Raw genomic sequence first — 144,179 nt, 5'->3', positions numbered from 1 at the left:
TTTCCAAATATTCTATCATTTTGCTGAGGATGGAAATTAGATTGAAAAGATGTTTACTGACAGTCGCTTTTCTTGACATCACCCACTTATATTAAGGCTTTCCATACCTTCTCAAATCTCCCTCCTTTTTCAGACATAATTGCCAGTATTGCAGCAAAGTAAAACAAAAGAAAACAAAAAACAACTTGCTTTATGTATCCTAGCACACACATATGGGCATCTGTGTGTCAGTCAGCTGATCTGTCCCTCTAATCTTGAATGAATTTGCTGATTAACTTTGCTCTATAATACAACACTCACCTCACTGTTCATCCTAAAGTCATTTCGCTATCATTGTAACCAAAACCATTCTATCACTGCTCCCATCTACTCCTTCCTCCTCTCAAATTTCTTAGAATCCACACTTCCTGCAGAAATGGACCATCTCCTGTGGTCACCTGCCAGTTGTTATAAGTCTTTTGTATAGAGACATCTTTATGATCTGGGCCAGACAAGGATCTGAATGGGTCCTGAAAGGCCAAAGCATCTTGTCCAGAACTGACATATAACACGTTGTTGCAAGCTTCCCTGCTCTTTAAAAGCTAGTTTACTACTTGCCTGTTTTAATTTTAACACTTTTTTTTTTTAATTGTACTGATGATCTTTTTGTGGAAGGTGGAAACAAATTCACAGACTCAGATATTTTTAAGCCATCATTTTTTTTTCCCATCCTCATCCTCTGGTAGACCTACTTTCTCCCTTCTGCTACCTTTTTTTTTCTGATCCATTTGTAAAAATCTCTTATTCTTCTTTAACCCATTAATTTCATTCTGTTTCTCATCTGTCAAGCCATGCCTAATCCCTCTGATGACATGTTTTATCAGCTAGGAATTCATCTTGTTTCTTTCTATTTTGAAGCATTATCTCAGCTGCCTCTCTGAAATCGAAGCACAACAGATCTCTTGCACTCACTTTTATCACCTAGCTAAGACTCTGATTCAGCAAGGTAATGCCACCAGGCTCCCCCGAATTGTCCCACTGAGGTCAGGCAATGAAATTTGGACAAATATTCTTAAGACACTTGTTCAACAAGGGGAGTTAAAAGCTCATTGCAGTTTCTGTTTGGAAAAAAAAAGAAAGGAGGGGACAAGCACAGATGCTTCAAAGTGAAGTTCTCTTTATTCCTAATTGAGAGAGACAGTGCCTATCCCTCTTGCCTTCCTTTTGCTTACAGAATAAAGGAGTATGCCCAGAAGCCCTGCAGATCCTTTACAGTCTGCTTAGGTCCCAGAGGAACAACAGAAACCACAAGGGAGGCACAAGGGTTACTTGTAGATGTCAGCTTCATCCTTGTGGACATTTTCCCTTCTGCTAACCACCCTCCCCCAAAACCAACAGATTCCTTATGGCTTGGATAGAGTATTTTCATGGGAGATGCCATCCTATAAAGTGTTCTCCAGTGATGTTGTGTGGGGGACTGAGGAGTGTGTACACAGTCCCTCATATTGAAATGTAACCCTGCTAGAGGATTAATTATGTGACTTGGAGAAAAGAAAATTGAGAAAAAAAAGCATTAAGGAATATCCATCACTCTTCCATCTTCCCCTCTGTTTCACTTATTTGAAAACTCAGAGTTACTCTCTGGATGTTTTGATAATTTTGATAAGGCCTTTCTTGTCTCTTTCCCCTGCATCCCCTCACCCCCCAAGCAAATGTGATTCGATTTTTTCCTCTCCTCCCTGTTTTGAGGTGTGCACTTGTGGCTATCAGTTCAGTTCCATCTCCCTGCTTGTTCATTTTCTATACAATTTCTTTATTCACCCTCCCTTCAGCCAAATAGATTTTTTAATCTACCTTGTATTTTAAGTTGTCTTGATATTGTTAGCCTTTGGGCTTACGAGACTTAATACTTTCCCATTCTCTCTATGCCCCATCTTCAGCTCATATTAAAGGACAGCTTTGCATTCCCTTCTATCTACTCCATAATTGGTTTGCAGAGTTTTAGCATCCTTAGTAGAGCTATGTCAGACAATTCTATGAGCTTGATTCCCTAACAATAAAAAGTGAAGAACTACCAAGGCAAGAAGAATTACTTATCATCAGCAAGAATAGATAGAAACCACCACATCCAACAACCCATTTCAAGTTATGGAGTTGGCTTCCATTCCATAATGAAGTAAACTTGAAATTCAGGCAGAAATGTTTCCAGATACACAGTATGCTATGCAGATGGGATGGACAACCTGAAGTAGATTGAGATGTGATATTCATTTGGGTATGGCAGTATAGCTAGAAAGCTCATGTGCTCTTGAAAAATGGACACTTGGGTTATATGGATAGTGTTTGCCTAATTAGTACATTTCAATCTCTACTTTCAACCTACCACAGAAACTGCACTTCTCCAATCTTCTCTTCCTCCAATTGACCACCAGCTCAGAGGCCTGTCTTTAATTTTACTTTTATCTCTTGCAAAAGAATTGCAAAAAGAAGAACAGTCTGAAGTATTTCTTTGCGAGCAGTGCTTTCCCTCACCAACATAAATGTTTCAGTAAAAGACAAAAACTTGCTGTGCTTCCTACATACTTGAAAGCTTTTCCATTTCCTGACTAATGGTGTGATCTGGCTTTTTAGAGTTCTGAACATTTTTTTAAACAGTATGTGTGACCACTTCATAAAACCTCCTTATTTATTTTTACCACATTTTAGTACCAAAACTTCATTGTTTCTCTGAAGAAGCAACTGATATTCATGACATGGCCTCTTTCCTTGCCTCATTTAATTTCAACACACTCCAGTGTGAGTAAGCCATAATATATAATACCATTGTTCCAAAAATAGCAATTTATTTCTCAATAAATCCAAACTAAATTCAGTAGGTGAGTATGTCTAAAGAGGTTTACTTTGACCAGCAGTTGAAACATAGGTTAAGACTCATCTGTGAAGTTGAGTGCCTTTCATTTCTGTGCTTTTGCACCTCTACAGTAATTTTTGGCTCTCGGGGTACTAATGAAAAATAAAAGCTCTGTGCTTTACTCAGGTAAACCAATCTTACTGCAATGATGCTCTGATAGAAGTGAGTTAGATGGAGGAATATTTCTAGCCTTTTTTTAAGCCCTTAAAGGCTGAAAGATCAGACCAAGAAAATCTACACAAGCAGGAGTCCTCTCTAAAGTTCTGATGACAATTTTTACCCCGTCTATTTATCATAAGAGATCTTTGAGAAAAGTTATTTTTCAGTCCATTAAGTCAATTAGTTTGACTTCCCTTCAGCTTATGCTATAGACTACTTGATGTCCTGTCTTCAAGCTAGTGGGACCAAGGGAGAAGTGGGTGGTAGCTATTCCTCTCCACTGTGCAGCTCTCTGAAATCTGAGCATCTTCCTCCCTGCCTGCTTTACTCAGGTTGTTTGCTTTTTTGTTGTTGTTTTAACAATACTAGCTGTTCAACTACTGTTGTTCAAGCTGGATGCAAATGTAGTAGATCAACACTTAACAATCTTGGCTTCCTTCCTCAGCAGTAGGATCTGGTTCACATAATGAAATCTCTGCATTCATAGTAACTAGTGCCTTTCCTTTAAAATACGGTTACAGCTACATTTCTGGAGTTCAAAATATTAACCAAAAGAAAAGACAAATGTTTGCAAACTCTAATGTCTAATGTCATGTCTAATGATCCCATTGTTTTGCAACTACTTGGTGCACAGACCATTCTGTATTAAGATTGGTAGCATTGCTTTGGTCTTAAATCCTTCAGTGATTTGGAGTCCAAGCTCTCTGGACACAGAAATTAATCCCATAATACATAACTTGATCCCCTCAAATAGGCTAAGTTCCAACATGCCCATCTAATGATGATCATTGCAGAATCTCAAAGCATTTTCAAAACATTTGCTAATGAATTCTCACAGCCCTCAAAGCTGATGAACATTATTTAAAACATGCAGTTAACAAGAACAGCTGCAGTGATTGGACTACGCTCATATAGTCAGTTGGAGGCAAACAAAGAGACAAGCAAGCGTCTTGATACTTATCTCCCAGATCAGTATATGTAGGAAGAGCTGAAGATTGCCCTGTCCAGCTTGGTTGAGCTCCAGCTCACTGCTTCAAGGAAGATAACAAACTTTTGCCCTATATCTGCTAAAACCATACTGGCCCTCTGTTCGTCATGCTGTAACTCTGAGATCACACTTACAGGATCACTTAAAAAGGAAAGGTTTCTAAGGATTTTTCTGGTTTTTATTTCTCAAAGTGATAAATTTTTCTCTTTAAGACATAGCTTTTTCCTCTTGAAATATAATGGGTCTGATTCGTATAAGGATCTTAGGTCAGAAGTTCTACATCAGAGATAAATCTGTCTCAAAAAATTTGCATCACCTTTTTGATCCATCATTATCCAACAATTTTCTTCTGCCTTAGTTTGCCCTCCCCCACATATACTGTTGATGATATTTTCCTTTATTGGTATTCTAGTCACATGTGTTATTCCATCAATTTTCTGTAATGCCAACTAAATTATCATTGTTTTCATGCATGAGAGCATCTCACTACTCCTACTTCACTGTTTCCCAGATTCTTGTGTTGAGACACTGAGAAGATAGCTTTGCCAGTTCTCTCCACAACCTTGAATCTCACTTTCTTTTTAGCTTGCATTCCATTTTTCTTAGTTCTGAACAGAGCCATAGACGTATTAAGACCAAACCTCCTTCTCACCATTTGAACACTCCTCTTAAACTTTGACAGCAATATATATGCTTTATGACTACCTGTAGCTTAGTTTCCCCTATAGTTGTCCCATTGAGAAATCACTAGTGTCCTCCTCCACTTATTTTCAAACTAGATGATTTTCCATCATTTGGCACCTACACTACTGGTGTCAGTTGGAAAGTCAATAGGGCTTACATATTTCTGTCCCTTCTCTGGCACTACCAGCCTTGAGAACCATGAGAAAACAGCACGCAGTCCTACAAGAATCTTCAATACCCTCTTCTCTTACCCGCTTCTCAACCACTCTATTTCCTATCCGCTCCCACACTGCTGCTCTGGTTCACTCATTTACTTTACTCTCCTGTATTCTCTCCTTGCAGGTCTTGGCTCTAAGCTACCAGTGCCTCCAAAGCTTTATATTCTCCATTCCCATACTCACAATAAAGTCAGTGAAGGAAATCTGTGGAGATCAGAGAAGACCTACAAGTACATACAGAATTTTAGAATTGTTTGGGTTGGAAGGGGCCTTTAAGATTATCTAGTTCCAACCCCCTGCTATAGGCAGAGACAGCTCTCTCTAGACCAGGTTGCTCAAAGTCTTGTCCAGCCTGGCTTTGAACCCCTCCAGGGAGAGGCATCCACAACCTCGCTAGGCAACTTGTTTGAGTGTCTTCACCACCCTCACTACAAAGAGTTTCTTCCTAATATCTAGACTAAATCTCCCCTCTTCCAGTTTAAAGTCACTTCCCCTCATCCTGTTGATGCATACCCTTTCAAAAAGTCTCTCCCCAGCCTTCCTATAGGCCCCCTTCAGGTACTGGAAGGCTGCTATAAGGTCTCCTTGGACCCATTTCTTCTCCAGGCTGAAGAGCCATAACTGTTTCAGCCTCTAGAGGAGGTGCTTAAGCCTTTTGATAGTCTTTGTGGCCCTTCTCTGGACCCACTCCAACAGCTCAATGTCCTTCTTGTGTCAGGGCCCCCATAACTGAACACAGTACTCCAGGTGGGGTCGTGCAAGAGCGGAGTAGAATCACCTCCCTCCCTCAATCTGCTGGTCACATTTCTCTTGGTGAAGTCCAGGATACAGTTGGCCTTCTGGGCTGCAAGCACACATTGCCAGCTCACATTGAGCCTTGAATCAACCAACACCCCCAAATCCTTCTTCACAGGGCTGCTCTCAAGTCATTGCCTGCCCAGTCTGTAACTGCGCTTGGGATTGCCCCAGTGCAGGTGCAGGACCTTGCACTTGCCTTTCTTGATCTTCATGAGGTTGGCATAAGCCCACCTCTTAAGTCTTGTAGGTCCCTCTGGATAGCATCCCTTCCCTCTAGTGTGTCGACAGCACTGTCCAGCTTAACATCATCTGCAAATTTGCTGAGAGTGCACTCAAACCCACTGTCTATATCCACTTACAAAGATGTTAAATAGCACTGGTCCCAGCATTGACTCCTGAGGAACACCACTCATCACCAGTCTATACTTGGATACTGAGCCATTCATTGCAACTCTGAGTGCAACTATCCAGTCAATTCCTCATGCGGAAAAAGGTCCATCCTTCAAATCCATTTTTTTCTCCAATTTGGCAACCATGATGTTGCATGAATCGTGTCAAACTCTTTGCACAAGTCCAGGTAGAAAACATGCTGCCACCAAAACCTCCACAGACCTTCCAGCTCCTTCCCCAGTAAGAATGTTCCTTTTGCAAGGATACCAGGGAGGAGTTTGCCCAGTGTTGCCTTCACTTGTAAGCTAAAAAGAAGTATCAGTGTCATGATTACTTTCCCTACCACAGCTAATATTTTATTTCTGCTACATAGCCACTGGTGTTCTTCTGATCCCCTGTGAAAGTTTCAGGCACTGCTTTGCAGTCAACTACCAGTCCTCTTTCTTTATTCCATCCATCCATGACCTCCTGCACTGCAGAAAAAGGATTTGCATCTCCATGAAACTGGCAATTGGAAATTTTAATACTACTAAAATAATTTAGTCTGTACTACAGGTAATTTTATAAACAGTCAATATTTCCTAGCCTAAATGACAGATTTATTACTGCATATTATTTTATTATTGAGTGTAATCATATCCCTATGCTACTGAAATCCCCTGGGCATCCACAGTGCTCTAGAAGTAATAAATAACTAATGCACGTGAGCACAGAAGAACGTTGCTAAGGTGAATTTAAGGTTGCAGGCACATACCAGTGGTGTGAATGCATATTCCCTCTCAACACTAAAGTTAACAAGATGTTTGCAAGCAGCAGAACAAAACCATTCTCATTTCTTACACATTTGTGTCTCAGATTCCACACAGTCCCCACCATAGGGCTTTTCCAGATATTCTCTCATCTCTCCTGTGGGTGTACTTTACCTAAGTTGTCTCCCTACAGCAGTTAGCACAAATTAAACCTAGTTGTCTACAGTGATAACATTCAAACTTTAATTAACCTTCAAGATTAGAGAATAATTTAAGATGTGAAAGTTGCAAGCATGTCAAGAACCATTTGATAAGATAAGCCGATTGAAAGTACCAGCTGTGGTGACAGTCAGTTATCAGAGTGGTCTAATGGACTCATAAAATTTGATAGCCTCTACCAAAACCTAAAACTTGACACCATCTAAAGTTGCTGGAGGAGACATCTCAAACAACCCCACAGCCTAACACTGAAACTGTGTGTAGAACATCTGGAGCTGCTACTAAGAACCATCCAAATTTTCTTCCGGGCTGCATCATCTCTCCATCAGATGAGAGAAGCTGTATAACTCATGAAAATGAATGTATCTGATTCTGTCAAAGACTATTTAGTCCTCAGAGTATCACTGGATCCTGAACAGAAACTTCTCTGCCTCCCTACACAAACATGTGCATCATTCCCACAGTCACCTCACCAAAGCTGAGAAGACCACGAAAACCCATCTGATAAACATACTGCTATCAGGCTAGTGCCATCACAAAAATTTTGACTTTTTTGACCACGACACAGTTTACTTAGCATCTGGTCTAATGGCTGCAAATGGGTCCCACTCATCTCAAAGGGGTGAAAGGATACTACTCCAAGAGCTGGCAGGACTCATCGAGAGAACTTTAAGCTGAGTCCAAAGAGGATAAAGCTAGGATCCCTTGAGATGAGCCTTGGGGCAGAATGCCAGGGTCAAAACTGAGACCAATGGCCCAGCTGAAGGCATCTATGCTAATGTATACAGCATAGGCAACAAAGAAGAGGAGCTGGAACCCATTGCACAGCAAGCAAAATATGTATTAATTACTACTACTGAAACATGATGAGCTCTCCCTCATAACTGGCATGCTACAATGAATGGCTATAAGCTCTTCAGAATGGATAGGCTAAGAAGGAAATCTTGCAGCTCCCTAGGGATATCTGCACCCTCTGCTTCCCTGAAGTGTCTGTATACCAACACACGTGGCATGGGAAATAAACAGTAAGAACTAGAGATTTGTGTGAGGTCAGAGAACCATGATCTCATTGTGATCATAGAGACGTGGTAGGATAGCTCACATGACTGGAATGTTGTCATGGATGGCTATTTTCTTTTTAGGAAAGACAGGCTTGTGAGGCAAGGTGGTGGAATTGCTTTGTGTGAGAGAGCAACTAGAATGTATAGAGCTCCACCTAGAGATGAACGATGGAGAGCTTGTGGTTGAGAATTAAGAGGCAAACTTATATGGGTAACACAGTTCAAGTGTGTACTACAGGCCACCTGATCAGGAGGAGGAAGCTGATGAGGCCTTTCACAGACAGCTGGAAATAGCGTTGTGATCCGAAGCACTGGTTCTTACAGAGAACTTCAACCATCCTAATATTTGTTGTATGAGCAACAGGGCCCAGCACACATGGTCTAGGAGATTCCCAGAATGCACTGAAAACAATTTTCTGACACAGGTAGTGAAAGAACCAAAGAGGAGAGGTAGGCTGCTGAACCTTGTTCTTACTAACAAGGAAGGGCTGACTGAGGATAAGAAGGTTGGAGACAGCTTGGGATGCAGTGATCATGAGATGGTGGAGTTCAAGCTTTTCTGTGGAAGAAGCAAAGCAATAAGTACCCTGGACTTCAGCGGAGCTAACTTAGACCTCTTCAAGGACATACTTGAAGGTATCCCACAGGATAGAACATTGGAAGGTAAGGGGGCCCAAGAGAACAGGTCAACACTACACATCCTTTTTTCCAATCTCAAGACTGGTTCATCCCTAAGAGTATGAAATCAGAACAGATTGCAGGAGACTATGTCATCTCCTGCTGTGTAGATCTGGGGGGAGAGCAGTAGATATTGCATACCTTGACTTCAGCAAAGCGTTTGACTCTGTCTCCCACAGCATACCTACAATAAAGCTTAAAAGGCATGCGACGAATGAGTTAACAGGAGGTGGATTGAGAGCAGACTGACTCTTAGAGCTTGGAGGATTGTGATCAGCAGTACAGAGGATAGCTGGAGTCCTGGAACAATTCTGTTCCCCAGGTGCTGATACTGAGTCTGGTCTTGTTCAACATCATCATCAACAACCTGGATGAAGGAATAGAGTCCACCTTCAGCAAGTTTGCTGATGATACAAAGCTGGGAGGAGTAGTAGGCTGTGCTATCATTCAGCGAGACCTGGACAGACTGGAGAGTTAGATGGGCTGAGAGAAATCTAATGAGGTTCAAAAAGAGTAAGTCTGGAGTTTTGCACTTGGGGAGAAACAACCACACACAGTACAGGTTAGGGGCTGACCTGCTGGAGAGAGGATATGTAGAAAAGGACCTGGGTGTTCTGATGGACAACAGATTGGCCATGAGCCAGCAGTGCGCCCTTGTGGCCAAGAAGGCCAGCTTTATCCAAGGGGCATTAAAAAGAGTGTGGCCAACAGGTCGGGGGAAGCGAGTCTTACTTTCTACCCTGACCTGGTGAGGCCGCATCCGGAACATCGTGTCCAGTTCTGGGCTCCCAGTTCAAAAAGACAAGGAACTCCTAGAGAGCATCCAACAAAGAGCAACAAAGATTATTAAGAGCCTGGGACACCTCACATACGAGGAAAGGCTAAGACACCTGGGTCTGTTCAGCCTGGAGAAGGCTCAGAGAGGATCTCATCATTGTTTATAAATATCTGAAGTGCAGTAATCAAATTGATGGGGGCAGACTTTTCAGTAGCATGCAGCAATAGAACAAGCAGTAACAGGCACAAACTGGAACACAAAGCTCCATGCAAACATAAGGAAGAACATCGTTCCCGTGAGAATTATGGAAGCACTGGAACACATTGCCCAGAGAGGTTGTAGAGTCTTTTTTTTTGAGATAGTCTAGATGTGTCAGGACACCTTCCTGTGCAATCTACTGTAGTGAATCTGTTTAAGCAGGAAGTTGGACTCAATCTGTAGAGGTCCTTTCCAACCCCCATAATTCTGTGAGCAAGAGACAGCACGCTGTGCTTGCTATGCACATGCTGATAGGCCACACTGGACTTCAGCTTTCAGTCTTTCCTACCAGTCTTTTCAGCCCACTTAAGGCTGTGTCCTTTGCACAGCCTCTGATTTTCACAGTACTTAGAGGAACTTTTTTTTTTTTTTTAAATCTTTTCTTCTTTTACAAGGTTTAGCTGAAACCAACCAACTAATTCCTGAGAAGAGCAGGATTGACAGGTTGACAGACAGGCTGATACCACAAGTGCCTGTCCCTTGTTTATTTAATAAACTGGGATATATAAAAAAAAAAAAAGTGAAAACTTAGAAATCCCAGTTAAGGTGAACCACTCAGACCTCTACTGCTCAAACTGCTTTCCTACACAATACCTTTTTATCACTTCCCTTTCACTGAAGAGTTTTAGAGCTCTGCACCAGCAGGCAGAGAACTATTTGTTATCTACTCCAAATAATAAGCATACTGCTTTATTACTGCATTAACCTTCAGGCTTTTTCAGGTTAAAAAAAAAAAAAAAAAAAAGAAAAAAAAAAAAACACACAAAAAAACCTACACTTAAATCTCCCAATCAGGGAAGATGAGGATTATCTGCAGAGGCAGGTAAGTGCTGTATGCAGGAGCACTCAGACAGGGCACAAGGTGGAATTGTCAAACTTAACCTTGCAGGCTGCTAAATACCTTCCAGAGCAGCTGCCTGACCTCAGCAGCTGGCAAGGTCAGACCCTGTGCAGCACAGGGAAAGACTGCCTTCAGCATGCTGTTTGTGTAAATGAGGATGTATGTGCCGTGTATGACTGTAAATAGAGCAGCAAGACTCCTCACCCAAGCTTCGAATATTCTAGCTCTTTATAGTTGCACAATGGACTTGAACTACTTGCAGCTACATTCAGCTCTTGTTGTCTTATTCCAATGACTCTCCACAGGGAAAACAGGACAAAAACAATTTTATTAAGGCATCTCTTCATTTTCTTAATCATGTTGCTTTTTAGAACACATGCACACACTGCATGTTCAAACCACACCAGTGTCTACAGTAGGAGTAAAGCAAGAGATGGCACATCTGCTACTATAAACAGGTATTCTTTCTGCTCACAGCAGGAGTGGAAACTGGTATTTCCAGGGAAAAGAAAAGCCAAAAGGGAAAAGTTATTTAAGAAATAAGGCAAAACATTTAATCACAACCTAATTAAATGTGAACATTTTGCCTTTCAGAGGACTTGAGGCCACTGTTCTTCCTACTGGACCACCCTTCTTGGCTGGCCTTCTTCTCCCATGATGCACAAGAGCTTGGAAGATGATGGACAAGCTGTTGTGTGTATATATCTACTGCCTTGCTTCCCACTGGCCGCTTCATAGAATCACAGAATTGCTCAGGTTGGAAAAGTCCTTAAAGATGACCAAGTCCAACCACAACCTAACAATATTACCCTAACTCTATCAACCTTCTGGCTAAATCATGTCCCTGAGCACCACATCCAGATGGTTTTTAAGTGTATTCAGGGACAGTGACTCAACCACCTCCCTAGGGAGCCTATTCCAGTGCTTAGCAACCCTTTTTGCAAAGAAGTTCTTCCTGATACCTAACCTAAACCTGGATGCTCTAACATGGAATGCATCATAAAGCAACATGGAAAAAAACAAATTCAGAATTTTTCCCCTTACAGATCAGCATGAGTGCATTCTGGAACTATGTTTTCTGTTGTGTTATTAAGCACCCATGTTGTTACAAAAGGGAATACTGCAATTTTGACCTATTTTTTAATTGGTAAAAATTAGAATTAAAAAAAAATGTTAAAAATTTAAAGCATCTTCTATGAGCTAAGCACTCAATTCAGTGGGATTTGGGTGTCTAAGCAAAGAGGGTCCTTTGAAGAGCTAAGGCATAAAGAGCTTTGAGATCCTTGAATGAAAGAAGCTATAAGTAGCACAAAGAATCATTGGATACACAGGCAGGAATTGTCATTATCATTTTATTTTTTGATAGCAAAGCCCTGTATAACAGTTCAACACATTAGGCATTAGTAGAGAGATAAAATATTCCCTAAAATAGGAAGCTTCCTTTAGTAAGGCTCTGAAAATTGCTGAGCTGATGGAGAAATTCGTATCTTCTTAATACGCTTTGTATTAGATCTTTGGCCCATTGATATATTATTCCTTGGAGCAGAATTGGGAAAAAAAGTTTCATAATAAGAAGCATTCAGTTTTGTCACATTCACACTCAGAAATCCTGTGCAACACACCAGGATGTGGTCCATATGAAGAGGTCAGAACTGGCTCTGGGCTGGCTAGGGCAGAGTCTCCCTTCCAACCCCCGATAGCTCCTGCAAGCTTAGCATGGCCCATAAAGCCAACAAAGAGCCAGAAGCAAGAGAAAGATGCATTACAAGAGAGAAAGCAAGAGGGAGATATTTGAATTTCATAAGACAGGTTAAACCCGCAGGGCTGAGAGAAGCAAAAACAACTTATTCTGAATAAACATGATATGGAAATTGCAGAGATAAATTCGTGCTCCGTTCTATCTAGGAAGCTACAGCACAAGTTGGTATGAGATGCCATCAGGAAAACACTGAAAACTGAAGATGATGGAAGCTGTCTTACCAGTCAGGTCTGAGTACAGGACTTCCACTTCCCATAAGTCACTTATGGTACAAGAGGTAATGGAATAGTGATCCCTGCCATCCAGAGGCAGCTCAGCCACTAGGCTGAAAAGCAAGCGTCTACAGAGAACATTAGATTCTTTATGTTTTCTAAGGATTACACAGGTAAAAGGCAGATATAGCTAGCACTCTCCCTCACAGTCTACTTGAGAAAATCCAAGCAGGAATACCCAATGCTCCATTCTTACGACCGTGGCAAACTGTGGCAGGAAGCACACCGGCAAGCAAAGCAGTGGGGACACCTATGGGGCAGGGTTTGATTTTCCATCCCAGCCTGCTCTCCCTGGTGAGCGGGGATGCTGAATCAGCAGCCCTAGGTGCTACATTCTTTTGGTTGGGAAAAACACCAAGAGAACAGACACACAACATGGAAACAGACCTACTCTGCACTGAAGCATCATGTCCTTGTCCCAAGCTGTCCTCCTCAGTGTGACTGATGGTCTAGGCAAAATAGAATGAATTTACACCCATTCTGAGTGCATAAAGGTATTTGACAGATGAGCTCCAGAGAGCCTAGATGAAGTGATTTAGGATGTTACCTCTCCCCAGCTGTCTGCCCTGTCCCTCTGCCAGAAGTTACTGCCCCAGCAGTAGGTACAGCAGAAGAAATGTGTGCTTGCATCTTGAATACTCGAGCTCAGGCCGGCATATTAGCATAAACTACCAATGAAGGGTGGGTTCATGCTAATATATCAGCTGAAATCTGCAGCCAGTGGAGCACAGGGATATGTCACATTCTGCCAACTCCTCTCCAGTCATCTCCAGCAAAGGAGCAGTAAGGACAGCTGAGAGTAGTAAAGTCACATGTGTTGGATACAGCTTGTCTTATATACAGTACTCTGTGATGAACACTGTTCTCAAGTCCATTTTCCTAAAACCTGGTAGTTTCCAGACTCACTAATGCACAGCCTGATGAATGACTATCAGACATTGTAAGACAAGCAGTCAGTGCTAAGGAGTGCACTTCAAGTGGCACATGCAGGGCAGGGAGGGAAGGGGGCTTCAGTCACTCCCCCACAGACCTCTGAGACCAACTGGAAGATTGCCAGCTCACATCCTGGCTCAGCAGTATCAAGAAGCTTGATAGATCCCACTCAACCAAAATTTGGACACAGCTAACTAACAAATAACTGGAAAAATTCCAGGAGGAAAAAAAAAAAAAAAGCCAGGAAAAAAAAAAAATCTAGTCAGCCTGTTCTACTATCTCTTTCTGGTATCAGTTTCAGTGATGCATGTTTATGCTAAATGTTTCTTTATCTCATTCAGTGCAAGACGTGCTTTTTACTGAAAATCATTTGTGCTTTAGAAAATCCTGTAATGCGCTGATTTGTTTTGCCTTCTGTTGTATGCTCTTACTTTGTTTTGTGCTTGTATCTCTTGTTTGTGATCGCTCTGTACGCTGAAAATCCAGTACAAACATTTAGTAAAATAAGCAGCCCTTTGCTCTTTCAAGCAGAAAATTTGCCACTGCCTCACACATCTACTTTGACTTTTATTTAATTTTAAAATAATGCACAACTTTCTAGACTAGATCTTTCCTTGCTTAGATCCTACGGTGACGGGCGCTTAACAAAAGTTTATCTAGATAGAATCAGCTGTAATCAGTTTATGTAATCCATTTACAGCACACTATCATCTTCAATCAAAAGACTGATAAGTTGTGTTATAACATATGGAACTCATTTTTCAATATGGTTTAGAGATTTAAAATTTTGTAAATTTAGGGACTCCTCCACCATCTTCTCTAATACTCTGAGATCATTTGGAACAGTTCTAAGCTGGAGACCACAAAGGAAGTGCTATTGTAACATTAGACACCAACAGAGTAGAACTCCTCCAGAACCACCTACAAAGATTCAACAAGGCCAAGTGCAAGAGTGCTTGGGTCAGGGCAATTCCAGATAACTGTGTACAGACTGGGAATTCTTTGAAAGCAGCTCAGCAGAAAAGGACTTGAGAGTGCTGGTGAATGAAAAGTTTGACATGAGCCGACAGCGTGCCCTTGAAACACAGAAGGGGAATATCCTCAGCTGCATCAAAAGAAGGGTAACCATCAATCAGGGTGAGGGAGGTGACTGTCTCTCCTCTGCTCTTTTGAAGCCCCACCTGGGGTACTGCAACCAGGTCTGGTGCCCTCAGTACAAAAAGGACATGAGCCTGTTGGAGTGGTTCCAGAGGAACGCCACAAAGATGCTCAGGGAGCTGAAACACTGATGTTAAAGCATATGCACGATAAGGAGGTGACCAGATGACCTGAGACAGCCAGCACAGCTTCAACAAGGGCATATTGTCCCTGAGCAATCTAGTGGCCTTTTATGAAAAAGTGACAGCAGCAGGAAGGAAGGAGTAACTGACATTGTCTACATGATCCTGCACCCCATCCTCATCTCTAAAATTGGACTGCACTATTCAGTGGATAAATAATTGCTCACAGCCAGAACTACACCAGGCTGCCCATGGCCCCATTCAACCTAGTCTTGAACATCTCTCTGTGTGGTGGCGTGGTCTCAGGCCCCCAGCACAAGAAGCACATGGGTCTGTTGGAGTGAGTCCAGAAGAGAACCACAAAGATGCTCAGAAGGCTGGAGAAGAGGGTGAAGAAAATAGGAGTAGCTGGGTTTATTTAACTTGAAGTGGAGAAGCTCCAGGGAGACCTCACTGCAGCCTTCCAGTACTTGAAGGAAGCTTATAAGCACAAAAAGAAACCAACTTTTTACATTGTCTGATAGCAACAGGACAAGAAGGAATGGCTTCAGAAATTCTTTACTCAGAGGGTGGTGAGGCACTGGAACAGAGATGCTGTGCATGCCCATTCCCAGAAGCATTCAAGACCAGCCCTGGGCTGCCTGATTTAGTTAGTGGCAGCCATGCCCACAGCCAAGGAACATTACTAGACAACCAGTCCCAGGACAGACCTCTGCAGGACACCACTCATCACTGGCCTCTGCCTGGACATTGGCCACAATCTTCTGGCTACAACTACCTAACCAATTTTTTAATCCACCAAATAGTTTGGCCTTCCTCTCTCTCCAATTTAGAGATATGGATGTAATACAGGGCCACATAGATTATATCAATTGTTCTTCCTTTGCCCACTGATGAGGTCATACTCCATCATAGGAGGCCACCAGCTTGGTCAGGCTGGATCTGCCCTTAGTGAAGCCATGTGGGTTAGCTCAGAGCACCTCTTCCTCTTGCATGTACCCTAGCATCTCTTCCAGGATGACCTGTTCCATAATCTTCCCAGGTACAGATGGGAGGCTCAGCAGCCTTTAGTTTCCTGAGTCTTCCTTTCTCTCTTTCTTAAAAATAGGAGTGGCTACCTTTTTTCCATTCACCAGGGACTTTGCTTGACAGCCATGAATTTTCAAGTAAGATGGAGATTGGCTTGGAAACTACATCAGTCAGCTCACATTCAGTTTCATGAGGCACTCTTGGACTTGATCTGCCCCAACACTGGGAGGGGTTTTGTTCCCCAAATCCTCACCTAAAGATCATCATTCACATTCAGGGACATGAGAGATGTGGGAAACCTGATTAGCAATGAAGACTGAGACAAAGAACTTGAGTTGTTGCCTTCTCCCAGTCTGTTGAAGCAGTTTTTCTCATGCATCAGAGGGTTTACACTCTCCTTCAAGTGTCCATTCTGATCAATATACCTGTAGAATCCATTCTTGTCTTTTCACATCCCTCAACAAGTTCTGTGCATTGGCTTTCCTGATCCCATCCCTGCACATCCAGCTAGCATTTCTATATTCTTCGCAGGTCATACATCCCTGCTTCTACTGCTTGCACATTCCCTCCTTTTCCCTCAGCCCAACCAGCAGGTTCTTGCTCAGCCATGCTGGTTTCCTACCCCCTCTGCTTGATTTCTTATGCTGGGAGTCCTAGAGCTCTCCCTTTTTAGAGCAGATTTGTCATCCCATTCCAAGTCTATAGGTAATTCATCCTCATCTCCTTCATTTTTCTGGCAAATTCTTTTGGAGTCCAAATGGTTTTTAACTGCAGTGTTTAGACATGCACCTCCCTGAGAAATCAGGTTAGACTAATTTTCCCCTCCTTAAGTAACCTGATTTTGAGTACCCAGCTACATACTGGAGGCCACAATGACTTCACTGATTATAGTATCTATTCATTGTAACCAATTTCATCCTTATATTAGGTGTAATTAGATTATCACAGTGATTGGAGACTCTTCCCCATTGAGCCTTCTCTAAGAAGGTTAGGGATGTTTCTATACTTCATTTAGACATGCAAGAGTTCTGTTGTGACAAAGCAATATTTTACTTTTTGGATGACAGAAGCACCAAGGCTGTACCAGTTTGGACTGGAAGCAGAGGAGTCTGAGGCTACCCGAGGGGTTTGCAAGCAGGGAAAGTGTGAAGCCAGAGCTATAAATTTAATCACTGTTCATTGATGTGGTGATGTTGGGTGTATTGATGTATTTTATTGCTAAGCAGTGCATTCTCCCTGTGTTTTTCCCCCTTGAGCAGATTAACTGTAGATTCCAAAATAGTGTCCAGCAGCAACATGCATGCCATTCTGCTTTCACTTCACTTGCCTCCCACATAAAAGAACAGCTGTGAATGTCAGCTGAGGCTTATTTCTCTTGTACAATGGCCTATCATTTTTGTAAAAATAAATAAATAAATGGCAATCATTCATTTTTTTTCCTCATGATATAAACACTTTGGGTCAAACTCAAAGTGACTGAAATGATATTGCATTTTACCTCTGGTTGATAAGTAGTTGTAATTTACAGACCAATAGAACTGAGTAGATAGAAAACCAACTACCAAGCAGAATTAAGATAAAAAACCTCCCACTCTCATTTTGTCTTGCACTTTTCACTGAGCTGCCTTTGCTCCTGCATCATTTATTTCCTGACTGTACAGTCTTGTATGTTACACTAAGTTGCTGCCAGGGAACATACAGGATCTTTTATATCACCTTTGAGCAGTGCCCAGTAACACAAGGCAAGGCAATGGAATCACTGATTCAATCCCAAACATGCAAAGAAGCTTCAGTAAAAGCAGGCACAACATTAAGCCTAAATAAAGATATAGAAATCTGCAGCACAACTGATGGGGTTATTGGTGTAGATGTTATCTACAAAACACAGAGGATCCCTGAAGGAGCAGGTTACAGTAGGTTGGTATAGAATTTAAAGAATTTTCTAAAACATGGTGCATTCCTGTTGCCATTGTTGGGATCTCATTGTCTCTCAGTCTGCACTTAAGTGTGGCTTTGGGAAAGCTGTTTTCCATTCTCATCTTTCTACCTCCATATCCCTAGCACAAAGTTAATGTAGAATCTCATGAAAGAAAGCAAATTAGGGCCAGTACAGGACTGGAACTTGAAGTCGTGCATAACTGCCCAATTTGATATGTTTATTCTTCATAATTACTACTGACCTTTTTCCACTGAAAATTATTTTTCTGAATATGAGCAATGGGAAATATTCTCAAGTGTTTGTTTCAGGTATACAAATGTTAGACCTGTTTGAGTTCTAGAATAAAATTACATGCTCTTCTATTGGCTTCTATCTGGCTGTAACGGTTCCCCCTTCGTTCATATCAGACACTGGAAAGACTGTCATGTGTGACAAGATCATTGAAGAGACGGAGCTCCTCATTCACAGTGGTACCAAGTATTAATAACTTCCTTGTAAATCTAGAGGCCACGCATGCTTTTATTCACTATATTTTTCACCTTAACAGATCTCAGTCAAGGGATCTTTAGAACTTCCACGTCACATACAAGATGACAGGTTTTCAACTTGTGGTCTGCAGATCTCTAGGGCCTTGATCTATTTGTCTGATGGACACTGTAAAGATCTTCACATGGGAGTTCTCTAGAGTTATCTATACATCCCTTACAGAAGTATGAAGACTCAGCAAATGAGAAGTAGACAAATCTGTATATAAAACAACATTTTTTGAGGCCAAAAGTATGCACAATGAGGCTGAAAAGGAGAGGATAGGTATCTATCTGAACACTCCAGCTACACATGACCCCCAGGCACTCCCATACCTAAGGTGCTACTCCAAACAAGGGCTGAGGCCCATCAGCTTCCTCCTTCCCCTTTCCTCCTGTAAATCCACAGCTGATTAAAAACATTAATTAACTGTCAAACCTTCCCCTGCTCGCCGTCAATTAAATCTGTTTTATGTCCATTTTATCTATCCATCCAGATGCTTTAATTAGTCTCTATGATTGCAATTCATCAGCACTTCCTGAGAGTAAAACACATCAGCAGTCTTCTTCTCCCTTTGAGGGGTTTGCACAATGCTTCGCTTAATGGGATCCTGAGTCCAGTTCATGTTTGCATTGTAGTTAAACCCAAAACAGCAGTAATTATTAATTCAAAGGAAAACATTTTCCATTCCCAACTAAGAGTTAATACCTTGCCTTCATAATCCACAGTGCTATGATTTAGTAGTGCCATTTGTGTCTCCAGATTCCTTAAATGCAACAACTCAGTGTCACAGGGATGTGCACATTCTCTTGTTTGTAAATTTTTAGCACATTTATAAATATAGCACGGCCTTACTGCGCAACCTCACAATCTCTGAACCCAAGAAAGTTTAAAATTAATAATAAATGATAAAACTTGGGGAAAAATGAATCAAACTTCATTAAATGATAAAATCCATCAGGAGCCGAGGGCAAGGACAGGGGCAGAGACTCAGTTAATTTGTGAGACTAACGTAATTTTGAATTATTGGAAAGATAACAGTGGAAGGCTTTAAGAGCTATAGTTTGAAGGCCATTTCTAGGAGAGAAGGCCAAGAAGCTATCTGACCTTTCTCTGGAAAGGGGAGAATATATTGTTGGGACAAGACTCGAAGAATTCTATGATCTTGAGCTGTAACGATCAAGAAATCCAACAGTTCTAATAGCTGAGTTGCCACCATACTTACTGCAAGAAATTCCTCCATGCAGGTATTCCAGCTACAAAGCAATCTAGGCATGCAGACCAGAAACCCTCTTTTCTCTTCCTTTCCTGGCCACTACCACCTTGTTTTATGTTTTCAACAGAGAACTTCAACCTTAAAATTTCAACTTCACAACAAAAGACTAATTTATACCTCTCCTGGTAACCTCACCTCCATTCCACGCCTCCCTTGGGACACATTAGAGCAGTTTGCCACTCACATCCTGCTTATCTGTGCTCTGCCGTCAGCATCAGATTGGGTCACTACATTAACATGGGCTTCCTACCTTAGAAACACTCAGATTTCAGACAGAAATATCCACAATAAAATAACCTTACACAACCACCACGTGCAAGCAAACACCATCAAATTCAATAACTAGTGTCCTAATCATCTAGGATTTACTCATACCAAAGCTCAGAGACTCCAGGTGAATTTTACACTCTCTTCTGTAAACTCACATTTCACACATTACCATTATAAAAAGTTGTCTCCTATTTCTTAGGGAATTTTTTAAGAACTTGATTATTCAGCTTATATTTTCGTAGGACTTTTTCCTTGTGAATGTTCTCATATCATTCCCAAGACAGTAGAACAACAAGAAATGCAACATTAAAGGGAAATCAAAATATACTGATTTTGAGCTGTCAAGTGTAGCATTTGCATGTCATTTTGTAACCATGTTTGGTGTCCCTTGTCTCAGGCAAGGAGTTCTATATCCCTTCCATAAAATCTTTAAAACCAGTTGAGTCTTATGTCAGATCACCATTTTCAGAAAGAACTGAGCTTCACTGCATCTGCATGAATATATCAACTGCATAAAGAGACTCGCTCAACATTAGCAAAAAACCCTCAAAATGTAAATATACATTTCAGAAAATATTTCAGACACTTTTTAAAATATTGATGTTGCAATTAAACCAAAAATATCTAATTTCATAAATTAAGTAAATAAACCAGGGCTTTTCATCCCAGGTGGTGACAAAAATTTTAAGATGTCAAAAATGCCTCCAGGACAGAATTTCTATTTCTGTTGCCAGCTGTCACGATGCCTCACAGTAGCTACAGACCATACCGCTCTGATCTCCCCAGGTCAGGAGCTTTTGATTACAGCTTCCTATCTGCTACCTATTACTCTCATTTACTTGAGAAGAAACTCATTGAAGACGGCAATGTGTCGTCGTCCCCCCCTCCCCCCCCCCCAAAAAAAATGTTTTTCATAAGGCAGAGAAACATTCTCTAACTTGAAGCCTACATAGGATGTAGGAGTAGAGTGCATATGAGGAAAAAGAAGTTACCAAACCCATCCACTGCCACAGTTTGTAACCTCCAATCTCCTGACAAACAGAAGCACTACCACTCACTGATTACTCAGTTCATCTATCAATTTTATCAAGAAATAATTACACACATAGCTATGCCAACAGAAGGTGGTAACTTCTGGTGATGAGCAGCTGAGATCACTAAACTTCAGCCAAGATTAACTGCTGTTTTGATTAAAATCTTCAGCTGCAGGTAAATGCTACACTGAGGCTTGGAGCCAGAGTAAGTAGAGAAATGCAAGTACATAAGTCTGCAGTCAGTACATATTGAGCTCTTTATAGAAGCCAAGGCTTTCTGACAACAAGAAGTCACATTCAAAACCCACAAAGAATTACATCAAAATACATCCAGTGCATGCACCCATGATGCATGTTTGTAAAATGATCGTGTCTGAATATAACCCAGGAAAAGGTCTTTCATACTGATTCTACTCTCTGGGAAACCCATTAAATACAGAGGGTGGTGACACACTGGAACAGGTTGCCCAAGGAGGTTGTGGATGCCCCATCCCTGGAGGCATTCAAGGCCAGGCTGAATGTGGCTCTGGGCAGCCTGGTCTGGTGGTTGGCGACCCTGCACATAGCAGGGGGGTTGAAACTTGATGATCATTGTGGTCCTTTTCAACCCAGGCCATTCTGTGATTCTATGAAATACGTTCACAATTCCCTTAAAAAAAAAAAAAAAATCAACTAAGAGAAAAACCTCATACATTTAATTCACCATAAATGAGTCCTCAGCCACAGGAAATTTTATAGGGATTTGCAAGCCAAAAAAAAAGATGGGGAAAAAATAAAATAAAATCACTGTTCTGTCAATTCCCAAAGAATCTATATGGTGCTGGTATTAAATGCCTCCATATATTATTTGCATACTCTGCAGATGTTCACTTGCGGTGATTATGTACAATAACACACTGCCTTGAATCTGTAAAACACTGGTCTCGTTTATATACAATACCATACTTGGAATTTTATGTCGATATTTTCTCCTAAACCACCTTTATGTATTGCATTGGTGAGAAACTATCAAAACAGCTTTGAAAACAGCAAACACTCAATCACAGGTCAATTTTTCTGCCAATTCACTTTTATGTTTATCTGGGGAGGGAATCTTGGCTTTGGTAGTGTCAGAGCAAATTTCCTCACCAACTTGAATGGTCCCAGAATTTCAGTCTGTGTTATAGTATTTTTATTGCATCCCAGACAAAGTAATTTCTAGCCTTTCCTTTTGGAAACTACCTAAATAGCTCAATGAACTTCACTGTAAGGGTTTTCTCATTCTGATTTCTTTCTATCACTGCTAGCTCTGCCTAACACACATTAACTAATTCCTTCTTCACTTGGTGTTTACACACTTCAAATATTCATAGAGGGCTGTGTTTCTCCACGCTTCCATTGCTGCCAGACACATTAGCTTTCATTTCCACCAAGCTGAATCTTCATTTGTTTTTGTACCTAGTCTCTAATCTCTCTAGGTATCTTTGTATTATTACTATTTAATTTGTTAAGTACTGACAGTACGCCAGGTGCCTTTGGTTTGCCAGATGCTGCACAGGAACAAAAAGGCACAATTCTTCTCCTGTGGAGGAAATGGTCTAAAATACAAAGCAAAGATGGGGCACTGTCCTTGCAGCTCAGAGCATATGGTCCTGCTTTGGATCTGTTCCAAAAACTCCACATCCTTCTTGAGCAAGGGGCTCCGGACCCTCACCTCTTGCTACAGATGGGCCCCATGAGAGCAAAAGTCTTTTTCTCCTTGTTACATAAGCCATCATATTTTTAACCGCATGTCCTGTTTAAATATTTCTTTGCTCCTTATTCTTGAGACAAGGAACACTCAAGGGAACTAGAAGTTTCCCCAAAGATCAGACTAAGTACTGTCCAAATATGCTTTTTGCAGTCCGAAGGAATGGTTGAATAGAAAACCACAACCAAATACCATTGGCTAAATGAAGCCAAATTCTGGCAATGGCTCCTAGAAAGTACCAGAGATCTGCACATTTATCAAGAAGTGGTCTGCATTGCTTTCAGCACGTAGATACAGAAGTTGTATGTGCATATTGCTATTCTTAACAGTCCTCACACCTGTTTTATAGCTAGGCTCTTTCTGTTCCCTGAGCCCCTGCCTCAAAACAACAGCTCTTTCTCCAGCATTGGCTAGGAGATACAGAAAGCTGACAGCCAATGCCTCTAATAAGTACGTCCTCCATGTATGCACCTTATCCTAATAAGGTAATTTCCCAGTGGTGTTTCAGGCTCCTCAGTTCTGTGATCACCAGTTAAATCTCAGATCTTCCTTCCCACTACCTAACAGGAGAGAACACTGTGTACCATGGTTTTCAATCTTCTTTTTGTCCTTCTTCTCATCCAAGAAGGGGGAAAACAGATAGTCCCAAGCAGGTCTCCCCAGAGAAGGGAGTTAGACATGAAAGGATAAGTAAGGTTGTACATATCCAAGTCTTTAAGCAGCTCTTGAGCCCCTAAAAGCTAACTTAATGCTTCTTCACACATTGTGTACAAAAGCACTGGCCCTCAAGGAAATAGAATACACAGTACTGCACAGACATAAAAGAGAGTTAAGTTCACAGCAGAAGCATCTCTGACTGCAGAAGCCAGAGAAGATGCCACTGCCATTTCATTTCTTAGAGAACCAGCACTTTGCTAAGAGCATCCCCTCAACCTTCACTATTCTTTCCCTCCCTGAAATCTACAAGCAAGGAGATAAACTGTTTGTAAATAACAGTTTCACACCAATTAGATCCATGCTCTGCAAACATCATTGCAAACTCAATGTGCTGTTTCTAAGGGCTTGTTATTTTAGAATACTGTATAGCTATATTTCTAAATAATTGATCTGTTCTACTTTAAAAAAGGCCATCAAAAAGATACGTGGGCAATTTATTGTGGAGGTAACAGCAGGAGAGACCATAGGAGTTAACCTCAGCTTAGCCATGTTTACAGCTACAGCATTTTGCAATCCCAGGCCTTGGAATGAGACCAGAGGCTGCACAGTTCTCCCCTGCCTCCCCAGCATCTCATTTTCACCTGGAAAAAAGGCAAGCATAGCAGTGAGGCAGGACAGCCAGCTTCACAGTTGTGACGGGATCAAGGTGTGCACAGAGAATTCTCTGCCCCATAGCAGGAGCACTACCATGGGTTTCTAGTGCTGGACATCAGAACTCAAGAACAAAGGCCTGAAGCTGCGGCCATGCGAATGTAGCCTATATCAGGCACCATCTGGCTATAGTAACCTGACCAAGATGAGGAAGCTGGCAAGTACGAACAAGAGCAGATTCTCAGAGAAGTGCCAAGATCTGTGGCCTCAGATTCCTCAGCGCACTAAAGGTAACGTAGCATGGTAAAAGCTGAAGATGCATGCTGCAAAACCATGACTTTATCCCGTGTTACTCAGATGAAGACCTTAAGAGCAATCAGGGTAGTTCTGACCTTCCACAGAATCCAGTACAGACCCTCAGCCTACAGCTGAGGAACCATGGTTAACAACATCTGTTTCACACTGTGCAGTCCACACGGAAGGCTGCCAATACTAGGCTGAAGCACTGGTGAACTCCCTGACCTTTCAGCTGAACTCTTCCAACAACTAATTTCTTTACTGTGTCTTACTTCTAACTCCAAGCTTGCCTAGTTTCCACTTCTCACAGCTCTTTACACCTGTGACTGCTAGATTAAAGAGCTGTCCTAAATAAGATAAATTCTTCCCCACTGGCTTTATTTTGCAATCAAGACCTTTTACTTTGATAAGTTAACTAGAAGTATCAGCGCCTTCTCTTCAGAAGAGAAGCATTCCATCCTCACATCTCTTACCATACACTGCCATTTTCAGCTTTTGGTGTGGACCTCAAGACTGAAACAAGACCTGAAACAAGAATCCCAGAGTACATTCACTTAATTTGACTTAATTTGTGCAGCAAGGAGCAACATAGCCATTTCAGCTCTGCCAAGCCACCCAGGTACCATATGAAAGCATTATTTTGTAGCAGGGCAAGAAATGTGAACTGATAAGAAAGATTTTTCCAAAAAATTTTCCAAAAAACGTGAACTGATAAGAAAGATTTTACCCATAACTGCGTATTTTCACAACTGGAATCTTGTTGAAAAACACAAAGTTGGCTTGCAGAATCCAGACAGGTCAGACATTCAGAGGATTCTGCAACACTCTTGCTGCAACCCAACCCCCTCCTCCCCCCAACCACTAACACCACTCAACACCTCACAAGAAGGCCATTGTGCTGCCAGAGGCTTAAGGTCAAAATTTATGAATGTGAATGTCCACTGAGATGAAACAATCACAGATGGGACAGATCTTCCACTTGCCTCCCACACTGACATCCCTGACAGCATTTCAAGCACACTGTTCAGCTCATTAATACCAGGGCACCAGAATCATCTACATAATCAGCCCAGCACAAGACAGATCTCCAAGTCAATGCACAGTTCCCACAGTTTTTATTTCAGGATACCCACTTCCACAAGGTTAATATACATCTTGTTTACTAATGTATACACATTGTTCCATGGAATTTGCCTAATCCTGCTGTTAGTTGACACGTCACCTGTATTATATATGAACTTCACAAGAATTGACTTTTATTATCTCTTTCCCACAGACATTTTTTTTTGTTGCTGTAACCAGGAATTTTTCCATTTTTTCGTAGGGAATGAGGAAAAGGCCTGCTAGTTTTGGCATAAAACAGCAATGTGATGAACAGACAGGATAGAAAAGTATTAAAAGCACATGAGAGTAACAGGAAGAAAAACAGACCTTTCAATGAAGGAAGAAGCTCAAAGAAGTGATCACCAGGGATGGATCAGAGGGAGAAGCTGTAAAAACAAGCTAAACTGAAAAATATAAGTGGGGGCCATGAGGTGTAGGGCCCTGAGAACAGAGGCCAATTTTGATGCACAGCACAATGAAAAGGCACTGAAGTGACTTAAGGACGTAACTGTATAATTAAGAGATTCTCAAACATATTCTGAAATACATCATGACTGGTAGTCAAGGTGAAATAACAGAACAGCAAAGCCATATTGCAGGGACTACCAGCTTGTTGCTTTTCCCCATGCTAGTGTCCAGAGCTTTTATACTGTGCTGGAAAGCTTCAAAAAGAAGAAAACATGGACAGAAACATGGTCTTCCCTCCCACTCACCCCCACCTCCATTTTCAAATTACTCTCTATAGTTCTGTGGAAAGAAGTCAGATCCTTTTGGAAAATGCCAAGGAAATACATCCATTGGATAAGAGCAATTTAAATATTTGATGGCTAATATATTAAATGTTAATTGAATATTACAATGATTTTCTCCCCTGGACAGCACACAATTAACATTTAATTTGCTATAAAATATTTAAAGTTATAAAATATCTGAGGGCAACTGAAATGTCTCTTCCACCCAATTGTCTTGGGACAATGCTTTAAGAGAATAAAAAGTCCCCTTAAAAAAAAAAAAAAAAAAAAAAAAAAAAAAAAAAAAGCATTTCAAGTTCCTCTACCGATCCATACAAGAAGGTTGGGCAAAGCCTTTAGGATTGGCACAGGGTTCAAGGACATAGGGCACACGAGGGAACAGAGTTTGGACTGGAGGGGATCATACAGAAGTGAGATTAGAAGTTCTCATGACTACCCAGCTCTGAGCTAGAAAAGTGCTGTGGCAGCTACCCCACTTCAGAGAAAAGCAAATGCTGTGCATTTAGACCAGGCATTTATCTTAACAATATTATTTGTTTCAGAGGTGCCAGTGAGGGATTGGAGTCCTGACTGCTCTGTACACTTTTGTTCCAAGGCTTATTGACAAGAGCTATACACAGATGATAGAGCTACTGCTTTGGCTGTGCTTGACACCTCACTAAGCACTTGGGATGTTAAAATTAAGCCAGTTGTTTAGAATCTGAACATGAGTTTATCTAGTAAGGCGTAGCATTCAGAATTGAACAGCCCAGCATTTTGGAAACCTTACTCTGGTGCCTTGTTTAGGAAGGTGGGTAGGAAACCTTTGGTAATACTTCACTGTGAAAAGAGACCTATTAATTAGTTGAACAGTGCATCATCCTTCAACAGAACTAGGAAAGCACTGCCTCAGTAGTCCTGACTTAATTTTTTATTTTTTTTATTGGAAAAGCAGAAAAACTGTTTCAATATGTATCATTCAGGAAGCAGAGAGGATTCATGTAGAAGCAACCAAACCTCTACCACAGGCACCCTTAAAGAAATGATTTCCATTGGTAAGAGATCCTAAATAACACCAGGGATAGAGGAAATTCACCTACTCACCTCCATTTTGCTTAGTCATGCCTTACCCAGCACTTTAGAAGGAATACCAGCTTTGTTAAGCTCAGCTCTTTATGCAGCTTCTTTGAACTTCCTGACTTTCCTGGGCTCAGACTTTTCATTGACTACTTTCTAAAGATCTGCTAAACAAAGCGAGCCTTGGGCTCGTAACAATGAATTATTTCCACCTAGAAGAATTCCCCATTCCAGAGGCTCCTCTTATTTGTTGCTTAGAAATATTTGACTCGTGGCAGGAGAAAAGAGTTGCCTTCAGTTCATGCCTATGTGGAAAACCATGCTTGCGAAAAAAAAATTCAAGTCTTTACTGGATGGAGGTCTCCTTTCTTCCTATTCCTCCATAGCCGTATTGTCATTAATTACCACAATGAATCACCACCACTTGATGCTCAGTTATCCAGTGTTGCAGAAAAACTGCAATACTTTCTTGGGATAATTGATAATTTATCTATGTACCAAAATTGATACAGCACTATAAGACAAAGAGAGAGCCCTTGGACTGCTGAAATGTCTTTCTTCCCCAGTGCAGCACAGAAAAGAGGGTTATAGAAGATTATATAGAATGTAAGGATGAGTATAAGCTCAGAGAACTTACAGGGTGTACTTAGAGGATGAAATGCTGTACATCTGAGAGTATGATCATGATAGACTGCTGCAAGCAACGAGTCTGGCAGCCTATTTGGTGACAACTGATGGAGGCCACACCACATACATAAACAACTCCACGATACTGGGGATCAGGGCCCCAAAATCTAAGTTTTGCTAAAAATCAGTGCTGAATCCTTGACTCAAAGAGACTGACAAATCACATAATTGAGCTCAGCATGTTGGGATGCAGCCTTTTTCATCTAATCTGTTGGAAAGAAGTTCTCCCATTTGCCTTCTCTTCTAAAGTGTAGTACTGTGAAAGGCCTTAGAGGACTCGTGCGAGATTGTTAGATATATAAAATTTAAGAACATTTTAGATTATGTCCCAGTAAAAGATGAAAGATGGCAGACTCCAGTAGTTTGGTAAGGAACATTTCCTTAGAAACCAGATTTTATTACTACAGAATGATTCTGTCCCTTCCTATCACTGTCACAGGACTACCAAATAATCAAACACCTTTTTGATCATGAAAAGAGCAGATACAGGAAGCTATAGTTGTCGATGGAAGTACTAAGGACAAAACTGATAGGATTTCTCAGAGCTAGGTAGAACATCAGAATAAGGAAGAGGTGATGCAGCACAGGGATTAGAAGCATGAGTAGATGCAGGCATGGAGAATCTAGGACAACCTAGTAATGGGTTTTGTTCACTTCATTTGCCACCCAGATCTCTGATCACATCATACTGCTTATGTGAATCAAGTCAGATTTCCCTCTTGTTTCGCTCTTCTCTCAGATGGATTTCCCCAAGCATGGCCTACTCTCCTGTTACAGCAACTGCTGCTTCTGCCTTTACCTGTCCAGAGGACCTAGTCTTGTGGCAGCTTCCTGTAACACTGTAGTACATCAGTGTCATACCTAATTACCATTCTCAGAGGAGCGAGCCCATTAACAAGCTGCACTGAAACCAGATCTGCATACTAATTAGGGAGCTGCCTTGGAGGATATTAATTAGGGGTGACACTTTCAGGGTAAGTTCTTCTTTCCTTCTTCATAACCTATTTGAGACACGGCTGGGAAATATGACTACAATGCAAACAGAGACAAGATGGAGCATTACATAGACCACCTGTTGGTGCATCAGAAAATTACAGAAATTTACAGTAATACTCATTTTAGGACAAAATTCTGTCTCAAGGAAGATTCTAGAAAGCTCTTAAATGAATTCTTCTAACATCCCTCCTAGCCTAGAAAAATGCAATGAAGCTTGTTCCTTCACCTCTGCATAGGGAATTCCTTTTTCTCTTTTCATTTACATTTCCCGTGGTCTTTAATAAAGGCCTCGAAAGTCTCATAGCCTAATGAAATTTTCTTGCATTGGCTCTGACACAGCTGCTCCTTGAGTTCTTGCTTCTGTTAACCACCATGAGGCTTATATAGCCTCACACAGCCCTGAGCACTATCTACTTTCACTGCCTCAACCCCAATCCCATCTCCTATAGCATCACCTTGCACCTACAGTAGCCACGGACACCTAGTAGAAAAGCAAGCATACAACACTTGCAGCTCAAAAGAGAAGCTGATTTTACAGCGCTCCATTGGATTTCATTTAGACTGGAGGTGGGAGAACAAGCAGCAGGAGTAAGAGAATTCCTCAGCAAGACAGACTCTGTTTAGAAATATGTGCCTCTCCTTTAGTGCACAGCTTCATATAATGTGTTTGTGTACAACTCAAGCATCTGTCAACGCATCAGTATGCAAATAATTTCACCTGCCACTAAGTGGCTGCCACCACACTTCCCATATTGTGAATGCATCCCATACTGGTAACTTCTGGGTGCCTCACAAAATGAGGAAACGAGCAGAACAACTGCTAGACCAGATCATGTCTGCAAGCCATGCAGCACAGGGTCCCAACTCCAGCTGTGAGCGGCATAAGAAGCTGCAGAGGAGAGCGTGCCATTATGCAATTAACAACCTGCGGATGGAGGAAGTTCCCTCCTGAATATCATCAGTCATTAATTGGCTGCTACTTTCAGGCACAATGGTTTGTATCCCTTATGCAGTTTTAGATCGCTTAATGTAATTGTGAACATTCTCCCTGTCTGTTCTTATATTCCCCCACTTCTGAGTTCTGCTGAGCTCCTGACCCCTGAGATTATCAGACAGCAGTGAGTACAACAGGTTGGCAATTCAGTAAGATGTGCCCTTCCCCCTTCCTACATACATCCATCTCTAGCATCACCATTTTTCACCTTTAATACAAATTACTTCAAGCACTTAAATTCTCAGCCATATGATTTACTTCAACTTCTTTCATAAGAGGATATGTTCTAGATGCTCATTTGGAAGGTAGACTTTCAAACATTGGTATCAGAAACAACAAAAACCAATGAGTAAAATAAGCAGCCCAGATTTCTTCTCTACTTGCAAAAAAGATTTTTTTTTCCCTGCCATTTCCTGTTAGCAATCACTTACTCCAAATCCCTTGATTTCCATAACTGAAATCAAATTGCACAGACAGCTTTTCTGGGTCAGCAGCTGAAAAAGCCGACAAAACACCTCTTTTTGTTACTTTCCCATCAAGATAAGTTCACTTACCTGCAGCAAAAACACAGGTACTCCACAAGAGAAGATGAGCTAGGGTGCTGAAGCACATACACCATCCTCTGTGATCATAGCACAGCCCTACGGCATCCAAAAAAAAAAAAAAAAAAAAAAGTAAGGTTTGAAGCAAGAACAGATTCTGCTCACAGTCCAGTGAGCTGAGGCAAGTCTGAAGTTCATGCAAGACAACCACTCACCAAGATGGAACTTGCAATTCAAAAAAGCATCAAACATCTGCACTGGAGCCTAAAAGCAGCTCCTGGACCAATGGCTGAGGGTGAGTGTTCACCTGAGGCTGATCGAGTTAATTAAGCCACAGAGGTGACATGACTGCAACGAGCATGGAGCTCCATCTGTGTGTAAACCTCACTAGCAGACAGCAAGTCTTGTGGTGCTGAGCACTGTAAGATATCAGTAGGTCAAGCAAGTTGGTCTAACTTTATAAACTCCTGTGAGACTTAATGGATTGAAGCAAGCTAGGGTAACTGTCAGACATTAGGGAAGGTTAGTTGTCATTACTACCTTACTCCAGTTCTCCAAAATCCCCATGTACCATTGTAGCTAAAAGTTTTTCAAGGAGTGTGTGAAACAACAGGATTCACTTCATTTTTATTTGGTTATATTTTTGATTTATTCTCACTTGCCATGGGTGAAACCATACACACTTTTGTTTCAGCAGTGTTTGGGTCTTGTATCTTAAGGTCTATCATATTTTGAGGAGAGGCGAGTGGCATGACAGACAGATCTTAACTCCTATAGAAATTCAGTTCATCTCAGACTTGCTCCTATTGAGTCTCTGCTGCCTTGCAAGGCGTACCCAGGCTCTGTCTGCACCTTCAGCTACAGGTGCCTTAGAGACCAGCCCTGAGATGAGCCTTGCCTAGCATCCACACTGCAAGTCTAACTCCAGGCACAGTGGAAGCATGCTTCTCACCCTACATGGGCCCACGTGAGTCTGCATATACCCAGCATAATACCTTACTGCTATGCACAGCCCCCAAAACAGTCCCATGACTGTAAAGGAGCCCTGTTCACAAAAGGCATGCAGGGTGCAAAGCTTTGTGCTTCTCTGCATGGCTCTCTTCCAGCAAGGAATGGAAACAGCCTGTGGATGCAGCCCTTTCTGCTGCATTTATCCCATGAGTGCAGGGAAGTGATGCGTTCAAAGGCACATTGCCAGTCTCTACTCCCAGAATCATCTGTATGCTAGGGATGATTTCCCCAGTGTTTTTTTTTATCCAGTACTGGTGAATCATTTCCCTGCTAGAAATGAGGTATCCAAGTATCTTCTAAACATGATTTGGAAGAGCATAGTTTCTGCCTTTGGATGATGCCAGATGGCATCAAATGATTAGTAGGTTTAATATAAGAAGCTTCCCAGAGGATGAAACTCCTAGATCTCACAAGAGGGTCTTCACTATCCCTCTGTTCCTTCCCTTTCCAAACTTCAAATTACCATAGCTGAGCCTCTGCTGCACAACTTTACCCTCTGCTATTTTATCAATATACCCTGAACATTTTTCAGGAACAAAGTGGAAAGCATTTCCAGCAAATGCTTTTAATGTCACTTTGTTTGCCAAGAGGTGCTGCCTCCTGCTTTGGCTATCATTAAGAGAAAGCATCTTTGCTTAAACAGGAAAACAAGTGATGATCTTTCCCCAAGTTGTTCATATCTCTAGCTAAGCAGCTTCTGCACTTGCTGACAAAGAGACAATGGCCTGTGCTAAATACAAGGAAATATTTGGAATCTATTTTCTAAAAAGTACCCCTTTGTAAGCATCTCCTCACCTCTTCAGATAAAGCCTGTTGTCAGCCATCTGTCTCCCTTCTTTCAGATGAGATCAGATAGCTTGTGTGACTGGCACATTTGGGCTGCCATCCCTGCTAACATGCTGTGCCCCTTGCCCATCCCTTGTGCCTGGACTCCACCTATGAACATATTATGACCTCATAACTCAAGTCAGTAATTCTGGATCCATTTCAAGTGAGAGGTATTGAGGGAAAGCACGGCTCCCTTCACAAGAAGTTTACAGTAATGCACTGAATAACTTTCCCAGTAGTGTTTATTTCCTCACAGCAGTAGAAACACAGGAAACACGACTGAAGTAACAGAGCCTCTCCACTGCTCATTCTGAACGTCTCACCTTTTGCTTCCCCATCTTTTACTGGTTCCTTCTCCTTGCATCCTTCTCTTTCATTCATGTCTAGGCAAAAGTGATCCACTTTGCTATGCTCTTTAACTACAATTTCAGTCAAAAGTTGCCTGAAGATATGACCTAGCCAGTGGGAGAATGGCTGGGGCTGAGACTAGGTCTCTCCTTGCCTTTATTCCTCCACCATCTGTGTGGCTAAAAGCTGTAGCAGTACATAAACGTTGTTGGTGAGTGTCATGGCTGAACTACTCTCCACTAACTTTTCTATTCCTTATTTTTGCTAGGGAAGGGTAGAACCAGGTTCCACTCCTTCTGGTGAATTGCTTTTACCTGTGCTCCCAGGGCTGGCTGTATCCCTTCACCAGGTGGTCAATCATTGGCTCAGGCCATGACTCAGCAATTCTCATACAGATGGTTTCATTTATTGGGAGTTAATATCCTGGTTCCTCGTTGATGATGAGGAATCAGAGGGAGGTGAACTTATTCAGCAGTATAATTGCCTCTCAGTTCAAGATCCAACTGTCCTTTCCTCTGAGACTTCTACCCAGCTCAGGGATGAAGGTTGTGCAGCAGAAGTGGATGTCAGCAAACACAGAGGCAGCTGTGCCCTGATATGTGTGAGGAGGCTGGGCCCCTGAGGAGCTGACTTCCATCTCAGTGCCAGACCTTTCTCCAGGCAGCAGCAATGGCAGTAGTGCTGAGTGACTCTATTTGCACATACACGCGGATCTCCAAGCACTTCATAGGATATGAAACCATTGTTTCAGTTTACAGTGACTGTAAGTTCTGCAACGAGTGCAACAACAAGTTCAGCAACAGCAACTGACTACCGAGATCATCCAGTGGTTTGGAGAGGTAGAAAGCCATAGTCACGGGAGGCCATGTGCTAGCTACTCTGCTGGACTGCCTCTCTTTTGGAAGAAAAAAAAAGGCAAACATGAGGTTTCACGGCTCATCAAAAAAGCCCAGATATGAATGAGGCTCAGTGCAAAGCACCAGCACTGTAGAGATTCAGAGAAGAGCGGTAAACATGATTAAAGGGCTGGGGAAATTTATTCCCGGGGAGGAAGAGTGAGCTAAATATGTATAGCTGCCTAGCTATGCCCAGAGGAGCATACTTAACCCGCTACAAATATTGGATGGAAGAATAATTGTCCTGAGGGGCATAGAGGTCTTACAACTATGAAGAATAGGGTGAAATTAAAAGGGTGGAGATGCAGCCTCAGATGGGCACACTCGATAATGGAGACGCTGACCTGTCTCCCAGTGGAAAGCCTGTTGCTTCACTCATGCAGAGCTGTCTGGGAGACAATCATTCTCAAGTACTGTAGTGGACTCTGGAGGTTTTTCTGGCCCTGTTTACTTGGTTTCTGCAGACTAACAGAGTTTACCTGTCTCCATATCTTGTTGCTAGGGGTCAGCTGGGTTTTTGTTTTATAAATTCTGGTGACAGCTAAGGGATACCTGGCAAATCTGTATCTAACCAAACATCTGCCTCCAGAAACACAAAGCCACTGTGATAATACGCAATGCCTCCAGCCCTTTGCTCTAGAGGAAGAGCCATTGTTCCTTTTGTCAGAAAGCTGCAGACCAAAATCTAGCATTTCTTATCAGTAAGGGAATATTGCAGATGTTGTAAAAATGTCCTGACCACAGGGCTCAGGGTGATGTTATCTGTAAGCAGGGAAAAATATAACTGTTGTGAGAGCAGGGCATGTCAGCCTGTCAGTGTACAAAAGAGGCTCAGCAAGCACAGGTTTAACTTGCTCCAGTACTTTGCAAGTCACCTTCTGCTGCTGAATGCATCAAAAACAAATGGTCTGGGCTTTGTGCTCACAGGAACCAGGTGCACTACTCTCACCCACCTCAGGCAGTGGAAGAAAGTGTGTTTTTTGAGCACTCATCAATTTGCTCAGAAGAATACAGACAGTTGGACGAAGCATGTTTGTCTAAACTCTGAAATCAAGTATCAGTATGGAGGAGGTAGAGAACAGAGATCAAAAGCACTGCTGAGGCCAGTTTAGCACAGGGCTGTCGTCGTGCATCTCCAGCTCTCAGAGTACCTCGTGCTTTCCATCTGTAGGATGGCGTCTGTCTCTTTGGCCATCTTTCCAAACCCAAAGTACCTACTGACAAAGGTTGTAACTACAACCTCTGGTCTCCTCTGAAGTGCACACACACAACTTGATGAGGCTGGCTGCTCTGTGTGCTGGGAGCTTCATGCTAACCCCTGTTAGCCTTCAGGCATTTTAACTGAATGGTGCATGATTCTGTTTCGCTCTGCTCTGCCCTCTTTGTTTTAACACACAGTGAGACCAATGTCAGATTACACAAGACATTCGAGGCTGTGATCGAGGTGCTGTGATCAGGAGAGGCAAAGTATGACTGTGATTGCACACAGGTATTAGAAACCAAGAAGGGAAAGATTCCGGTGTAGGGTTTAATTAGGCAGTGGGAATGAAGAGCAGTACTTCTTGGGAGAACACTGCCTCTGACCTGAAATAATTGCTACTATGGGGCTAAGACAGCTGTACAAGGTAGAGATGACCAAGCCATTCTATTCAGGAGGCCAGTGAAAATTTCTCTTCAGAGCTCTCACTGAAGCTAACCGTACAAAGAGTCTGCAGATAGCTTTGCACAAAAGATGTTCCCATATTATGTAGAAGCAGCCTAATGTCTCCTTGTCTTTATCTCCTGTCCATCACATATCAGGCAAAAACATTATTTCTGTGTAGTAATATGAGGTTTTGAGGCTCTCTTTGTGTGGGTTCAATGGCATATCCATAAGGCTTGGTGTCATATTGTCTTCCAGCAGCAGCCAAGAAGACATTATTGCTTGGTTAGATCGGCCGAGATGCTCCTGTGAACACCCCCTTCCTCATTTCAAGCTCAGCTTTAGTAACAGGTCATTGCTAACCCCGTTCGGATAGCTAAAACAGGATGCTGAGAAAAAAACTCTCAGGAGGAAGGTATAGAAAGCATCTTGCCTCAGGCAGAGACCCTGTGCCAACAGTTGGAGTCAGTACACTCTTCATCTGGCACAGCCCAGCTAGGAAAGAATGTGTGATCTGCACCTCCATGTGACAGCGTCAGGAAAACATGACCCATACTTTCAGGAACATTAGGATCATTAGGGGCTGGTCTGATGTGACTGCCTTTGGCAAACTACTTGCTTCCTTCCTTCCCTTCTTTACTTTTTTTTTCACTGAGTGCAGGAAAGCCAGCCCACCTGGCTTGCAAAGCCTGTCACCAAGTCTTTAAGCTGGAGAAACAAGCGTTACCTTGTCGAATGTCAGCAGCACATGTTTCTGGAAGACTGAAGGGCAGGTGGTACTGCCTTATAAATCATCTAAATATGCCTGGGGTGATAAATGCCTGCTGTATTTTGCATAACATCTGGGATAGCACAGGAGAGACCTTGGGGGCTGGGAGTGAACATTTCTGAATGTTATGAAATGACAGAGACAGAGATGGTGTCACCATATGGTCAAAGAAGCAGTCAGAGATGCCCAGTTCACCTCCTCTAAGGGAAAAGGCAACTGGTGGTGCAGGAATGCACTGCAAAGAGTATTTTTTCTGCTTGGTTTTATCAGGTTTTGACAGCGTAAGAATTGCATGGTCTTTGCCAGGCTGAAAGGACAGAGGGAGGGTGAAAGAGAAGAAGGAAATGTGTGCCTTCCAGATGGACTGGTTGGTTAATTTTTCCGGGGTTAAAAAGAGAAGGATCAAGAACAGCAGAAACCAGAACAAGGAAAAGGACTTCCAGGAGTGGCTACAACAGTAATAAGGATTGGTAATAAGTACAAGATGGTTTTGAGAACTACTCTGAAAACCAATTTGAATACTGAACACAATTTTAACATTTTAACAGACTTCGTAGTTTATCCAAACTATCTTGAACAATTTAAGGGAAAAAAATAAAAATAAAAAAAAAATCCCATGACGTGAAATCTCTTGCTGCAGAGAACATTTCTTTTTTCAACCCTTTTTGCTTCCAGCTCTCTCCCTAATATGTAATTCTGTAATTCCCACCAGCAGTGGGAGAGAGCCCAGTTGAGTGTGTGTCCAACAGGTATTTGAGAGTATTATTCAGCACAGCTCTAGGGAGTACTGAACTAACTCTCACATCACACTAGGTATGATTAAATCATTCTTCCTGCCCAAGATGCTCCAACCCATGTGCAAAGGTCATTGAATCTCACACCTGGTACCACAAAGAAACAAGATATGGAGAAACCTCAGGAAATCACTTAGCTCATCCCTTGCTTTGAGATAAGATGAACTAGAACTAAACCATGCCTGGAAAAGGCAAGCTAATCTGTTCTTAAAATGCTTTCCAATGATGGAGTCTCCATACTCTCCCCAGGCAATCCACTGTGGTTCTTCACTACCATGGCCTTTTTATTTCTAACTCAAATCTTGCTGTAATTTAAGTCCATTATTTCCTGTCCTATCCACAATGGGTGAGGAGAAAAGTTTATAGTCTTTTTCCTTGCAGCAGTCTTTTATATACTGGAAGACTGTTCACACCTTCCCCCTTCAGCCTTCTTTTCTGTAGGCTAATTAACCCCAATTAATTCAATCTTTTTTCATGGGTCATATTTGCCAGAATGCTGATTACTCTCATTACTGTTCTCTGGGCTCTCTCTTCCAGCTCCTGCTTCCTTTAAGCATCGTGCTATGGAAAAGGAAAGGAAGAAAGGAAGAAAGGAAGAAAAGAAGAAAGGAAGGGAAGGGAAGGGAAGGGAAGGGAAGGGAAGGGAAGGGAAGGGAAGGGAAGGGAAGGGAAGGGAAGGGAAGGGAAGGGAAGGGAAGGGAAGGGAAGGGAAGGGAAGGGAAGGGAAGGGAAGGGAAGGGAAGGGAAGGGAAGGGAAAAAAGAAAACATGAATAAATAAGAAAGAAAAGACAGAAAAAAGGACATGCCTACATATTACCTAAGATGGGTTTTTGGGTTCATTGCATTTCTACCGATCGTAAGTCTCCAACACGGTTTCATGGGATTATTTAAGTTTCTTTTCTATTACTGTTTGGTTGCTTCCCAAAGACATTCACAGTAATCATAGAATCATAGAATTGCTCAGGTTGGAAAAGACCTTAAAGATCATCAAATTCAACCTCAACATAACCATCCTACCCTAACTCTAAAAACCCTTCGCTAAATCATGTCCCTGAGCACCACATCCAAACAGTTTTTAAATACATCAAGGGATGGTGACTCAGTGCAGTAGCCTGTGCTGCCTGCCTAGGCCTTGTTCCTTGCAGGTAGACTTACCCATGACTTTGCAGTGCTACACACCGTATAGTAGATGTTGCAGAAGGTGTGCAAGAATGATTGCATTGTCTGAATGTGTGTCTTATTACTCAGAATTCTTTTCATCACCAGGCAAGATTTAAAGATAAAAGAATATGTTTGCTTAAAAAAACAGATTTGCAATAATGAAAGCAAGTCATAAAAAGATAGAACAATGTTATTAAGATCATACTGAACCTAATAATTCTCCATGGTGGTGGCAGCATAGTTTTCTCCAGTCCCTGTCTCTCTTCATGAGTCAGATTTGGAAGAACAACATTTGCAAGATGGTTAGTTCTGGAAAAGTTGCTTTGCTCTGCCTTGTAATGCTTTAAAATCTCTGTGCATTTGGAAATGTATTTGTAGCCCAACTTGGACCATTTATTTCCTGAAATATCAACACTACTAAAAGCAAAGACAAACAAGAGTATGAGCCAACGCAACTTTGCTCTTGCTGTCTCTGTTTCTGAATGTGCTCGTACCAGAAACAAATCTGCCATGCAGCACTGGTTAACTCCCCATGAGGCTGACATTTGGACTAGGCTGGGGAGGAGATATGATAAATGAGCCATGGGTTGTTGATGAAGGGGTGAAAAAACATGCAAAGAACAGTAACAGAACTGGGAGATGGAGACAGTCACAGCCAATGATTGTAAGGGAAGAAAGTTGGTGTCCGCTCTTCGATAATACCATGGAAAACAGAGGAACAGCAAAAAACAAACAAACAAACAAAAAAAAAAAAACAACAACAACAACAAAAAAAAACACATCAGAATCCATAGAACATACAGTTTACTATAGGTAGGCACAACAAAATGCCATGTCACATTTGTTATTAATCTCTATCGCATCAGACGATCTGTTCCTGTAGCTTTCCTTCACATAGTATCACAATGGCAGTACATAAAACACATCTCCTCACAGTTGGACTCAGTTAGAAGTTTTCAACATTTAAGGGGAATAAAAAGGCAAAACAAAGATGGACTTTGCAGAAAAGCACTGAGGATAGTGCTTATTATAGAAATGTGATCCAGTGTTTCCAACACAGAACAAGAACATTTTCAGTTTCACCCTAGGTCATCATTTTTCAATCTCCTTTCCTTAGGTTGGATGATGACCAAGTTCCAGAAGGCAAATCCACTTCCAGTTACGACAAAGCTAAGCCAGTTTCTGCTGCTGCAATGGAGTGGTATTAAAAAAATTCTGTTGCCTATGTTAGGGTAGAAGCATTAAGCTGGGCCTGCTCTATACTTTCTCCCAGGGAAAACAGGCACGTTAGGGCTGCTTATAAGCATTTGGTGGATGAGTATATATATCCTGGAGAAATTGGCTGCAAATGATACTATTCACTGGGCAAAAGCTGTCTTGATGGCCAGGCCCAAGAGATTGTTGTGAATGGAGCTAAATCTGGTTGGTGGCCAATCACAAGTGGTGTTCCCCAGGACTTACTGTTGGATTGAGTTCTGTTTAATATTTTTATCAGTGATCTTGATGAGGGAAGGGATTGAGTGCATCCTCAGAAGGATACTGAATTGCTTTTTAGGTCCTTTCCAGCCTAAATAATTCTATGATTTTATAGCAGAGGGCACCCATAGAAGGGACAAGCTGATCCTAGTATGGGACCATGCAGTGTGGGACAGCATCTAGATGACTGTCAAAAAGGGGATGATTAAAAACACCTCCACCTCAACTTGAAAGTGTATTCACTCAAGGTGTAGTTAGGCTTTCCCAGGAGGACTTGTTAGTATTAGCACGATGTAAAAAGCTACAGAATTCTTCATAAAGGCATGCTGTGCCTAGCTGCGAGGCACTTCCAGGCAGATGAACATTTAACGCCTCGAATATATAAATACCCTTGTTATATAACAAGGTTTGAGTTATGTTTTTTTACAGCCTTGGTAAAAATCGATCACAGCTCAGTCTCTTAGCAAATATCATTGCGGAGGTGAAATGACTCTCTCAAACAGCTGCCAAACCTTCCCATGCATAAGCCTCACTATTCAACCTCTCTGTCCTCAGTTCCTGCAGTCAGCAAGGAGGGCTTATCCAACAAAAGTTTCAAGATTTCGCTTTTGCTCTGGAGAGCCCAAGAGCACAGCTGGAATCCAACAGTCCTTTCCCAAGCACAAGCCCTTTGCTAGGCTCCCTGTGCTACAGGCGACATTAACACTTCTCCATGTAGCTGTTTATAAAGGAATGTTTTTTCCACAGGCTATTTGTTGACATATAGCTCCCACAGCTAATCCTAAAGTGCTTTCTAAAACCATAAACTGTATATGTTACAGAGATTAGAGCTGAACAAATATTTCACTATAAATCATTTATTCAATAAATTTCTTATGATTTTTTTTTCTTCTATTTGTGAACTGTCTGCAAAATGAAAGCCGAATTCCCAAATTCATTCATTAGTCAAAATTGCCCACGAATTTCTTCTGCAGATAGTTTTCGCCCTGCGGGCCATTCGTGGGCAGTTTGTTATGAATAGCCTCAATTCAATGCTTGGTTGGTTTAGCTGCAGCAGTCATGTGGACGTGTCTCTGTTCTAAATGAAAATTCACTTTCAAATATGGTCTGACATTCACAGTGAAGTTCTCCCTCTGTTTTCTTCTTCGTGATAGAAAACAGCTTCTCCAGTCCAACTGGGGAGGTTAGCTGTTCACACCAGCACAATGAGCTAGAAAGGGAAGAAAGCTGCCCACTCTATGAATTATTCTGTATTAAGGTTGGATAGAAATACTCCTAGTCAATGCCCTCACTAATGCGTGACCACTGAATAAATGAGAAGATGGCCACATCTGCAGTGCAACCTCTCTTGGTGTAGCACGAGGATATCTGTTCTGCTACACTGAAGAAAGATGGATGCCTCGTCACTCACCATTCTCAACAATAAGCAGCATGGGTGAGTTCTGAGGCATACTCAGACCTGGTTCCCTCTTGTTAACCTGTTTCCCTGAGGGTTCATCAATCAGGATGCTTCCAGGGTGTTTGTAAGAATCCCTCCCCTCTCTAGAGAAAAAAGTAGATAATGTAGAACATAATGCATTGTAAACACTAGTTTGAAGTTTGAGTTACTGTTGAACAAGCCTGCAGGCTTCTCTCGTCCTGTTATCTGTCTCCAGCAGATGTTCCTCACATCAGATCACTGTGTTGCAGTCCCTGCTGCTGCCAGCACTGCCAAATCCAGCTGCTACTCACATAGAGGCTCTGAAAAGCCATTGAGCTGTGCCTGCTGATCCTTGCCCATCCCAACTTCCCCATCAGCAGAAAGCAGGGTCAGAGACATTCAGGAAATCTTAAGCAAGCAACAACAGGGGCTATGTGTGGCTTTCAGCACTATTGGTGTGCCCTTAGGATGAGATTTCACTGTCTTGTGTAACATCACAAGGGCTTATTTTCTTATTTCTGAGGTTGTAATTGCTCCATGTAGCCACTTCATGACACAGAAGTAAATATATTGACCTTCCCAGTTGAGATTTCAGATCGAATCATTGGGAGAGAATGGTAAATTTCCCCAATCAAAGAAAACAGTGACTTCATTTTGAGAAACTTAAATCCAGAAGAAACTAAACAAAGTGGTGGGCAGAAGGGGAGAAGGAAGAAGGAGGAAAAAGTAAAAACAACTACCCAAAGCCAGTAAACAACTGCCAAACTTGAAAGATTTTCATTTTGTGATGAGAAATATTTCTACTCATTCCTAAAAAGAGCACACATTGGCTGTGAAAATATTTCACAGAAATTTCATATTAACTTTATACCAACTTTATTTTTTTTGACAATTTTGACAGAGGTATAGTACAAGGTGAGTAATAGTTATATATATATCTCCAGAGCGCCATTTGAAAGGCATCTGTAGCCCTTTTATGAGAAAAATCACAGTCATAGAGCCTCCAGAACGTATACATGATAACAGAACCTTCTTTGGACCTACATTACCTTGAGCTCTGATCATGAAATCTGTTGAACTTCAGACTATTCAAAACACTGCTCCCTCTTCAACACTGTTCAAAACATCTCCTAACACTTTCTTCCCCAGATCTCTGCCTTCTGTAGACTATTTAAAGCATTTCATCCTTACCCAGATAGTTTATCTTTCACCCACCTGTGTCTTCCCTCAGCCCTTCACACAGCACCTTTGCTGAAGGCTCCCAAGTCTCTAACTCTTTAACTTCCAGTGGGTCTTGCAGCCAAAGTTGCACCTGTGATCCTTTCTGTTTACCAAATCTCTCCCTTTGCAAGAATTGGCTCTCCAAGGTCTTATCTCAGAAGTCTCCAACTGTTCCTCTGCTCCTCCAAATGCATGTGCTCTACCAAATAGAAATCTACAAAGGAATGTATGACGTGCCTACTCATTTGTCTGTCAGTCTTCTTCAGGAAAGTAGGCTCTAAACTCCTTGGAATGACCACTGTAGCCTTTTTCTATCTTTAAAAGTTCCTCACACTTTATCAGGATAAGAAACAAACAAAAAAGCAGCGAAGAGAAAAACTAAGCAGTGCTTCACTTAGAATAGAGATGAAACCCTCCTTTGGTTTGCAGCAGCAGCTGTTCAATGGGGAACAGCAGAGCTGCATCGCAGCAGGGATGAATGAGAGGGAAAATCCTGGAGCTGCTTAAAACTACTACAGTAGGAATTTATGGAGGTAAAGTAATTTGCTTTTCTATCTGTAGAATTTAATTGAATTCCAGGGTGTTTTTTTTTGTTTGTTGTTGTTGTTTTGGTTTGGTTTTTTACTTGTTGGGACACCTTGGGAGGAGTGTGGGCCATCGCTTCCATTTTTAAGCAAAAACAAAACAAAACAACATGCAAGCAGAGAGTCCCTTCTTCATGAGGGAGCAGGAGGGTAATGGATTCCAGCCAAAACAACATTTGCCACTCACCCTCCTCTCTCCATTCCCAGAGAACCCAGAAGGGTTTTTCTTTCTGAATACTGGCCCCAGAAGACATGAAGGTTGCGCACGAGGTTGTATGAATAAAGGGTGCCAGGCCCTTCCCATGCTGCAGAGGAATGATTACCAAGCTACACCACTAGAATAGAAGGAAGAGAAAAAGAGGTGCGTTGCTGGCAACTCCTCGTTTTATTTTCTCCTCCCACACTCTCCTTCACAGCTATGTAAAATGGTAAGAGTAGGGAGAGATTTAGCTTAAATTAGGTTTACAAATAGCCCAGTGAATAGGGAAATGAGATGCATATGCTGCATGTTGAAGTGTCACTGCCACGCAGCCCGCTGCGACTGGGATTTGGAAAGATGCCGGGTCCCGAAGATGAGGTGCAGCACTCTGTCAGTCAGGAGGATGCTGGAAGGTTTCTGGGAGTGCAGCTTCCCAAGCGCTTGCTGCTGCTGCCCCCCGACGGCCCTGGCTGCTTTACGTGCAGTCACGGTCTGGAGAAAAAAAAAAAAAGTCTATTAAAAATGACGACTCCGTGCTTTCTATTTATTCCCTGTCACTGAGATTTATTTTATGTCCAAATAAGTTTTTGTTGTTTTCCAAACTACGGCCACTGCTGGCTCCACCTGGCAGCTGAACATCAAGCTCTTGTTTCGATGCCTTGCAATATGGGGATGTGCTGATCACTGAAGCTGTTACATTTGCAGAACCAGAGACACAGTGGCATAGCACCACAGCCAGCTTCTCTCTGACACTGGCTCCTGCCAGTACAACTCACTCTAGATCTAGGAGCAAGCCCCTCTGGAGACACACAACTAAACTGTAGAGGAGAAAGCCAGAGAGTGAGGCAAGATAACTGTATATAGAGAGCCGGTGGGTTGTGCTGTGGGACCGAAGGATCTAAGAGGCTGGGGCACGAGGAAAAGAAAGGGGCCCAGGCCTGAGAGCAAGAGGCTGAGGAGAAGGACTCTGTGCCTTTGGGACTTGTCTTGAAAGGACAGCCACCTTGGGGGATGAGGACTATGAGGAAAGACAACCGGAGGAAGATACAGCTGACTCTGAGCTATTAATGCTGCAGCTGCCCTGTCAGGAGTGGCCTAGGTGACAGATCTGGTGCTTCTACCTTATGTCCGCAAAGAAAGCTGTACCAAAGCCCAGCATGGACAAGGCCTGACATCAGCTTACAGGGAAGAGTGGCTTTCATGTCAGTCCACAGAGCAGCAATGCTCCTTCAGTCAGTAGGGCAAATGTTAAAATCCCACCTCCTGCTCCAAAAATCCAATGGTTGTTCACATTTCAAGGCCACATATGTAGGCCATGGGGGAATTTTCCTGATCTGTGAGGAAACAAGAAACAGGAACAGGAGCCTGAGAGGTCTGCTTCAGCCCAAGTGCCTGGGTCTTGGTTGGTAGGCTTCAGGTACTGTCTTGAATGCTCAACCTGCATGCAGCTATATGGCATATCCGTCTGCAAAGTCTGGGCTTACTTATATAAAAGACCTACCCTGGCCCAGGGACATGGCAACCAAGGCTCTCTGTTTCTTACCATGAGTACCAAAAGCATGAAACTCCCTACTTCCTTCTTTTTTCCAATTAGTAAAAAGGTTTGCCTTTTCACCCAGGCCTGAGGATAGCACTGGGGTTAACTGGAAGCCTTCAGCCATAGCTGGGAGTGAGAATACTCCTAGCCACATGTACACCAACCATGATTCTGCCCACGAGAGTAATACACATTTTTCTCCTTTGCTTAGAAATCAGCCCCAGGGCCTGAGTTTGCTTGATGCTGAATAAAATCAATCCTTGATGGCTTTCCTACCTGGAAAGCCATCCTTTCCTTCCTGCAACCAGGAGGAGCTAGTTGGCTAGTGGCTGATCACTTGCTTCAAATTGCTGCAACTCCAACGGAGAAAATCCTGTCTCTGGTTATAAATAACTAAATGCGAGGGACAGAGATCTGTATATTTTCTGCAGCATATAGCAAAGTTAACATCCAAGACTGACAAGGTACAAACTAAGAGTGATGTAGATAATCCTTCAGAAGCAAAACTCTCACAATTTACTCAGTCAGAAACAGTATTGGAAGCATTCCTTTCTACCTCTATGCCTAGTCAGCCATGTTTTGAAGTCCATCTCAAGCCTATTCTTTATGATCATACCAATTTTCCATGTGGGGAACAGAAGTTTCAGAGACCAAGATAATGTTTTCATTCTCAGACTCCTATGTTCACCAACAGGTCTGTCCTTGACATGCACTCCAAGCACCCAGCTGCAGATCCCAAGATGTTTGTCTGTATCACTGACTCACTTCATGTCATGCAGCAGTTCAATGGCAATCTGAGAGCGAAGCTCAACTCTGACTTGTACCTCTGCAGCACATTCACTGGATCATAAGCACCCAGTGTATTTATCTTCATTTAGTGTGCTTTTTTTCTATCCTCTTGAGTAATTTCCTTCCCTTAACAGATATAAATCACATACCTACAAAGTAAAGAATCATTTAAAGAACATTTGCGTTTAAGCTCAAAAAGGAATTTGAAGTTAACTCTCTAGTGGCTAAGATGTGACTGGATGGTGAATATAACTTGGCCAAAGACTTCTCCAGATGAAGATGCTTAATGGTTTTAACACCAGCTGGCCTACAAACCAGTGTTCGGTACACTGGGGTGCTACTGTGAGTGAATACCCTTTCCGCATGTTAATTTAACACTCCCTTCATCCATTTCCTGGGCTCCATCAAAAGAGGAGTGGCCAGCAGGGACAGGGAGGTGATTGTCCCCCTCTACTCTGCTCTTGTGAGGCCCCATCTGCAGTACTGTGTCCAGGTCTGGAGCCCCCAGTACAAGAAAGATAAAGAGCTGTTGGAGAGGGTTCAGAGGAGAGCCACAAAGATGATCAGGGGACTGGAGCACCTCCCCTATGAAGACAGGCTGAGGGAGCTGGGCTTGTTCAGCTGGAGAAAAGAAGGCTGCGGGTGACCTCATTGCAGCCTTTCAGTACCTAAAGGGAGCCTACAAACAGGAGGGGAATCAACTCTTTGAAAGGGTTGATAACTGCAGGACAAGGGGAAATGGCTTTAAGTTGAGGGAGGGGAGATTTAGATTGGATGTCAGGGGGAAGTTCTTTACTGTGAGAGTGGTGAGGTGCTGGAACAGACTGCCCAGAGAGGTTGTGGATGCCCCCTCCCTGGAGGTGTTCAAGATTGGATGGGGCCCTGGGCAGCCTGCTCTAGTATTGAATGTGGAGGTTGGTGGCCTTGCATGTGGCAGGGGCGTTGGAGATTCACGATCCTTGAGGTCCCTTCCAACCCTGGACATTCTGTGATTCTGTGTTTCTGTGATTTCATCTGAATTGAACCACACTCTTCTAAATCCCAAATGCACACATTAGGTTTTGCCCCAAGTTAACTGAATCAATTTTCCTTTCTCAGATGGACATGAAGAAACAGAAGTTTCTCATTAGTTCTCTAAGCCACATTATGGTTTAATTTTGTCCCTGATCCTACTGCTGCTGAAGACGAGGAGATGTGCAGGACAGGAGCTGTTCCAGTGACTTCAATAGACTTGGACAGTTACAAGTGTTACAGGTAATCTGTTATTAAGAAAAGGGATACTCTTCCCGCTTAATAAGTATAGCTTAGAAGCAGAAACGCCACCAGAAGATTCAAATGAACAACAGAAAGATGCTAAAAGACATTAATATGTTAGGAACAATCGTAGGGATCATTTACTGAACAGCCTACCACCTAGTCCCCATGTTCTTTAACTAGTAACTTGTGTAATAGTTATATTTGTATAAGAGCTGTTCTCTCTGTGCTTTGCAACAGCTCAGAGTAATACAAACCTAAAGTCAAGACAGAAATTTATGATAGCTAAAATATGATGCAAAGGTGCACGGCCATTACATCTAAAAGACAGTCACTGATAAATTTCCAAAAATCTTTGTAATATAAAACAAATATAAAACAATATAAACCAAAACAAAAATCTACAGCCCAAGAACTCTTTGGGGCTAGCAAAAATAATTTAAAATTACCAGAGACTGATGTGATCCTCAAACTCCCTGCTCAGAAATATGACAGAGCTGTCAGGCACTGCAGCTCCCTCCCATCCAGTGGCTGAGGAGTTTCACACCAGCTGAAAGAAAGGTTAGACCAACTGTATATCTGGTGTGTGCTGGGAACAGATGGGAGCACAATGTTTATGGTAAAGTCCAGCTGAAAATATATCAGAAGAGCCCCTTGGATTGGTTGCTCTTGACTTGACCGACAAGAACAGAAATGAGAGCATGACACAAAAATCCTGATTATAAACTGCATCTCAAAGACAAATGCCATTTGTTGAGTAGCTGCTCTTAGAGCTGTGACTGGGTTCATTTCATGAACTAGTTGATGTGGAATGAGGCTGTGATTTCTGATATTGCAGAAGTCCATCACCAAGGTCTGGAGATGGTCCTGTGTAATATGAAATGTTTTGGAAATGGAGTCTTATTTTCTATTTTTGAATCTACACAACGCTGAAAAGAAAATCAAACTTTTGAGGTTTGTTACCTCAACAGGCATATAACCATCTTGTCTTCTGAAGAAAAACCTCACCAGGCTTTTCTAGCACATACAGATCCAAACCCAAACTATTGATGTTGCAACTAATCTGGGCACATTGCTGAGTATGGACATGAGAGCCGGTTTCACAAGGTCGGTGAGGATCCCCAGGGGTAGATGACAGTCAAATAAGACTTAGTTTGCAGTTGCTTTTCCTTTGCATGCTGTCTCTGGCTCTAAAGCATTGCTCTAGTGTGGAGAAGCTAGAAAAATATCAGCCAGGCAGCCACTCTCAACCTCAACAGCAGTGCAGAAGGACATATTTAAGTCAGTTGTGAGTCCACAAAAAATGTCATAAAGGCACAGGAGTTCCTACACTGTTTGTGACCCATCTGTTCCCCAGCCTCATACACGTTCCAGCCCATTCCCTGTCCTTTGAGTCATAGAGCATTATAGCAAGAAGAGGAACTGAGACGCTAGAGACACGGCTGTGGGTAAACTAGTTGCTCCTAAGACGCAGGCAAAGTGCTCAAACCTCCCCGCCACTGCATAACAGACAGCACAGAACAGTGCTAAATAACACTCGGTGAAAAAAAATATATAAATAAAAAAATAATAAAAAAAAATAAATAAAAAATAAAAAGAGAAAGAGAAAAGGCACTCATGCTTCAGGCACAGAGCACTGTTTTTTGCAGGACCATAAAGAAAAGAAACCTACCTACAAGCTAGTAAGGTGCATCTAAGCTGTAACAAGTGGGCAATAGGAGTAGATGTAGTTCTTCATCCCTCCAGAGGATGTCATCGCAGAGCCACCAAAAAACGGCGAGATTTGTGACCCGAATCTGAAGAGCGTGAGTAAATGCCTCGTGTTTGGACAAGGCTCTTCGGGCAATAATCCCAGACCACCCTGTTTACTTTCCCAGAAGGAACCAGCTTTCCCTAGACTAGACAGCACCTTGTGGAGGGCCAGGAAGGGCAGCAGAATCCATCGTTATTTGAGAGATGTGCAACAGGTTAGCCTGGGACACAAATAGGATGTGCTCTAGATGAACAAGGCTGAACTCAGGTATGAGGTATTCACATGCTTTACGGTCCTGCCTGCGTTCATCCTCATTTGGTGTCCCTGAGCATGGATGGGTGTGTGGAGGATTCATGCACAAACAACGAAGACAAGCAAAGAAAATCATGAAGACAGAGACTGTGTTCACAGACAGCAGGAAAAGGCTGTGTTCTGCAGCCACTGAGAAAGCATAGGCAAGGGGGACTCCCAGGTCTCTCCCACATGGAGGTCTGTGTGTTCACCCCGTTCACCCATTTCTGTAGTTTGTATCACAAAAGGCACTGTTTGGTTTTGGGCATATTTGTTCCAGTAGCAAATCACAGCCAAAGGAAGAAGTGCTAATGATGTTCAGTGCACATTCTGTAATATTTTATATCCAGAAACATGCATCTTATCTTTGAGAGACTAATGCTACACTGGCTTCTCTACTGAGCTAATCCTAGCCTTTGGTGGTCTTTCATGTGGGGCAGGGAGACGTACAAGTCTTCCCTACAAGCCTCAGTCACAAGAGACAGGAGACAGGAGAAGATCAGGAGTGGAGGAGTGGAAGCGCTGTGTCAATGGTGCAGAGCACTATGCACTAGAAAAAAAAAGTCTCTAGGCTCCTGAGCAATCTTAGAAACTTAGAAACTGCCATAGCTTAAAGTTCCGCTGCTGCAACCCTTTCACGCACCCATTCCCACCTCTCACATGTCCACATGACCTGTTGACTGCTACACTTGGCTTGTCAAAGTGCTTTGAGACCCTAGGAGAAAACAGCAGTGAGAGAATTTCTGCAGTTATTGATAGTATACAGGAATCTGGCAGCCAATCTGTAGCTTAGCCCCTTTACCAGGCAGTGGGTTTTAATACATGTGAGCAAAAGAGCAGAGCTCTGGGTTTTGTTGTATCATTGTTTCTCTGTGTGCACCACACCAGTTTTCCTGTGCAAGTATATCAACAGGAGGCAAGTCATCATCCCCTTTACAAACATATTTTAGTAAGTCCAAATCCAGGAGCTGATCCAGGCCACATCCACTGCTAAAGAATTGCTTGCCAGCCATCCATGCAAGCTGCGTCTTAATCTCCTCTCTTCTTTGCTGCTATTTGTTTCAGGATTTTGGTGGGGGGTTTTGTGTGTGTGTTTTTAACATAGATAGATTAAACTTCCTGCCAACCCAATTTCTCATTCCAAACAGAGGAAGCAGGAGGAAGGAAAAAAATCAGGAAAAAAGAACTGTAGCAGAAAAGGCATTAGGAGGCTTAGTAGGAGTCTGGTCCCGTTTCTACATATAGGCAGCGCTGTCTAAAGCCATGAAGCCTCTACCATAGGTAAATGAAAAGTGCTTTATTAGTAGTTGCTGTCAAAGCAATTCATCAAAGAAAACATGCCAGAGTCCTGGATTTGGGAAAACAAAAGTCTACCAAGTTTCTACTGCACAAAGAACAGTATTCCCCACTCCAGGCTCAAAGCTCAAAGTGCAAGGTACCTGTTTTCCCAGTCTTCCCTGCTTTATGTCTTAGAAATGTTCAAGACTGTTTTAAATGAATCTGCTGAACCATTTTGGGCGCACTCAGTTTATGGCACACATATGCACACTGTAATTCCTGTTAGAGCACAGACACAGAAAGGTACTCGTGTACCTGAACAAGAGGAAGCTGAGATGCAAAATGTTGCTTCTAAGAGAAATCCACTCATTTCCAAAAGCTTGTCACTGTGTTGGATGAAAACAGAAATTTATCATGAAAATTCCCCCACTATCTCTTCCAGCTTTGGGGGGATAGAGAGAAGGATTAAAACATTTCAGTTTGATTTCCCTTCCCAGCACCAAATGGATCACCCAGTCACATCAGTCTTCTGTGTCATCTGAGGCTACCCTGGCTTGAAATGCTTTTCACCAAGACCTAAATCATGACATAAGAAAGCTCAATCTTTTGTGCATCCCAGGTCCTCACAGGTAGCCATTTAGTCTTCAGGACACCATCTGGCAGACTGTCTTCTACAGGAAACTTGTCTGTGTTCTGGCAAGAGTTTGCTGAAGTGTCTGCATCTGGGCAAGTTTTTTTTTTAGTTCAGATGAATCAGCAGATCCAAGTCCAAAAGCTGCGCGAATTGAAAAAAATCCTGGCTGTCTTCAGACCAGGTTTCCCAGATTTTTGAAATAGAGCTCTCATCTTCACCAACGTCTAGAAAGATGTCCACTGCTGAAGTGTAAGACATTCTCTTGTGGCTTTGTGTTCTCTTTCTCAACACTTAAAAATACCGTTATTCCTTGTGTTAAGAAAACATTTCCTTCTAACAGTCTTTGACGGAAGGTAATCTGACTGATGGGTAACATGATAAAGTAACATCTGTGGCATTCACAATGGGGGGCAATCCCCACCACACAACTGTGGTTGAAGGCTGCTGGAAAACTCAAGCATTTCAGTAGGGACTTCCACTTACAACTGTAATAGCTTGAGCCTTTGCTTGTTTTTTAATGATAGCCGCTCAATATCAAGACCTCTAACCGGTATTATTTTTAGCTAGAAATTTGTATTACAGCAATGCCTCATTTGGTACAACTTACAGCTAAAACACCAGCACAGTAGGTGCTGCACAAACATAGTAAACTGTCCTGTATCTTGGGAAATTCTGCTATAGATCAATAGACAGAGATGCGCAGAAAAATGATGTGAAGGGCAAGCCAGTGGCAAGGAATGGATAGGAGAGCAGAATACTGACAGGACTATCATGGGAATAAAATGCAAAGACACTATTAATGTCACATCAAGGTTGCACAATCAAAAGATGAAAAATGCAAACATTAAGATTCCTACAGCAACTTTCCCAAAATGGCAATGCAGTCATCTCAGATACTGTTAAGCCAACAGCCGAAAATACATTCAAAGGAGTATTTTAAATTAGGTGTTGAAAAATACCATGGAATGAGAACAAGATATGTGTGCAGCAGGGCTGAATTAACACTGCTGTTTTCTGGTTTTAATAATCATTCTCAGAGTATCTGGAGGAGTTTAGAGAAGAAGAAAGGAAAATGAAACATGGAGAAAAAAAATGCATAGATGAAAAAATGGCAAAACATCAGACTGGCCTAGTAACAACTTTCTGCTAGCAGCTGTTGATACCAAGAGGTGTGTGCTTCCCAAATACCCTTATGCCCTGGAAGTGTGAATGCTCTACCCATGGCATTCACAACATTAGTTAACCTCCTGATAATTTCCCCCATCAAATATATTCAGAAGCCCATGAAAGTCAGAGAGGGCCTTCATGGTGACTGCCTTAGACTTTGCATCAGAGTTGAACATGCCATGTCTCAGACTGGAAAACTAACATGACAAAAGGTAGGCAAATTTTTACAACATTTTCCTGTATCACTCAAAGCAGTACGAAGGATCCCCATCTCCTGAATGACAAAAAATAGAACTCACCTTTGTCTAGGGAAACAGAGATCTCACAAGCCTGGGAAATGGTACCTTCAAGGGCAAGGTGTCAATACTATGAATGAGCAAAACAAGGCTATAACAGCAGGGTGCACTACCAAACTAGATGTCCTAAGAAGAGTCAGGTCGTGGTTGCATGGTCACTTGAGTACCAACAGCCAAATTCTTTGTAGCTACAGAATTAGGGGAAAAGGGAAGCAGCACTAAGCAGTAAAAACTCCTTTTTTTATATGAATAAAGTTTTATTGAATTTTATACAATTACAAAGAACAAAGAAAGAGGAGCGAACAGTCTCATGGAAGGTAGGAACAAGTAGAGCTTTCCCACTAGAGGAGAGGGCCTGCTGAGGGCAGTGTTCCTGTAAATGTCACACAGGGATTGTTTCCAAAGCAGAAAGAATGTGTATGGGCTTTCCTTTGAATGCCTTTTCTTCCCTTCCCACATCAGGGTTTTAAAAGCAACCTTTCTTCCCCCAGTCAGTCCTACTACGCAGCAGCAAAGAGAGGTAGGGAAGAGGACTGCTCCTCCGAAACGTGTGTATACACAGCAACTCCCTGTCTGTGCCACCACTATAGTCTGCACTCATTCTTGAATGGAGTTGTGTAGGACAGGGAAGGAAGGGAGGCTGGATTTTTTTTCCTTTTTTTTTTTTTTCTTTTTCTCTTTTTTTTTTTTCTTTATTTTAAGCAAAGAAGGCACAAAATCTCAGCCAAGTTTCAAGCCTACTGCTGCCCAGGTGCTCACAACCTCCCCAAAAGCAAGTGTGTTCGTGTGAGAACTCAACTTTCAACTCTCCTCCTCCTTCTCAGAGCATGTGCTTGCATTTGAAAGGTACAGCTCAGGCAGAAGGCCCTGCCCAAGGTTTGTGCACTGCTAAGGAAAGTAAAGCTGTGCCGGGACAAGGAAAAGGGGATGAGGAAGTCTCTTGGCTTAATGAGATCCTTTTTTCAACATGAGAGATACAGAAATTTACCTGTGAGCACTCACATTGCTTTTTCCAAGAGCAGATCTGATCTTGGAGGTCTCTGCTACTTCTGGAGGTCACCACTGCCTTTATTATGTGCAAGGCTTGGTGTTACACAGGAGGCTGGGGATACCCACCCAGGCATGGCTCTGCTGAGCCAGGGCTCTCTCAGAAGGAAAAGTCCAAGCCCGTAGTCCATCCCTCCAACGGCATCAGGTCCCTTGAGCAGTTTCAACTGTTGGCTTTGATTAAGGCTATTTAGTTGCAATAGAAGAAGTAAAAGGACAGGTGCCAGCCATAGTCACCCCTTGGCTGTAAAGGGATGGCAGAGCCATCAGCAGGTGCCATAAGTACCAGTGCGGGAGTAGGGGAGGCAGAGCAACAGCACATGGGCTTCCACAGAATTACATCTTCCACTGAGTCCCTGCTTTCATTCTTTTTAAGGAAAAGGATTTGGAAATAAACCCTGCCAAACTCAGCATCTGGGAAGTTTGCATGTGTGGGAGAGAGGGAACGAAAGCTATGGTGCCTCTGTGTGAGGGCCCCAAGCAAACATGTGCCCTGCTGCACAGGGAAGCCCTCTAGGCAGCCCAATAAGGAAAACGTACCATGCAAACACCAGAGCTGTGAGGTCTGAAGCCCCTCACTCCACATAAGAGCAGCCTAGGTGTAGCAGGCTCTGCTCAGGACTCTGCCTCCAGAATAACCCCAGCAACACCAAATAAAAGTCATGGGGCCTGTAGCAGCAATGTGCCGTTGCTCTGCACGGAGCTTCTCAGGGACAGAGGCCCAAACAGCAGCACACTCCACAGCCACAAAAAGGGCTCTGGCAGCAGCTGAAAAACACCCAGCCTGAGGAGTATCTGTGTGTGCATGAGTGTGTGTGTGTGTGTGTGTATGTGTGTGTGTGTCAGAACTGAGGGGAAGAACAGCAAAAAAATAAATAAAGAGAAACACTCCCTGGCCCACATCCTTGCCCAGCCTTCCCGTCGGTTTGGCTGGTAGCTCTGCTGCCAACTTGCACCTCCAGTTCAGTCGGTGCCTCTTCATGGCTGTCCCCATCCCAGCAATCTTCTTCATCTAGCAGTAGGGCCGAGGAGGCAGAGAGGGGGTCACAGCCTCCATGACAAGGTGTACCTTGCCTGGCGCACCTCCCCTCTTGGCCTTCCCTGCCTCACACTGGTCATTGTCCTCTTAGAAATAAAACAGCAATAACAACAGAAAAAAAATATATATATATCTTCCCAAACCTCCCTGAAGGACCCAAGTGAACAGAAATGACCCCCAAAAAAACAAACTGGAAACAAAAGCAAAAGCCCTGAGGCTAGGCTGGGAGGGGGTCCCAGCCAGGGCCCAGCAGCCAGGGAGGGCCCCCAATGCCCTGTGGCCTTGGCACATCTGTGGCGTCCATGGTGGAGCCCCGACAGCTGGGGGGGCACTGCAGCATGGCTGGAGCTGCCCCAGTGGCTGGCAGCGGCCTTGGGAGGCCCACCTCCGCCTCACTGCCTTTCAGGAAGTAGGGTCTCTCAGCCATGTCTTCACTCCCCTGGAACGCAAGGCCCTTGCTCAGCTCTCAGCTACCAGCGTGCCCCTACACAAGTGAGCCAGCCCGGCTCTGGGCGGGCACCATGACAGGAACAGCCCCAATCCGCTCCAGTGTGGCCTGGCTGACAGCATAGGAGCGGGTGTGCGGAAGCCGAGGCTTCCTGCTGACTGAGCCGTTGCTCCGGGCCACCTCCTGTGGGGATGGTGCTGTGCTGGCTGTCACCACCAGCGTCTTAGGGGCAGCTGGGGAGGGGTGGCCACCATTGGCATAGACGGGGCGAGCGCTTGTGCTCCCTGAGCGGGAGAAGGGTGGCTGGCGGGCATCATTACTGTTGCTGAAGCGGGTGAAGGAGTCTGTGGCGTGATTGGCCTTGGGATCATTCCAATAGCGACTGTTGTAGGTGTTGGAGGAAGTGAGGGTGTCGTTCTCCGATGAGGACGCATCAGCGTGGAATGTCTTGGTGGTGGAGGAGCATTTGGGTGGCAGGTCATCCTCCCTGGGAAAGAGAGAGCGTGAGGGCACAGGAAGGATGCTGCTTTGCTTCAGCAAATCCTCACCATTACACCCTCTTGGAGGCAATACCATCAATATCATGTCAAGGACAGCACCAACATGAACTGGCTTCACTCCTGGCCTGTTCACTCATCTCTTTTTACAGGACCCACTTCTGTAAACATTAATTGCTTCATATGCCTACCATTGAGGGAAGCAAAGCATACTCAGGTTTGCAGTGGGCCAAACCAGTGGCTGTCACAGCCAGTCAGTATACTTGTAGAGCCAATGAACTGATCCTTAGGGAAGCTTCAGGAAGCTACCAGAGGGAAACATGTTGTAACACCAGAGAACATCACAGCTGTACCTATAGAGCTTTTTAGTTATTACAATCTGATACTGTTGGTCCAGATCCCCACCACATGTATAGTCACTCTCCTACAGAGCTAATAGTGCCAAGTTGAAGCTCCCCATGAAGGCAATTCAGAAAGAAAAATCTGTAGTTGCCATTCTTCATTTGCTTCTGGTATTTTTTGGACAAGTATGGAGGCCTTCTCTTACCCCAGGGAACACACCTAAGGATTATTAAAAGTGGGGATTCTGCTTGCCCTCCTGCTAGCTGCTGCTTTTGCTGGCTGATTGGGGTTTCCAGGCACTAGATCCCTGGCCCCTACCTTATCTCATTGGGAATCTCCTCTTCTTCTTCTTCTTTGTGTTTATTTTTCCAGTAGAACAGTGCTATGGCCACCAACACAATGCAGACAATAAGCACAACAGCACCTGTGGCCACTGCTCCAGCAATCAGGCTGATGCTCCAGGGGTGGGCTGTGGGGAGGAGTGAACAGAGAATGAAGAAGAAATCAGGGCTGGGCTGTGGCTACCTGTGAGCATTTGAAGATTAGAAGCAGGGCAAGGCAGTATCCCCATTCCAGGGTAAAACGATCTTCTGATAGAGAGGCACAAGTTGGTTCACAGCAAACATGGTTACATGTCTTACTGTCACAAGACAGAAGCAGTTGACCAAGTCTCCCTTGGCAAAATACTTACGTGCAACGACTTGCAGGTCCAGAAGGCAAGTGCTGGTTCCAATGGCATTTGAAGCCACACATTGGTAAAGACCTGAGGACACAGTGCTGATATTTCGGAGAGTGACAGTGCCCTGGACTTGGTCTAGTTAGAGAGAAAAGAAGGATTTAAATCCCTCCCCCGGGCTTGAGGAAAACCATGAAAAGGCAAATCCAGCAAATAGAGAATTGATGTGTGAGACTCTTAAGAGATAAATAAATTAGGAAGTAACCCTGAGATGGAAGCATTGTGCACACACACAAGATTAGGTCTTAAGGAGCTTACGCTAGATGTTTCTTTTTCTTCCTACAGATGAATTTCTGCAAATGAAAGCTTGGGGCTCATATTAGTATGTGAGAGAAAGGAGGAAAGAAGAGACGTGCAATACCCAGATCTACCTGCTATATTGAGCTCTGCCCTCCAGCACCCTGCTTTCCTATCCCTGAGTTCCCTGCTCCTTGCTCTTCCAATTTTCCTCATTCCTGAATTACCTAAAACTAAAATTCTTGTGTATTTTGAAAATATAGCAAGACAAAGGACAAAAGTGCTATTGTCTCCATTTGGTCAGGACATGTAGGCTAAGAAACCTCATGGATAAGACTTAGTGTCTGGGCAATATTCAATCTGATCAGAGCCTTGCTTTTACATGCATCTGAAAGATAGCTCCAGTCACAACACACTCAGTGTGAAAAGCTGGCAGGATTTTCATGGAATGATTCTGTCTCCCTTCTATTTTCCAATCTACGAGCCTTGTGCAGGTGAGGTGGCAGCTGAAATCTCCAGAAATGCAAACGTCTAGCAACCATATTCTCTCGCTTCCATTCAAAAAGATCCTTGTTCCTCAACTGGGAACATTTGTTCCATACCAAAATAAGATGAAACTTTAAATGGTTGCTGATGAGTACCTAGTCCAACACAGCCTCCAAGCACTCCAGGAATCTTCGTTCCAAACAAGTGATCATGCAAGTGATGGCAGACACTCAGAGAACCATGTCAACCATGTCATCTCTGGCAGCTCAGACAAAGGAAAGACCAGGCTGCCACCTGGGAAGTAAGAGGATAATCAACAGAACAAGCACCTTGTGTGGCAGTTGGGGGCAACTTGGGAACATTGTCCAGTTTCTCCCAGAGGTATGTTGGCCGGGGGATGCCTTCTTCCGAGCTGCAGGTCAGTGTGATATCGCTGCCCACTTCCAAGGACCCTTGGATTCTGCAAAGTGGGGCGGAAGGAGGAACTACAAGAGAAGAGGGAAAAGTGACAGCAGATCAGGAAAAATAGTCGAGCAGTAGAGTACAGGCTCTTTCTGGACACACTGCAGGGGAAATCAAGGAGTCTGGCATGAGCTGACAGGGAATGAGAAGCAGACAAAGCCCAGAAATGAGGTAGCAGACAAGAACCCATTGAGATTTGAGGGATGACAATAGACAAAGATTCCTGACTGAAAAACCCATCAAGGTAATGGACAACTGCTTTCCCAGGACCCACGTGTGTTAAACAAATCCCTAGAGAAAAAAGGGTGAAGACTTCAACTCTTGGGACAGCACGAGTGGCAACAACTAAGAGGGCTGCAAAATGAATTTCCTGTGGTTTGGTTTTGTTTTCACTACCTTTTAATGGCACACACTCTGCACTATAACATCCAATATGACTTGCTTTTAGGAGAAGGAAGCAAATCTCTGAAGTCCATTCTTTTCTCCCTGTTGCTATGCACAAACTTGTTATAACCCCTTAGATCTCATAAATGCACCCACCCTTTATTCATGCTTCTTTGCAACTCCACATCACAAACTTGCCACAAGTCTTTCTCTCCACCATATTTTAAAACTCTCTAATACAACTTCTGCATATGAGGAATGTGTGCCTATACACTCCCACAATACTCACAACCGACCCTGTCCCTCACCACAGTATGTCCATGGGATCCAATGTACACACCGCCATATTTTTCTGCTATGAGCACTATCATACAGAGGATTCCCATACCCCAGTTCCTCCCCCCTGCCCCACAATCCCAATAAACACACCCAAGACAGTGAGTCCGATGACTCCAATATTCCTGCTGCCTCTATCAGGAAGATTGTTGACCAAACACTGGTATGTGCCAGTGTCTGATAGCTGGGTGTTGTTGATGAAGATGGAGGCACTGGTGGTTGGCATTGTCACAGCAAACCCCACTCGCCCATAGAATTGGGGTGCACCACCAAAGATCTGACCTCCTTGGTAGAGAATAACCTGGAAAAAAAAGGAAAGTTCAAACAATACTCTGAACAGACTGAGCAAGGAGGGAGAAGGGCAAGCATATATGGGCTTCCAAAGCTAAAAGGATTATTTCTTAAAGGCTCTCTGAATAACTAAACATCAATATACAACAGTCGACCCAGAAAAACTGATCCTATGAGAAGTGTTTTCCACAGAGGAGATTATGCCAATTCATGAAGGGAACAGACCAAATACCCAAGTCTTCTGGCATAACTAGATTTGTATAGCAGCTTATTTCATATAACAATCATTACCTTACCCATCTGGACACCCAATGTAGAGAGGTAGACTCTCTGCAGATCAGCAAGTACTTCACAAAACCATCCACCTGGTGGTGGACAGAATCGTTTTGGGTGTCAGCAAGTAATGTCCTGCCATGATTTGACACTGCTCATTGATGATCACTAAAGTGAACTGAATACTGGGCAATACAACCCTTGAGTCTGTACACCTTCTGTCAACCCAGCAGCTTAGATAGCAGTCTGTACTCAGACCAGGTCCCTGAGGAGAAAGTTCTCTTCAGTGCAGGATACTGAATCACACAGCTGAACAACAAATGTTACAGAGGCGGTGTAACCCAAGATAGATTCACTTCAGAACAATGGATTTCTTCTGGCCTCTACCTATGTGGATAGAATTCAGGCCAACAGCTTTCAGGTTACAATTTTAGTGCCACCATGGTAGGCTCTCATTTGCTGACGTTCACAAGAACGGCCTTGCAAAACTAAGAGGCAGACCACATGTAGATCAGTGTTGAAAGGGTGAAGAAAAGGAAAGCCCCAAGAAAACGCATACTCCAGTGAGAAAAGACCTACCTGTTCAGGCTGGTTGGCGTTAGAAAGAGGAGTGACCATCCATATGACATTAAGGTTAGTGAGAGCAGCATTAGTGGTGAAGGTGCAGGGCAATACTGCTGTCTGGCCTCGGGCAACTTGGATACTCCCTGAACTGACTGAAACCTCCAGAGGACACACCATGCCTGGGAAGAGAAGACAACCCAGTTCAAGCATTTCAGGAAAAGGAGTCCCAATTCAAACGTTTCAGTTGGCCCTATGTACATCCAGGTTATGACAGCAGCATTCTGTTGTTACATAGCAGTTCCTTACCAATTACTGCAAGCTAGAGTTATATTCCTCCCCCAACAGATCAGGCTGCTCTCATGCAGACATCTTCCAGAGGCAGAAGCAGCTACGCGTTCCTTTTAAGTAAGAGCATTCTCATTTCAGAGCCTCAGAGAACATCAGACTTTGTTTTGGAGACAGGGAAAGAGCTGTAAGAGCAGCCAAGCTGTATTTAGGAGATAATGAAATATGTTTTCAAACTCATCAATCTTAATAATATTTAAAATCACTGAAACAGAAAAGGAAAGTGCAGTCTGAAAGGCTTCACTAAGGGGTAGGAAGAGAGAATGCATATTATTTAAAGAAAAAACGCAGCTCTCGTCCAACTTCTCTTCCTTATGAAGTCCAACATGGACAAAAACACTTCTCTGTTATTTTTTAATTTAAAAGATTAAAAATCTAAATCTTTCCAGACCATGTATTTATTCCTAGCTAGTGAAAAATGACTACTGATTATAGAGATCTGATCCAATCTCCTTCATATTCCAGCATTTCCACCATTCACTTCTTTGCATTCCATACAGGGTGGACAGGACACAAAGCCTGACGAGCCCGAACTTTTCAGTACAGAACCTCAAGGCTGCAGTGTTTTGAGTAGCACTAAAATTCTTTAAAGCATTTTTTTGCACAAAATCAAAATGACTTCAGATGACATCTCTCTTCTTTTTTTTTTTTTTTCCTAGTTTGCTAGCTTGCTGTCTCCAGTGCACATGGAAGACTGCTGGAGGAGATGGTAAGGAGCTTTCAAGCTCCAAGGCAATATGAGACAGGAGAGGTTTAAGTTAGGTATCAGGATGAAGTTTTTCACTCAGAGGGTGGTGACACACTGGAACAGGTTGCCCAAGGAGGTTGTGGATGCCCCATCCCTGGAGGCATTCAAGGCCAGGCTGGATGTGGCTCTGAGCAGCCTGGTCTGGTGGTTGGCGACCCTGCACATAGCAGGGGGGTTGAAACTTGATGATCATTGTGGTCCTTTTCAACCCAGGCCATTCTATGATTCTATGATAATATAAGAATATTGCTAACACCTGGGTGTAGACCAAAGTTATTAGCACTTGAGCAGCCTATGATGAGTTCCTCGATTTCGACTGACTGCTCTGGATGTGCACAAGGATCTTCCATACCATCAATAACCTTCTCCACACTTCCCAATTCCTACACATGTTCCCTCTTCCTTGATTACTACCTCCAAAGTTGCAGGTAGTTCCGGGAGGCTCAGAAATGCTTTAAAAAAGAGCCAAACAAAATGCCACTTTAAATTGATTAATTAGTTCCTTACATGGCAGGAAAAAATAAAGACTGATTTTTCTCACAAGCCTGGAACATGTTTAAAAATATGCAGCACTTTGGAAAATCTTAGCGAAACAGTTTAGCTCGGGTCCTAAAATCTGTCAGAATGATGTGCCTGGACGCAGAACAGCTGGTGAAAGTTTAATCCATCAATCTCCTATGAAAGGCTGTCAGCAGCAAGCGGAAGTAAACAATTTGAAGGGCCAGTAATAAACATGACCCTTATTACAAGGCATCTGCCTTCCAGTTGCTTCTGTGGCCAATAGAGTGGGAGTGGTTTTGGGCTCTGGAGTTCCTTCCTATGGCTGGCCAGGCAGTTGCAGTAGCCCATAGACCAGAAGTGAGATATCTCTTAATGAATATTAGTTGGACAAGAGATCATCTTGTCTTTAAGCCTGACATGGAAGGTTATATTGGCACGACTACACATCCATTCCTGCCACCATCCATGTGCTAAACACTGGACATTTAACTGTATTAAACTCTCTAACGAGGAGCAGAAAGCTCTTCTGCCACCTTCATTGTAGATTTTACGAAATGTTTCCTATGATCTGCCCTCAACTTCTCATCTGATTTGGAACAGCAAAATGTGTTCTTCAGTCCCATACCTTATTCCCCTCCAAGAAATACTCATCTATTCAAATTCTTGTAAGTCAGGAAGAGTAATGCTTCAGTGTGAGTATTCACTAATGGCAAATATTCTGGAAAAGTTTGATTTTACAGTTTGTACTGCAGGCTTAGTTTCGTCAATCGCTCAATCACCAAGACGATGCGATTTTCATACCTAACCACTCTTTCCATGTTCCAAATATTTGTGACTAGTTGATTGCAAACAGAATAATAAAAATACTAAAATAGAGCATGCATAATTTATTCCCTGCCAATTCATTTGAGAATATCCAGATCTGCTTATGAACCCTTTTCTCTTCCAGGGCTCTACTCTCGCCTTGTAGCACCCTTCAGACACCACAATTTTCCCACCCTTTCAAAGCGCTACAGCAACCCTTTCAATCTGAATGCCATGGAGTGAAAGGGCAGTAAAGAACAGCTGAGGTTTCTGTCCATTTCTGCTTCCAAGGAATGGCTTTGACGCTGGGCACGCAAGATGCACGCTCTTGCAATACATCGTGCTCTCCTGTCTCTGCCTTATTAAAGCATTGGGCAAGCCAGCTCTGTAGACTTGCCTTTGCCTGTCAGCTGCTCCTTGGCCCAGGATGCACACAAGGCAGGCAGCACTTAAAGACAAGGACTCATTTTGTTAAGCTAAGTGGCACCTGCAGGGCTACAGCTGGGGAAAACATACACAACCGCTTCTGACAAGTACGCTTAAACAAGGCGACAGGGGAAGCAGGAGACCAAATGCAGGCAACGTTCTCTTCCACCAGCATAAACAGGGAGGTAGGCTGGTGCGTTAACGCAGCACCGGAGGGGCATTACTACAGCACAGCTCCTCTCCCAGGAAGACAGCTAAAAGGGCAAAGATCAAATTCTCTTCAGGGGCTACAGCATCTTTCTTTACAGCTCAGACTATTAGAAAATGTAATGTGGTTACACATGCACTTGTCCATCAATGCAGGGATCTGTGTGACAGCATCCTTCCACACCAATACTCGTGGCCCAAAACACAGGTGGCTGCACACAAAAGCACATACACATCAGCCACTGTGCCCAGGAAGACACCTAGGAGGAAAACTGAACCAAACATTACATATTTAAACATTTCAAAATTAGGAGTTGCAAAAACATGGTTTTACATTAATGTAAAAGGAAAGAGGCAAGGGAGAGAGGGAGGAAGAGATTTCAAATTTAGCATAAGTATTGGGATAAAGGTTCTTCAGTGTAGCCTAAGGAATGAAGGCTTAAATTTCCCTGGATAGGTATAAACGCAAATATAGATATAAGCACACATATACAGCTCAGTCAGTCTAGTAAGTCAAATTACACATAAGAGGTGAGAAAAAAAACAACAAGCAAAGGATGTTGTAAAAAGTCCCCTTTTGCCAAGGTATATCATCTTGATCTTTTCTAAGCATTCAGAGAAATTTAATGATTTGTGAGAGGCAACAAGAACCAGTCACCACCAAGCCTTTCTTCTCCTAGTGCTGGATTATGATGGCCATTACACCCTCTCCTGTATGTGCAGTCTCCTCCTTACTTAGTAATTAAGCATCTCTGCACGCCTGGAGGCAGAGCAGGGTACACCGCCATCAGCAGAAGGAGGAGTTGGCCCTTCCTCTTCTTAGAACACTTTGATCTGAGCTTGATTCTGCACACAGCTTTCTCCTTTGATCCCGATGCTCTGAGCTCCCATCATTAATTAGAACAGATGCTCCATTTTTGTGTCCCCCATCTATCAGGGAACCAGACAGAAGAAGGATGTTTTGGCTGCAGAGGCTCTTAGCGCTTCTTCAATTTTCCTAGATCAAGTAATTATTCTGGCAATGGGTAACTCTGATTTCATTTTTGATGGGGCCATATTGCTTTCCCAAGTAGCACACTTCTCCAGTATCCATGAAGGAGTTCATTTGGGCAGTTCATACAACAGGACACAGGAGTGGAGGGCCCAGACACAACCGGTATTTTCTTCCCTGAGAAAATCAATGCAGCTGACATCTCAGTGAGTGAAACAAGGTCTTCCACCAACATCACATCAGTAGCACAGTCTATGATATGAGTAGCTGATGCACCATTACTGGTTGACATCACAATGATGCCAGATGGTCACAGACCACAGGGACCTGAGAGGCTGTTCCTTGAAGAAGCACTGTGGTTATGTTGTTGAAGCTGTGCTAAGGGCATCTCCCCCTTTACTGCACAATCAGAGGCAACCATGCTCAGCATGATAACTGGGTACCTCTGGACGTGTTGGAGTATGGTTGGAGTACGGTGTGGAGAGAGGGCCTTTCCCTACTTTACTTATTTTAAGACCACAGAAAAATGGTGGTTTCTTTGAAGGGTCATTCATACAATGAAAGTCAAGATGCTGCCCTGCCTGCTAGAGAACTCTGTCTGCTTTGTACCCTCAAGAACCGTTGGCAAGTCAGCAGCATTTGGAACCTGCTAGCAGTAACCTCATGAAACCCAGAGATGGGGGAGGCTGGGCTGGGATGACTTTGCAAACACAGAGGACAAGGGACAGGTTCACTCTGCAGTGCTGGCAAGCCAGGGAAGCAAATGGCCAGAAGGGAAAAGAGGTGTGAAAGAGATGAAGAAATGTCTCACCTTCATGCATTCAACTTCTCCAGACCTCCAGGGAAGATGTGCTGAAATGCATGTGGCTGGGGGAGGGTGGGGGAGAATGAGAATAAAGCTACAAGCTATCAGCTCGCATGCAAAAGCCAGGAATGGCTCTCCCTATCCCCGTGCAATTAGCAGTCCTGTGCTGGGAAAGATGCCTATGGCAGTATGACATTTTGGGTCCCTCGTTAGAGAGGAGAAGATGAGGTCGCTCAAAAGTTTCAAGAGCACGGTAGGAACACAACGTTCAATCTGGCAACTGCAGGCAACAAAAGGAGAAACTGCAGAGCAGTCTTTTTCCTGAGATGAAAGGAAAACACAAGTCACTGTGCCTTTGGCCTACCTCACATCTCTGAGTTTGGGACCAAAGCTTCCTGCTGTGCTGAATGAATGTCTCTCACCTCAAGGAACACTGCTGACTCAACATACTGAGTAGCAGCAAAAGCCCCAACCCAGGAAGGTGTGACTGCTGGAGGGACGGTAACAGAGTGCTGCAGGGAGCACTTCTGTCATAGGACCTTCTTGTGCAGCAACCACTCAACCCAAATTTACAAGCACTGATAATATTGTAGGACAGCAAAGAAATAAAAGAAACATTTTGCCTTCCGAGAATCTCTTCTATCTTGTGAGGAAGCAATTACATTGCCCAGAAGAGATCTCTGGAAAGGAAATGGTGAAAATGTTGTTTCAGCTCCGCAGGACTCCCCAGGGCTGGAAAAGGGCACCCCAGTAGCGTGGAACCTCATAGATCATACAAACAAAAAAAAAAAGGTTGGTGCTTATGATGAGTCCAGAGTCTTCACAGCATCCAAACAAGCTGCACAACAAGCTGTCTGAATACTGATTGTGCCCATTCTCACTGGAATGGACTGTGGTCTGCTTGCTTGTGGAACCAGCACCATCAGCCACTCCAAAGGAGCACAGATCTGAGTTAACACCCAGCTATCCTGAGTTATTTCCAGTTCACTAGGGAAACTCCACTTCAGAAACTTCCAGCCTTCAATGTCACTGAGCATGACAGGTGACTGGGACAGATGCACACCTTCACAGTAGATTGTACCACCATGCTAATGTGTTCTAACACAAACTTTTCTGGGAAGTTTGTGGGCACATGTTATACAGATGTTATGAGGAGCCTGCCTAGAGATACCGAGGACACTCAGAAAATACAATTCTTCTATTAAAAGGACAGAGACTTCCTGATACAGCTCCTCCTCAAGAAACAACCAACACTGATTAAACCACTCCCAACAGCAAAGTTTGATTATTTCAGTCACCAGACTAAGAATCTACTGAGTAAGCTCATTCCTTTTATGCAGACGGGGAATATCCCAAACCAAGGCTCCCACTGGTTCTTTCTGGCTCACAGTTGATAGTAAACCAACAGTGCACGATGCAAAATAATTTCCATCTCTTTCCCTTCTTACCTTTGCTGGCTCTGCAGGACAGCCTGGAAGAAACAGCAGGAAAACTATAATATCTAGCATGGCTTTAGAGCAAAAGCCCTGTGACACGTGTTAAATCTACACAGGGACCAACATTTCCTCTTAGGTCTATACAGTGTTAAATACAACTCAAAAGCTAAGTAAACCTCTAAGCTCCTTTATTGTTAGAAAAACCATCAGACACAACTGGAGTTATCTCACCATCTCTCTGGCACAGAGCTTCCCAGGTAAACAGATCCAATTTACCTGGAAAGAGGAATCTTAAGATTGCTACTCAGCTAGCAGAATATGTGGGCAAGCAGGTATTAATCCAAGGAGAAATCACAGTCAAGGTCTTGAACTTGAGCCCTGCAGTGTTTCTCACTGAGCACTCCACCAGCTGATCAGGGACAATAGCTATCTGTAAATCTGTGCTGATCACACTGACCCCTCTCCCTTACCATTTATAATCTCATCTACACCAGACAAAAAGATGACAGTGAGGCATGCTGCTGACCCACCCTGCTCTGGTCTCAGCTGTTAGCCTTGCAAATAGCAATCACTACCACCCCTGCCATCTCCCTTTTAGATATAAGTCTTTCTCTGCAGGCCAGCTGGAAGGAGGATTTCAAACAGCTGTCTGATTGATATAACATGGAGCACATCTCTCTGCCCCTAACTTCCCCAACCTGCAGTCATAAAGCGAAGATGAAAGTTGGACAAAACGAAAAAGGGCAGGAAAGCTTTCAGCAATGCATACTTAAAGAACAGTGTCATTTTGCTCCCATGTCTTCGTCAGAGGAGCTGGGCTAGCTTTAATGGGGAAAAAAAAAGAGGCTCTCATCATACAGATTAAAATCACTGAGGAATTTGATTCCTTCCTCATTTCTGCCACAGAATCCCTGTCGCTCAGCTTCAGGTGTATTCAAAGGACTGCTGTTAGTGTGAGATCCTTGTTTGCCCAGGTATAGACCATCAGGGATGGATGTGTTGAACTGCTGAGCATTCAAACCTACCAGGGAAATCAAAAGTGTCTGCGCTTTCCATGTCACAGGGATTGCATTACACTAAGCTCTTTGTGTAACTGAATGGTGCTCTGCCAGCAGATCCCAGAACCTGAAATTTGACAGAGGTTTTTGAACTGTGAGAAGAACATAGCACTAGAGCAGCTAGCTAACAGGGATAAAGTGGGAACAATAACCCAGATTTGGTTTACACGTACCCTGGTGCTAGCAGGGTCAGGAGCCCAATGACCCAAAAGATCCATTCCAGTTCTGGGCTCCTGCTGTGCTTCCAGTACTGCCTTCAATTCTGTGCCTCCATCCAGCCCACCTGGAGCTGCTGGGAGAGCCACTTCTGCAGCTCCTGCTAACTGGGATGGCTGCCCTGCATCTCTGCTGACAAGGATGCAGATGCATGCAAGTTAGCCATAAAAAAAAAACAACAGCAACAAAACCCCTGCACCATATTATTGGAAGATTATAAAAATAGGAAAGGACATTGATAGGAACAAAAATAGCATCTACAATGACATCAGCTAGGATAAAACTAATCAATCGCTGTGCTCTGGGGCATATGTTAATCCCCTCTCCATGGTATAGTGTTGCACAATTAGGTACATTACGGAAGGTTTAACACTTCCTTCCAGTGCATGCAGCATTGGCTGGAAACAGAGACTGCTGTGATCTGAGCTGGCAGTCCTTGAATCCACAGCATTTGCAGAGGACTCAAGGAGCAGCTGCATCACTGAGGTTGGGGAATTTTTTGCCTTAGCAGATGAGAAAGACCAGAGGGGACCCAGAAGGGATCGGGAACTCGCTCAAGTGCTCAATCATTGCTCCCTTGACTTGAGAGAGGGGAGGGGTGGGAAAGTCTAATTCAGCCTGCTCTGTGGGTCTATTTGGTGCCAGATTAGCCCACTGCTGGCTATGCCCAGCACTGGAGGCATCTATGACTCATCCACTCACCCCCACAGGACTCAGGTGGGCAAACCAGGCGCCTGCAATCTGCTTACAGATTGCTGAAAGCCACAGTTAAGCAGCATAGCAGAGGTAAGAACACGGTTGTAGTATCCTTGCGAAAGGGAGCTAGGCATTTCTTTCCCTCCTGTCGTCCAGACATGCCTGGAGAACCATTTTCCGAATCACAGGCACAGGCAAGGAGGAAAGTGAAATTCCAGATGGGCACAGAAAGGTGCCTCACTATTCCTGGTCTTCTACAAAGCTGGGGCTAGCAAACACGTTCCCTCTCTCTTCACCCCTAGTCCTCTGATGGCAAATCCTGTTGCATTAACTTAGAATATTATCATCTTCCACTGTTTGCCTTGCCCCTCAGAACAAGGTTATTGTCCAAAAAGCAGCGAAAGCAGAAAGGAAGCTGTGCTTCCATCTCACAGCCAGACATTAATTAGCATAATCTGCTGAGGAAGGTGGAAGGACAGGACAGCTTGCTTTGCTGTGAAAGGGAAAAGCTGTGTTGCAGATGCACTGTCCTGTTCTGCTGACTGCTACAGTGGAGGCATTATTCAATGGTAACGAATGTCTAAGGGATGGGAGCAATTTAAGTGACCATGGCCAGTTACTCAATGGACTGTCTGCCTGCAGTCTTTAGCCAAAGAGACTTGGGAACAAAAACTTGTCAAAAGTCCATTCAAACACATCTAAGGTGGGAGGCTCTGCTCGAATTTGCAGAGAGCCAGCAACAACGGCTCTGAGCTGCATATACATTCACCTAGCTCAGATACCAACATAAACTTTCCACATCCCTTGTCTTAATCATCTTGCTGGTTGCCACAGCACATCAGAAAGAAAAATGGACCTTTTACAGCAAAGACTTGCATCTATGTTTCCTAAAAAGGAGAGAAGGCACAGAGGTGAGTGAGAGCAGCTAAGGCATAAATTGGCTTCATTTTCCTAAAGCAGGTTGCAAAACCTTATAGGAACCTGTCTTTAACATTTGGGAAGCTGCCACAGCCAGTCATTGTGCTGAATGCCCCTCCAAAGCATCCCCATGGTTATCTACACCACACCTGAGGCCAGCTGAGCTCACAGCATGCGAAGCGCAGGGTGAGGCTGCATGGGATGAGATGAGAGACGTACATAACTTGTTTATCCCTGAGCAAGAGTCTAATTAGAGCTCTCCCCTGGATCTAAAAGCAAAAATAGCCTTGAGTCCCCTCCAACCCATCCCTTTTCCTTGCTAATATTCTCCCAGCGCAGCCCAGTCAGCAGAGATGTGACGCGCTGCGGATTGGTGCCAAGTGCTGGCAACAGCACGTGACATTGCTGACACAGCAAAGTGGCCTCCTTTGGGGGAAGGTATCCACCAGTGCCTCTGCAAGGGAAATGTATCTGCTCCCGAGACAGGGGAACAGAGTCAGGGCTAGGAAGCCGAAATTAAAACAGGTCGGAAAAGCACTACTAAGGCACTCGCTCCTATTTTCTGTTTGCCGAGCCATAAAAAATACATTAACGGCCCAGCAGCTCTGTAAATGATTTATGGTCAAAAGAATAAATTTCTTCCTCCTCTCGTGGTTAAAAAAAAAAAGGCCAAAAAAAAAAAAAGAAAAGAAAAAAAAGGCACATCGTAGTGATGAACTGTTTATTAAGGGAAACCAACTTATGGTTTAAATATGTATAAATAGCATATTGAGTAGGAAGAATACAATAGCCCATAATGAATAAGACTAAAGCCCAGCACAGGGAGGTGGCACAGGGGAAGGCAGGACAGACGGGTGGGCAGACTGTATAATGGCACTTTGTGTGGTAGGGAACAGCAGGAGGGCAGAGTGCAGCTGCATAGGGAAACGGGAGGGGAAGTGGGATACAGAACTGTTTCGTAGGTGACTTTTAATGCTGCTCCTAAATGTATCACAGAATGCATCGAAGGTTTTATTTCTCTCCTCACCTCCTGCCCCATAACAGGAGAAATGCCACTGAAACATGGACTGCAAACTCCCACGTAGCTTTTCCACCTACTCTGAAACAACCACCACTAGATTGAACTTCAGTGCAGATACTCCTGACCTGTGGTTCGACTGCTTTTACCCAAAGCACCAAGAGCTGTGTCCATCCTCACTCAAAAAAAAAAAAAAAAAAAAAAAAAAAAAAAGGCCAAGAAGCTGGTTATCTGTTTTCTGTCAGTTTTGTGTCTAATGTATGAAATCACAGAATCACAGAATTGTAGGGGTTGGAAGGGGCCACTGGGGTTCATCTAGTCCAATCCCCTGCTAAAGCAGGTTGCCTATAGCAGGTCACACAAAAAAGGGTCCAGGCAGGTCTTTAATATCTCCACAGAAGAAGACTCCCCAGCAGCCTCTAGGCAGCCTATGCCAGCGTGCTGTCACCATCACAGTAAAGTTTTTTCTCATGTTCAGATGGAACTTCCTGCATCCCACTTGGTACCTGTTGCCCCTTGTCCTGTCACTAGGCACGGCTGGCCCTTTTGGTATTTATAAACACTGATAAGATCCCCTCTCAGCCTTTTCTTCTCCAGTCTAAACAGTCCCAGGTCTCTCAGCCTTTCCTCATACACGAGATGCTCTAGGCCCCTCATCATGAGCACACACGATTTCCAAGTGAGAAAACACTTGGCAGATACGTTTTTGTTTTTGCTGTGCCTTTGACCTCCCGTAAAAATATTCCTGCTCCATGACCCAGCTATGAATCCTTGTTCACCTGTCTTGCTGCCCACCTGTGGCTGGGGCAGCTCAGCCTGGGCTGGGTTGATCCATCCTAGCCATTCCTCTAAAGGCAGTTAACTCACTGGAAATAAACTTAATGTTTAAAAACCAAGCACATGTTTAAGTATCTTGCCAAATCAGGGCTTAAGGGTCTAATCGCATTTGCATCCATTTTGATAACAAAACTCCTGTGGCCAGCTGGTAGGAGAGAGAGGAGAGCCTTTAAAGTGAGAGCATGCCACAGTGCAACTGCTCTGCCTCATACCTGATGCTAAAAACAAGCCTCGTCAAGGCAGGAAAGCATAATTTTCAGTTTCCAAAAGCAGTCAGACTGAACCTAGCATCCTCAAGGATGTTCAGCGATATTAGACTTCCATATTTTAAACTTCATTAATCCCAAATTACTTTGGATATAAAATTATTAAAAACAAACAGGAAAAAAAATTAAAAGCAAAGTCTTTTTCTATTAAATGAAGAGAAAAGAAAAAAAAAAAAAAATTATCTTCTGATCTGGCAAATGCCAGGTCAGTAATTGAACGCATCAGATTATGAGTTGAGCTGTCTAAAAGAGGTTGTAAAAGGACAATTTTCCACCGGGAAAAGAGTTTTCATTAAAATCAAAATAGGATGTAAGAATATCAACTTTGATGACATTTTCAGAGAGTGAAGACAAAATGAATTGCTTCAAGTTTCTCATTTAATTATGGCAATATTGGCACACTTCAATTCAATAAGGTGAAAACACTTTATTTCAATCCATTTAAACTTTTGCCACGTATTTAGATATTATATAAATTCTGACTTTGTATTATTTTATTCAGTAATGCTACAGAACTGTGAACACATACTTAATACACTATGCCCTTCCACAAGAACAGTCTTTTAACAACGGAAATTTTTGGTTTTTGTTCCATCCACTCAAAAATCTGTGCTATCACAATGCTATGAGATGAAACGGAGAGGATACATTGGGTTTTCCCTACAGCAGATGAGCAATTTTAGCTATACACACCTCCAGCCCAGTCTTCACATGGGAACACCAGGAGCTGTAGATGTTTCCTTGTGAAGTCTGGTGCTGAAGTTGCTCACATGCCAGGTTTTGCCCCAAAAACCCAAAGTTTTGTTGCACACATTTCTGGCTCTCTAAATGAATTCCCCCCTTCCCAGTTGTTTGGGCAACCCCCTCCCACATTGCACAGTGGAAACAGGACCAATACGTAAAAACGTGCACAGCCATATTAAAGAAAATCTGTCCATCTGTTTACTACTATAGAAAATTTCACTGGTTGTTCGAACATACGCTGTCAGGTAAGGCAATGAGGCAATGCAGAGAGCCTCCATTTTGCAGTAAGGAAAACTGAGGTGGAGAGCGGCTATAACTCACCTCAGCACCATGCTTCAGGTCAGTGGTGAGACACGAACGAGCTTTGTCACCTGATTCATGGGCCTTGCTCTGCCTATTAATCACACTCTCTGCCACTGTGCCAAGTATTAGTATTGATTTCAAATTAACACACACATTTCTTATCAGAGAGGGAAAAAACAGCCAGGAAGGTTCACCGTGTGCAGCTCTGCTGGAGACCCACACGATGGTAAGAGTAAATGCTTTCTGCAAGGGGCTCTGCCACACAGTACTCCAGGCGGGGCTCCCAAATATTCCCCAAATTCTTATGGAAGTTTGCAAAAAACACAAAGCATGGTCATAACATGCTTGAAGAGAAGAGGGTTTCAGTTAATACAGCCGTTGCAGTTACCATACAAGACAACGTGTCTCACCTTCTTTTCACCTTCTTTTCTGATGCCAGGTTTTCAGAGTTAACCCTGGGTGACCAAACCCCACAGTGCTGTCTGATTTAATGCCTGCCCTCTCTTCTTCCCTTCCCTGATGTCCTAAATTCTCCCTTACAGGAACAGCTACGGGCTTCTCTTGTCTTTTAGAGTTAGAGTCTCGGGAAAACACTTTGCACATTTTCCCTCCATAACAGATGCAAGAAGCTGCTTATGCCCAAGCAGCAAAGCACACAACTGCTCTGAACTAAGGAAGATTTTTTTCTGCACAGCTGGCTCAGTTTTTCACACAGATGTTGTCACTCCTGCCAAGTCTAAGAGCACACAAAGCAACATTAATATGAAAGAGCCCAATTGGACACTGGCTTAACAATGAGTTGAAGATTCCCCAGGCTCAGTCCGGATGCTATGTTTTCCCTTTTCTTTGTTTCTTTTTGCCTTCATGTATACCCAAGGGGAGAAAAAATGAAATAAAATAAAACCATAAGAAGCCACTGAAGCAAGTCTTAGCATTTTGGGGGTAAATTCTTTTTTTGAAATTCATAACACACACTTTAATCTTTAATGTTAAACCCCGGATTAAAAATTCATTCACAAATCTCATCGTTTGGAACACTTACAAGTCCATTGCATTATTAAAAGCTCAGATCAGTGGTACTCCATATAACAAAGTCTCTGCAAATTCTTTCCCTTCTCTGTAAGCCAGAGCAGGTACACTGCTTTCCTCATTTATCCTTTCAGACAAGAGAAGCCTTGTTGGGATTCCAAAGATGTCGAAAAGGTCTCGTGCTGCTGGCCTCAGTGTCCCATTTCAAGTTGCTGTCACTCACCCTGCAGTACCGAGGAGCAAATTCCATCCTGATGGGAGCAAGCGGGCCTCTTCAAAACAATACTCCCCTATTTCACCACACAGTGGTGCTCAGTTTGCTGGTGCTTGCAAACATCCCCAATTTTAGCCAAGTGATGTGGAGTACATAGCCAGTATCATCTCAAAGGAAAGAAGCATCTATACAAGACACAGCCCAGGCTGCTACAACTCAGTGGTGTTTCTCCATCTTTTCCAAAGGACTTATCAAACTAGTTTGCATAATGGAAAAAAGAATCATTCTCAAGCTGTGGTGTGCCATCTTGTTGCAAAGAATCAAAGAATCACGGAATCGTGTGAGTTGGAATGGACCACTAAAGGTCATCTAGTCCAACTCCCCTGCAATGAACAGGGACATCTACAGCTAGGTCAGGTTGCTCAGATGCTAGAAACATCGCTAGAGTCTGCAGGGATAAAATTATCTTCTTAAGAAATGTTTTTGAGCTGTTATGTGAAAGGTACTGTATGAGTCTGGATGTGCTGTGTCATGCCACACACTGGACAGCTTCAATGGCACCAGACTCTGGGCAAAAGTGATACTATCATTTTACCCAGTTTTCTTGCTTGCCAGAGAGAGAAAGAAAGAAAAGAAAAAAAAAACACAGAAGCAATTAAACGTACAAATCACATTTATCTCCCCCTTGTTTATCATAACTTTTCCTAAGTTATATTTGCTAATGGCAATAATAATAACTTCTGGGGAAAAAAAATAGCCTTGGGCTTCTTCCCAGATTCTTTCTTGTTCATCAGGCAAGGAAGTCACTGGAAGTTACTCAGTTGGTGACACCAAAACTTCACAGGAGGGGTCCTGCCAGGGAAAGTTTTCACAGATCCTTATAGAAGATGCGAGGTTGAAAACAGAAGAGTAACTTGGGGGGGGGGGGAAGAAGCAGCAAATCCCTGCTATGATTGCCAAGAGTGGAAAGTAAAGAAACCAACAGTTATGAATGAACATGTAATCCAACAGTCCTGCTCAGGGCATGGATGTCTTTTTCCAGCAGGGTCTCATCACCTCAGGGAAGGGAAGGAGCAATAACCCAAGTGACTTGTAAGGTGACAAGGACTCTAGGCAACTTGTGCAGAATTAAAGGTGAACTCTCACTCTCCAGAGCCCAGCTCAGTAGGTCACCTCCCAGCATCTCTCCCTCTATAAATTCAGTCTTCTACTTTTAAACTCATGTGCCCATCAAGTCAGATTACAATTAAGACTCTGCAAATATGGCAAAATATATTCATGAACATCTGTTTGAATAATAAGCCTGAATTTGCTTCGACAGTGTTTGCCCGACCTGCTTTCCTTGCCTTCTGTGAGCGCTCACACCAGCTCTCCCTTGATTGAAGACATGACCGCACGAGGGACTGCTGCAACACGCACATAAGCATGGAGATTATATCAGTGGAAGGGGGAGAAGGTTCCCCGGGGACCCCACTGCCCTCTGGTGAAGAACCTTTCCTAACACCCATCCTGACCAGAGGGAAACCTGTGGAGTTGAATCAGGATGGCCTGACTGCTGACCCATAGAAATGGGCGGAAGGGACATTCACTGTTCTGCAACATGGGTGCAAGAGCCCAGAACCTGCACAGCTGTTTTGTCCCTTCCTAAGGAGAGTGTGGAATGGCGAAAGCAAAAATCTAGCAAGAGAAGGATGATCTCCAAGCATGAGGAACCAAGAGTTTGCGAAAGATTAGCATTATAAAGGATAAATCCTAAAACCACAGAAGCTCAGAAGGCATTGTATTTTGATCCTGCCGCAGGGATGTTATTTATGTTCACTGTAAACACAGACCACAGCTAAAGAATTCAGCTCTAAAGACAAGGTAGTGTTGTGAGAGGCTGTGCTCTGTGGAGGCTGGCACAGGGTAGTGCTCAGCCAGAGATCACATTTAGCGAAGTTTTTTCCAATTTCTTATCCAGCTCTCATTATTGTAGGATCTACTAATATGTATTTCCGCACCTGTGTCACAACATGTTAAAATCTTTTCCAAACTCTAGGAAGCAGAAGATGCAGCAGTGAAGGAGGCAGTTCTGCGAGGCTGGAAGACAACATCATTTCAGACAGCACATGCAGCAATAATGCATAAGCATAGAGGACAGACAAAAAAAATAAAGCCCCTTTCAGGTAGTGGAAGTCTAACAAATGAAAACAAGCTTCCATTAGTCTTTTGGCATGAACATCCCTGGCTGAAAGTAATTAAATGGGTTTAGTACATGCTTTTTGACCAAGAGGGTGGGTGCCTAGTGGTGAGAGAAGATTCTTGTGCACCCTCTCACTTACCCTCTTTCCTGCAGCCCTCTTAGTGACACACTCACAAATTTCCTCTCCAGTGCTGATTTTGCCAGAAAGATACAAGAAGAGGTGGTCTGAAGGGGAGTGGTTCTGCTGGCTATGGCTGTGAAAAGACCCTGTGAGGGCGAAAAATCACATCCCCAGGTTCAAGGGCATTGTATGCATCTCCATTCATGGGAACGTGCATTGCAGGACATACCTCCAGCTTCGGACAGCAAATGAGGGCTGTGGGGAGGGAGGGAAAGCATGGAAGCTCTCTGCCGTGAGAGCACCTTCTTTCTCTAGGCAATGGAGTAGGGGTACTTGCTGGAGCTGACAAGGCCACAGAGCACCCATTCGGTGTTTTGCATCCTTTGAGAAGCGAAAAACAAGAGGTGGCAGGGTGGCTTTTCCCCCTTCTTCTGGATGCTTGGGTTTCTGACAGGTTTCTCTGGGAGGGGCTACCCAAAAGCTCCATGAAGGTAGAGTGTCAAATGTTAGCTCTCAGCACTTAATTTGCGGTGCAAATCCTGTCAAACCCGATTGTGTCTCTTTGCCCCTCCAAGGCGTCCCAGGCCTCCTTCGCTTTTGCGGGGGGGTGAGGCTTTGAGGCCAAGTGTTAAAGGCAGACACCAACAGGATGCGCAGCGTATGCTCCAGCACCAGGTGAGCCCCTCTGTAGGCTGGCTCTGTGTATGCACGCAGAGTGGCCAGCAGGGAATGCACCCCAGGAGCCTTAATTAATTACTGAAAGCTTCAGGTATCATCATGCCAGAAGAAAAAAATAATGACGCTAGCATCTAAGCAAGAACTGTTTGGATTAAGAGAGAGGGAGACGAGGACAGAGGTAATGTCTGGCTTGATAGATGCCTCCAAAAAGCAGAGCCCCCTCTACAGGATGCCATACTCATCTATATCAGACAAAAAGGCACCAAAGGAGAAGGACCCCAATAACATATTGGATCAGGCATGATTAAGTGAGAACTTATAAAACACAGTCTCCTGTGGAAAAAGAAAGCTCACTGTGGAGGAAGGAAGGTACAGAACAAAACAGATGTATTCAAGGAAAAGAAGCAAAAGAATAGTAAAATGCTAAATGATAACTATAGTATGCTTTAAATTGTACAAGAATAATATTTCTCTTTACCCCACCAATCGTCATTATTAGCAATAAAACTCACTGCAGGATCTAAGACTGACTTTCTAGCTGTAACAGCAGCAAAGTTCTGAAAAATACTGCTCAAGGGAGTGCTTCCACCTGAGGCACTGCCTCTCCCTGCAAGGCTCCTTTCCTACCTCCCATGCAAATAACAGCACTTGTGGTTTTTTCTTGGAAAAGCAGTGGCCTTGGAAGAAGTAATGTATGAGAATACAAGAAACAGAGAGATGAAGAGGAAAAAAAGCAGAAAAGCAGCTAACAGTTTTCTAGCACTGGACTTAAATAAAAAAAGCAACCAAAAGGGTTTCCTTTCATTTCCTTCCTTGTCTTCTCTCAATTTGTTCCCTATTCTTTTTCTTATGGCAAAATCAAAACCAGTGTCAGAAGAAATTAAAAACCTTATTTCCCACTTATTTCTTCTATCCTCATCACTTTGTACAGGAAGAAGGAAATGAAGAAAAGAATGCAAGGGACACTTCTGTAAAAAACAGTCTTTGATTAAAAAAAACAATTTTTCATCAACACATACTGCTGAAGGAAAAGCTCAGACTGGATCTACGTGACATACTGGAGATACAAGCCAGCCCCAAGTCTATACATACTTGTTCTTGGTACAAGTAAAGCTCAGCCCAAGCTGAGAACATGCGCCTCTACCAAGTTTAATCTAAGTAGCATAAAAACAGTAGGGACACCATGTTGGAAAGGACATTGTGTGCTTTCTTAATAGCAGCTCATAGTGAAATCTACGCTCTCATGTCCTCCCTCTGCTTCTTACTAATGGTGAACAGAGTGGATGCAGCAGTGCCATCACACCCTCCTTTACTCAGGCAAACAAATCCCCTAAGTAGAATAGAATCATAGAATCTCCAAAGTTGGAAAAGACCTCTAAGATCACCCAGTCTGTCACCAATATTGGCCACTAAACCACATCCCTCAGTACAAAATCTAATTGTTTCTTGAACACCTCCAGGAACGGTGACTCCGCCACCTGCCTGGGCAGCTCATTCCAGTGCCTAACTGGAATAATTCTAGGAGAAGAATTATTTCCTAACATCCAACCTGAATCTCCCCTGGCATAATTTGAGTAATTCCCTCTAGTCCTGCTGCTATTTACATGGGAGAAGAGGCCAATCTCCACCTCATCACAATCTCCCTTTAAGTAGTTGTAGAGAATGATACGGTCACCCTTGAGTCTCCTCTTCTTCAGACTGAACAATCCCAGCTCCTTCAGCTGCTCCTCGTGAGACTTATGCTCCAGACCCCTCAGCAGCTCTGCTGCCCTTCTCTGGACAAACTCCAGGGCCTCAGTGTCCTTCTGGTAGTGAGGGACACAAAACTGAACACAGTACTCGAAGTGCGGACTCACCAGGGCTGAGTACAGAGGGATGATGACTTCCCCGCTCCTGCTAGCAACACTATTTCTGATACCAGGGAGGATGCCACTGGCCTTCCGGGCCACCTGGCCACACTGTTGGCTCATGTTCAGTCAACTGTTGACCAATACCCCCAGATCCATTTCCTCTACACAGTCTTCCAGCCACTCTGCCCCAAGCCTGTAGTGTTTCCTGGAGTTGTTGTGGACAAAGTGCACTACATCCCATGGCCATGTCCAGATCCCTCTGTAGGGTCTTCCTACCCTCAGGCAGATCAACATTTTCTCCCAGCTTGGTGTCATCTGCAAACTTACTGAGTGTGCATTCAATGCCTTCATCCAGGTCACCAGTAAAGATATTGAACAGGACAAGCCCCAGTACTGAGTGATGGGGAACATCACTCATGACCAGTTGCCAGCTGGATTCACCTCCATTCACCACCACTCTCTGGACCTGACCATCCAGCCAGTTCCTTACCCAGCAAAGAGTTTATTTGTTCAAATCACAGGCTACCAAGTTCTCCAGAAGAATGCTGTGGGAAACAGCATTGAAAGCTTTACTGAAGCTTAGATAGACTATATTAACAGCCTTTGCCTCATTCACCAGGAGGGTCACTCAATCATAAAAGGAGATGAACTTGGTCAAGCAGGACCTGCCTTTCATGAACCCATGCTGGCATGTCCCGCACATGCCGTGTGATCTCCCTCAAGATGATCTGCTCCATAACCTTACCTGGCACCAAGGTCAAGCTGACAGGCCTGTAATTCCCCAAATCCTCCTTGCAACCCAATGAATAGATTCAATTCTTTGAGATCATCCAGCAGGTAACAGAACCCTAACTCCAGTCCAGGAGCAATAGGGCAGTTAACACACAAAGCTGCCATCAAAGGCACTTGTCTCTGTAAGGTTTATTGGCTCGCTATCTCCTATTTGCTGGGAGATAGCCAAGATGCAGGTATTTGTGAACTTGCTAACTCAGCATTTTTCCTTGTTGGCACAATGTATGGACAGAACCTTCTGGGAAGTCTTATGTCCACTTGTTGGTTGCGGGACAAATGCCTAAACAAAGGTCTTCTGAAGTTATTGCATCGAGACTTACATGGTTGTCTGTGTCACAAGGAGGGGAACAGGCACAAGGGCACATATTCCTGTGGAAGAGAGGATGTACAGGGGAATCCCTGGTCAAATTGCTCCTTAATTCCTGTTTGAGGCAATTGCTGCATCCCTAGGCAGCAGCACTGCATTGCCTTTGTGCTGCCTGCTCTCCAACAACAACAACAACAGCAGCAGCAACAACAAAAAGCCTTTCTAGCCATCCCAATTTCTCTCCTAGCTGGCCTTTACTTCACCCTTGAAAGTACAAAAAGAAGCTGAGCTCTGATACACTGCTGCATCCCCTCCTTTATCGCTATCCTTTTCTCAGCTAAAGGGTAATGACCTGAACCAACCCCAGCTTAAGACAATGGGTGTCTGTGTATTGACTTCAATGGAATTTGGATTAATATGGGATTGCAAAATCTCCAAAATGAATGCAACTATAATGCTGTTAAAACAATGGCTCAAAGGTCGGATGTTCTTGAAGTTAAATGTTTTGTCTGAAATTAAGTAAGCCACACTACACATCCTGCATTGCCTATGATTATACCTTTGTAATGAGAATGAAAGTGAATGCTGCACATCTGAGGACAAAGCCCAGGAATATCAAACAGCATATATGCAAAGTAAACATTATGACTACAAAGCTGTAGTTGTCCACCTCTTTCTTTATCCCCCGGTTGGTACTGATATCTTCTACACTGCAATGCTTTTTGTTCTTGTGGTTTTCTTAAAAAATTAATAAAGAAAAAAAAATGTTAGAAGAAGACAGCACATGTAGAACAAATACTCCTGTGACAGCAGCTATTCTACAACAGTGGTGCTCAGAAAACAGCAAACCTGGCCTCAACCTCAGCTCCATGTAGGATGATACCTGTGTTTCCTTTTAAATTCACCAGGGGCCAGGCAGGAAAACTCTGGCAGGAAAATTCATGGGGTGTATTAAAAAGAGCATGGCCAGCAGGTCAAGGGAGGTGATCTTTCCCCTCTACTCTGCAGTGGTGAGACCACATTTAGAATACTGTGTCCAGTTCTAGGCTGCTCAGTTCAAAAACACAGAGATCTCCTGGAAGGAGTCCAGAGGAGAGACACAAAGATGATGAAGGGCCTGGAGCATCTCCTGTATGAGGAAAGGCTGAGTAACCTGGGTCTGTTCAGTGCAGGGAAAGGAAGACTGAGGGAGGATCTTATCAGTGTTTATACGTATCTGAAGGGAAGTGGGAGGCAAATGGATGAGGCCAGGCTCTTGTCAGTGGTGCATAGAGATAAGACAAGGAGCAATGGCCTAAAATTTGGACATAGGAAGTTCCATGCAAACATGCAGAAGAATTTCTTTATGGTAAGGGTGACGGAGCACTGGAATAGGTTGTCCAGAGAGGTTGTGGAGTCTCCTTCTATGGAGATATTCAAGACCTGTTTGGACACCTACCTATGCACGTAGGGTACCTGCTTTAGCAGGGGGCTTGGAGTCGGTGATCCCTTAAGGTCCCTTCCAACCCCTATAGTTCTGTGATTCTGTGATTCTCTGAAAGCAGCAAGGTATTGAGGAATATGACAATAATAGAGAACCCTCCTCTCAGAATTCTCTCTCCATACAGGTAATGTCTTTATGCGTATTATTATCCAAACTGCATTAAAAAGAGGAGCAGAACCTGGCTCCATTTCTAATCAGAGCACCCACAAAATTGTGACTGCTGACAATTACAGTTGCCCGTCTTTAGGCAAGAGATGTTAGCCAGAAGCCAAGTACCACAGCACCTGCTGAAGGCAATAAAAGCTGGTGGCTTGGAGCAGTCTTTTCCTCAGTCACTGTGATAATGCCATGATAATGCCACATCTCAGGGTGGGGCCACAGCTTGTCCTGCAGCCTCCTGTGATATTTGGGGGAGGTGGATGAAGTCTCAGAGGGAAGTAGGCAGCCACTATTTCCACTACTTGCCCATCTTTTAGGATTTTTCCAAGTTTGCCAGGGAAATCCTGGCTATGTTCAGCTTGGCTTAGGCAGAAGGTTATTTTTAGGAATGCAGATAAACAGCCGAAGATCCATTTTTAATTTTCATTTAGATCTAGGATTTATATTTCGTTTGTTAATTTTGCTGTAATCTCCTTGTGCTTCATTACTCCCTGACTTTCACAGCAGGGGAGAAGAGGGATGTGTGGAGGAGGGTGAGGAATAGGACCCAATGGGAACAGTGATGAGCATGGCACTGCAAGAGAGAAGAGTGAGGGAGAAAGAGTATTGTTGACAACATCTGATCCTCCGATTAATGTATTTCTAAGCAGATTAACCGAATCCCAACTGCTCTGTGCCAGGTTTCTTCTCTAAGCTTCTCTCTCTCCCATGTAAACAGAAAAGCATTTCCTCTGAGCAAACATCCAGCATATTGACTAGAGCTCTGGCAGGCCCCCTGCCCGCATATAGTGCAACACACTGGGAAGAGAGTGGAGAGGTGTGTGTGTCTTCTGAGACCCATGGTAACCTCTTTATTTTTAAGCACATGCTTTCTTCTGCCTCCTCAGGACTTTGCACAATTCCTGACTTGTCCTTCTTCAGGAAGTGTGGACAGATGTGGGTGATGTGGGATGACGAAGAGGTGATGTATGGAGATATTCTGGCCCCAGAGGTGGGGGGAAACCTGTGATTTTGTTGTGCTTTTCTTAACTGTTGCTACTTTCCGTGGCACCAATATGGGGAGGAGAGAGGGAAAAGGTGAGAGCATCTCCAAAAGAGGTTATGTGAACCAGTGAACATAGCTTGCCTTCTGCTCTGACCCACCAACACCTTCACACTGACTCCCTGCAAGATAGAAATATCGCTTTTTTAACCCAAGTTGGCAGAGCCTTTTGCATTCACTAGTTAGAAAATTCTCACAACCCTATATCACTGCCCCCATTTTATGGATGTGGAAACTGAACAAAAGAGAATTCTCTGGGATCACAGGACAGATCAGTGGTAGAGCCACTTTCTAGGTCACATATTTGTAGGTCACAAGATCTAGGCATCTTTCTAAGTCACAAGATCAGCCGTGGCTGAATAGGTCTTCTCTATTGAACCTCCAAATATAGCCTCCAAGTTTATGCTTTTGGGCCTGTGAAAGAACTCTTCTGCTGGCCACTCTCCAGCCCTGCTTCTCATGAGCAGATTTGACATCTCTGCTAGCATCAGCTACAGTGGTCATGGGACACTTCAAGAACAGCAGTATTGCCAACACATTTAGAGGGGAGCCTACGAGACTAGAGAGCCATCTTATCCCCTCGCTTCTATTCCAACTGCTCATTTTGTTAGTCCAGGTCTCCTCCTGGCACTCTGCCCTCATATGAGCAACAAGTGGTTGCAGCACTCACAGACCTCTCCACTTTCTTTGGCTGAGAAGAACTACACACAAAATGAGAATTTTTTCTTAATCTTCCCTACGAGGGAAGGAGAGCGGCACTACTAATGGGCATCCAACACAGGACAGTGGATGAAACAGCTCAGAAAGAACAGGATTTACCATTTGCTTAGCTGCCTATCTTGTCCTGCTCAAGTCAGAATGAGAGCTTTAAAAATGAAATCAGAGACACGCCAGAACTAAAATGCTGGCTTTGCCATACAGAGACTCTTTCTAATATAACTTCATGCAACTTTTAAATGAAACACTTCAGATCTTACAGCATTGTACAGCACAGTGCTTTCCTACTGATGCCTCTTCATTAAGAAAATTATAAGGAAAGTTCCACGCTGCAAATGGAAGGGGAGATTGTGACTGAACAAGAATATACAGCGTCAATTAAGGCTGTAGGGAAAGATAAGGGCAAGGGGAAAAAAGCAAATGAATTTATGTTGCCTGAGGCAGTGAAGGGAATAAGAAGGGATTTACAAATTCATCCAGAGAAAAGAAGCACCAGAAAGAAAGTAGGTTCATTAATAAATGAGGATGAGGATGAAATTAATGGTTCAGAAATGGCTGAGCAGCCTTTTAAAAACTATCCTTAGCCAGAAGAATGAGAAGGGAAAAGGGTGGGGGAGGAAAGCAAGTAGAAGAAACAAGAAGAATCTGGAGAATGATACGTCCTACAACTTAATCCAGAAATTATAGAGATTTTTTTTAACAGTCTTTTCATTTTCACAGAACTATTACAGGATTGAATGTTAAGCAATCTATAGATGTGATATAGATGGCAACCTCATGGCATCCATCCGACCAAATCCAAGAGCCCACTGGCCAGAGGTACCAAAACAAAATGTGCTCAGTTGGACTAAGTGGTGACAAATGATGTGGCAAAGGGGCAGCACCCGTGCTGGTCTTATTAAACCAGGATATTAGGGAGCCAACACTAACTGTCCATTACACTGGCAGTTGATGCCCTACAGAGAAACTGCAAATGTAACAGAAGAAACAGGCTCTCAAACACAGAGCTCCTTAAAATTAAGCATGTGCGGGCAATGGTCTGAGACTTAAAGCAGAACAGTATTATGAGTTGGACTTGACTGAATCTAGACACAAACGAAACAGAAAAATGCAGGCAATGTCTCTGGAGAGCAATGATCCAAAAGATGGATACTCAGCAGGAGGGAGAAAGCATGGAAGCTATTTTGTACTGAGATTAGAGGACAGAGAATATAGCAAATAAAAAATCTTGATGTGCTGTATTAGCAAAACAGGCTTTTGCAGTTTGGGGTGGTGAATAGAGGGGCATCCCATTATAGCAAAGGGAGGGAGGAAAGAGTTTCAGCACCATTTCGTTGCAACTTGCCCAAGGTTTCAATTTTATTCATCCCGTCAGTTTTTCCTCATCAGCAATAAAAGAGCAGCAAACTAGGAAAAAAAGAAATCAGAAGTGACTGATAATCAGACCCAGAGGAATTTATGCTGAAGGCCAAAAAGGGTTAAAAGTGTACAGCTGAGTAAAGAACAACCCCGAAGGAAGTAAACTATAAGATATACTTGATGCATGTGAATACTGCAGAGTGGGAGGAGGCAGTAACTGCAAGTTCTGACATTAAACAGGAAATGAAAAGAAAAAGAATAGACCTTCTATCAGGAAATAAGTTGACCTGGTTCAGCTTTTACATCAGTGCAAATTCAAAGTAGGAAAGAAGGGCCACAGAAAATGGATATTGTGGGTGCACCGAGAGAGAGCATTTAGGTGACCCTTTTCATCTCTCCCAGTCCTTCATCTCCTGAGACTTCAGCTCCCAAACCCCAGCGGTGTTCTTGGTTGCAGGGACTTTTCCTTTCCTTTTAGGAAAAGCAGAGGCTTTGCCCATTATGTGGGCGCTGGCACAATTCAATCCCTGCTGATGCAAAGAGCCCTGTTGGGTGTTCCAGCAGCCCTGGCTCACCTTCTGCCTCTTGGCAACATATATGGTTACATAAGAGATACTACGGCTCTAAAACCACTATTCATTACCATTATTAATACAGTGACATACAAATCCATAATAAAGACCTCATGTCCCTAGGGAGGTCATGCTTCCAGATGCCGATTTTATGCAGAGTTGTGAGAGGGGCACAGCTTTCAAATTCTTCTAAGTGCCATGCTGCATAAACAGACCTGACCTCATCTCCTAGACAATGAGGAAAATGAACTCCAGATAGTCCCACAGAGCCTTAAATCCATGGAAAGACATGCTTGGTGTCCTACATATTTTCAGAAACAAATCCAACCCCCTTCATCTAAGCTATTGCAAAAGGTTGCTATATGTGCAGGGAAGGACAGAGCACACTGGAGAGATAAGGACCGGAAAGCACTGCTGCTTGATGGCAACTCATTTGACAAATCTGGCCATCCATTAGTCCAGAGGAAGGATGGCTGCATTATGGGCATTCTGTATCTTTGTCCTCTTATGGAAATAAATAGGCATAGCTGGCCTGAGAGGTGTCTCCTGGAGGTTAATACACTTAATATCCTTATGATATACTCATTCCTCATTTTCTGATGGCTAAATCCTGGCTTGCCCTGCCTTCATATGCCACAGTCTCCAGCAGATGGGATGCATGTGCATTACCCACTATGCATTTTGGGCAGGGCCAGATGCAGCAGCGTTCCCAGGTCATCCAGTGGCTGCAATATTCAGCTGCAGCCCTTGAGAAGCAAGCTCAGCTGTTGTGCCGACAGGTCAGGAGACCTGCTTTCCTCTCAGAGCCTGACAAAAGCACTTCAAGCCCTGCAGTGCTTCTATCTAGCAATAAAGATGCCTCTGCAGCTCACTTGCCCCACCCATAGGCATTTTGGTCAAAGCTCTGTGAATGCTGAGGTCCTGCAGCCCTCCAGGTACCACAGGAGATGAGGCAGATAATAGCCAGGTCATTGAATTAGAAGAGGGAGGTACAGCAGTGGTGGAATCCTGCAGACCTTGGCTATTATCAAGTTCAGGCCCTTTGGAGCCTTTCTTCAGTCACTCAGAGTTGTGAAATTGATCTGAAAATCACTTTATTAACGTTCTTTCTTTTCCTCCCCTTCTCCCCAAGCAGTATCATCATTTATTAATTTATGAATAAATGAATTATTGATTCTCACAGCACCTGCAGTATTCACCATTGTCCTTCTCCCTTGGAGATATCTTTGACTGACAGGAGAATGATAAGATGTCAGAGAGAAAAAGAGGGAGAGAAGAAACTCATGGTGTTGCAGGACCTCGGACAAGCGTGTTTCCCACTGAAGTGCTGAGCTCCAAAGGCAGAAGGCAACATGCCTCGCCTCAGCCACAGGGCCACCTTCTCTGACAGCCACAGAGAACAAGGAAGTGCCAAGCCAAATTGCTCCTGATAAGGAGGGAATGGGTAGCAAAGCTATTCATAGGCATTCAGCACATGGGGAGGTATTAAAGAAAGAAGAAAATTAAAAAAAAAAAAAAAAAATCTGACCAAAAGCAGGATCTTCAGTTTTTATTCAGAAAAGTCAAACTGCAGATCTTTGAATACAACACTGAAAAAACCTTCCAGGCTTTTGGCTTTTGCCTTGCAATTACAATCAACAGATGGTGATTATTTCACAGGCTGGGGCATCTGGTCAGCTCCTAGCCAAACATAAATAAAAGACCTTTGCATGATTTTATTGGGCATGCTGGTACAGAGATGAAAATGTAAAAGAAAAAAAGAGGAAAAAAAAGCTATTTAAACTTCCCTGAATTGAGGTATATTATTTCCTTTCCCAAAGAAAAGGCTGAGAGGTGGAAGCAGAGGGGAGTATGTGCAGGATCTTTGCAGAAACGTGCCCCTTGCACAGATGATCAGAGCTCAGTACTCATAAAAATGATGGAAATTTCTGAGCCAAAATCTCCCTGCCATAAATTAAACTCATGAATTAAACCCAAACCTTTACCCTTTATCTGAGTTTTGGAGCACAGATAAATCTTCCTCCTTCCTTATAGCATCTTTCACTTATGTGCCTTCCCCTAAAAAGCAGGGCAAGATTGACTAAATCCAAGAACAGGAGGAACATATTAAGGGACTGCTCTTGTTTTGCATTAAGAAAAAAGAAACGAACCCACAGGGAAACATCCTCTTCCTGAATAGCCTCCTTGGCCAGAAAAGGTGCATGTTGAAATGACTGTGCAGAACATGTGCCTCCCTGTTTTAGATCTTCCTGAAGTCCTCATACCCCCGTGAATCACTCCACACCCCTACACCAAGTGATGTATGCCAGCTTGGTGTGAGTGACCACCGCCCATCGAGGGGATGACCCCTCAATGGCAAGGGAAGATGTAAAGGCAGCAAAGTTCAGGATATGCCTCGGCTGACCTGCGCAGAAGTTTCAGAAGCCTCATTGCTATTTTGTATGATTGGACAATGGCTGAAAATCCACAAGGCACTCGTCCAGGGAGTAATTTTGTCTGGAAGACACGGCAGACTCTTTCTTTCTATGTCATGCAAATGCCTCTGTGTTACTCAGACATTATCTGCTAAATTCAGAACCTGTCCGGTCCCAAAACCATGGCCAAACTCTGCTTTCACAGGCAGCACAAGGAGATGGATGAGGATCTCCTCCAGGTCCCCCACTATTACAGCTCACATCGTGACATCCTACTGAATGGTTTCCAGCTCCCTCCCAAAGAGAACTGCCAGAATTTGGCCATTTCATTACATGCTCGGCAGGACTGTACGAGAGAGTGGAAATAACTGCATGCTCACTAGCAGAAGAAGAGGGAAACCCTCCAGGCCCATTTATATCAAGGAAATGGCACCACAGGACCCAAGGTGGGGCAGGGGGCATGGAAATGTAATGTAGGAGTGAACTCTCTGCAGAGGACACAAATAAGTTATGGGATGAAAGAAGAAAATTACATTACACATACAGAGACCAAGCTTGGCTCAGAAATAAAAGAGCAGCATGCTACCCCACTGCCTCCTATTAAACTGATGGACTGCATGGCTGTGCCCAGGGCTTCTCAAGACAGAAAGGTTCATTTCCTTAGAGAATAAGGTTTCGACCTTCTTGACCTTAATGGGACTGTGTGCATTTACCCATTTTAATTTCAGATTAGCATCTCGCATTTCTGGTACCCAGGGGATCCCTGTTTTCTCCTGTACAGCAACCGCAGTTCATGAAAGTATCGGTTACCCTCCCCCTTGTTCACAAAACCAAGGCAGATCCGAGCAGATGGCACATGCTCCTGCACTCCATGTCAGGCTGCATTAATTCAGGGGAAATGAACTCTCCTCTAAAACTATATTTATTTCAGACACCGCCTTGCCCGGTCGCTGGGCTGTCCTCAGGAAGACCTAAAGCCAGCTTGTTTCCACGGGTTTAGCAGGGGAAAAGGATTGCAAAGGCCTTGCTGGAGGTGCCTGGATGTGGGGTCCTCAGAGGTGACCTGAGGCATGAGTTCTCCTAAATAGTGCTTAAGGACCAAGCAGTTGAGTTCTCTCTTAGCAGACTTACAATTGAGGTCCTGCTTTTTTGGGAAGGCTGTGTTATACTGCTGTGCTAGAATCAAGAATGAGATTCCTGTATGCAATTGAGAAAGGTGAAAACTGCTCTGGATAGAGCAGCTGAGGGAATTGGGATTGTTTAGTCTGGAGAAGAGGAGGCTCAGGAGGGTTGTAGTCAGGTGGGGGTTGGCCTCTTCTTGCAGGTAACAGCAACAGGATGAGAGGAAATGGACTCAAGTTGTATCAGGGGAGGTTCAGATTGGATATTAGGAAAAAATTCTTCTCAGGCAAGAGTAGTGAGGCACTGGCATGGGCTGCCTGGGGAAATAGTGGAGTCACCATTCCTGGAGGTGTTCAAGAAACATGTAAATGTGGCACTGAGGGACATGATCTAGTGGGCGTGATGGAGTGGGTTGATAGTTGGACTTCATGATCTTAAGAGGTATTTTCCAATCTTAATGTTTCTATGATTCCATGGTTCTATAAACTAGTGGAGAGTGCACAACTTGAATTTTTACCTAGATGCAGTTCAGCAGGCCATTTTTGGGGGATTTAGGTAAGGCATTTCCCTTATGGATACTTCTGGTTGTGCTGCCTATCGATAGTACATTTCCTTCACCTGCTGGAATAATGCTCTCCATTGTTGAAGTCACAGAATCATAGAATGGCTTAGGTCTCTTGGAGGAGACCTTAAAGATCATCTAGTTTCAACCCTCCTGCCATAGGCAAGGTTGCCAGCTACCAAATCAAGCTGCCCAGGGCCTCATCCAACCTGGCCTTGAACACCTCCAGAGAGGCATTCCAACCTCTCTGGGCAATTTGTGCCAGTGCTTCACTGCTCTCTGAGTAAAAAATTTCTTCCTAACACGTAAACTAAATCTACCCTCTTTTAGTGAAAAGCCATTCCCCCTTCTCCTATCACTATCAGACTTTGTAAAAAGATAGTCCCTCTCCTGCTTGTAAGGTGCCTTCGAGTACTGGAAGGCCGCAATGAGGTCTCCCCAGCCTCACTGTCAGTACAGTGCAAGTGCTGGAGAGAGTCTGACGGGATAAGAGTCTTCTTTCCTTCCTGTAAAATGTTATTTACCATCTTATACAGCACATGTAACAACACCTAAGTGCTATACTGTAATTAGTAAAATCATGCAGAGAAACTGCTCATGTGGATAATGATACTTTGCGGCCTCCCATGTGGGTAGTTTAAGGTTGAATTAATTCATGTTTGCCCAGCTTTGTGAGATCTGTGGAAGAAGAACTATTGTTATGCAAATTATTAATAATGACTCCTCCAGCACTATTCCCCATTAAATGTCCTCAATTTATAAGTAAAAGGGTATTTTTCTTCTTGCTGCAAGACAAACTAGGTTCCATGAGTGGACATGTTGGTATCAGTTTGGCAGGCAAGAGAGGAAAGCTCTCTGACAAGGATGATCTTCTGAGTCTGAAGGCTCTGGATTCTCCTTTCTGAGCTACAACAAATACTTGTAACCCTAGAAGTCACTTGGAAGAGCAGTCACACTGCCTACTCGGGGCACCAAGCACAGATACAGTTCATAGGATCCCAACATAAGGCAAGCCCATGTAGAGGGAAACATAGGCCACCAAAAAACATAATTTTCTCAGTCGTGAATAATTATCTTCATTTTACAGACTGAAGCACAAACATCTATGAAATTAAAGCAGCTCTTAGAAGTGTGATAAATATACAGCTCAAATCCTACACTAAGTAATGACAAGACTCAAACAAAGACATTTCTTTAATGAACACCAGGGCCCCAGTAGAATTTAGACATGAGTTGTGATACCAAACCTCAGTTCTTTGGAGCAGATGTGCAAAACTGCTCTACATCTGGCTGTAAGGGTCCCTAGGACTTCTTCTGAGGGCAGGACCACACAGTCAAAATAGATCAGGAAATCTGTGCTAATTAGGTTTCTCCCAGGCTTCATGATATTTCGTGAGTCACACAGGGATCACACCAACACGATACCTGCAGGACTATTTTTGGGTGCCTCTCAGCAAGTTCTGTGAGTGCAGAAAAAGAGAAAATTGGCTATTACCATAGCCTTCGTAGACCTTCATTAGCCCTGTAGCAGCTCATAAAAAAAGAATTTTGCCCCCGTGATGAACAAAGCTGCTTGTAGCTTGGATGCATCAGCACTATGCTATGATTTCCATACGGGAAGCAGATAACTGTGGAACAGATCTGATGCATCCTAAGCCTTCATGCACACCTTGGCAAAAGATTTCTCAAGTAGAGAAGCAGAGAAGCAAGGATTAAATTATACCGTTGGCTTCTGTGCACAGTGCTCCTGAATGAAGTAGGCTCCAACAGCAGTAAACGGTGCTCCCTCAAGTAGTCACCTTCCATCACTGAACATCATTTTTGCAGGGTTCCCATGTACTGAAGCTCACAGGGGCTACAGCAAGACACAAGGCAGTAAGGTTGGAGGTGGATGTCTTCCTGCATCGCCAGTAGCTGCAGGTGCTCTAAAAGTCTGCAGTCAGAAATGAGCACATGGGGGGTTGATGTCCACAAGAAAGTGAAATGGTGCCTGATTATCTCCCTGTATTTTTGCAGATGCAATATGCAGAAAATATGCAGAAAAGCTAAGCATAAATCAAGGAAAATGGTTTTGTGCCATATGAGTGAGTAGGTCGGAGGTGAGAACACTGCTGGAATTGATGTGGCAAAATGAAGGTCCTTCTCCATTGCATTGCTACTGCTCACACAGTAGCTTTGATTAACAGCTACTAACCATTGCCACAGACGGCCTAGTGTTCAATGCGTGCCCTTCCCCGAGGCTCCTGGAAGAACAAATGTGTGTGTTTACACAAGAAATACAGCCAGCCCCGCTGTTTGCATAGGCCTGCAGATTTTTAGCCATCAGTCGGACTGCTGTCCACCCATAATTATCCCAAATCTGACCAAGGCATTGTAGAGGAGGGATGCTAGTGCTGTTACCAGGAAGAAATGTGTGCACTGTAAGCCCTGTGGTCTAAACCTTCATACGTGTAAGTAAATCTTCCATTACCTATATAGCCACAAGACGTTAACCAGCAGCTTGCATTTCTCAGAGGCTCTGAAGACTTTGGAGCCTTTTGGGAACAAGATAGTGTGAGGATGTCATGGGAAAGAACACAAAGATGATAAATCCTAGCAGGTCACAGAGATGAGAACATCACTGTTTTGTTGTGGTTTTTCTTTTTTCTCTCTTGTACCTACTTGTCTAGAGCAGCAGAGAGTCTATTTCCTTCATGGGTAATGAATATATCTGATTTTTTCAAACAGCAGCAAAGAAGCCAAAACTGAGATGCAGCCAGCCTACAGGTAAAGCTCCAAGGCTTTCAGCTTAACATCCCAGGTAAATATGCTATCAATGATCACGCACTGTGCTGGTAAATCACAAAAGTAAAGCAATTGTCATGGCCACAACAGGACTGCTACTTCCTCAGTGTTCTGGCTAAACTTATTCTTTCAAAGAGCAATAGAACATTTCCTAAGCAACAGACTACCTGAAGCCTGATTTCTTAGAGCTGCTTGTTTTGTGGCTTCCCAGGTGCACAAGTACTCAGCGTAATTCTGCCCCATAGCCAGTACAGAACTGCATAACCCCTTTCCATCACACATCCAGCTGCCACGAGCTCTCTGTCTCTCTGAAACGAGTTACTCATGAATGACTGATCTTCAGTGACTTTTTGGCCAGCTCTTGCTCTTCTTGTAGGAAACGTCTCTTTTGCAGAGGCTGGTTTTGCTCCTGGAGTACACCTGCTCCCAAACAGAAGTGCTCAAGGAGCAGAGCAGCAGGCTCTTTCTTGGATGCAGTTAGCTGTCTGATTGCTCTCTTGTAAGGCTGGCCCTCAGGGATAGCTGTGACATATGATGGCAGAGAAAAACATTGCAGGTGTTCCCTAAGCAGGGAGTTGCTCCAGATCTAGTACAATTTGCATGTTATAGGTAACATATGAGCTGCGTCAGGAGAAGAAACACTAATTAGATGACTTATGAGCCCTGAAAAGCCAGGCAAAAGGTGAAACAAAAGAATTCCCTCCCAGCTGACAGCACTGATTGGAGCCCAGACCCTGATGGGATAATGGAGATCAGCCTCAGAAATTTCCCATGCCATGCCCTGAAAATGCCGTGAGAGCATCTCTGCTCTCTGCAAGCTTTGATGGAAAGGGGAAAAACCTAAAATATTCCCTGCTAGTCCATTCACAGAGAATATTCCACTACAACCCAGTTACAGGCCATGTCATAAATGCAGGACTTATACGTCCAACAAGATCCTTTTCCAAGTGAGGAATGTGCAATTTTACTTATTTACAGTGATGCTCCACAATCCTTCCCTACACTACTGGCACCAAGATGCACAGCCAGCAGAAGAAAGCCATTTCAAAGTTGTCCCTTATCACAGGAAAGATGCTGTGAGTAAATTACACGCTCATGAGTCACCCCAGCCAGCAAGACACCACAGTATGACCAGGTCACCCTTTCCATAGACTGTTAAATGGAGAGACAGAGCCTTGGCCTGGCTCGTTATGTGATCCTACAAGCAGTGAACAGCCAACACAGTGGCTCTCCCAGGTAATCAACGGCCAAGGCGATGGCTCTCCCTGCTCTCACAAATGGCACATGATGGGCAGGAATATAGAAGGCTTATCTGCTTTTCTGCCATTCTGCATCATCTTTTAGGAATCCCTCCTTACACCTGCAGGCTTGTGATGTGCTCTTGGCTCTTGTGCCAGCCCTCCGCATACACCATTGATTGTGGGCCAGGCTTCACAGGATGCTTCCTGCTTGTTTGCTTGCTAATGAATATTATTTTTAAACAGTAAGAGGTGTGGGGGAGGAAGGATGAGGGAACCTGAAGTGAAGGCTGCCTCTGTGCTCAGACTCTGTGGAAATAATCCACAATGCTAATACGTCCTAAAATGGTCATAAAGCCTGTGTTCTCTTATGTAATCCCATAGTAAGAAAGAGCTCTGTTGGCTTCCCTGACAAATGATATCTCTGTAACCTTGGAGGGGATTATTACTAAAAAACACAGGGTGGAGAAACAAAGCAATACACATATACACACGCTTCCACACATGGCGTGCACAGATCTGACAAATGCAGCAAAAGGACAAAGAGGAGGAGGGCTTCCAGGCACTGGCCCTGCGTTCTTATGTCTCTGCCACCAACAAGAGACAGATCTCCTGGCAAAGCAGCAGCCCTGTCCCAGTTCCTCCACACCAGCAGCGGGGAGAAGGCAGGTTTTCCCGTCTTTTGCCCTTCCTCCCTCCCTCCCCCAAAATGAGCAGTCAAAGCCCCGGCAGCTGGCCAAATCCAGTTTGCCTGCGTCACTGATGCACGTGGATCCACATCTGTCTTGCTTAGCGGTGATGGAGCTGGGCTCACGTGCATCCCCAGGAGGATTCATGCCCCCAAACAGTAAGCTGTGTAGCAGTGAGGTAGGGATTGTGCTTTTCCAGGGCCAAACGGCACACTAGGGTTGCCCAGTTTATCTTAGAGGTATAGGGAGACAGGCTGGGGAAGAGTTGGATGCTGGAGTACTCTCATCACAGGCTGGTGATGTTTGGCTGCTGAACCATAACCTGCAGGCAGGCAGCTCATTGCTCCTTTGTGTGGGGTGCAGAACAGGAATAAGGTACCTCCAGATGAAAGTGATGCTACCTGCGTCCACGTATCTTTTCACCACCTCGCTTCACCTCTCTGTGCCCTTCAGAGGGTATGAAAATGGATTCACCAGGTCACCCTAGTTACCGATCTGTGGTGTGGCTCTAACATAGGAACTGTCCAAGTGAATGCTCCCACCCTACACTCCAGCCAGCCCTAAGCACTTTCCTCAGGGTCACAGCAGCCATCCAGTCAGGGGACTGACTCTAGAGACAACTATCATGTGCTAACGTTAGCACCAAAGCTCTTATCTTGGTGCCAGCAAAGGAGGGTGACTACTCCAGTATCTCATTCCCACAGATAAAAGCATGGGAATATTTAGCAGAACACCAGAAAACTTTCTTGGGAACGAGAGATGACATCAGGCGGATTTCTATGCCTGACTGAACACCCACCCTTTCATGATGGGCTGCATTTAAGAGGCTTTTAATGTTTTCTCAGACAGCAGAAGATGAATGAATCGGGAATCTCAAGTCAGAGAATATTCCTGGAGGCAGGAGAATGCCAAGTCTGAAGAAAAATTAGCCCTAACACTTCAAAAGATGTTGTTACGACACTTAAAAGGCACTTGAAGGGGAGCACAGTCTCTACCCGTCGGTGTACGCAGGCAGCTCTAGCCCATGCTGGCTGAATGCAGTGCAACTGCCCAGAACATAATGGGTTACGATCATTATTCACACCAGTCACATTTTTTTTAATTAATAACCTTGTAATTGGTATTGACTTAAACGAACTGATGACAGTCTTATGATAAGCCATTCTCAGCCAAGCTTCCTACTCAACTGCCCTCGGGTCAGGAAAACAGCAAACTCCATTATCGGGCAGCAGCTTTCCACCCCACACCAGCCACTGTAATGGGGCACAGAGAGGTTGCCCTATGCAGGAGATGCCCTATGCACCTAATTCCACAGCTGCCTACCAGCACCATGGCCACGCTGAGGTTGATCCACCACCAGGCACTCATTTCCAGGATGCAGAACGAGCAACTCTCACTCTTCTCTTCAGATGCAGGTTTGAGCAGAGGATCCCCTCGAGATCCCCACTGGCACGTGGATTCTGGGCAGCTCTAACATAACTGCAGGGTGTGGCTCACACGCGTCTCTCCAAAGCCCAGGGAAAGACAAAAGGGCAGTGCTGGCAAAGGGCAGCGTGCCGCTGCCTCTCACCTAAACAAAATCTCGGCTAAAAAGAAATGCCTGTGCAGCATTTCTGGCCGGAAGCACAGCACACATTAGGAGAGCTTTGGCTTCCAAAAGCCAAACTACCAGTACCATCACAGAAGCCCTGCATAAAGCTCTCCTGCAGTATACCAAAGGCGTGGGGCCGGGACATCCACCCTCTATCACTGCCCTGGCCCCAAAAAGCACCCCCCCCAGGACACAGCAGGGCCACTAAAGAAGGAGTTTCGAGGCACCTTCTGGCAGCCCCCGGCACCACCGCCACTCCACTACCAGCAAGCAGCGTTAGAGGGCAGTGCGCTGCCTCGTCAGCAGCCCTTGTCCCCCCAGGGCTGGGGCCTCGGGCAGAGGGACCCCGAGCAGGGCCCCTCCAGACGGCAAAGGGACACCCCCTGGCCCAGGGATCCCCGCTGTGGTCACTGCGGGGAGCACTGCTCGTTGCCCCCCAGATCTTTCCCAGCAGAAAATTCTGCAGGGGCTGCGTTTTAATTAGAAAATGCTGGGTTTTAATTAAATAAATGTGAAGCTGAATCATGCAATCAGGAGAATTGCCTGTGCTCTTTTCTTTTGCAATTCAATTTATTTTCTGCTGGCCCCACGCTTTTGGTTTTCACATGCCAAAGAGTTTTGCATTGATCACTCGGAGCTGCATTGCAGAATTTGCCAGGGATGAGGCTGGAAGCTCTGGCTGGGGACTAAGGGCAGTGGAACTTCTGACAGTCGGTGATGCATCGGAGCACAGAACAGATTTTTCAGGTTTTTGAGCATCAAAGTTCCCACTGACCTTAAGGGGAGTTCAACAGCTCACCTGGAAATCAGGTGCGAAAGAAGAGGATGAGAAAATACACTGTCCCATCGCTAGCTGGGGAGAGCACGTGTGCGTAAGTGAACAACAGCCAACAGAGCATCTTTGCTCTCCATCCCTATAAACACTTCATCAACATCCTGAGCACACACATGTTAATTTTAAGGTTCTAGAAAGCAAAATTACAAAACAAACCCAAGATTTTTGCTTTCAAAAGCCAGTTCTGGTTGCTATGTGACTACAATATCTTTCTCAAACACATCATTTTAAAAACCTGTGCACTAAGAGCAAGGAAATTGCTAGGATTGGACATCGAGAATGTGCCTAGCTGGGTGATGAATTTTACATATGTATTTGCACTACTTGGAGACCCCAGGGAGCCATTGTCTTTGGTAATGTTAAGAGTAAAAGACAGTTCCATGGCGGTCCTAAACCATCTGAAATGGGGCACAACAAGTTGGTGTAAGCTGTAGCACAGAGCTGAGGGAAAAAAGAAGAAAAAAAAAAAAGAAGCAAGGAAGCAGCTCTATCAAAACTGAAAAGAAAACCCACCATGAACGGAAGGAACTGTAAAGAGAGGTGACTATGGTCCAACAGGTGGTTGAGGCTATGATAAATTATGTTTGGGTGCAGAGATGGGGGGGCAGGGTGAAGCAAAAAAGAGTACAAGTAGGAAGGAAGGACTGAAGTAAGAAGGTTTTAAAACTAAGGGCAGAAGTCTGGGGGAACAGGGGGACACCAGAGGAATACCCTAAAGAAAAAGAGCTCTAGTGAAGGTAAAAGCATAGAGTCATTGGTGCAAATCTGGAGGAAAATAATATGAAACTTGGGTAGATCGCAGAGGAAACTACAAGAAAAGCAGAATCTATCAGCTGAAGCAGCACAATCAGCAATAGCTGCAAGACAGCAGACTGGTTTGGGTTATTGCAGCAATATATGCAAAAATGATCTAACTGAGAGAATATGATTCCTCTGTGCTTTATTAAGCATCACATAATGAAAGGTAGGAAATTACTTAACTTCCCTTCCCTAGCAACTCTGGAATTCTTACAAAGGACCGCTGATTTCATACCTTAAGTAATATTTCACCCGAATGCTTGTCCATAAGAATTACCATCAGTGAAAACATTCATTATCTGGCTGTGCCTGTGAATACTCTTTCTGCCTGCTGATTCTCAGGAATGCTGGCATCGCTGTCTGGTATGAAGTCTGCAAGCAGCTGTAACAAACGCTGTTGTTTTGTAAATACCCTTTTATTCATGAAATAGTGCTATGTTTTTCCTGTTTCCCCTACATCCCTCACAAACAGGAATTTCACATGCCAAGCCAAGTGGGCAACAAAGACAAACAGGCATAGATACCGTGCCATGGACTTCAGAGTGTACATGCCTGGTAAACAGGCTTTGACTGGACCCTCAGGTCTTGATGCATACAGACACGATGCCTAGGGTCTTCTCCAGAGGACTACATTGCCTGGACCCAGAACTTCAAGTACAATTATTACCCAGTAAATATCCACCACAGTGAAGCTCAGAAGAGATCAGGAGATTTTTCACAGATTATGAAGAAGGCAAAATGACCAAACTTGATTGGTAAAAATTAGAGAGGTGGACTTGCTTTTATGCCAAAAAGATATGATTACTGTCTGTGTATACAACACTTATGTCATTTATTGTGAGCGCATCGTGAGTTCATGTGGGTGTACATCAGTAGTTTGTCACCCACACAGCTTTTGAATGTGCCGGTCAGAAAATTTAACAGAGACACCTCCAGGATTTAGGTTCCTGTAGGCTTTGTGACATTGAAGAGATGAGTAAATCAGTGATGTGACAATCTGCTCACCAGAGAACTGCCTGGTTCTCCTTCCAGGCAGTCCATCACTTCACACCGATCCCAAAGCCACATACTTCCTAGGCAACTTCTCGCCTGATCAAAGCAAAGGAGAGGAGAACTATACTATCATAGGAAGGCTTAGGTTGGAAAGGAACTTAAAGGTCATTCAGTTCCAGCTCCACTGCCATGGGCAGGACTGCCACCCACCAAACCAAGCTGCCCAGGGCCCCATCCAGCCTGGCCTTGATTGCCTCCAGAGATGAGGCATCCACAGCTTCTCTGGGCAGCCTATTTCAGGGCCTCACCACCCTCTGAGTTAAAAAATTCTTGCTACCATCTAATCTAAATCTATCTCTTTTAGTTCAAAACCATTCCCCCCTGTCCTATCACTGTCATACCATGTAAAAAGTTGGTCCTCCTGTTTATAGGCTTTCTTCAAATACTGGAAGGCAGAAATGAGATCTCCCTGCAGCCTCCTCCAAGCTAAACAAGCCCAGTTCCCTCAACCTTTCTTCATAGGAGAGGTGCTCCAGCCCTCTGATCATCCTCATGGCCCACCTCTGGGCCCGTTCCAACAGCTCCACATCTTTCTTGTGCTGGGGACACCAGGACAGTATTCCAGATGGGTGTAACACAGGCAGAGCAGAGGGGGAAAATCCCATCCCTCGCCATGCTCGTCACCCCTCACCACTGGCCTTCTGGACTGCAAGCACACACTACTGGCTCATGTCAAGCTTTTTGTCCATCAGGACCCCCAAGTCCTTTTCTACAAGGCTGTTCTGAATGAATTCTTCTCCCAGACCGTTCTCATATCTGGGATTGCCTTGACCAAAATGCAACACCTTGCACTTGGCCTTGTTGAATCTCATTACGTTCACATGGCCCCAATTTTCAAGTGTGTCCAGGTCCCTCTGGATGGCATCCCTTCCTTCTGTTGTACCACCTGTATCACTCAGCTTGGCGTCATCAGCAAACATGCTGAGGGTACACTCAATCCTACTGTCCATATTGTTGATAAAAATGTTGAAGAGAAAATGAAGGGTTTTTCCAAAGGTTACAAGAGACATAAGAAGGACCTGGGTGGTACTGGCTGAAAGGAACATAGAAAGCTGGGCACCATCACATGAGTGCATGAGGTCATAAAGGTTCTTGTCTCTACTTCCAAATCGGAAGCTTATAAAGTGTGCTGAAAACAGGTCCCTTGGCAATCCTTGGTCTCCCATCTTGCAGCTCCTGCCCCCACAGTGATATCCAAGTGTCTCTGGCATGCTGTGGGCTTGGAGCAGAAACCAAACACGGTCCCTCAGAATAGATATTCTCCCCCCACTGTTCTCATCCCAGTGTGTCTTCAGTAACCCTACCCAACCAGGCAGAGGCTGTGGGTCAGTAACACAGGAGACACTCAAGACTGCAGGGCACAACTGCTGCCAGAGTCCTCCCCACCCTGTCCCCAAATCTTGATAACAGGTGGAAAAGGAGGGGGTGGCCACCAGCCTCACAAGAATCTTGGCATGCATGCTGAAGGGCTGGATATAGCCAGGTACAGGCAGAGGACCCTTGCACAGGGGCAAAGACGTCAAGCCAAATAAAGACATGGAATTCGGCAGCCAAGGGGAGATAAAAATACACGGACCTTCATACAAAAAGAAATACATGGCTGCTCCATACGTTTCTCACAATACAGTGCAGCACCGTGGCCAGCAAGACACACAGCACAGGCAGAATGGTAGCACAGTATGCGAGGCACATAAAGAAAACACCAGGAGAACAACAAAAGCAATAAAGAGCTATAAAGTTATAAGGAGGTAATTCTATTCATAACATGTTCAATGTACCAGACTCAGCAGAGCACTGGAGCTGCTCCACTATTCAGTGACTAGTGCAGATTTAATATAACAGAAAGCACTTTCACATGTGTAATAGAGTTATTAAGAAACACAGGGTAACGGGAGAAGCACACAAATATAGTGGGGAAAAAAAGCCTGCTGAAACCTGGAGCAGCACAACCAGGGTGCTGCCTGGGCAGTGCATCTCTGAGACATAATTCTGTAAAATAAGGTATATCTATGGGAAGGGCTGTTCAAGAAAAGAAAATCTTTGCTAATGTGGCAATAAATGCAATCAATACAAGGCTGCTGGAGCAATCAAGCTGTCTAGAGAAATCAGTACCTACAGAGGTCAGGATCGATAATGCAGAATTCATTAAATATCCTGAGAACAAGAAATTTTAGTGCCTAGAGTGAATCCCTTGATTTGCTGGGACTGCATTAATTTGGACAAATACTCCCCTTTCCATAAACAACTTCACTGGAAGCAGGATTATGTCTCTATTTCACCAGGCAGCTTTCTCTCCCCCTCCCCAGCCTGCTTTGAAACTTAAATCTTTGAGACTTAGGGACTGCTTCAAGTCTTAGGGTCTGGAGTCTTAGGGTTTAGAAGAACCATCCAGACACTGGTGGGATGCACATGCTGCTGTGCTGACGGAGCCAGTGGCCCTGTCACTACTTGTGTACAAGATTTTAGCAAATTGAATGCAACATAAGTCACATGCTCAGGGCTGCAGGATCTATATAAGCTGCTTTTACATAGAACCCACTTTTAATTCAGCTCCCTCCATGTAATGACTTCACAAAGTGCCTATGAAACAGGGGCTGTAGCAGCTGAGTGTGAGACAACAGTGTTCTTTACAGTTCAGCAATACATTAAGTGTTTGGGTATTCACACGTTTGCGGGATATTATTGCTACTTATTACAGAGTTAGCTTTGGCAGCAGTTATGTTTTGGGGTTTAGACCACCCCTCTCTGGATGAGCAAGCCTGCTTGCCCCGTCAGGATCCCCCCACTGTCTCCCTGAGCATCTAGTGCAGGCTTTGAGGTACACTTGAAAGGAAAACAACTAAATGAAGCTGGTATTAGTTCATATTGCTGAAATTCAGTGAGCTTGGCAGCAGCTAAGACTACAAGGATGGCTAAGTATTGCAAGAGAGGAGAGCTGGATGAGGTAATGGCTCAGTGGGAGGGGAAGAAAGGGAAAGAGAGTTGATTTGAGGGGAGATAAGGAGGGGAAGAGCAGAGCAGAGCAAACTCCTCAGTAGTTTGTTGCTGCCTCTCTTAGGCTGTCACATAACGTGAAAGGGCTAGGGACCCATTGTGCTCCCAGACCATAGCCAGGAGGATGCTGGTTTTGGAGATTTGCACTCTGATTTGCCACTGCATGATGGCCTCATGCAAAGCAGCTTTCCAGCAGGATTTCAGACCAGGAAAAATTCAAAGCCCTCAAGCCATGTATCAAAAAGCTGAAAGATCACATTCCTCATCCTCAGTGGCTCCCAAAATGTGCATAAGACTCGGCAGCAAGTTGCAGCTGAGATGCTGACTGATGACCTGCAACGAGGACAAAGGCACATGGGCAATCCCCCAGGGCACAATCCCCCCAATGCAGCCATCTCTCAACTGCTTTGACACGGGAAAACCATCATTAGGGATGAGTAAGCTTCACTCTCTGTCCTATGGCAAATCTCTGCAGCAGGACTTCGGCAGGTACTGATTTACACAAGGATTTTTGCAGTGAAATCCTGCTTGATGCAAGCTGCACAGGTGCCTTGCTCTGGTGATTGCTGCGAGGGCTGCCCATTCATCTGATTTGTGAGTTATGTAACAGCGGGAGGGAAACAAACAGGGTGGTTTGTTTGTTGTTTGGTTGGTGGCTTTTTTTGCTTTAATAGAAGTCATGTAATCACTTTAGGTTTAAGCTCCGGTTCAAATCGGACTATTTTTACATTTCAGGCTTGATCTCTCTGGAAAGAGGATGAATTCTTTCGCCCGGCTTACAAAGAATGAGTTTGATGAAGAAGGGACTGCTGGAGGGTTATGCAGGGTCCCCCCTCATGTCCAGCCTTGGGGTACCCTCCCTGCCTGTTCACCCCATAGCTTTAGCTGGAGATCCCTGAGAGCTGGTAGTATAACCTGAACCACGCATCCTGAGCAAACCTTCAGTTTCATTTCCCAATTCTTCCTTTAGCTGTCTTGCACTTGTGCAGCCTGCTGCTTCTCATCAGAAGCAAATAATTACGTGTTTCATCCCAGGTTTAGTGCTCACATTTAGTTGTTCACATTTCTGTCTCAGAACCCAGCAGCACTCACTTTCATTATACCTCTCTTGACAACAGCGTGCTACCTGCTGTTTAAACACTCAGGTGCTAAGTTTCAACCAAAGGGACCAACAGAAGATCTACACACAAATAACACCTCCCAGTACTCAGGTACAGATCTGTGCATAGACCAAGTGCAAAGCACCTGGAACAATACAGACTTCCCAACTACATTATACCCGTTCCTCACCACCACTCCCTTGTCCCTCAGTGTAGTACTGACAGCTGTCTGCTGAAGGCAGCCCACACTTCAGAGCTGCTCAGACCTCGGTGTGACCCATCTCAGAAACAAGATCTGTGTGCAGACCTTCCTCACAGTGTGGTGTTTATAAACTGATTTCTTGCCCCAGGCCCCATCAGTGGCGGTTTTTGCTCCTTGTCAAACGATTTGAATTTCACTCAGGCACTTCTTCTAAGGCAGAAACACCCATCATGTTGGCAGCAGGATTAAAATGGCATGTGAGCCAGGTCGGGTGAAAATGTCCCCATTAATTTTTCATCTTTCCTCAGGCAACCCTGCGTATGAATCTACACAGGTAGTAAAGTAAGACAGCCGCATGAACAAGAACTGTTAGCTCATCTTCCTCTTGGGCCCACGGTGCGCTGGTGGCACAGCAGTGGAAGGCTGCAACCCGCTCTGTGCCCAGGGCACTTACTGAGGCAGAGAGCAGGTCCCCATGGACTGAAGGCTTGAGGTCAGACCATGCCAGGGAATTACATGTTCCTGAAGGGGCATCTCATTGGGAGACGGACAGGTGCCGAGACTGAAATCCTCTGCTTTTTGCCCCAAAGCTCTTAAGTGACGACTGCAAGAATAATCCCACCTCCAAGCTTATGCAGTTTCTTCAGTCTAACCTCTTCTTGGTCTTCTTTTCTTTGGCTCTGTATCTCCCTTCAGCCCTCCCCAAACAGAGAGATACCAAAAAGGATGTCAGAAGCAATCATCTCTGTAAACACAAAGAACATGCAGCCACCCTTCACTAACAGCTCTGATGTGGCCAGACTTCTTGCTGGCTCTGCTCTGCCTGAACTTGGGCAGGCAAAAGCCTACAACAAAGCAAGAAGATCTTCATTGGAAAAAATAAATCAGGTTGTTACCTCTTCTGAGCCAAGATGAGACTGCAGCTGCTTCCACAGGAGACCCAGGCTTTCAAAGCTGAGGACTAAGACCATTGCTAGCCATTAGAGAACCTGTGGCCATTTTTTCATAAGATAAACACAACGTCATGACTGAATTCCAGCACAGGTGATGACATGTTTCCTATCTTAATCCCCCAGCCTCCATGGGTCTGACTGGGTGGAGTAGCAGCAAGCCAATACTTGCTCAGTATCTTGCATTCATTTTACTGAAGAGCAAAATCAGCAAGTCAGGCTTTGGGGAGACTCTTGGAGGAGACTTTGGCAAGACCCAAAAATTGTTTGAAATGTTTACCATTCAGGATACTTTCTTAAAAAGTCAGGAATTCAGAGGCTTGTGTGCATTTGATTTCATGTCTAATTATACATTATATTGCTATAAATCTAGCTTTAAAATATTGCTAAGAACACAGCCTTACAATACGTACTGCACATAAGGTCCCATTATTATGTAAGGACTGGACTTCACCACATGACAGAAAGATTTTTGCATTTTCTCATCATACAGTTACTGATGGCTCTGCACTATCATCATAATAGCTTTGTCCTCAAGCTGTATAGTCATAATTGTATTTTATTTTCACATTCCTCTGCAATTTAGTGTGATATGCAGCCAGGTCATCAGCCATACATCACAGATAAGATCTGATGCAGAACATGTCCCTAAGCAGAACACTTGCATTCAAATTGTGTTCAAATGTCTTCCTTTTGGTGAGGAAGTCTCACACCAGCTTATATCAGCCACAGCCCTGTGCCTCGATCAGCCCTGATTCTCAGCTTCGTGCATTAGTTATCTCCTCAGGTGTAAGACAGTTGGACATCTATCTGAAACCAAGGAACTGAACTACTTTCAAGGTAAGCCACGCTCTCTGCAACACTGCTCCAGCACCATAATTAATTCACCGGCCTTTCCCTTTCCCCTCCCGCTGCAAGGTCAGCAAATACACTGTTATGCCAGTTACTAAAACTGTATCTCGCTCTCTGGCTGTTTATCAGTTTTATTGGCGTGAATATGTCTTCCCCAGACAGACCTCTGAAGTAAACATATGGTTGAACAAATCCAAAAGCATGCAGGACAGACAGAGCAGAAAGCTTGCATGATGCATGGGGCAGGAGGCTGGCACAGGGAGATGGAGCCTGTGCACCAGCTTGAGAAGAAAGCATGTGTGAGCAGAACAAGGATGACAGTGTCACCTGTACCCAAAGGAGAACCATGAGACTGTTCCTCTGAGGTCAGGGCTGGCCATCATTGACATTGCTTGACCCGTGACTGGCTTTTAGCTGCTCTCTGCAATGTCTCTCAAATCAGTTCCATTTGCAGCTAGATGCTTCTGGTTTTGGGAATGACGTAGGAAGCCTGCTGCAAAGAACTGAGAAATAAGATGCATACAGCTGCTTATGAGTTGTCAAGTACAAACATGCCTGCCTGCACAGTGGAAAACAAGTTACTAAAATGAAGGTATTGGCTCTCCAGCTGTGTAACCAGGGGTCCTCACTGTGAAGACATGTATACCAGCCTTCTTCGCTTTCAGAACAATCCGTAGATTTCATTGCCGTCTTCAAGCTGATTATATTTACCCTCCAGGTACTGTCTGCATTGTATTTTAATAATCTGCCCACCTGTTATTATTTTCTCTCCCAAATCTGTCGCTCTTCGGCAGTGCTGTAATTTAACTCCAGCTGAAGGCTGCCTGGGTTTGGATGACAACGTTTTCTCTAATAGTACATACCAAAGACAAATCCAAGCTCATCAAATGATAAACAATCACAACCAACTTTCAATCTCCAAGATTTATGTTGATCACAATACAGAGGAAAAAAATAAAGCAAAATAATGAAACAAGTTTGGTGGTCACAGCCCCAGCGTACACAAAAATCGGTTCCCAGTCACAACGTGAAGGGAGGATCAGGTGAGGAGTAGGGCATTGAGGCAGGTGTGCGCATGAGATGGGCAGGCTGCAGCACTACTTGATCAAGGAGGAGCATCAGAGTCAGGGAGCCCCAGCACATACAGTTCAGAAGGCTTTCAGCCACTGCATCGATAAAACGTCCATGCTGGCCTCCTAGCTCACTACTATGTGCTTTTCTTTACACCCATGTGCTACCATTGTTCAGTAATCACTGAATAGCTGGTACAGAGAGCCAGAAATGAATAAGCAATAAGCTGCAGGGAGAAGGGAGGAGATATTTAATCATGGTCCAGCCTCTTCAACAGTGTAGTTGTCTTGAGGTGAAAGACCAAAGTCAGCCCTATGCCCTACAAAAAGAACCCCCAAAACATCTCATCTAATCTAGGGAAAAATACTTCTTCCATAGCAAGCTTTATGGATGACCAGCATAAAAGAGCTAGGGTTTCTTTAGAAAAATGAAGAGAACTCTAAAACATGCCTACTACAAAACACCAAAGCTTTGTCATCCTGGAAATGCACATTAAAGCTCGCTGTTCTGTGCAGGCTAATATTTCCTTGGCCAGCATCTCTTTCAACCGTGCCACATGACATTCTACATATCCAGCCATACCAATCAAGACCTGCAGCAGCTCTCCCCTGAGAGCAAAACAGAGGGGAAAAAAACAATATAATATTGTACTAAAGTAATTCTGATTTGGCCTGGGGACATATTATGATGAGGCTTCACTTGATGGCATGTACCTAGACATTTCCATTTCCTCATTGTCACTTCCTCTCAGATAAGCCCACCTGTACTGTTTGCACGGCTGTCAAGACCATCTGAAGTGTTGAGAGATGAACAGCTACTCACACAATCGCACCGTGACACAACTCTCATGCAACAGAACAACCCCACAACACAACCCTCCTCCCACCACCACAGCCTGCCAGCAAGCCAGCTCTCGCCATTGTCCTGTAAGGCCTTGTGGGTCTGGGATCATTCTATGATCATATAACCACAGAATGGCCTAGATTGAAATAGACCTGAAAGATCGTCCATTCCACCCTGGAAAAGCGGTTTATAATTTTGTGGGGTGCTAGGATCCTTTGCCCTTTAGACAGCCACCTGGTTGTCTCATAGAAATGTGGTGACCATGGCTGATAAGCAAGATGCTTTACACTAGTCCTCAATTCCACTCAATTGCATGTCCTGAAGATAGCCAAAACCAAATTGCACCAGAAGATACTCTCTGTGCAGAGATGGAGCCTCCTCAGCCCCTTAAGCTTGCTGCAAGTCACCAAACATCACCGCAACTCTACTTGAGAGAAAGATCTTTTTGTTTTCTCAGGCTACCAGATCTCAAAATTTGGATGCCTGAGTCAGCATTCCAGTACAGACCCTGAATTTCTGCTTTCTGCAATTGGCGGCAGTGTGTTCAATCACTAGATTGCACTATTCTATGTAGTCACTGGTTCTTGGTTTTTCTTCTCAGAAATGCCAAGAAATTTTTGAGGACAAAAGCTTCTAAGGTTTTGTCGGTGCTGTTACCTCCCTGGAAAGACATGACACAGCCCTTCAGTGGTAACTTCTGAGGTGCCAGCAGCTGTCAGCCCCTTGCAGAGAAGGAGAATGAAACAGCTCAAAGAAACTTGCTATTATTCTGTCAGGTATAATGTCTGTGTCAATGCTGAAGCATCCCAGAGCAGTGCAGCTCTTCCATCAGCCCCGTTAGAAGCTCACTTTATTATATATCTTGTTAGTGCTAGGCTGAATTCATTTTGAGGCCTCTTAATTACAGCGCAGTCTGCTTCAGAAATAAAACCTGCAACAATGTTTGTAAACAGTCCCACAGCAGAGAATTAAACAGGGCAAGCTAAAAACCAACACTGGAGGCAGATCTTCAGCCCTAAAGGTCTCCAATTTACATCAGGCTGGTACCGCAGGGGCACCTCAGTGGAGTCACTCTGTGTTAGGATGATGGGGATGGGGGAGCAACCTCCTCAGGTAGGAGCAGGGACAGTGCTCAACACGCTGCTGCTTTGTCCATGGCCTCAGGACACCGCTGCACAAACCAGCAGTAGGTTCATGGGGTGTCATGTGGGTCAGGGAGAGAAAGGAGCAGGAGAAAAGATGAGGTATGAGGTGAGGAATTTATGTGTGTTATAGATAGATTCACACAAGCGGTTGTGAACTTGGTAAATGCATTATGTTTCAGAGATTAATGAGGTGAGATTCTTGCAGTAGGAACCTATTCTAGGCAGAGAAAAAAAAAAAACAAAAAAAAAAAAAAAACACCTTTGCAAGCCCTCTGGCAAATATGCAGGCATCATGGGGGTGTATGTGTATAGAGGCGATTGACTGTACACAAGGAGCAGCCCCAGCTGCAGACAGACACACTTATGGGGTAGGGAGATACATTTTTACTCAGTACCAAATGTTCCTCCCCAGATTTTACCAAAGGGACCTGAAGCCCCAGGCCCCCACAGAGCTTGAGAGCAGGCAGTTTTAACAGTTTCAGGTAAAATGTTACTGGAAAGTGCAACCCTTGCAATGCATTTGCAACTGAACGCCACAAAAAGTACAGGTGCTCTTTGTTTCTTTATATAAAAAGATGCAGTGGGGCCTCAGGCAGTCCCTGGCTGTGCAGAATAATTTCAGGGGATGTTCAGATGGGGTAACAGGGAAAGATTCGTCACCAGAGGGCAATGGGCATGGAACAGGCTGCCCAGGGCACTGGGCACCCCCGAGATGCCCGACTTCAAGGAGTGTTTGGACACCACTCTCAGAGATAGCATTTGGATTTTCTTTGGTGGTGCATGGAGCCAGAAGCTGGACTCAGTGATCCTTACGGGTCCCTTCCAACTCGGGGTATTCTATAATTTCATGATTTGCTTCTGTCTGCGTCTCTCCTCCAACATTTCCCTGCCTGTATATAAGCGCCACAAACAATGACATTCTTACTGTGATCACTCACAAGCCTGACTAAAAATTGCATCTATTAGAAGCTTTTATTGGTATTCCACCTACATTTCTCTCCCTGATCTTTATCACATCACTCCCAGTTACTCACCTCCTGCTACCCTTCTGAGCAGCTCTTCCTGAAGTTCACACCCTTCAAATTACAGCAAGACAGCTAGGTTTCCCCTTTTAATCATCAATTACCTATGATAAACATACTTACCCGCTTTAATCTTCCCTCGTACCTCAGCTCCCTCCAGCATCCTCATCACTGTTACTCTTTGAACTCCTTCTGACTTGCCTGCCTCTGTGACAGCGAGGCTGGAGTTGAGCAGGGGGGTTTGGGTGGGATCTGATCAAAGCTGCAGGCTAATTTTGTCATTAGTAAGATTAGGTGTCTGTGGCAGGAAACGCGTGTTGGTTCATTCATGTGTTTGTTTGCCTGCATGTCTCACTGCTGGTGACACGGCTGTCCTCAAGCCGCCTGCAGATTCCTGCTCCTACTATCATTTGTTCGTTTTATTTAACCAGGGGATTAAAAGCTTTTGGGACGGTAATTACAGCGATTGTTTGAGTGCCGGCTCTGAAGCCTGAGAGCATGCCAGACATCCTTCAGCTCCATGTGGCACATCCTTTGGCATGGGAAGTGCCACAGGGCTGGGTCCCTGGAGGTGTTCAAGGCCAGATTGGATGGGGCCCTGGGCAGCCTGGTCTAGTATTAAATGTGGAGGTTGGTAGCCCTGCCTGTGGCAGGGAGGTTGGAGATACATGATCCTTGAGGTCCCTTCCAACCCTGGCCATTCTGTGATTCTGTGATTCTGTGGGTCAGACCTGCTCCTACAGCCCCATGCCTTGTGCCCAGAACCCAGGCCAGGAAATGTCTTGCAGGCAAATATCACCTGTCACAGTCTTCTTGGGCAAACATGCAAGAACATCATATATTGCCAGTATGTTAGCTTCCAAGAACAAGTTTCTATAAAATGGAGCTAACGATTTTTGCCTGGTTTGAGACACAGAGCTGAAAAGTCCTCCACATAAGGAGCAGGCAGTATTAATAATGTATTTGAATTCTCTGCAATACCTTTCTCATAGCTAAGAACATATGTGAACCTGTGCAAGTTTAATCGTCTCTCATCTCCGTGCCTTGGGGCCTTCAGGCTAATTTTTAACTTTGAAAGTCTTCCCCTCCACTTGTTTTGGTTTCTGTTGTTCCTAGAGAGCAGTCTGAATTCCACCATACCACCTAAACAGTAGCTAAAGAAAAATTGTCTCAGCCACAGAGGAGAGATCTAGGTTAATTATGTTGATAACTTAACCCCCAGGCTAATCTCTAGCCCATTAAGGTGAGCAGATGGTCAGCTCGTGGCAGGGAAGAGAGGGACAGAGAAGCAACTCCCATTCACCCCATGGAGGATCAGGCAGGACCCTAACACTGGGCATCCCCAGCCGGCTCCTTTCACCACAAACAGCTTTTCTTTGCACCTACAGATGACAAAGCAATCCAGAAAAGTAAGCACGGAGCCACTAGACTCTGCTTTTATTCTTCTCTGATTCAAGTAATCAGTGCACTGATGCCAACTGAGAACCGAGAGGGGTAGGAATGGGAGGCACTTAAAAATGGGTCTTGCAGGCTGGCCAAAATGGGCTGGTTAAACAATAATCATTGATGCCACATCAGAATCACAGAATGGCTTGGGTTGGAAGAGCCCTTAAAGCCCAGTTAGTTCCAACCCCTTGCTGTGGGCAGGAGGCAGGACTGCAACCCACTAGATCAGGCTGCTCACATCTTCATCCAACCAGGCCTTGAGCACCTCCAGAGATGGAAATCTTCTAAAGATTTGAATAGAATGGATTTAGATGGGACGTTAAGAAGACATTCTTCACTATGAGGGTGGTAAGTTCACTAGAACAGGTTGCCTAGAGAAGTTGCGGAATGCAGCTATGTCACAAAGTGATAGGGACTCTCCAAACTACCCATTTTAGGCACCATTTCTTAGGGCAAAGCTGCCCCATCTTGGCTTAATCCTCCATCTGTACCGAGTGATTTCCCAAACACTGGTACTTGGCACACCAGCCACTAGTACACCAAAGATATGCACAGAGAATATTCAGCCTTGTAGAGAAGCAGGAATCAGGAGTATCAAACTGAACCTTATTTTTAAGGGCACCTTTCAAAATTAATGGTCATGTTGCAATGCTGCCTTGTGACATTCAAGATCTCACTGTGAACCCATCATAGGATCAAACCACAGCATAGGTTTTGAGTCTCTATGCTGAGACTAACATACATTGCAACCGTACATTCAAGAATGATATCTGAAGGAGACAGGACCAGATGTTGCACCTTAGAGCCATTTTACCTATTTAAAGGACAGGATGAGCAGCCTTCCCTTAAACATGCTGTAGGTGAGACGCACTCTGGAAAAAGCAGGGGTTAGAATAAGACGGTATCGTCAAAGCCATGGATACATTCACCTAGTGCAGTGCAAGCAGAAGCAAGCCCTGAAGCTTTAAGCTGATAAGGCTGCATAGCTGTGGTTAGTGTGCTGAGATGCAGGATGCACTAGCTCACACTAAGTGCTGCACTGAAGCAGTCTCACAGCTGGCTTGTATCCACTGGCTCAAAGGGAAGGTCAAGGGAGCTTGCTTCTACCTGCAGCACATGATGCAGTCACAGCTCACGTCACCTGCCTTTAAGGCCATAAATGCTCTCCTTCTTTCCTTTTATCCTTCCTGTTCCTTTTCTGTAGTGCAAGTTCTTCCAGGAGGTGGCAATGGATGACACTGAATGACAACTATTGCCACTAACACACAGATGCACGGAGAGGGATAATTCCCAAAAGAAGCAAGTGCACAGTGGCAAAGACCCCTCATTCTCTGGTTCAAATTTCAATGTTAATGAAACACTTCTTAAAATAATGCCTATACATCCCTAAATTATCTTCAAAGTGGCACTGTCAAACACCAGCATTCCCTCCGCCAAAACTGGCACTACCATCAGTGCTAGAATAGGAGAAAAATTCTAACAGTATGCATGTTGCAGTGACAACATGGATGCTGGAAGCAGATGGTATGTGGGAAGGAAGCAATTTGTCTCCTTCCTCAAAATATTTAGTTTTGCAAAAAGGCATAAGAAAGATCAATTTTTCCTTTACTTCCAGGGAGTCAGTCTGATAACAAACAATGGTAGGCCCTGATTCTTCCATGCATACCAGCATCCAGCATCTTTTTGGGGAGCAGAGACCAGAGGAGAAACAAGTGGCTGTGCTCACTGGTCCTGACAACTCGGTGCCTTCTCCTCTACACCTTACCAAACAGGGGAGGAAGATGCCAAGTCATAAGCAGAAATCCCGCTCCACAACAGCAGGATGCCCAATGCTGGGATGCTGCAGCATCTTGCAGAGGAGCAGGAAGAAAGCAGGTTTCAGCAAAGCCTTCCTCTTCCCAGCAACTTGAAGGAGGAGCCCCACTTTGGCTTCAGTCCAGCCCTGCCCAGTGATAATTTCTAATCCAGCATCCGAGGGATTACAGCACATTAGAGGAGACAGATGGCAACGCAAAGGCAGAGAAGTCTTACTGCTTGGCTATAGTCTGTGCTTCCCGAGGTTACGTGTCACCCAGGGCTGGCTTTGCTCTTGCAAGAGAGGGATTTTCAATTTTATGAGTTTGCAGTGGTCTGGGGCTTGGGTAAAAATTTATTCATGTATGTGTTGGTGGGGTTTTTTTTGTTGTTGTTGTTTGTTTTTTTTTATCTGCTTTTTAAAAAAATTATTATTATTAATTATTAAGACAGGCCTAGAAATATTAGGTCTAAGCTTCCTAATTTTTATCAAGGACACTGTCCGTGAGTTAATGAAACAGAGATGTCACAAGGAGTAAAACTGAGGGCTAAGCCAGAACACTGTAAGAACCACTGAAAATTCAACTCTCTGGTTTATGTAAACACTTACTTAAACCATTTGCCTGAAAATTTTAGGCTTTTCCAGAAAGCCAATGCAATTTTCCATAAAGATGGAGAAACTTCATGGTACAGCTTTCCGGAAGCCCCCAAGCAAAGCCTGAGAGACAGCTTCCTGATATTTCTCACATTAAGAAGAAGCAGAGAAAAACTAGGCTACAAAGATAAACCCTACTCCAGAAGATTTCAGGTGTTCCTGGATAATAACACAATCAGCAGTAGCACTGCAGCAAGCTTCACAAACCAGCAATGGATCTGTGAAGAGCACAGAAATGTAATAGAAGGAACATCTCCACTTCCAACGGCAGCACATTTTTCTTTCTCTGAGACACCTCAAAAACAAAGTAAACTGAACAAACATGAGTCACAGCACTTGGCTCCCTCCAGGCTGTGCAGACCTTGACAAAGCCCTTCCCTTTCCTACCCCATAGTTTCACCTGCTGCTAGACAAGGACGTCCCCTTTCTGAGACATATTTGAGACCTACAGATGAGCATGCGTTTTGATAGATCCAGAGTGGTGAAGAACAAGTGGCACCTTCTCATTTTGCAGTGGCACGACCAGAGCTCCCCTTTTTGCCTGCCCTGTGACACTGTTAGTCACATCCAGTTCTGGGATGGCACAGGCTTTCTGCACAACTCCAAGCATTCGAAAACTGAACATGTATCCATGACCTCGATTTAAATAAATAAATGAAGAAAATAAATTAGTAAATAAATAAACTTTACAGAGCCCACACATTACCCCCACTCCCCCTTCAAAAAAACCACAGCAACCAACCAACCAAAAAAACACCCAAAGTTCAGTGGACCAAACCCACAGTGGTGAATTGTATCTCCATCTTCTGCTTCAGTGGAACATGCTGCAGGCATTGTGTACAACAGAGGCATTGTTGCACACCAGTTACTCTTTCTCTGGGAGCTGTGGAGGCTGTGGGAATAATGAGGTAATTATTCCTATTATTTCCAGCAATGGTGGGAAAGAGGCTGCTTTTGTCCTTGATGGCACCAGCTCTGTCTGTGTTATCCCGCAGCAGAAATGTTGCGGAGGCTCCCAGGATATTTCTATGGGGGTAGTGCCTGGTTGTGCACGTGGATGCCTGGTTGTATCCTCCAGGATGTCTCCTTCTGAGGATAAACCCCTTTAGTGCAAGGAGTCACCACCTCAGCTTGACACAGCTGTGTGAAGGTAAGGGATGTGGTCAGGCACTTCTTTTTGCAGCCATTAGAGGCGTCCCAGCTCACAGAAGGTTCTTCCAAAGTCCCCTCCTTCTGCTGGACCCACCCACTCTCCACTACACACATCTCCTCTATTAGCATTTTCCTGGGTGTCTAGTAGAAGGTAGGATCCCCCTGGTTCCTCTCTTGAGGGATATCACAGCCAACAGAGAGCCCAGCACATCTCTGCTTCTCTCCAGACCCACATGGTGCCCTACTTGGGAGAGGATCGGCAGGCAGTGCAGACAGCAGATGGGAGGGAATTAAACCCTGATTGAGGAAGGACACTGGCCCCCCAGAACTGAGACTTATTCCTGGCAACACGAAGCTGAAAAGCACTTAGATATCAGTGGTCCCGGTTAATTCACCATTGGGTATTATCCAAGCTTGTTACAAGATTGATGTTCACTGTGGTGCAGCACTTGGCTTGGATAGAGACACAGAATCTAGTAGCCAGAAGTTGTTTCTTTTCCTCGCTTGATCATTTTGCTGATCCCTTGGCTTGAGTGTAATGATCAGATTAGAAGGTTTTTTTGTTGTTATTTGGTTTGGGCTTCTCAGTCTCTATAAACTAGATTCACACTTCCACGGGCCGCTTGTCACCACCGCCAGGAGCACTAATTGAAGTCAGCGAGAACCTGTGTGATCTGTTGCTGCTTGGAAGTTATCGGAAGAGCCACAGGCAGCAGTGAGATGAGCACAATGGCACCGGTTATCACAGGGCTACGCACAAGGCTTTCATTCACAGAGGTGGTGCCTGCGCCTTGCCAGAGCTATTTCAGCTGGGAAACAAAAAGCCAGTTTTTCCCCCTTGTTTTCAGGCGGGTGTCACGCACATCAGAGTGACACAGGCAGTGGCATGCGACCGCAACACCCGTGCACTGTACCAGTGCCAGCTGGGAGCTGTGTGCAAACCCAACACAGCCCCTGCCACCTCTATCACACTGGGCTTAATAAAACAGCCTGGAGGTTTGTTTCTAAACCTAGATTACCGATAGATTTATTTATTTTTTTATTCCTGGGCTGCTGCAGTTGAGAACTAAATGAGGTGAACAAAAAGACTCAAGCGGGAGAGCAGCTGGGCCTGCCTTCCTGACCCTGCAGCTGACCAAGAGGCAGCCTGAAACGTGAGATCAAAGCACGTGCAAGAAAGGGTCAGGCTATGCATCATGTCCAGCTGAACTGAGGAAGCCCAAGAGGAAATCCCTCCTGGGATTCCAGCACCCAGGCTGGGAAATCCTTTCATCTCTAGTTGGTGCAGTTTTCCTTTAGCCTCATCTCTGGTTTCCAAGACACCTAGTGCAAATGACACAGTGAGATGAATTGGGGGTATTACTTATTCTAAAAACCTGCTCAGGATTTATACTGGCTGCTCATCTTCTTGCTGGATCCAAATCCAATACCCCTACTGTTGCCAACACTGAAACAAGAGGAAGGTTTTACTTAGCAAGAAGACAGGAAAAAGAAATCACAATAAATCATGTGCTACTGCTGAGCATCTCTGGGAGAGCTCTCACCTTCCCATAAGAACACAGAGGTTGGAAGGAAGAGAGAAATTCCAGACTAATTTTGCAGTGTTGGATATCGGCATAGAAGTAAAAGCCCTTTTTTCCCATGTAGCAGCAGCTGCTGCACAGAGGGGCTGGCGAGGACCCACACCAGAGCCAGAGACAGGATCTCAGCTTACACCCCAAAGAAGAAAAGAGTATCTCTCATTGCCATCGGGCTGCCCCAGGGATTAGCCTGCAGTCGGTGACCTGACCTGTAGCTGGTACTACAACACACAATAACATTCTTCTTTGTTGTCTTTTACAAACTCAGAGAGAGATCTTAAACTTTCCACTTCCCACCCTATCCCTGAAATAACTGAGAAATCCCCAGGAAGCAGCAACGAAGCCTGGCACATTATGTCCTGCTTGCTTGGGCTTTCCTCTACCTAATAATCAAACTGAAACCACATTTGAGTTGAATGTTTTAATGAAACCTGGCAAATGCAGTATTTTGGAAACTCCTTTCAAACAGGGCTGAAATGGGCTATTGAGCTCCAAAGGTGAAGCAGACCATGTCTTTTCAATACAATGGGGCTAAAAATGGATCCTGCAAGGGCACGCTTTACTGACAGAACCAAGAAGAAACTGAGAGCCTCAAATCCTTTTAAAAACACATGGCTTTGCTAAACAGCCCTTTTGATTATAAACAGACAGTTGTCAGAGCCCAGGCACCATAACTTGGTTGCAGCACAGGCATGAGAGCCAGAGATGAAGGCAAAGAGCAGAAACTATTTCAGGTGACATGACCCCACACCCATCAAATAGGATTGCAAGACAAAATCCGATTGGCTGAGGTGCTGAAAATAGTGTTGTACTCTTGCCCTCTTAGCTGGTAAATAGCTTTCAGTTCCCAAAAGTGCTGAGGTGCAGTTCGTTGGTGGAAACAGCTTGCACAAAAGTGAGATGGGGGTGGAATCTGGGCGCTGGGTGAAATGCTGCTACTGCGTATTTGGGTGAAAGGGACACCTTGAACGGAGCCATTAGGCAGAAAAAGGAAACTCAAGACATAAGTTCAAAGTTGCAAAGCAATTAGAAGCTTTGTCTGTGATGTTTTACATAGTTACGTCTCAAATGCACAAAACATGCTTGGTTAACATGGAATTAAGAGACATAGAAGGCAGCATGGGACAGAATCTACTAGGACACAGAGTCTGGCGCTTCATATAATCCCTTTCACAGACAGATCAAGACTCCGCTTAAGGGCTGCATGGGTGTTTTGCTTCTGTTACTATGCTTGGAAGCCTATTCCCTAACTTCTCTGACCTAATGGCTTGAAATTTCACTTTAATTCCCAGACTAGATTATTACAATTGAGCCTGTCCTTCCGCCATCACCTTCCCTTAGTATTATTAAAAAGCCCTCACTCCATCACACTGCTCACTTGCTGATATATTCACAGAGCACTCTCACACTTCCTGGCCTTTTTACTCAAGTGAAATGAACTAAGTTCACCAACCTGCTGGCACAGGACAAGCTTCCCATTGCCCTGATGGGCAATTGGTTCAGCACAGGTGCACTCCTTAGCAAGATCAGCTCCAAGCATCTCCCTCTACCCAAAGGAGGAGACAATATTTTTGTTTCCATTTTCAGATTCCTATTTCTTATTTTAAAACTGAACTTTCTCCCTTCTTGCTTTGCCCACCAGGATGGAGCAATGTGTGGGGCTTCCTCCTCCCTTCTGCCACTGCTCTGCCCTGCACTCACAGGACACACTCGGTGCTCGCTCCCTCCTGCTCTGTTTCCATTAGCATGGGATGATGCAAGCAGACTTTTGCTGCAATTCACTGAGGAACGCTGCTGTCCAAACTGATGAAACAGCAGTTCAGCAGAGGATGCAGGAGGCACTTTAGAGAAGTGGCAGTGACACCAGACAAGCTTTCACCACATTTATCAAAGTGCCTGCAGATTCCATTTCAAGGCGGTAGCAACACTTATAAATAATAAGCAGAGCTCCTCTGCATCTAGAGCATTTTAATAAATAAAAATGCAAAGAAGCAGCCTAAACGGCACAGTCAGTTCTGTTTCTGCAATCTTTTTAGTCTTCCAAGAACCCATATCAATGATTTTCTCCTGTGCAATCCCTGAAAGCACAGCTCTTCCTGGGTGATGCCCCATTAGTACTAACATGATCTTTCACATATAGTGGCCATGCTACTACGCTACTATCTAGAAATGCAGAGCTCTACATCTGTGTGAGTGCACATACATACATATGCATGTGTGTATGAGATCTCACTTATCAGCTGCTTGCTCAAGTTTCTGGCACATGATAAAACCAGCCCAGCCTGCTGCAACTTTCTGCATGGTCCCCTCCTTCCAAACACCTCTGTATTGGAGGGTGGCATTTTGTTTGGGGACTTGCTACCTACTTCATTACTCAATTCTAAGTCCTCATGAAGGATAACCAAGCAAAGAACATGAAAATATTTCCTGACACTCAGTTCAGCCTGATGTCCTGCTCTGCAGCATCCCAGCTGCTCTGTCCATGAGCCAGTAGAATGCACAGAAGACAAAATCCTCAGTGGTCCAACACTGGAGAGCAATGTGATGCCCACTTACAGCATCAAAGCAACCCTTCCAATACCACCTTCCCCTATGCACTGTTAAAGTGCAAACTGACACTAGGACAGCATGCACACAACGCATGTACTTACAGAATCTTCGGTACATGCATGTTGCCCAAACGGCATCCCCCCAAAAGGACACACTGCCAAAGTACTTGTGTCTCCAGAAGTCTTACTGTGCTCTGACAGTGCATCCTGTGACCAGTTCAAGCAGAGCACTCCAGTATAAGCAGTGTATTTACCAAGCCCTGGCAAGTCTGGGATAGCAAAGTTGGAGTAGCTCCGTTCCTGTCCCACATTCTGCAGTGCCTTTCTGTTCATACTGAGCTTGAGTGACATGCACCACATGGCACAGTAAGTATGCCCTCTGCACTGCTGCGATTCACAGCCTAATTAACCCCCTGCAGAAGGAAAGCATTTTCCCTGCGGCTTGCTGCAAATTATCTCTGCAGCCTTGACTTGCCAAGCTGCAGCAGTGGCTGCTGCCACAGCATCTTCTGCAAAAGAGACAGGATGGTGCCGTGGGGATGGATGTGGCTTCTGCTGGAATAATGTTCTCTGCTGATGAACACTTGGAGGTGCCGATCCCCCTCCCACAAGGCAGGCAGCATGAGCCAGGAGCCAGCCCATGCAGATGCTGCCATAAATATAAATACATCTGCTGTGCTGGTGGGAGCCTGCTCCTCCGTCCTCGGCTGCTCAGATAAATGTATCTGAATCTAAAACAGGGGGCACACTGGCACTGAAACCACAGGACTGCTAGCAAAAGGGGGAAAAATAAATTAGATGCAAATGTGACAAAAATTAAAATAAAGAGGAAAAAAAGAAATAACTTGAGATCATTTATCCATGCAGCTGAAGAGTCTGTCCTTCTTGGGAAACATTTCCTGTCTTAGTGAATGTGTCCTGCTGAATTAATTGGAAATGCCAATGTAGGAATGCTCCCTTCCCAGGAAAGTGCAAATTCAGGGTCCTAAGAATGTAAACTGCAGCTGTTGGAGAAAATTTTGAAATGTTTCAAGAATCATATTTATGTCTGAATTAAGAGTTTTTTTATACAGTATTTAGAGCTCCTGTTGGTTTTTTTAGGATGATTTCTGCATTTCCTTTTACTTAATTATGAGTCATCCAGGTGATAACCATGTGCAGATTGGTTAATAAAACTGAAATGCGACAAGCTGAACTATCATCACAGCCTCACAGCTAAACACACCTAATCTGGAAATGTAACGCTGAAGGTTCTCACAGTAACATTATCTCAGCATTTTGCATACCCAACACCCAGCAAAATGGACTTTAAAAAAAAAACACAAAGAAATATTCATACCAAAAATACAATCTTCTCCAAGTGCAATAAAGACGAGATAACATTTCCTAAATGTCACAATTCAGAAACCTATTCATCTGAGACATTAACGTTAAGGTACCAGAAGTATCTGCATTTTTGTTCCCTGGATTCCCCACAACCTCTGTTATTAAAAAAGATAAAAGATTGACTCAATCATGTATTACCAGTTATGTATAGCTGGAGCTGCCCAGCATGAATCAGCTTCACCAGCATAGACTCTATAAGGGGCAATGTAGAGTTTAAACACAACTGCATAGGAAGATGGTTCCCTCCTGCAGTTTATGCACTTCATAGAGGTATGAACATTTCAAAAGAAAATCTGTTGCTTGTGTTAAAACTTACCCAAAATTTTCATACCAAAAAGTGTCACGAGCCTAGGAATTCCAATGGGATTCAGCTGATTTCCTCTGGGCCTCTTGTGCTTCATCAGATGACAATGTTCATATATAGGTAATATAGAGGTAGATCCTGCAGGGCTCTGAGCACCTACAGAGCTCCCTGAATGTGCCCACAGCTATCATAACCCCACTGAAGGGCTGAGCATAATAGTGCACCAGCCCCTATAGCCTCAGACAGCACTGACTGCACAGTTTCCTCAACCCATGCTGCTACAAATACTGATTCACGAACATTTTTTATTCAGCTTGTTTTCTACTCCATTTTTCTTCCTCATGGCAAAGAGAAAGAATGGCTTTACTCATAAAGGAAGTGTGGGTGTAGTTTTCCACATACTTCAACACTGGCCTGCTCATGTAACAAACAAGCCCTTCCAAAATATCATAATAAAGCCACCATCCCAAACAATTCCACAGCATCTTCCTTTTTTTCAGAGCATAGTGATAACGCTCCATCACAAAGCCACATATACACAAAACATTGCCAAATAAACAACTGAAAATCTCCTTCTCTAGGCTAAGAAAGAATGTACTGGCAGATGCCATCCCCGTAAGAAAACCTTTCAGTAAGACATGAGTTTATGAAATCTGGGAGCTATGCGATTCCCAGCTCTGGTAGAGGCAGCCAGAGGAGGGACCATCACACAGCTATGCCACCAGCTGGGAAGGTGACTTGGTACCTCTCCAAGGTACTGCAACCAGTTTGCTCAGCATCTCCACCTACTTGTGTCCAGGTGGCAGGAATATCCCCAGAGCCAGGAGAAGAGGAAACAATGGATCTCCACTGCTTCTGTAATCAGCAGAGGAGCAGTCATTAATCTGCTCCAGGCCTCACTCACCAACCTGAAGTAGTCCCATGCTATCTGAGGGCCCCAGGCCACCCTCTCAGCACCAGCTCACCTGAATTAGCATCTCCATCTGCTAAAGGAGAACATGGCTGCAGGAATTTAGCACGGGAGGACAAATGGGAATCACTGAGTGGAAAAACCATGAAAGAGGAATAGAAGCACAGATAAATTACACTGTAAGAAGTGACCAGAAGCAAGCATTACCCTTCCTTATCAGCAATTTACCCACAGTGACAGAAGAGGAAGGCTTCTCATTTTTGTCCCCCATGAACTGGGGATTTAACACATTGTAACTGGTTCAGCAGCTTCAGCAGCTGCCAGCCTTGGCAGAGGCCTACCTGGCCTCGTCACCATCCCTGTGCTCCAGCTGGCCCTTCCTGAAGTAGCACAGAGAAGCCAGCTCTGCTGCTGCCCCTTCTGCGCCTGCTCTGCAGAATTTATTTAAATGTCACTAGCGTGAAGCTATTTGAGAGAAAACAAAAGCAAGCACCGAGCCCCTTAACACTTCCCATAGAGTTAAAAACAGAGTGCCAGGGACATGGAACAGCTCTGCCTCCGACCCAAGGCTTCAGTGTGAACTCGGGAGGCAAGAACCTTGGGTACAATGCATGCTTGCCCCAGGGAACCTGGGAAATAATGAAGGGGAGAGGGAAATAAGAGCAGCTTCACCCTCAGACTCAGGGCAGCATCCCCATACACTTGGCGGCCTGAAAACCACGCAGTAGCCAAGCGGAGCATGCTGAAAGGCACTGACGTGCAGCTCAAAAACCAGATGCAAGCTACAGTAGCCTGGACTGGAGCACAAAGATCCAGGCACAGACAGGCTGGGGCTGCTTAAAATGAGTGGCATGTTGCCCAAGGCCTGGAGCCTGCCTGACAGCAGCATAGCCCCAGCCCCCTGCGAGTCCCCAGTGCCCCGGTTTTCAGTGGAGGCGCTGACAAAGCGGCATTGAGGCCGTCAGGGCTGGCTGAACATCCCATCTGTGAACAGTGGGCGCCTTGTTTGCTGGCTCGGTATTGGGAAGACTCTGCAGAAGGCTATTGAAATGGAAATGTAGGCCTTGCACCCAGCAAGGAGGAGTGGAGTGGCCTTCTCCCACACAACAAGGGCAACAGGAGACCTCAAAGAAGAGGAAGCATGGGGGAGAGGAGGACAGAGGACAAGGAGGAAGAGAAGCACTTCAGCACATGCACTTCTTGAGTGGACACTTTCTCCTGAACCTGGAATGCAGCAGGTGAGAGACCTCCTTGTAGAGGGATAAAGGGAACTTAATGAGGTAAAGCATTGCGTGTAACTGCTTAGCCACCCTCCCCTATGAGAAGCAAATTCAGTAACACAGGGCATTGCTTGGCAGCCCAGCCCTATAAGAAGTGCATTCAGTGATGCTAGATGCACGATACACCCATGGAACTCATCACAGATCACAAAAGCACATCACAAACACAAACAAGGCCAAGCTGAGTGTACAGTGCACATGGAGAAATAGCAACCCCAAGGAGTTAGGCCCATGCAAATAACTCCATGCAACACATGGTGTTTTCAAGTCCTAAGAAACATTTCTCTCTTTTTCAAACAGCAGAAACTGTGAATTCGTCATTTCCTTCTCACTTGTTTTTGTGTTGTTGTATTTTTTCCCTGGAGGTGGGGTAAAACAAGGGGAGAAGATGGGAGTAATCCCATGTAATGATTAAGCATGGGTTACTGATGACAGCACACTTTTCCAGGCTGCGAGAAAGCACAGTGGCTTTTCACACAGGCCATATGAGCAAGCAGTACAGCAAAGGAATAAATCAAGACAAACCCTCAATAAATTAAACCTGAATTAAATTAATTAAGAGAAGACAATATGACTTCAATCACGGCAAATTCTGCAAGCCGACCTGTGGCTTTAATTTCACAGCTGTGCTTGTGTTATCCTGTGGTGCCATCAGTCTAAATTAATTTAGGTACTCACCCAACAGCCTGGGAGACAGCAGCTGCCCCACGGAGCCCAATGACTGAGGTTCAGATATCTCTCCTCATCCTAGTCTTTATCCAGGAGCAGTCTTTTCTGGATGGGAGACACAGTTTCCTCCCAGTCTCCATGTCCATGAGGTGACCATCAAACCACACGCAAGGTATAACAGGGTCAAGAACACACGAGAGAAGAAAAATACAACTCTACATTTCCACAGGTTCAAGCAAGAGCTCAAATTTCTCTTAAAAGAGCCTACTCTAGATACCCTTTCCATCCCACTTTCTCTGTGCAGGAATCTGGGAAAAGACAGAGTCTAAGAATGACCTTTAGTTTGCACATTCCTTTCTCAGCCAGAAGAAAAAAAAAAAAGTTTTTATTCACCTCCAGTGTTGGTAAAGGTATAACACAGAGGTAGTTTCAGAATAATTCACTAGGGAGTTACTCGAAAGTTCAATTATTGCAGGACACAATCACAGACCACAAAAAAAAAAGGAAATGCTACATTACATTCTGCTCTTAAACAGCTTGCCAGGAGTTCCCCATCTCATCAGCAGGAAAGGTATTTGAGAGTAGAAAGCAAGTATCAAAGGCAGAAACGAAACCACTGAATGCGTGTGTCTGCTGCCCACCCTTTGCTTTAGAAAGTAATTGTTCACAACTTTACCCATTGCCTCTGTTTCTTAACTACCTCATAGACAATGGGAAATGTATTTGGAAATAAAGATACAGAAACACAGGCAAGGCTTTATTTGTCCAGAAACCTGGCAGATTCCTAACTCCCCCAGTAGGTAGGAAGGGCTTTTCTTTAGCCTACAAGATACTGCAAAAAGTACCACAGACAGAACAGAAATGTCTTTCCAGAGCTCACTGAAGGGTGGAGTATGCTTTGATTAAAAAGCTATACTTCAATGATGGAAAAGATTAATGTGCTCTGCAGAGCTACGAAGCCTTTCTCCAGATACGTATTGTACCCAGGAATTAAGAGATACTGTCTGGGGGTTCCTCATGGCACCCACTTCCCTTCATACTTTCAACAGTGAGCCCCACACAACTAAAACACCTAAGACTGGAGGGCAGGGAGGGTAAGATGCTCTCCTGTTGCTATTGATTTCTGTGTGAGAGAGTGATTCAGTTATTCTCCAAGCAATGCCTAGTGCCCATTTTAGCTTTTTTACTGTTTATGATTCCTTCATAATACATGGTTAAAAAAATGATTTACTCTCCATTCACAGTTGATTTTAAGATGATTTACTCTTGAGTCACAATTCCTTGGTGAATGATTTAAGAAAAAAATAAATAAATTCCCTCTGAGAGAGATTGCTTGCACCAGCACTTGGCTGAGACTGATCGTAGGTGCTGGGTCTCAACATAACTGGAGAGGAACAGACTGGGAAAACTAAACAGAAGCTTTTCTTGCCTGCTCCCAGGAATGCCCATGCAGTGAGCAGCCATTTCCCACTTACACAACTGATCCTGTCTGTAAAAAGAGTTATGAGCAATGAGGCAAGCAAGGACAGCCTAAATAAAGCTTATATGCAAAAGTCTGTTAAATTACTGTAGGGCAGGGACTGAAATTTAGAGAGTGGGAGTCATTTCCATGTGAATCACACCAACGTTTCCACATGTTTGAGGGCATAAGGACAGGATCTTGGTCCCCCCAGAGTCTTCTGGTCTCTTCATGAGTAGGACCAAACATCTTTTTCCTCTTCAGGAACACATCTGGAAGCTTTAGCCAGAATCCCAAAAACAGCTCAACTCTTCAAAGAGGAGGGGACTTTTCCTGACATGCCTCTGTATGAACATAGGTGTCCAGCATCAGGCACCTAAGTGTAGTGCATTTGGCTTAATTGAACTGACACAAGTCTCACTATCTGGCCTTGCTAAAGGTTGGGTTAGAGAAATTCTGCAGAATGCAGACCACAGCCTGCCATTTTGTCCTTAGTTTCCACTCCTCTGAATAAAAACAAAAGCAGGGAAGAAGACTGCATATGCCGTGTCATGGTTTTGTGCTTTTTGGTTTTCAGTATTCCACATCATAACATCATGTAGTGCGCTGGGAGTTAAAGTGTTAATGCACCAATTTCAGGTACCTATCCCTGTACATCACGGAAGTCATGGGATCTGGCCTTTCCAGGTGGGGCGGTCTCTTACTGCCTTGCAATGGGTGCTGGAGGATGCTTTCCTAGCTGTGCCAAGCTTTTCAGGTTTGACTCAGTCTCAGGAACTCTCTCTCTCTCTGACCTATTTTATTTGATTTATTAGTCTCAATTTCAATTAGATTGTATTATATTGTGTTATCTTGCATTCTGATATCACAGTTAGTAAAATAAGTTTTCCTCCATAGATCACTGCTGCTGGTTTTTTTTTGTTGTTTTTTTTTTTTCCTTCCTTAAGCCCAGCTCCCATCTCCCTATCCCTTTTCCCTTTCCCTTCCCATTTTGTGGGGCCGGGGAGGCCCCCTGTCACAGGTATAGATTGATCTAGTTAACTCTATGACATGTCCAAAGAGAATCTTTCAATCACTGCTAAAGAAAGCAGCTTCCCTGCTTCACTCAATGGCTCCTTTTCCTCAGATACAGATCAGAAGTGCTGGTAGCACATTATGCATGAGCTTGCCCACTGGATTTGGCCAGTCTTGCTGCTGAAGACTCAGTGACTTTCCTCCACTTAGGTAATAATCAGGTGCTGCCCATCACAAGTTACTCCTGAGGAATTTAATACTTATTCCTTTTGAACCCACACATCTTTCCGTATTTCCAAAAGCCATTTTCTTTACACTAGAGTGCTCTCTCTCCTTCCCATTTTTCATTCTGAAGTGGAGATCAGACTCTGGCCATGCTGCCAGCAATGATGATGAACTGCTTGTACCATAGCAGTCAGGAGAAATGCCACAATATGTTTTGCTAGATGGCCCCAGCACCAAAACTCCTCTCTGTTAATAGGGGCACCAGCAAACTTCAAACAGGCAGTGAATGACCACCAGGAGTACTCTGCAATGAACTGACAGGAGAAATTTCAGGAACATAATGTATCTGCAGGAAATGGATGAAAGATGCAATCTACTTTGCAGAGTTTAAAACCTAAGGATTTAAAGAAATTGCTGTTTGTTGTGACTAATATAACAATAAATTAACAAAATAATAATGTATTAACTATTATCTCCTTTTTAATGCCTGCTTATGATTTCCAGCTTTCACCACAGAGATTTAAAGGCAAACTGTTGAATCACCCAAGCATCAGTACAGCTCAGGTATTCAGCCCAGATGCTGCCAGAAAAGCAGCAGTGCCAGATGCCACATCCTCTGGCACTGCTAAAATAGAGCTGAACATGTACTAAAAATAAAAGCAAAAATCACATACTTTTGTTTGTTACTGCTTCTTTCAACCTCCAGGACAGACTGACACTGAGGACGTATTTAATCTACTGTTCTACTGACTTTATACTTATCGGGTGACTGCAGCTTTGATTAGTGGCATACTTTCAAGTCCCATACGAGAAACAGAATTCCTGAGTCTCTTTGGGCATTTTTAGGGTGCTCAGTATTGTAGCATCCCACACTCTTCATAAACAAATTCTCTTAGTTTTCCAGCTCCTCTGGGATGAGATACTGGTCTGCTTGCCTGCCCAGTCCAAGACTCACCCCTCTGTTCCAAACCTTACAAGGTCCTGGGCAGCCTGCTCTGATCTCCAGAATTCCCTGCCCACCTCAGCATTCCTCCTGCAGTTCTATGATAACTCTCATGAGCCTTTACTCTCACCCTCTAATGAACCCCAGTGTCCATCCAGTCCCATTTGAAGCCCCTTACTATTGTAGTCAGGGAGGCAGTTTATCCTGTTTGCTGAGAATGAAACTGGGATGGGGAAAAGATAATTGAAAATACCAGGCATCCTTAAAGACAAGCAGCACAACCCACCTACTTAACTGCATTATTATTATTCTTTTTAAATAAAAAAATGCTGTTATCCTGCTTGCAGATTAACCATGGTGCAGAATTTTGGCAATGGTTTCCATCGGGATTACTGCAGATCTGGCTCTATGCAGCATGAAGGAAACTAAAGAGCTATGAGAGACCGCTCAGATGCACCATGGCTGCAAGCTGAAGCAAGACAGCTCTGCCAAGCAGCAGCATGCAGAGCCAGCCTGGTTCTCCCGCACCCCTCAGCTGCTCATCAGGAGCACTCAAGTGCGTAGCAGAGGGATGCTTGAGTGATCCGACGCCGTGCCAGCCAGGTACCATACATCCTAGCATTAATCAGAATGACTAAAGCCTGCCAAAGCTCGTCTCCTTCAAAGCTAATTAGGTGTATTTACGCTGGCATTCCTCGTTTGCCGTACCTGGGAGAGCTTATCCTGAGTCCTAAGCAAATACATGGAAGGCAGCTAAGGTCTTCTGCTCTGCTGCCCAGTATCTATAGCTTCTAGGTGCTTCATGGTCTAGACGACACTGCACTGCATGACCTCAAGGTGACAAGAGAATGCACTTTACCCTGGAAACACCAGATGTAATACTTCTCCACACAGCAGCCTTCAGAGTTTCATCAGCTCCACCCTCCTGCCCCAAGGCAGGATTTCCTACAGCCCTGCCACCCTGCCAGCTGCTGGCTGAACCCATCTTTAGAAGTCTGCTTCCAAAGTGGAAACCCCACGCCTTCCCCAGGCAGCCTCCTGCAACGCCTGCCAATCCTTCCTCACAAGGGAGACCTCCAAGGAAGATGTAAATGCTGCGGGAGCCAAGGATACACATGGCAACAGAACCTGGAATTAAGGTTACAACTGTTTGGGTTTCTACGGGAAAGCATGAGCACACAAGCAAAACAAGCCCTGGAAGCTTTGAGAAACCATGCACTATCCTCACATGGAGGGCAGCCGATAAGATAAAGAATTACTTTGCAGATTCTCTGAAGTTTTACTGTTTTGTATATCTGCACTGATGCTGCTGTAGATACATCCACAGAGTACAACATATCCTTTCACATAATGGCAAGGGAAAAACATTGCAGTTCTGCTTGGCTGGGCCCCGGGTCAGAGCAGTTTTGTTACAAACCTTTATTCTTGTTGTATATCTTGGGCCATGGCTGTGGCAGTAATACCATAGCATCAGCATAATGTTTTTCCCTGACAGCATCCTTAGAAGCAAGCCACCATTATTCCCTTCCTAGATGTGAGGAGAACAATGCTCAGAAACCAACAGGGCAGAGATGAGAAACGGGTCCTCATGCTCACTCCACACTACTATGTTCTGTAGGCAGTGCCTCCTGCTGTTCTTCCCTTCCTCTTGTTTGCATGGCCAGCCAAGGAATAAAACCCTGGAAACAGTTACGAAATTCAGTCCCAAGACAAAAAAAAAAAAAAGCAAAAGAATAACCTGGAAGATGAATTGGAAAAAACAGCATTGTCAAGGTACTGCATTCCCCTACTTGAAATCCCCCTAGTAATATTTCCCTACTCAAGCCCCCAGTAGAGCAAAAGAAACCCAAAAATAACACAGAACACTGCCTTCCTGCTGCTTTAGCTGTGTCAAATACTGCAGGACAAAAAGGACAACAGCACCCAGCCACAGCCAGCTGCTAACAGTTATTCCTTCGATCTCTCTGCAGTGATGATGGGACTCCCCCTGAGTCTCCTCTTCTCCAGGCTAAACATTCCCAGCTCTCTCAGCCTGTCCTCGCAGGACAGGAGCTCCAACCCTTCATCATCGTGATAGCACTCCCTGTGATTTTTTCCAGTGTGTCCACGTCTCTCTTATACTGGGAACGTCCAGAAAAATAGCTTGCAGAATTTCTGCCCCATCTATTTACCAAACTGCATACAGGAGGAGGCGAGGGCATGCATTTTCTACAGTCTGCATTTGAAATAAGAGAGTCTGCCTGTGCGTTGAGAAGTGCCTCCCAAACCCACAGAGGGGACGGCTTCAGCCACTGCCAGCCTATGGGTCCCCTTGGAAAAAGCACAAGCAGGCAGGGAGGGGGGAGAATCATGAGCAGAAGCCGTGATCTGACTCTGTCAGCAGATGACTTCTATTTGCACTCGTTAGCACTGCCCTAGCGTGTGCTAACACCACCCCCTCGGGTAATTTAAAATTATTAAAAAAAAAAAAAAAGAGGAGAAGAAAAAGAGGAGGAAAAAAAAAGCCCGTATTTCTATATTTAGGTGGTTAGGATAATCGGGGTGGAAGAGCCCATCTGTTTGACGTTCACTCCAGCTGCTGTGGATGCGGAAATTTGTCTATTTTCTTTCCTTTTGCCTGTTTTGACTTGTCCTGGCTGACTGTGACAGCCACACAAAGATCCCGACGCATGGCTGTGGCCAATGTGGTCTGAAACTGTGCACCCTCACCCTCACAGAGTCACTGTGGGACGAGTCCACACAACCAGGATCCTTCTCAGGGAAGTGTAAAACAGTTAATAACAATAATTACTATTGTTATTATTCTATTGTTACTATTAACCCATTGTTACATTAACCCATGTTCATAACTCTGAAGAGAGCTACACAGAGAGGCAGAAGACAAGGTAAGACACACCTTAGTCTTCTATTAAGGTCAGTTTTAGGAAGGCAGCCTCCCCTCTACACATCCTCCTTTTGGGAGATCTCCCCACATGAAGCCAAACTTCTGTGAGATGCCAACTCCCTGCCAAAGGCACTAGCCACTGTACGAAGATGTGGTCGTATTTCCTTTCCAACCTGCTTCTTTTGCTATTCTTATTTCAAGATTCTCCACAAGTGGGCCCAAGCTAAATTCAGAAGTGGCCTTTGATCTCACACCTTCTTGAGTTGATCAGGCCCTGGTTCCCAAAGAACAAGTATCCAGCAGCCTCCATCAATCTCCTGATGCTTTTCCTGTCATAGATATGACTGCCCTTAGATGATATAGTGTCTCTGACTCTGTACACCTAAAGCAGTGCCAATAACTTGGCTCCTAAAGGCATCCACATACTGTTCAAGGACATGTGGCAGTCCGCTGGGACCATTTGCTGTTTATCTTATTTGGTATAGGTGATTGCTTTTTAATTTTATAACATGCATCACTGGGGTTGTCAATGGTGCAATCATATGCAATGAATGTGCTAAAAGCCCTACGAGCATCAGAGAAGAAGGCCAGAACAAAACCCAGAATTGCACCTCCAGCTTTTCCTTGCAGTACCTTTCCTAGATTTTGAGCTGAGGCCACATGTCAGAACAACAAGCAGCAAAGAGTACAGACTAGTAAGTAGGAATGTGGATGGGGAAATAGGCCAGAGGCAGCACTCTTTTCTGCCCTGCAAATGCTCCCTTATCTTCCCAGCCCCAAAAAGATGAAGCTGTCCTGTTGACCTCCATATTTGCAAGAGCGGGATTTAAGTCATCACCTAATGGGCAATAAGTATGTCCAGAGGTCTGAAAACTTTCCCTTGGAAAGAATCCTTTTCATATATGTCCTGCAATTCTCTTGCACACAAGGAGTCGATGGACACTAATGACCACTTTTTGCAAGATTGTCCTTGGGATATATAATGTTTGGGGTTTGGTACAAAGCATGGATTAGTTGCACTTCTGATTAAGCCCACGGTCTAAGCACAAGAAACAGCATCATGCTCCTTGAAGTCTGCTCCAAAGAGCTCATTTTAGCTCTTGCAAGTCAGCAGGAACAGTCGCCCTTCCCTGCCCCAAAGTCACTGCCGACCTGTGCAGCCACCTCCCACACACTGCCCAGAGATGGCTTGTTCTCTTCTCAGCTTCCCAGAACACAGCCACCTGAGCCACCTTCCTTTCCATTATGTCAGATATTTGCTGCCAGGAGGGAAAGACTGGGCCATGCTCGATCCTCCTTTAGACATGAGAGACCTCACACAGGTCAACCTGAAAGCACAGACAGGAGAGATGAGGTCTCACCAATTTGCAAATCCACAAAATGAATCATTTAAGCATACCTTTCACAAAACAACACCTGCGTTACAGAGCTGAAGGGTACATCACATACCTTCAGAAGCTGCTTTTCCATAACGTGTAGCCTTCAACAGATGCACAGAAAAATGCAAAGCCTTCCTGATTTCTATTCTCACGACAGCCTTTTAAAATGCTAATGTAACTCATAGGTATTCCTTGCAGACCTGGTGAAAGATCTCCTTTCTGTGAGGGTCACTTCTTAGGCATTATTTAACATTTGTCAATTTTACTTACTTATTTATTTATTTATTTTTGAGAGTGAGAGAGATAATAATTGAATAAAGGCACATGGAAAAGATTGTAAAATATGAGACATCTTGAGAAATGAAGAAATAAAGACAGAAGTAAGACTAACAGCTGCTTTTTTTTTAATTCTTCATGTTAATTCTCCCAGTGTTTACAGTGAAAGTACAGAACAGCACATAAGGGAAACTTCAGGTGAACTGTCATGTATTTGATGAGTTGAGGAATACTGCAAGTCTGTGCAATATTTATATTCTCACCTCCTCCCACCATCCAAAAATGCACTACCCCATAAATGCAGCTGAAGAAAGAAAACAAAACAAAAATTCTCTCAAACAGTCACTTTCATGAAAGATAAATTTGCTTGGGTCTGTATTTTTGGACCTTAATTCAGCGAGCCTCTTAAATATATGCTGAAGTTCATCATTTACCATTCTACCACTTACGCATCTACTCAAAAATACGCCTGAAGTCAAGCATATGCACAGCACTCTGCTGACTGCGGACCCTATATCTTTCTGTTCATTTCTGCAACTATTCTAATCTGGTGACGTGAATGTACAAGGAAGTAACACATTTTAAGCAATTTTAGCACATTCTGGCAAAAGAGAAGTCTTAACCTGATTATCCACACCGATAATCTGACTAATCATTAAAAAGTAATAACTGATTGTTCACACCTCTCTCAAAAAGCTTAATTCTAACCATTACTTTCAAGATGTCAGGTTGTTGAAATACTACTTCATGAACTTTTGCTGTGCATCAGTGCCAAGTAAGCAAACCTGAAGCTGAAATACTGCTGTCCCCCAAAAGAAAAGAGGAAAAACCCTGCTCATAAGCATGTGGTATGTCAAATACCACTTGCAGAAGCTATTCAGTAAGTAATTTCAAATAAGCAAAATAGGAAGAAACCACAGGATGTTCACAAACAATTTGCAAACAGAAATGGAAGAGGAATTCATTAAATAAATTATTGGCTATAAATTATTCACCTCTATCTAATCTAACTACCACTTAGACTATAAAATTCATGACATAAAAGATACAGGATACGTAACAAGGCATCATTAACTTATGCATCTCCCAGTGCTGCTCCATTTTGACTGTCCAGTTATATTATTGCATTAAGACAGCCTTTTGTCTGTAATGGAGTTTGAGTGTAATATGTTTTTGCTTTAAAAGCCTGGCTAAGGAAACCTGGTCTGATTTTAGATTGCGGTTTGATCTTGACCAAGACTGAATAATTTCCCAAAGATGAGAGAAAGATCCAAACTGCCCTCAGAACAAGACCCAAACTAATAGAAAACTTGTACAGTTGGCTAAATTTATGAGATTTCCACAGTTTGGACCCACTTCACATAAATTCACAGAGGAGAACAGATCATGGGGCTTCACAGGTTCTGCCTCAGCTTCCCTATCTGCCAAATGGAGGGATGAGATCCCTTTCATTTGGCATGGAAGGGGGAGCCTCAAACCATGAGGCATCATAGCATGCACTGAAAGACAGAGAAAGACTTTCCAGAAAGAGGCATCAAATACAGCCTGCAATTATTTTTAGCCATAAAAAGAAACCCTCCCAGGAGGGTTTCTCACTTACAACCAAGGATAAAGACAGTTTTTTCATCTTGTTTTTGTCACAACTTGTTCTAAGTGACAGTCATACTCTGCTACTTGTTCAGTCTCTCAGCAGTTGCCTTATTTTTTCTTTAATACCATATTTGTTTACTTTTAATTAAGATGGTGATGATTGTCATTGAGTTTCTGTGTTTGCAGAAAACTGATGCAAACTGTGGTTATTTGGCTGTGGAGGAAGAGAGTGAAAAAGGGCTCCTACAGTTGTCAAAATAACCTCCTGATTGTCTCCAAAGCCAATGCTGTCACTGCTGTTGGCAACACACTGCAGTTAAACACCATGCCTCATTCATTCATGTATACTCCTTTGAAATGCCAGCAAGGTTGGTCCTGCATTACTTCACAGTTATAGAATGGCTTGGGATGGAAGGGACCTTAAAGCTCATCCAGTTCCAGCCCTCTGATACGGCCATGGTTGCCACACACTAGATCAGACTGCCCAGGGTCCCATCCAGCCTAGACTTGAACACCTCCAGGGATGGGGCATCCACAGCTTCTCTGGGCAGCTTCTTCCAGTGCCTCACCACCCCCTGAGTTAAGAATTTCTTCATAATATCTGATCTAAATCTTCTTCATCATCCTGCACTGATTTGTAGAGTGCTCAGTCCCTGGCCCAGTGGATGTCAAAGGCATTTACCAAGTCCCCACACAGTACACTGGTATTTTTCATTTTAAGAGACTTTCAACAAAAGGGCAGGGGAGGCCAGAGCATGGCCTCCACTTTCATCAGATCACTCTTGAAGACTCCAGCTGCAGCTCCTGATCTATAGATTTTAAAAGCGAAATGTGCTTTGCCATTCACTACCTCAAGTACCAGCATAACTATGGCACTGCTGACACGAGAAATCACGGGGACGCTTCCCCTCCCGGCTTACTTTCAACATAAATCCACGTCAGCTACACTTTTTGAAAGGAACCTGAGGGAATTGAGTGCTTAATTCCCACAGGTATTTCAGAAAATCCCAGCTGTAACAGGCAAAGCCTTATTTTTTTTCCATTTCCAATAGCGAAATTACAGTAGAGAGTGGATACAAAAGGAAGGGTTGGAATTAGCCAGATAGAGACCAAGGTTCCCTTGAGCAATGTACATAACCTTCAAAATGGCAGAAGACCAGTTCTGGCCACAGCAGCCTTGCATGATGGTAGTGAGGTGCTTTCTGTCTCTGGGCCTCAGTTATCCCATTGAGGATCTGACGATCTAAGCAGCATGGCTGCTGCTTAAATCAGTGAAGAGGAAGGTCATGCAAAACTGAGCAGCAAAAATGTGAGTGGGTGGAGAGCAATGCAGCCATGAAAGGTTCGGAAAAACATGCTGGCCTCCTTCTTCGTGCTCTTCATCTCCTTCTACAAAGTAGTTATTCAAAGCAAAAATAATATACCGTTCCTACAAAGGCAGCATTCACCAGACATGCATAAATTTAGACAATTGTGCAAACAATTAGCGACTTTTGTCTGAGGCAGGAAAATGGTACCCTGTGCTGTGGGCGGGGAGATGGACAACATCCCAAGTCAGTCTACAGCAAAGGAGAGGCCAGGAGCCTCGAGGACAGATTCAGCCTTGGTATAACACTAATGTTAGCAATGCCCAAGTAGGCGAAGCATAAAGGGCAAAGCTCTCACAAGTATAGTCCATCGGGTGCTAGATGTGTATAGGACATGCTCTCATCTTCCTGCATGTCTGACATCTCCCTTCAACACTCCAAACAAACAGGTTGCAGCACAAGAAGGACAAGACAAAACATCCTCATTCATTTTATTTTGCAGCCCTTTCAGCTTCCCATACTGTCACCCTTGCACATCTGAAGGTGCCACATGTTCACTTGTCCCTGCATACCAACACTTGCTTACTAGTCTTTCCATTAACACAAAGCACTGCACAAAGAGTGGAAACAGCAGCAGAAACTTGGTGGCAGGTAGGAATAGAGCCCACATCTTCTGGTCCCCAGTGCTCACAGCCAAGCCAAAGAAAAAAAAAAGCAAAGAGAAGAGCTCCCCCTCCACCAGTGCTTAGGTTCTCCCTTCCTTGCATAGTATCGCTGCTGCTGAATCACAGCCTCAGGAAATGAGAGAAAGAGGCCCAAAAAGCAGCCAGGAAACCCACCGTCCATTGGCTTCATGCCACGCCAGGCAAGCGGGCTCCTTCTGCTGCAGTGACTTGGCAAGCACACCTCACTCTGACTCAGCACCTCACTGGCACCTCCTGGCAATTAGTCCCACAAACTGCTGACTGTTGCCCAGAGGGCTAACAGGGGAGTCAATGGGATGCCAAAGCATACCCTTCTTACCTGTGGAGGCCCCTGACTTGGGGAAGGGGTGCTAGAGGGATGGGAATCAGGGTGGGAAGAAGAATTCCACTCAATTTTTACCCACTGTGTCAATAAAGGGATGAAGAAAGCATAGCAAAAGTTAGTAAGCTAACACAGAGCACACAGGGCACTGCATGGGAAGGGATGCTGTTGATGAGTCCTGTGATAGGGCCTGGGGCACACCAGCTGTCCAAGGGGCAGGAGGAAGGGCTGCCCTTGACAAGGCAAGGACGCAGCAGTTTTGCAGGCAGACTGGGGCTATGCTGTCACCCTGCCAAGTAGCCAAGGTCCTCCCGAACTCTCTTGGCTCCCAGCTCTCAACATACGGCCAGAAAGCCAAGCAGGCACGCAGCCCAGCAGCTACACAACTAGTGGAGGCATTCAGACATCAAACTCCATCAGATAACAGTGCTCAAGCACACACTCAGCTATGTAAGCAGGCGGGCACTTTAGATTCCCTCCAACACAACTCAACAAATACTTAATACAGTGCAGGAAATGTCAAAAATAACAATACTAACCAATAGTTAGAAAGTTCAACTCATCTCAGTCTGCGGAATTCATCACAAAGTAATGCCACTGCCTGGAAGCATGGGCAAAAGGATGGAGGCATTAAACTGTAAGGTGAGTAGGGCATAGATCCATCTGCATAACCATGGCTGAAGAGGCAAAAGGGTTACCTAACAAACAAATCACACCACAGCAATCTGAATTCACCGATCAGGAAGCAGATATCTACTGCACAGTGTGGAGGGAATGCAAAGAAACAATAAAGCCAAAGAAAAACACCCCAAAAATGTGACATCAGAACACATGCAGGAATTAGCCAAATGTCACAGCAGGCTACAATTTCGCAACATCTTAGATGGTTGGAATTCTTAAATGGTTTGATGGTTGGACTTACTGATCTTAGCAGCCTTTCCAACTTTAATGATCTTGGGATCGTGAAGATCGCTAGGATCAGGAACAGCCTATCCCAGAACTCTTAGAGGCTAAAGCCCCTAAAAAGCACACAACAGGAGACAAAAACAGCTCAGTCTCTGCACACAGGAATTTGCACCCCTCAAACCACTGATATTGTGAGAAGAAAAGGAGAGGACTAAGTGATTAACTCTCCATCCATCCAAAGCTGCTGTCCCACAGCCTGGTGCCAGGCTCTCCCCCTGCCCCTGCCCTGGCCCTGATTACAAGGGATTACCCCAAGGTCTCCTCCGGGCTGCAGGATGGGTTTAATCTATTCCTTAATATCTGGAAGAGAGACGGCGAGTTGGCTGAGATGAAAGAAGATTGGGAGAGACTTCCAAGGGATCTGACAAAGATAGGCAAGTGGGCAGCACGTTGCGAGATGAAATTCAGCATTATCCAGCTGACAGTAATACAAACTTGGGAGAATAATCTGAACTGCTCGTCTACCAAGGGGCTCTAATTCAACTGTAATCACTTGAGCAGAATATCTTTGGTATCACTGTGAACAGCTCAGTGAAAACATCTGTTCAGCAGACAGCGGTGGTCAAAAAGCAAGTCGGCTGTAGGATGTCAAAGGGGATGGGAAGAAAAGCGTGATGGAAGCATTAAAATGCTGGGATCTCTGCTGTTATTTGTGGGTCGCACACCTAGAAACACAGAGGAGATCGAAAGGTGACCTCATTCTCCAATACATAACACCCACTGATCAAACAAAGTTAAAACCGAAGCAATTTAACACTGGGGAAACTCATGTTTCTATCCTTGTTTTGTTGTGTTTTTTCTTCATTTTTTATATATAATAACAAAAAGTTGCTCAATACAACTGAAGAGCAGGGAGTGTGGTCAGGTATGAGGAGCAAAATAAAATTTTCCTTTCCTTTTTTTTTTTTCTTTTCATTTCTCTTACTTACTCCAAGCACAGCCCACAGTTAACCACTAGGAATGATTAGCACACGTTATCAGTAAAGTTAATAGCTTAGCAAAAATCACAGAGGCCTGAGCATTTATAAGGCAACTGGGAGTATCCACAGATATGTGAGGTAGAATGAAAAGAGGAAAAGAATAATAAAAAAGAAAAAAAGGAAAAGAAAAACTCACAACAGCATTACACCCTCAAGCTCCCAGGCATTAGCCAACTTCTAATTAACAAGGATTAGGAAGTAATCTCCCCAGTGGGCATGCAGAGACTGCATCCCAACCCACTTACTGCTGGCAAAGGCTGCCAGTAGATGCCGGGCAGGGAACGAGCTGGATCCCCATTGCCCACCCACAGCCTGTGCCTGACAGGGGGCTGAGCTCTGGGTTATCCCAGCTCCAGACAAGGAGGCAAGTCTGGGGTCCCATGGAGGGGGAACAGGAATGGAGAATGGGTGTTTTATTCCCATCTGCACCAGCTGCTCATTGCAGGGGTTCTGCATCCCCTTGGAAGCATCCAGTGCTGGCCATGGCTCTGCAGACCGGTGGTGTGACCTGACCCAGAGCTGCTGTGAGCTGCCTGCAGAAATGCACACAGACTGGAAATGTTCGCCCTCTGAAATTACATTCCTGCCTTCTGCATTTTGAAGAAGACTGAAGCCAGGATGTAACCCAGTGGAGTTCATACATTGGCTTTCTCCTGCTGATGCTTGTGAAATGTAATCTGCTTCACGTTTCTGTAGCTGGGCTGACTTGTGGGGATGCGAGAGAAAAAAAAAAAAAGCATGAGATTTTATCCCTAAACAAGTCATTAGATCTCTCCATTGCAGAAATTTGTCTAGCGTGTAACTCTGCACAGATATGCAGAGGCACAAGTGCTGCTGTGCTGCCAGGAGGAGAGCTGTGGCTCTGTGCATGCACAATAGGAGGCTGAGTGTGAGTGTGATCTGCTGGCCCTGATCAGCAAGGGGGCTGCATTTCCTAAATACAAAATTATCTCATACTCACACTGTGATTTTTTGGTGCAAATACGGTCCTGCAGTTTGCTGGATAAGGGAAGGACATAAGCAACGCCATGTACATGCAGGTGGTTTTTGCATGTGAGTGCCAAAGAGGTTAAAAAAAATGGGCAGGGACTGTGCACAGATACCACCAATAGCTGCAAGCACTGTAGTTTAGAAATGTGCTGAAGAAATAAAAAATAGGAACAACTTTAGTTTTTACTGCAGATACTTCCACTAAACCAAATCTTATTGCACTCACAGAGCTCTGTAAAATCAAAACTGTGTTTCAAAAGAGATCTAGGAAGAATAGCCAGAAATATGTAAGCATCCACCTCAAGATTTTTTGTGATGAGAAAGTTTGACTTTTCACATCAAAATATCTTCTGGCTAGGGTTGGTTTTGTTGTTGTTGTTGTTGTTGTTTTTAGTATTATCACAATACAGTCCCACAGAGAAGCACAATGCTGGCTGACCCAAAATGGGATTTCTCTCATACTTTCCTTTCAGAAATTTCTCATAATTTCCTTTCAGAAATTTCAAAGCATTTAATTTCTATTTCTATCCAATATGAAGCCCAACCCCTCAATCCTGATGAAGCAGATCATTTGTCCTTCGCCCAGCTCAAGCAGCAAAAGCAAAAAAGTGAAGGTGGAAGCCGGAATGGACACAAGTGACCTCCAAAACCAAAGAGATGACAGCAAATATGGGGAAAAATAGATTGCTGTGCATAATTAATAAAAGCTTTTTCTTCCTCTAATACTTAAGATGCGAAACATTTGTGAGAGAAAAGTGGGGTGGTATGTGATCAGGAGCCCAGTAACTGTGACTTTTCTAAAGGAAAGCAGGGCAGATGTCCTACATGACAGCAAGCAAACGACTTCATCCCTGCACATTTCAGCCTTTCCAAGCCATAAATCAAACCGACTGCACTAACAAAATATGTTCAGAGTCTCTCAATTAGTTAATGCTTATAAATGACTGTGCAAACACAAGGTAGTATTAACAAGGGAACAGTCTTTGTTACACTACTGTCTGTTAAACAACCAGGAGCTGAATTTCTCTCTGAACATTCACAAAAGGAAAGTAGCATTAATGCTCGACAAGGAGAAAACTACAAAGAACAGATTTTCAGAGCATGCACTTCCCCTTGAAATAAACTGTGTTAAAAGCACTTTACTTAAAAAGCACAATGATAGTAGCATCCTGCTAAATATAGGTGACTCACCACAGTGTAGTAGTGAGCGTCCCTGAAGAGTGCCATTACAGTATGGCTTATCCTGCTGCATGAATATAAGCATTCTCCTGTGGTTACCGTTTGGATCAAGGCGCTAAGGACTACCAGCATTCCTTTGACCTTCAGTGGGTCATGAAGCCTCTCTGAGCCTTGCTTTGTCCTTTTCCGCTGCTGGTAGCGTAACACAAATTCATCTTCCCCATAGAGGCAGGAAAGAAGATTTCTAAGTTTCTTAATGAGTTGTTTATACCATACCTTCCATACCCATATTACCAGTGAGCAGCTAAATATAGCTATTCTTGAGACACTTCAAGATCCCTCAGAGATTAAATCTTATAGAAGAAAATTGGACTTCAGGCAATACTGAGGAAAGAGAGGTTGAAAAAAAAAAAAACAGCACTACAAGCAACACAAAATACCACCTAATAGTTTCCAAAATAAGGGTAGGATGCCTGCATTAGAGATGCAAGAGGTAGTTAATGCATCTGTGCCTGCCGCTGGGGACCAAGGTCAGGTCGTGAGCAAAATGATTTATCTACATGTCACAAAACCACACAGCTTGACACCAATGGCAATCTGTTCCAAAAATGCATCAGCATGGAAAAGAAAGGCACAGCCACAATCCTCTCTTGCTGGGGCTGAGGACCTGCTTTAGGGCTGGGAAGAATATATGGGCTAACAAAATGGTGCTGCAAAGCCAGAACTTCAGTGCATGGCTTCAGCTGGGATAAACCCAATGTGCAGGAAGGGAACTTTACATGGGGTCCAGAAAGACCTGCCTGCAAAGTTACAGAGCAGCTGCTGCATTGCTACCAGGCTCACACACTCACTCCCCAAACTTGCAAGATCCAGCTGCAACAGGCCGCAACATGCTGACATCCCACCTGTTGCAATACTGTGTCACAGGATCCAAACACCATGCACAATATAAATAAAAAGTTGTTTCTGCAGCTTAGCTGTACCCCATGTGTGACTTCTAACACACCAGAAAACGTGCAGTAGGCTATTTCTGGTGACGAAGCAAGATTGACGTACAGTAGCAGGATTGGTTTTAAAGCCCCAGACAGAGTTCCCTCCTATCTCTCCATAAACTTCACTGGGGAGCCTGAAAATATTATTTTCACAAAAGTTAGTACGTTCGTAATGCTTTAGAGTGAAAACAAATACACTGACCCTACCCCAGGAGCCTTAAAATGAATATAATAAGCCAAATGAAAGCAGTCATCTGCTCCAGTTAAAAAGAATCATTGCTGTTTTACAAATCACAAGACAATGTAAGCAAACGGGGCTATAATATTTGATTGACATTTCACTGCAAAGTCTGACTGTGTGAGAATGACAAAACGAACTCTGAGAATCTTCTCTCGCAGCCGCTCTGCATTTGTTGGTGTTAAGTATTTCTTGTGATGATACACTCTTACAGTTCCTGATACTTTAACTTCTAAGCTTTAGGCCTGTAATTTGGGTAGCTCTTTGCACATGGATCCTATCTTCCTCTTCTTCCTCTATTCTCAAAACCAACATAGACCTCAAAAAAGGAAAATCGATCTTCCTAACCAGTCTGCAGCTCAGAGCAAAAATACACACACTCATCTTCTACAAATGTTATTCAGAAGAATCTCTGCCAATTTTATTCGAGCCCGCACAGTCTATGTCTGTTGCTTATGCCTATCAAGATTTTATTTTCAAATCCAAGCCCAAAAATACGATCATATTCTGTTGTGTAACACAGAAGTGACGGCGTATCACAGTTATTTTCATCTATCACCATCTTCTGCAGACTTTTCCTTAGAGAGAAATTAAAAACAATCTTGAGACACAGGTGGTTCACTCAAGTCATTTTCAAGTCTTAAAAGTAAGTGCAAGAAAAAGCATTACGCTGGCATAAATAACTGTTTTATTAAAGGTATGTTTCTGTGCTTAGTTGTTTCTATTGTCATTGTCCTCATATGCCCTTTGCCAAAAAGAGAAAATTAAATATTTAGTCAATCTTTTTTTTTTTTTTCTTTTTTTTTTTTTTTTCTGAAGAGATAATCAAACGCCCCTGCAGGTTCAACCTTGGGTTCGGTTACTGCTGGATGCTCCTGCAGAGGTAGAACATCAACAGCAACACTTTATCACTTATATGCTTGTCACTGCAGAGGCATGGTTACTTTTTAGTTCAACCTTTGCCACGTCTGCAGATTGAAAAGAAATTAAAATGTAATATTGAGGACCTGCAAGTGAACACACGCTTTCCAACCCAGGAAAGTACCAAAAAAGAAAGAGAGCAGATGAAGTGTGCAAGAAACATGATTGTTTGTTTAATTAAAGGATAATAAACTCTTTTTTTTTCCCTTTGAAGTCAGCAGGTGAAGTTTCCAGTTAACACGTGCAACCCCTAACTGGTTTCGGAGAGTGGGACTCGGCGTTCTTTCAGGGCTGAGGCACTTGTGAGAAGCCCACCTTGCTGACCACCAGGCTGGCTTCTCGCTGTGCCTGGCCAGAGGGGCACAGCCTGATTGATGCTCCCCACAGGGCTGTCAGGGCCAGACACAGCAGCCCCAGCAGGCAGCTCCATCTCAGTGCAGGCTGCCAGAAGTTTCGCCCAACCTTTGCTGATATGTCCCCAGTGCTCTCGCAAGAGAGCCCATCATTCCTGTCTTTCCTCTCGCTCTCTCGGGGCCCCTTGCAGCAGGTTGCCTGCTGTTCCAGCTGCAGAGGCAGCCAGCAGCACCCAGCCAGCCTGGCCAAGCTGTGCTCTGCTCACTGCCAGGCTGACCTCCACAAAGTGACTCACTGGATCTGAATAGATTTCAAGAAAATGACTTTGTAGACCTCCAGAAGACATAGCTGTGGAGGCCTGCTCTGAAGTTTGGCACTACTTGAAAGAAGGCATCAACAGATGAGTCTGAAGGCTTCACACTTTGCAGGTTCTCCTGTTGCCCTTACCGCAATGCCTCCGGGTGCTCTCAGCAGTGTACCAGGCTATGTGACGGACATCACTCACACGCCATTTGTCCCCTCTCCTCACTCAGAACCCGAACACACCTCACTGTGCAAGGTCTGAGTCGCATGGGGAGGGCTGGATCTTCCCACATCTATACGGCTGGGCACACGCAGGAAGCAAATGCCAGGGAAGCACCGAGCCCCGGGCACTCGGTGAGCCCCGGGCACTCGGTTAGCCGGGCAGCTCGGTAGTATCTCCACTCAAAGTTCCCTGCTGCCTCGGGGCCTGAGGGATGGACCAGAGTTTGGCACCCAGGTGAGCTTGCTGCAGGGCTAGGCCCTGCCAGCCGGGCGCTTGTGAAGCCCAGACAGTTTACAGCAAGTTTCACAGCACCGTAAAAAAAAAAAAAAAACAACCAAAACCCACTAGTACTAAATGACGGTAGTAAAAGCGATGGTGCAGGAGAGGCAGCGCGAGGCACGGAGCAGCCAGCCCGCAGAGCGCTCCCCGCCGCCGCATTCCCGAGCATCACCGGCGGGACCGCCACCAAAACTTCCCCGCCGGCCCCCGAGACCCGCGTCCCCAGGCGGGGGCAGCGGCGCTCCCTTCCCCGCTCCCCGCGCTCCCCGCGAGTTGCCGCCGCTCCCCGCCGGGCTCCCCGCCGCTCCCGCACTCACCTCGCAGGGCCAGGAGCGCGGCCAGGGCGGCCGGCACCCAGCGCCCGCCGCCGCCTCCGGGGCGCCGCCGCAGCGTCATGCCGTGCCGGCCGAGGGGAGCAGCGGGCCGCGGGCTCCCGCCTCCGGGCACGGCGGGCGTCGAGCCCTGCCTTCCCCCGCCGCCGCAGGTGCAGCCGCCGCCGCCGCCGTCCCGGGACCGCCCGCTCGCGGCCGGGCTCCGCCGTGCCCCAGCCCCGGCCGCCCGGGGACAGCGCCAGGCGCCGCGGCCGGCCCGAGAGCGCAGCCTGGCGGCCCCGAGCCGCCCCCGCAGCCGGGGCTGCGGCTCTCACCCCCCGCACCGCGCCGAGCCGCGCCGCGCCGCCAGGCATCCCGCCGCCCCCCGGCTCTGCCTCCGGCTCGCCCCGCCCGGCCGGAGGCTGCTGCGGGGCCCCGCGGCCATTTGGCCCGTGCTCGGTGGCGGCCCGGAGGCTTCTCCGGGTCAGCGCTGCAGCGCGGGGCTTCTCCTCTCCGGGAGCTGCTGCGGGGATGGAGAGAGGCAGAGCATCGCGAATGCTTCGGGATGGGCTGTGCGGGATCGGGTACTGCTGCAGCGCCCGGTGTAAGTGCTGCTGGTTTGTTGTTTAAAGGTATGGGACACCTCGACACCAGTCTGCAAGAGTCTGGACGACATGAGCATTCAAAAACCCCTAAAAATGAACCCATGCTATTTCCAAAAGGAACGAGGCAGTTGTAGTTGGGGCCCAGTAACACTGTACAACACAAGAACCACCAAGAAGTTGTGTCATGCGGGGTCATGAGCTTAAGTAATTGCAGTCCTTGAGACCACATGGAAAACCAGACAATCTAACCCCAGCATCCTAGGCACCATCTGGGGGAAAGGATGAAGGCAGAGGGTTTGCCTTGCACACGCCCAGCTCCCTGCCCAAGTCTCACCAGGTTCATTTTGAACTGAGAAAACTAACCCACAAACAATTCAGCACAGGACACGACTGCTTCGTTCCACTACCCAAGGTTTCCTTCCTGCAGCTTCTCCTTCCCAGCTAGAGGCACTGACAACAACCTTGTGACCAGCTGACCCTCCTACTCAGGCTTCTGTCTTCCCAGTTGCTCCAAAAGCCACACTGACCTTTTATATGGCCGCTTTGTGACCAAGAAGGGGGGAGCTGCACTTGGGAATGAAGAAGATAAGCAAAAACACCTGGGAGCAGCAGAGCAGAAATGACTTCAAGTAACAGGGAAAAGAGAAGTCGGTGGTCGCAGAAGCAGGGAGTGGAAAACTAGCTGCCATCTAACTGGAATAGGTTGAGCTCTGCCTTCATATAGCCCTCTGTATTTTTAAGGCAGAAAAAAAAAAGAGTAGAGGAATACATTGTTCTTATTGGTCGGCTGTGGCAACAGGAGACCCCCATCCTTTGGGTGACACATGGAGTGCCTGTAGGAAAGCAGGGCTGTGGCTGTACTTCCAGCTACAGTGAGATTCTATGAAGGTTTCTTGTCCAAACATAATCTCCTTCCCCAAAGTCTGCGCTGTGTGCACAAGAAAAGTGCACACGGTGCATTGAGCCACTCTCCTTATTCCATCAGGTAACATCGAGGAATGAAGCGATGCAAAGATGAACCAAGCAAAAAGAAGAAAAGCTGCATATTCTCCCTCAGAGTGCCGCACTGCTTTCCTGATCTGCCAAGACTTGGGAGCTCTCTTGATCTAATGGAAATAAGCATGTTTTTTAGCATTTGGCAAATGCCATCCCAACTCGCCTTGGACTGTTCCTGTACCCCACTGTGCATCAGCTGGCAGGTAAACAGTGAAGAGCAGTTTGCCCTGTACACTGTACAGTGGCTGAATTAACGTGCTTCCTAAAGAGCTCAGTGAATTAAGAGCCTGGTGGTCACAGAAAGCATTTCTACCTAGAGTGGACCCAAATGACTCCCTTCTGACTCAAGGTGGTAGAAATAAGAAGTATTTTAATCACCTTCAGAATCTGGTCACCGCAACAGACACTAAGTCATACCTGCATAACACAGTGACACAGCAAGTGACTTTAGCTGCTTCTTGCAGCAACTGAAAGAACAATCTGCTGCAGAAGGATGGAGCAGCCCCAGGGAATAGCAGTCTTCAGATGCACCAGCCAGTCCTCTCACCCTGGCCCCCTCTCCACCTTGCTGCCACTTCCAAAAATAGCTTGCAGATAGTACAGAAAGGACATGGGTGATGCAAAATTGTTCCTGGAACTCTGAATTTCTACTTGAGCTGCCCTTGAGCCTTCTCTAAAGTATGAGACTTATGCCAAACATTTATTTAGCGAGTGCAGCATACTCAGCTGGTTGGATGCTAGAGCTATGAGCATCGGTCTGCTTTCCCATCAGTGAGTGTAGACCTCCTCCTTGGCACTGATGGAATAGAGGAAGTGCATAGAAGAGGTGTGGTTGCAATATCCCAAGCACCAGATGCTGGACTGGATGATCTTGAAGGTCTTTTCCAACCTTAATGATTCTGTGATGCTGTGATTCTGTGATCAGTGACCACTGGAAGGTTCAGCTGTGTTGCATCACTCCCAAGCCCACAGGATCCTTACACTGGATGGCCAAATGCTTCACATGCTAGGCTGGGCATGGACATGGAGAGACAAATGAAACCACTCCCTTTTCTTTTGAAAGAATTATGATAAGTAATGCAATTCTCATGTCTTGGGCAAAAATGTTCTGAAACAAATTTGAGAATAAGGCTTTTTTCCAAGAAGGTCCTTCTATTTTTATTTTTTTTTCCTCCTAACATGGCTCTAAAAGAATCCGAAGGGGATGCAGTTGGGTTCAAGAGCACTGTTAGGTGCCAACTCTTACATCACTTTTGCTGTCTCCCAGCTTGTTATTGGATTATCTATTTGTCAGATAGGAATTTATTGAAGGTGACATTGCTTATAAATTGATCAAAATCAGCTTCAATGAAGTGTCCTTCCAAGACATAAAGAGATGGATAAAATTTACTCTGTTGATCATTAATAACTTCAGAGACTGTGGAATTGGTTATCTCCTTTTGACAGAGGAAATGGAGTTTGCAGATTGACCTGTTTTAATCTTACCTGAAAAGAAATATGACAGACCTTCACAGACACACCCAATTAACCACCTTCATATCTTTTCAATAAAAAACAAAAACCAGTTAAAACAAAAACTTAGCTCTACAAAATCTACAACATCCTCTCCTCCCTTCTTGCTTCCCTCCCAGAGACCCTGTATGTCTACAGAACCAAAGCATGTCATTCAACATAACGTTTTAAGGTTCTTCATCTCCCCCTTGCCCCTTTCCCTCAAACCCACTCCACAAAGATGTGTTTGGAACAAATTGCTCCCTAAGACTTCAGCTAGATCTTTTCCTCGGATGTGCAACTCTTGCTGTGGTTAATGACTGCCCATTGCCTCTTGTCAGACACGCTGCAAGCCCTGTTAGCAAATGGTGGATTCTGCATCCTCATAAAAGCATTTCATAATGCTGCCATTTACATAATAACTTTCTAAATTGTACATCTACAGACTTC

General features: G+C 44.4%; 1 protein-coding gene across 3 annotated transcripts; it reads right to left on the bottom strand.

Annotated features, from left to right (window-relative positions):
- Positions 1-52,078: 52,078 nt before the first annotated feature.
- Positions 52,079-141,106, bottom strand: IGSF11 (immunoglobulin superfamily member 11). 3 transcript variants are annotated; one of them, XM_085237294.1, is made up of 7 exons: positions 140,644-141,100; positions 59,000-59,163; positions 57,950-58,157; positions 57,004-57,159; positions 55,907-56,029; positions 55,534-55,684; positions 52,079-54,863 (listed from the first exon to the last, which is right to left on the bottom strand). In XM_085237294.1, the coding sequence occupies exons 1-7, from the start codon at positions 140,720-140,722 to the stop codon at positions 54,413-54,415; spliced, it is 1,332 nt and encodes a 443-aa protein (XP_085093420.1). In that variant the 5' UTR covers positions 140,723-141,100; the 3' UTR covers positions 52,079-54,412. The 3 variants fall into 3 exon arrangements, with proteins under 3 accessions (XP_085093420.1, XP_019474280.1, XP_085093430.1); XM_019618735.3 differs by lacking the exon at positions 140,644-141,100 and adding an exon at positions 107,197-107,305; XM_085237304.1 differs by lacking the exon at positions 55,907-56,029 and having other exon boundaries at positions 140,644-141,106.
- Between the last annotated feature and the right edge of the window lie 3,073 nt (positions 141,107-144,179).

The sequence above is a fragment of the Meleagris gallopavo genome, chromosome 1 (genome assembly GCF_905368555.1).
Source record: "Meleagris gallopavo chromosome 1, MGAL_WU_HG_1.1, whole genome shotgun sequence".
NCBI lineage: Eukaryota > Metazoa > Chordata > Aves > Galliformes > Phasianidae > Meleagris > Meleagris gallopavo.
Note: the sequence above shows the minus strand (reverse complement) of the source record. Positions and strands in the feature narration are given on the sequence as shown.

What these genes read in the sequence shown, in the direction of transcription:
- IGSF11 (XM_085237294.1), bottom strand. Translation starts at nt 140,722, where the DNA reads ATGACGCTGCGGCGGCGCCCCGGAGGCGGCGGCGGGCGCTGGGTGCCG. An exon ending in CGCGCTCCTGGCCCTGCGAG is followed by an intron (nt 59,164 to 140,643) that starts GTGAGTGCGGGA and finishes TTCTCTTCCCAG; the next exon opens with GCATGGTGTGTCCTCTGGAG. An exon ending in GAGATTCCCAATGAGATAAG is followed by an intron (nt 54,864 to 55,533) that starts GTAGGGGCCAGG and finishes TCTCTTTCCCAG; the next exon opens with GGAGGATGACCTGCCACCCA.